The 144,179-nt window shown below is 37.3% G+C and overlaps 2 protein-coding genes and 2 long non-coding RNA genes across 5 annotated transcripts in view; 1 reads left to right on the forward strand and 3 right to left on the reverse strand.

Annotated features, from left to right (window-relative positions):
• Window positions 1–25,497: 25,497 nt before the first annotated feature.
• On the reverse strand, window positions 25,498–91,580 carry LOC150109643 (uncharacterized). The gene is made up of 2 exons (XR_016549973.1): window positions 91,454–91,580; window positions 25,498–27,377 (listed from the first exon to the last, which is right to left on the reverse strand). It is a non-coding gene; the product is annotated as an uncharacterized LOC150109643 (long non-coding RNA).
• Window positions 66,522–67,945, forward strand: LOC150109644 (general transcription factor II-I repeat domain-containing protein 2A-like). The gene is made up of 2 exons (XM_090402826.1): window positions 66,522–67,074; window positions 67,191–67,945. Exons 1-2 carry the CDS (start codon window positions 66,522–66,524, stop codon window positions 67,943–67,945), a joined length of 1,308 nt encoding a protein of 435 aa, XP_090258952.1.
• Window positions 91,581–91,771: 191 nt separating the features above from the next.
• Window positions 91,772–114,935, reverse strand: LOC150109645 (uncharacterized). Its single transcript, XR_016549975.1, has 2 exons — window positions 114,668–114,935; window positions 91,772–94,189 (listed from the first exon to the last, which is right to left on the reverse strand). It is a non-coding gene; the product is annotated as an uncharacterized LOC150109645 (long non-coding RNA).
• Window positions 114,936–131,037: 16,102 nt separating this feature from the next.
• LOC150109646 (uncharacterized) overlaps window positions 131,038–144,179 on the reverse strand; it is a 21,880-nt gene continuing 8,738 nt past the window's right edge. For both annotated transcript variants that reach the window (XM_090409493.1, XM_090409503.1), the window contains exon 2: window positions 131,038–133,747. In XM_090409493.1, coding sequence (XP_090265619.1) covers window positions 133,175–133,660 — 486 coding nt within the window. In that variant the 5' untranslated portion in view covers window positions 133,661–133,747 and the 3' untranslated portion in view covers window positions 131,038–133,174. The remainder of the gene's footprint in view (window positions 133,748–144,179) is intronic.

Here is a 144,179-nt window from a genome sequence, read left to right on the forward strand (position 1 = left end):
GTGTACAAATAAAATGAATTAAAATGTGCACACATATAGGTTTGCATAAATTCTGCAAGATATCTTCTGAAAAAGTAGGAAAAACGATACTTGACTGCAGTGTAAAATTTTGTGTTAAAGCAACAGCATATTACGGAATGAATTAAAGGGTAGATGCAGATATAATGCCAGCTTGTGCAGTTATTTTCATATGCTTTAAAAAGAGACTGATTAAGGTGGTATTGATCGAAAATAAGGTCACGAGATTAGTTTATCAGAATATATTATGTTCTCTCTCTCTCTCTCTCTCTCTCTCTCTCTCGTTTGTTTTGCAGACTAAAATAACTCAAGTTTCAGTGGAAAAACTATGCAGCCACCTCGTTCAGACGAGCCAAATCATCTTCATCTGAAAATCTCTTGTGCTAAGAAAGTTGAAAAAAACAAATCTTGAAGATTGTATTGGAACAGAACGATTCTAGTTGTATGCGAAAGTTTCTGTGGTTTATCAATTCATAAGAAAGATTCCGGTAATTGGACCACATGTTTATTACGATAAATAACAATAAAAAACAACCCGACAAGTTTCGTAAGTCGTATGACTTACATCTTCAGGGGTCAAAGGTAACTAAAAGTTAAAACACGAAATGAGAAATTACTCAAAATAGTTCATTCTATGCAGTTGTCTAACTGTTCATTAAATTGAATATCCGAATGCAGATTCAGTGCAATGCTAAGTTGGAACAATGCTGGATGCTGTCACGTTCTGTTGTTCACGTTCACATTGTCCGAGGTCTGACTTGGGTATATTTTTTATCAATGCTGACCAAACTTGGTGTGGAATTAGGCCCTGATTTTTGGAACACTGCATTTGCTTCTTTAAATTTCCTTATGAAACAATTTTTTTTTCAATGTAAGACCTGTTTGTTTTTTGCCAGAGTACATATATGGCCGGTGGAAGTTGTATGGTATGCTAAGCCTGATTTGTTTTCTCTTCTTTTTTGCACGTCTTTTTGGTGTTCGTTCATGCGAATTTCCCCTGATCTTCCCGTCTGGCCTACATAGCAGATGCCATAGGAACAATGAATATTATATACACCTAGTTTTTTAATGGATGATGTGGAGGTTTTGGGGGATGTAGAGATCTTGAAATTTTTTCCATCGGTAGTTTTGTTGTTATATTTGTTTAGTAATTTGGCCATTTTGTCTGTAACATTTTTGATGTATGGAAGCATGATTGCGTTCTTGAAATCTTGCTTGTGTGAGATGATTGTAGAAGTTGTGTTCAAGATTTTTTTGATAGTCTTCGGTTCATAACCATTTTTTTTTTTAGGATCTGTGTTAAATGTTGAAGTTCTTCATTTCTTTGTTTTTCTGTGCTTGAAATATTATAAGCTCTGTCCCTCAAGGTTTAAATTAAACCTATCTTTTGGGAGGGGTGGTGGTGTGAGGCCGCATTAAGAAATATTCCTGTGTTGGTGGGTTTTCTATAGATGGAGAAGGATAATTTATTATCTTTTTCATTGATTTGTATTAGGATATCAAGAAAGGGAAGTTTTTTATGCTCTTCTTGTTCCAAAGTAAATTTTATGTTATTGTGTTATTATTCAGGTAATCTTTGAAAGCACAGTTAGTTCCTCTGTTGTTCCTGGCCATATGATGAAAATTCGGATATTCAATTTAATGAACAGTTAGACAACTGCATAGAACGAACTATTTTGAGTAATTTCTCATTTCGTGTGGTTTAACTTTTAGTTACCTTTGCCCACTGAAGATGTAAGTCATACGACTTACGAAACTTGTCGGTTTGTTTTTTATTGTTATTTATCGTAATAAACATGTGGTCCAATTACCGGAATCTTTCTTAAGAACGACTTCTGCTTATTGAAGCGTCATAATAGGGAAGTCAGAATCACACGTGCCCTTTGGTCTGAAGGATGCCAGTTCAATCCTATCTGGAACGCGAAGAATCTTTATAGGGAACTTTTTAACAGCAGGTTGAGTCAGCTACAGTAGTTTCATACGGGAACAGAAGGGTTATCCCCACAGAAGCTCGAGTTTTCTCTCCACAAAACATATACATTAGCCAGAGAAATATGCCAGCAGGGGATAATCATTGGCCTCATAATCTTGATTGACTCTGGTTGCACGTGGGATATGGCTTGAGAGCCTCTGCCCATTGCTAAACTTCAACCAACCATAACCGATGCATTAAGACAGGAGGAGAATGCTAGAATCCTTCCCTTTAACATTAATTCTTTAATTAATCCTAACAAGGATGGGTCAATGCTTTAAACACAAACTGTTGATGTAGGATCAGAGTTTTAGAGATGGACGAAGCATTCTAGGTGGAGAAATGGAGATATAGATGGTTATATAAATAATATGGCTTTTAATTATAAATTTTAATTCTCAGGCATGCTTCGATTTAGTCATTTTGGTTGTTTTCAGATACATCAGGTCTTAAATGACATTCAAACACCAAGATAAATAAGCGCTTTTTTGTTTTGTCTTTTTTTTTTTTTATTATTAACCATGGATACTTGTTTCTGCATTGGGAAATGCATTTCCATCAGACTAACAAGTTTTGTTATAACTCCGCTGCAGTGTAAATGGCATTCTGGATTTTTGCCAGATAAAATAGCGAATTATAATAAAATAGTTTCATCAATTCTGTAATGTCTTTTCATTTCCTAGTACCTAGGCTCCAGACTCTATCGTCTGCTAAGTCAATTACATTCTCACTGCGTTCTACATGGAATTCTACAGCCGTTATGTTGAGTTGTGGTTTCAAATCCTGCAAGAAGAAGAAGAAAAAATCTTTGCTTGCATCAAAATCTTGAATAACTGCAATCAGCAAAAAACATAAAAGAAAATTTTTTAAAATCTTAGACAATGTTGTAGTGCAGTCAAATCTAAACGACCATTTAGTTCGTTGCTAAGACGGCCTATAATGGCTTCTGCACACCTAGTTGAAGTTCATGAATTACACAGGCCTTGATTATATTAATAAAATGAAATAAATCTTTAAGCCAAATTATTTATTTGTTATAAAATACAAAATAAAGTTAAATACCAAATATAGGTAAATTAAATATTATTCAAAGTAATTAAAATGAGAAGAAGGAAATAAGTTTTTTAAAATACATCTTTTATTTTTTAATAAATATAATTTCCATATTTGTAAATGTTTGTATCGGATTACAAATGGATGTTTCAGTAATCTTTGCTGTTTGAAAAGTCTATGGGCCGGTTTTTCTTCTCTACATCACAGTAATATAAAGATTCCATTTTCTTTTATCTTTTATTTCATTCTCTTTCTGAGTGAATTTCAGCTTATTCCACGTTGCAATTCAGTTGCGAATCCGACACTTTTGTAAAGCCCAAGACGAGTAAAGGTTAAATGAAGTCGCGTGAGTAAAAAAAAAAAACTCGAACGATTAACTTGAGTGCATTTCGTTTAAGTATTTTGTAATGGGATTAAAGAAATAAGATTTAGACGAAATCCGTTCGTTACTTTGTACTAAAAGAAAGTTTGAGAATTTCCAAACATAAAATCGGATAAAGTTTTCTAATCAGGAATGCAAGAGTGAAATGCAGATTAATAGGGAAATATTGCAAATTCTAAAACAACTCATCATTGATTAAAATGTAACATTGCTCTTATGGATATTTAGCCGAAACAGCAAAAAAAAAAAGTATAATTTCTTAGAAAACATAAAAGATCTTCAATCAGCTTTTTTTTTTCTTTTTTCTTTTTTTTTTTTTTGTCGTGTTAGTATGTTTTGGTGAGGCCTCGAGGTTCTTCCTTCTTCGGAAGAATCTTGAGGAGGTCTTCGACTGAAGGTGAGTTAGCCATAGTGGTGGTGGAGGGATTTTCATCCCTCACAACAGGCAGACCGGCCCGTAACCACTCTTATCTACAGACACAGAACACTTCGAGGACTGATAGTAGAATGCACTGGCCCACAATTAGGAAGTAGTAACTTCTGACCAATCGTAATCTCGGCTCCAAATGACAGTAGTGATATCCTGGCATACTTCCATGCGCTAACAACGATGTACTGGTTTTGGCTACGGATTAAGTATTTATAATCTGTTAGCTTTTAGCATAAGTCGGTCAAGATATTTTCTTTTTATTTGATTGATTGAAATTACAACCGAAACAACTAACGCTGAGAAGTGAGTGTATTATTATGTCTGTCAATTTAATTAATCCTCCAGTTGTCTGAGATGAAAAACTTCGGGCTGGGAAACTTGCCACTTCTCTCTGAGATCAGCTGAATCATTTTTAATTTAAAAAAAAAAAATTCAAAGTTCCTCGCATTCATCAAAATCCAACATCGGTAGAGAACGATAGGCTAGATCTTTTATATTTTGTGAATTAAATTTATTAAATATCAATTTACGATCAGAGTACTTTCTCGATGCAGTATTTTATTTATTTATTCTGTAAGTAAAGTTAAAGTACTCAAAACAGTTTCAAATATATTTTGACCTAGTAACAGTATTTGATAATGAGTCTGTTTATGCCTCCGCACACATCAGAGCACTACTTTATTTGTCGGAGGCTTTTTTGTTTTATTTTTTCATTTTATGACAAACATCTGCAAAAGCGCTTTGTATTGTTATTTTAAAATGCGCAGTCGATATTTGTTATCGCTCAAAACGAAGGAATCTTGGAAGTTAAATCAGCAGAACGCGACCGCTAGGAAATTAACTCCACCCCCCACCCCCATTCCAACGATTAAGCAATTGGGTTTTAAGTAATGTAATCTTATTGCGAATATGTGGTAGCGTACCGGTCTTTTGACAAATGACATCGAATTTATTTGCTGGCAGTTAGGGCATTTAGCCAAATCTCCAATCTGTTATAGACATTTTGAAAATTGTTTTTCAGAAAACAAAGGGGGGGGGGACACGTACAAATCATAGCACATTCCTAATGCGTCCCTTACAATTGTATCGTGAGGATTTTTGCTTTCTCTCCCTTTATATCTGTTTCCATTCTGGAAACATCACTAAACCAAATTCGAAACGTACGATTTCAACTGCACCAAGATGGCCCATCATATGAATCATAACAAACAATGCAGTATTTGGTTATTTGATGTAAGTAACAGTTTATCCGTGCGGAGACTAAGATGTTTTCTTAGAATTCTTTGTATTTTATTTTTACTCGGAATTCTTTTGACTGCAGTAGAAGCAGTTCATGGCTCGATGGCCATATTGATCTCTGAGGAGGGTGCGCAGAAAGAACCACCGAACACTATCGACTGTATCAGTGCTGTCATCCAGTCTGTCTGAACTTTTCTTTTTAGTAAATGTAGCCAATGTCTGGAAATCGTCCGTGGCATTCTTTCTCGTGCATGCCAGAAAGAAAGAAAAAAAATAAAATCCACAGTCAATAATAGTTGGCACATTCATGATGAAAAGTTCAACAGTGTTCTAAAGTGATTTCCAGTAACGCGTGATTTACAATCAGATTGAATATCGGGAATGAATATGCTCTAGTATGCTCTTACGACTTGCAATGATGCTATCTTGACTCAGATGAAGCTCGTTAGTAGTTTGATGAACACTCAAATATGTCTTTCCATGTCACGATCATTTTAGATAAATTATAGCATCTTGAGATGCTTTGTTTTTAAACCATTCACCATTGCTTTCCTTCTAATTAAAGTCCCAATTTCATTTTTAAAACTTTCAGCTTAATTTTCAGAGGAAAATTTGGACACTTTTTATGTTTTTATTAGACATTCCTTCATGAAGTATTTGGTGGAGTCGTCAAAATAAGAAATGTCGTATTATGTGAGAATTCAATGAGGAACAGAACGGCGAGAATACATACAAGATGCTCTTTTTTTCACAGTGCAACGTCTCTACGTGAACAGGATTTAAAACAAGATATTATCTAGGATGGACGACCTTTTATCTCATTATGAACTTTAAGATAAATGCAGTAAGAACTAAAATAATGGCGGGGGGGGGGAGGATAGATTCAAAGACCCAAAATAAGATAGATAAAATGGCGATTATAGGTAAGAATTTTGAATAAGTAAAATCGTTCATATATCTTGGAGGAACTCTTTAAGAAGACAGAAGATGTAAGTTGGAAAGTTTCAAATAAGTAAAGACATACGGAAAAGATTTATAAAAAAACATTTGTTTCGACCTAATTCTTATATAGTTGTGAGTCTTGGACTATAATAGCAGAAAATTGGGAAGAACTGAGAGGTTTCAAATGTACTCTTAGAGGAGAGTATTACTGGATTTCTTTTTTTCCTATTGAAGAAAAAGGAATAAACCAACGAAGAGGTCTTGCGTGAAATAAAAAAGAGGGCTAATATTGAAGAAGACAATCATAGAAAGAGTGAAATTCCTGGGACACATACGGAGACAACGAACGGATTATTAACGTATTAGAGGGGAAGATAGCAAGGAACAGAAGACGTCCGCCGAAATGTGCATTCTTAGAGGAGGTGTTTAGATCAATGGGAAGAGGTTATAATCTGCCAAGGAAAGCCGGAAACAGCATGACTTGGAAGAGGGAATTATCCTTAGCGACAGGGACTGTCCCTTAGAACGTCTTTACAATCAGAATGCATCTTATCGATGGCATTTTACAACTGCTGTCAAAATTAAGTTACAGCCGCCAACGCACGGGTTACAAAAAACAGGCGCATCACTGGGATGTTTTGTATAACTGCTGATGGCCGAAAGTTGACCCATAAGTAAATTTACGATTCCTAAGAATGAGACTTCCCCGATGATGTTATCCCAAAATATGGATGGATGAGTAAGCTAATGAAAGACTGGAATAGACTTCCAATATCTCTACTTAACCCACTTAATACGTTAGTTCTTGATGCGTTTGGTGGACATTTATTTACTCAGTTAAATTTAGAATACGTTAGAACTAATTCTAACTTATTGCAAATTTATAGAAATAATCAAAAAACACACACATAATAACAATAAAATACATAAAAAGCCAACAGTCCTAAGAGACCTGTATTGGTCTCAGAGTTTCAGGAAGTTGAAAGGTGGCGAATAAATTCAAAGAAGCGATGGCAAAATTAGGAGAACCTGAACTCCTTCTTACAGGGAAGCATGGATCTGGTGTTGTCAGTGCAAAATGAGGTGACCCTTTCGTTGATGACATCAGCAAAGTCAGCCCTGATCAAGTACAGGTAGCTATGGATTTAGATGAGGAGGCAGTTTCGGCGTTTTTTATAGCTCTCTGCAAACTGGACATGGTCAAGGGAAGTGACGTGGCCAAGAGAATATTAACAGCCCACAACAAAAGAAAGACACAGTAACCACCTTGTGGGTTTTCTGTACACAGCTTCACTGGTTTTTAGATCCCACAGGTGGGGGAGGACCTGAGAACCCGAGAGGCGAAGGCTTACAGCGAGGCGGTGCAGTTCCTTGTGAGCTGCATCACTCGGGCCAGATCCTTCCTCCACCTCTAAATTTAGTTTTCCATTCCTTTGGCTTTCTCGATACTTATGTTACACTTTCTGTTTGTTACATGTTTTCCTTTTCAGGATTTTTCCTTTTTCTAAAGTGAAAAATCAACGACCGTTTTAGAAACGCCCCTGGGGGGCAAACAGCTAAAACAGGTCAACTGAGGCCTCTTTTACCTACTCTACTACTATGCACTCTATCTTTACTTCCTCTCCTACTATCTGCTGACTCTCAGCCTACCTTACTCTACAGGCCAATGATGAATTTTGTTGAACTCACAAATTATTATTATTATGGTTGTGTTAGGCTTCCTGAGACTCTAAGATTCAGAGTCTCAGGAAGCTTAACACAACCATTTTTTAAATTTCATGATGAAAAAAAAAATGCGTTTCAAGTTTGTATTTGCTGCGGTGAAGCATAGTAGTAGTTTTTTGTGCAAGGTATTATCCAAAGTATAGTCTGCTAAACCTGACTGATTATTATGGCAGTGGATGAATTTCTTGTGTTCTTCAACGCGGATGTTAATTGAGCTACCACTTTGTCCATAATATGACAAGTAGCAATAACCAGAAGCCTTTCACATACCTGGAACAAAGAAAGAAGAAAGTTAATCCTTAGGAGAATGGATAAGAGCCGCTACATTTTCATATGTGGTTTGAAAGCAGTGCAGAGAATATATTTCTGGTGGCCTGTTTATTTATTTATTTAGAATCAGAAGAACCCAATCTTAATAGATACTGTTGTGTTTCCAGGCAAACTTTAATTCATAGCCCTCTGGCCCAACTGACAAGGCTTGCCAACAGTACTCATGGAGGGCACCAATCTTAGTAGGCTCCTAGTCCAACATTTTATGGTATTAATTTTAATTAATTTTTACGGTATTAATTTTAATTAATTTTTATGATATTAATTTTAATTAATTTTTATGGTATTAATTTTAATTAATTTTTATGGTATTAATTTTAATTAATTTTTATAATTTTAATTCATTAATTTTTAAATAATTTTAAGTTTTATTCATGTACAATAATCCTCCCTCCTTATCCGCGAAGAATACGTCCCGTGGCCCCCCCCCCGGATAGTACCGAACCCCATATATACTATGTTGTTCCTATACATATCTATGATAAAGTTTAATTTATAAATGAGGCACAGCAAGAGATTAACAACAATAACTGATAACAAAATAGAACAATTATAATAACATACTATAATCTAAATATAAATAGAATCTGAGCAACCTCAGCATACGTTTTTTTTTTTTTTTTTAATATGAAGTCGAGAACTTTGACGTTTTTCACTTAAAAGGAAGCACTTGACGACTTCTCTTTGACATATCCGAATTTTCCAGCATCGAAATGCCCGCTTTGGGGCCATTATTAAGTCAAATAACGGTTACTTGAACATAAGCACTGCGTTACCGCGACAGTTGATTTGATAACCAAGAACGGCGCGCAATTCCAGATATTCTAGATTTTCGAAAGGCTGCAAGTTGCTTGTAGCTTACTCCACCTTTGCCACGAGTTGCCCTGGTTTTGGACTACCTCTAGGATCAGCCGACATGGCTTCATTTCGGCGATGTGAAATTACATCAGCAAAGTGGATATTAGATCCAACATTATTTCAAAGCTGAATGTCTGTAGAAAGTATGGAAGCGTCATAAGTTGACCTGAGAGCTTACGAGAATACAATCCTCAGCATTCCCGAGTTGCAACTTAAGAAACTTTCATAGTTTCTACAAACATTCTGCTTTGAAATAATGTTGGATCTAATATCCACTTTGCCGATGTAATTATAAATTGTTTATTTTATTTCTGAAATTTTCCATTTAATATTTTGGAACCGGCGTTAACCGCGAATAAGGAAAGACTACTGTATTTTATTTTTGGAAAATTAGTATATAAAGTCATATTTCTTCCTGGTTAACACCGTGATCATTAAAATTTTCCTTTATAAAAAATAATACATTTACTTTCTTTGTTATCAGCTTGAACATTAATAAAAAAATTATAAATACTTTTTATGCCTGGAATTTTGAAAGAAAAATTTTCAACTCTTTCCCACCAAAAAATTAAAAAATTATAATTGATGCTGTATGAAAAACTGGATACATGCTGTTTGCATATAATTTGGTGACGTGAATTTTTGCTTAACGGGTAAAAGTTCTTTGAAAGGAAGATTATAATAAATTTTTAAAAAAATATGTACTTAAAAAATTAGTTTTAAAAAAATCAGTGATAGCTATGGGAAATTCTCTGAATTATTAAAATATGCAAACCGTACATGCCGAAATAATATGAAGTTTTTTTAGATAAATGAATAACACATTAAGTGCATTAATTATAAGTTTCTTATTCGACTATGAAACAATATGGGATGTAATATCCCTTAACTTAAAAAAACATTAAGTGCTATTTATAATTATAGTATTATTCGATATGTGTATAAAAACCGTTTGTTTATTTGAGGTTAAAAATTATATTATTAAAGCATGTTTTATGCTTCTAGGAAATCATATTGTAACTTATATTTTTCGAAAAATTCTATTCTAATAATTTAAATATTTAAATTATTTCTAAAATTCTAAAAATCAATAGTATGCACCTTTAAATTTTTAACATCATAATACTACAATTATGTCATAAGGCATTATGATTGAATAAGAATGAATTGGTCACCAATTCTTCTCTACGTGATTTTCTTGTTCTTTTTTGTGAACATTCGCATAAGTGATTAGCAAATTGTTTAGATAAGCGCAAATTGTAGTATAGCATAGTGTATGTTATTATCGGCGGAGTCAGATGGGGGGAAACATCATTCCCAAATAAATATAAGAATAAGAAAGGTTACAAAAACCAACGAAAATATTACCTGGGCTAAGTGGAAAAGGTATAACGGAAGTCTCCAAAGCAATAAACGTGCTGTCCAACTTGGATGAGAGGGAGCTGGTGAACAAGCTTCTGGCGGCACATGCCCAGTAGATAAAAGGAAGAAACACCCTGCTTAAGGAGTCTTGGCGATTGTTTTAGCAGGCCTATTCAGGCCGCGCCAAGGCATAACTTAAAATTTAAAAAATGTAATTTAAAAGTTAATTAAGTAATCATGCCGAGGAAGTGAAGCACTGAGGCTCTACAAACTATTAGTATTAGGTTAAACTAGCTGGTACACTGCTACCTAGAAGGGAGGTTCCTTTTCCTCCCATCTAAAAGCACAGTTAGATAAAATTTATCAGGTACAAACAGAATATAGATTCTGTCGCCCATATTAAAGTTTACCCTTAACAATCGAGCTTTTTAGCTCGTGACAGAAATGATGACGGGTAACACCGTGTTCACATTAAAGTGATCGGTACTCGACTGATATGTTATTATCGGCAAAGCGTCTCATAGAGGCACTTGATAATAAACTACAGCAGCAGATACAGAATAAACCCCAGACTGGGGCAAGAACAACACACTCGGTGGTGGGAATAGCTTAGCCCCCCCCCCCCCTCACCAGTCATGGCTTTGCCGCGTACGCGGACCCTTGGAATCGAAGTTGAAGCTGATCTACGACCTCGATGTTTGGCCAAAGCTCTCATCGAAAGCGTCGGCGCTGAGCAGATTTTTGGGTTTATTCCCTTTGGTGGTGGCCGCTTCCAAGTAGTAGTAAGGAGTGAGCAAACAAGAGACAAACTACTTGCAGGATTCGAATGTAATGGAAAAACAATAGTTCCATTTTTGGTAGGGAGCATTACCAAACTACTTAGAATCCCCAGATTCCCTTTAGAATATATTGAAACGAATGTAAAGATCATCCACGAAATATTCGGGAAATGGGGCGTTATACACAAGGTGGAAGTCCTAAATAACGCAGAAAACCCAAATGGAAGTCGGGTGAAGTCCACATCTCCCTCGAGATGAAAACGCCCGTTCCCAACTTCATTATTATTGGATCCGCCAGAGTAATGATAAATTACCCTGGTGTAAAAAAACAATGTTTTAGATGTGGTGCTTTCACTCACCTTGGGGCGGACTGTCCTAGAGTGAAATGTAAAAACTGCCTCAAAGCAGGCCACAACCAAGAAAACTGTGAGTCAGCTTGCCTGAAATGTGGGGTCATTGACCACAAAGTGGACACATGCCCATCGAGAACCCTTGCTGAGAGGATGGGTGGTGCAATCACGCCAGCAACTCCACCAAGCAATGGAAATGACACACCACAGGAAGCTTCTCCTCCTTTCGAGGCTGCTCCTGATATAACAGAAATCCATACCTCCACGTCTAAGAAAAACCGAAAGGGGGAAAAAACTTCCACAAGCAGTAAAATCCAACAAGAAGAAACAGTCGCTATTGAAACCATCAATACCAATATAGATACTAATACAGATGATATAGATAGGGAAGAAGGAAAGATGGAGGTGAACACCAACACCTCCAAACGGCCATTAAGCCCACAGGAAGAAGAGTTGGTAACGCCCAAAACAGCAAAAGTATCTGAGACCGCCCACCCAGAAGTCCCTCACGCGAAAGCAAGGGAGACTCTCAGCCATCTCATCAGAGGTATCCCAGGGATGGCGGAAAAATTCAAAGAAGCGATAAAAAAAATAGGAGAACCTGAACTCCTCCTCACAGGAGAATATGGATCTGACATCGTCAGTGCAAAATGGGGTGACATTTTCGTTGATGACATCAGCAAAATCACCTCTGAGCAAGTAGAGGTAGCCCTGGATATAGACGAGGAAGCAGCTTCGGCGTTCTTCATAGCTCTCTGCAAACTAGACATGGCCAAGGGAAGTGAGGTGGCCAAAAGAATAATAACTGCCCACAACAAAAGAAAGACACAGTAACCACCTTGTGGGGTTTCTGTACACAGCTTCACCGGTTTCAGCTATCACAGGTGGGGGAGGACCTGAGAACCCGAGCGGCGAAGTCTTACAGCGAGGCGGTGCAGTTCCTTGTGAGCTGCATCACTCGGGCCAGATCCTTCCTCCACCTCTAAGTTGAACTTTCAATTTTTGCTTTTCTGTGTACTTTTTTGTTTTTGTTTTGTTACATGTTTCCTTTTTAGGATTTTTCCTTTTTTGTAAAGTGAAAAATCAACGACCGTTTTAGAAACGCCCCTGGGGGCCAACAGCTAAAACAGGTCAACTGAGGCCTTTTTAACCTACCCTACCACTATGCACTCTATCTTTATTTCCTCTCCTACTATCTGCTGACTCTCAGCCTATCTTAATCTACAGGCCGATGATGAAGATTTGTTGAACTCACAAATTATTATTATTATTATTTCAGTCCAACTACCTATCAATCGAAGGTAGAGCAACAGTTATCAAAACAGTCCTAAAACCGATGTTACTGCGCACTATTAACCTCACAGGCACATACGACAACACCATTCACAAACACATCGCTAAATTTTTCTGGAACAACAGGAAACACGAGGTGCGCAGGGCCTTTCTCCATCTTCACCCCACACAAGGGGAATTCACCCTGCCAATCCTCAAATACTGCCACGTAACCAACACTGCTCAGACCATACGGAAAGCACTGGCATCAAATCACCCTTCCGGCAATCTGATTAAATACTTAGGATTTTTCCTACCCTACTTCGGGACCACTGGCCACGCCAGACCATGTGCGGAGACGGTGCCAGAGTGTCATATTGCATACACAATATGCAAACTTTTCAAAAAAATGGCAACGGATGGAGTTCGAGTGCTTCAGCTCAGCCCAAACAAGGTGTACTGGAAATTTTTCAACAACTTTGACTGGGAAAAACCCGATCTGGGCACAAAAGAAAGAGGTGCTGTTCACCAACATAAAAAACAGCTGGGGGCAACCATTTCACAGGGATTTAGCCTGGAGAATCGCCTACGGCAGACTCCCGGTGAAACTGGTAAAATCAGCCTACAGCTCGCGACCGTGCAATCCCTTCTGCGACGTCTGCGGCGCGGTAGAAACCGTAGGGCACTTCTTCTTTCACTGCTCGCCAGTTCAGCGTGTTTGGCACAGACTGGCTGAGGTGCTTGCGATCCCAACGCTCACATTCGTCGAAGTAGTTTTGCTACAGTTTCCTCCCCCAGTAACCAAAAACAAGAAACACCTGATTTTCCTAATAAATGTGATTAAACATCGCATTTGGAAAATCAGGAAAAAACACCTTCTTAACGAGGGGGATCGCATCTATCTCCGTGTTAGGAACTGTCTCGCTTCCTGGAGCAGGAAAGGTACTTGCAAGGTGAAGAGCGGTTCCTGAGGAGATGGTGCGACCCACCAACAATCTGTCAGATCATACAGGGGGGAATCCGGTTGTGTCTGCACCTATAACACCTTCAAGTTGTAGGTGTTGACGCTATCTCGATCTTCCTTCCTGATCAGCGCTTAACCCACAGGTATGTCTAGTCCTTTCGCAGTTCAAAGTTCTTCTGTCTCCAGGTTGGGGTTGACCTGAACAAACCCGGACTGCGAAGGCCAACATCGAGGTGGTCCCAAGCCCTTTTCAGGGCGGGGTCTTCCGGGCCAGGTCATCTCCCTTCTTTTCCTGGTTATACTGTTCTGGGTTTGCTCGGCAAACTCATTCCTCTATAGAATTGTCTTCCACATAATCTTTAGATATATTTACACTTGTTAAATTTGCATAGTCTCTCTTTTTTTTTTTCCTTTTCAGGATTTTTCCTTTTCAAAAGTGAAAAATCAACGACCGTTTTAGAAGCACCCCTGGGGGATCAACAGCTAAAACAGGTCAGCTGAGGCCTCATTCATCTACTCTATCATATTTTCCTCTCCTACTATCTGCTGAATCTCAGCCTATCTTACTCTACAGGCCAATGATGAGATACGTTGAACTCACAATTTATTCTAGGCCTACGTAGTCACTGATGTCTACCTACTGATTGCCAGAAGTTCCTATTTCCAGCAACCCTGAGAGAGCTCCATGTTCCAGAATCCAGTCCCTGATCCTAGTGGTAAGATCGTTTGCAAAATCTTTTTTTTTTTTTTTTTGTACTGTTGTCTAATTTTGTCTTGTGCCTGCTTGCAGTCTTCCGCCTCTAGCTAGTCTAGCAGGAGATTTCGGCAAACAGGGAACGCTTGGCCCTGGTTCTGAAGGTCCTTCCTTTCTGGGACTTAGTTTTTTTTTCTCTAAATCATGATTTCTTTTTCACCGCGAGTCAGGACCCTTGGCATCGAAGCGGACGCCGACACACCGAAGAGGATGTTGGCGAAAGCTCTTAGCGAAGCAGTAGGGGCAGAAATTATAGTTGGCTTTACCCCTTATGGAGCAGGCAGGTTCCAGGTAGTAGTAAAGAATGTGGAAAACAGGAACAAGTTAAGTAAAGGACTAGAATGTCAAGGGAAAAAAATGTTTTCCCTTTGTAGTAGGGAGTGTTTTCAAGACAATAAAAATAGAGAGGTTCCCTGTAGAATATCTGCAGGGGGGGGGGACTGAAATAATCAACAAAGTGTTTTCGAAATGGGCAGTCGTAGGCGACGTAAAAATCGCTAACGATACAGACTTCCCCGACTGGAAGACTGGCGAGGTAACTTTCCGTATGGAACTGAAGGCCGAGGTCCCCAATTTTGTCTTTCTAGGCTGTCAGGGTAGTAGTTAACTACCCTGCAGTTAAGAAACAGTGTTTCTTAAGTGAGGTTCTCTGGAACATCTAGGTAAAGACTGCCCCAAGAACAAATGCAGGAACTGCATGGGGGCAGGACATGCCCTACCACAGTGTGAGGCACCTTGCCTTAAATGTGGCACCATAGGTCACAACGTAGACACCTGCCCAGAAACCAGGCAGAAAGGATGGGAGGTGCTATCACGCCGGCCACAGTAACACCAGCAGTAAATATTAATGACACAGAACGGGAAGACTTCCCAACCCTGCTGGCTGCACATAACACAATAGCAACAGGGAATCTAAAACGCAATAAGAAGGAAGCGCCCGTAACTAAGAATGCAGAAACGACCAGCAAAGAAAAAAACAGAGGAAGAAGAAACAGCTAAGGATCAAGCCACCACCACAGAAACCGCAGTGGAAGAAATAAAGGAACGCAACCAACAAGAAACTACCACTTTAGATACAGAGAAGGAAAACGAAGCAGAGGAAGAAATGGAAACTACTAAAGAAGAAGGTACACAAAAGCGGTCACGAAGCCCTGAAGAAGGGAACATTAAAAAATCAAAACCAGGTAATACCACCTCATCGGAAGAATTAGAAGCTGATGAAATGGAGACGAAAACAACAAGACAGGAAGAGGCTGAAGAATTTTCTGTAGAAGAAATCAAACTAGTTATGGGTGAAAATATGCTTAAAAATGGGAATGCAATAATAAAGAAATGGAGAGGACCCATCGAATCCGCAGACAGTGTATTCGTAACAATGTGCAGAGAAGATGGGCCAGCGTACCACTTCGGAAAGGAATTATAAGTATGAAATGGAAGGATATCTATATCCAGGACATAGCCACGGCCGTGCCCAACCAGGTAATCTGGGCCTGGCGGAGGTCGAGAGTAAGTACTTCTGCAGAACTTTGAGAAAGTTAACAGAGTCAGAGATCAAAGAAGACACTGAGTGGTTTGGATGTAAATACTTCCAAAGGTTACGACAGCTAGGAAAAATTAGTCAGTTCACGCAGGAGGAGGTTAAAAAAAAAATCGCTTGCCCCAACAGGTTTATGATTATTAGTTCACAAAGGAGGGGGTAGACCTGAGAACACGAGCTGCGAAGGCCTACAGCGAGGCGGTGCAGCTCCTTGTGGGCTGCGTCACTCGGGCCGGGTTCTTCCCCCAACTCTCGGTTCTCTGGTTGATAAAGTCCACCTCAATACGTATCCCGCTATCGCAGTTATTTTTTAGTTTAAGAATAATCTAAGTTCCGAATTTTAACAAACATTTTTCTTTTTTAGGGGTCACGAGATGACGTCTCCAGACACCCGGATTAATGTAATCTAAAGTTATGTTTTTCGGGTAAAGTGAAATGTAAATTTTAAGATTTTTTTTTAGTCTGCTTTCTATTTTCTTTTCGATTCTTGACAATAATATTTTTAACAGGATTTTGCTTGGATGGCTAATAAGGCTTATAAGGACAGAGGTCCTCCAATCAGAAGGCCAAGTCTCTGTGTTCCATACATCCTGAAATAAATTTAGCAAGGTGTCTATGATGATGTCACCTCCTTCGCGTATCAGTTCCATTGTAACACCATCAATTCCAGGTGATGATTTTTCTATTTTTGAGGAGCTAAAAATAAATAATTAATTAATCAATTAATTTATTATTGATAATTTGACAAGCACTTTTAGGATTATTTTTATTTAAGTCCTCTTCTATGTTTTTGCATTCATCTAGTATCCAAAGGTGTTTCTAGCATGTTTGACTTATATTTTAATAATCTTGGTAATATTTTTATACTGCTCTCTATTGTCACCACTATTAATATGAGATTTCAAATTTCTTCTTTCGTCGCATAGGTCCAAAATATTTTTGGTTATCCATGGTTTATTAACTTTCCTTTTGTATCCAAGAATTTCTTCAGCTGTCTCAGTTACCTTTTGTGAGAAGGATTTGGTTTTAGATTCGATATTATTATATTTCTTGAAACTTGTGTCAAAAATTTGTTTTAATTTGTATTTATATAGTGCATTTATTTGGGAATCTTTTAATTTTTCTATATTATATCTTTTACGAGTTGATTTTGTAGGTAATATTTCCCTCATTTTCATATTCACAGTTGTGATGACCATATTGTGGTCGCCGTCAGTGTCGGCTCCAGGAAATGATCTGGTTCTTGTGAGGTTGATAAGAGTTTTTAAATTTTGTGCTTACAAGGACAAAGTCGATTTGGTTGTATGTTTTACCATCAGGGGAAGTCCATGTCCATCTTCTGGAAGGTTTATTGGGAAATAGTGTTAGTAATGGTGAGTTCGTTTTGTGAGGCAAAGTTGATCAATTCAAAACCTCTTTCGTTTGTCTCCCCATAGTCATACGGTCCGACAAATGGGAGGAAATCTTTACCGAAGTCTGTTCCAATTCTGGCATTCCAATCGCCTTGTACAATCAAAAGGTCTTTTCTATTCGCTCCGGTGATTGTTGCATTAAGTTGACCATAAAACTGATCTACTTCGGAGTCATCTGAGCCTGTGGTTGGGGCATAGACCTGTTTGATGATGATATTGGGCGGTTTTCCTCTTAGGACTAGAGACTTAGACTAGAGCAATTCTGCTATTGATAGGATTGAATTCCATGACAGAATTTAGTGATGTTTTGTGTATCAAAAACCCGTCGCCTTCTTTTCCGCTGCAGTCACATCCAGAGTAAAGAAGCAAATGTCCTTCATCTGTTCTTAGCTCTCCTGTTTTGGGCCATCGAATTTCACAAAGTTCCATAACAGTCCATTCATATTATCTTTTTAGTTCGTGCTGTAGTCGTTTGAGTTGGCCTGATTGTAGTAGAATCCTAATATTCCAAGTTCCAGTCATTAAATGCTTGCGAAGTCTGAATCTGTATCCAGTTTTTTCATTATTTTTGTCAGTGGTAGTGGTAGCGCTAGTTGCTAACTTCTCATTGCCACCCCTGGAGCTACTACCAAATGGCAACGCGGACCTTGTTGAACCGGGCGATGTTCAAGCCGGCATGGTATGTTGTGTTAAATCCTTCGCCATGAAAGTCTAATGGGCAGTAAATTAAGACAGATGGCGCCCATCTCCTCGTCTTCACCTGCTAGCATTTTTTCATTTCGTATGGAGGTTCTCCCCTTGCCTCCCCCGTCCCTAAAGAGGGCTCATTTGGAGGACTCCATCCCTAAGGACGGGATGAAGCCCTCCAAATGAGGGATTAAGAGTGTATTTTATATTCATTAATTAATAACTGCTTATTTCGAGGTGTCATGCCGTTTTTTATATAGAAATAATCCTATTCGATATTTACTTTTATGTTTGTGAACATCAGTGCTGATTAACAGGTGAGAATATAATTTTCCATGGAAAACTTAAACTCGGACTACTTAATCAAAAATTTAGACCCTCATCAAGCGCTTGATCTTTTTATAAAGATGTTGAAGAAGTCTGAGGTCGAGTAGCCCGGATGTTTAAATCTATACTCATTAGCAAGTGATCCCGAATGTGATGAACTTCATGGTCTCCCCACCTAAAGAGCTCATCAGTTGGATTGACAGGAGGAACATGTCAGTAAAGACGAAGCACTGAAGATCATGGAGGATGACTCACCTATAAAGTATGCGCCATGCAGGAATGAGAACGTTTTTCCAATCGTTCTCCTCTACAAAGTGGACCTTGGTCACATAAATCATTAAGGATCAAATATTGCCTACTCATGGGCAAAAAATATTCAGCCTGCCACACTTAGCGATTACGCTAAGTTGACTAAACGTTATGGCCAATTAAAACTTACAATACCACTTAAAATCTACTCACCGAGTAGATTTTAAGATTTCCCACATTGTTAAATTCGCTATCAAAATAAATATATTGTTGGCGGATTTAGACACCATCTTAGATAGATTCCACCATCATTGAGAGGATTTAAATGCCAAGCATTCAACATGGTGCAGCAAAACGACCAATAGAAACAGTCTTATACTGAACAATGACATCAGGTTCAATTATGTTACAGTAGCAGGTGTCACAGAACCTACTCATCGCGGCCCTTTTGGCAGTGCCGATGTTCTAGAATCTAGATATTGCTATCCCACGAAATATCGGATATCAGTATCAGCTGCAAACTATTAATGAGCTGTCGTCAGAGCACAACCCTATCTTACTTAAATTAGGCACGCAGGAACAATTCTTCCCCCTCCCCCCCCCTCTCATTCCTTCATAGCTTTGGAAAAATTATCCAAAATATTCCCCGAACACATTGGTCCAGTACCCACAATACAAAGAAAACAGGAGATATACGAAGCAATAGCCAACCCCACAAATCAAATTAACAAAGCATTAGCAGCAGTTCCCAAGACTTCAACTACTTATAAGCCCAGCCGTTTTTACCGAATGATATTATGAATCTAATCAGGCAAAAGAACAAAGCCAGGAAAAGATATCACAACACATGCTCTGGAAGATCGAAAACTCCTTAACAAATTGAACATCCCAGTTAGAGAAGCTCTCAGAAACCACAGAAATCAAGAATAGGAAAATAAACTGACATCTCTTAGTTCGGAAGATCTAAGATTTTTGAAAACTCTCCATAACAAACGTAAACCTCTCTTTCCTCCCCTCCCTCCCCATGCAGGCCGAGCACGGTATTGTATATACAGGTACAGAGAAAGCCGAAGTTTTCACCAGCAATCTGGAAAAAAGCAGTGCAATCCAGCATGTGAAAACATAAATATCAACCTCGTTTACAAGGTTCACCAACGTGTCAGACGCACATTAAGACAGCCCCAAAAGAACTCAGAGCTGATTAACCCTACTTTTCCCGCAGAATTAATTAACATCATCAAATATCTCAACAGCAAAAAAGCACAGATCCAGACGACGTCATAAAAAAAAAAAAAAAAAAAAAAAAAAAACGAAAAGGAAAAAAGAACTCATCAACAGATAAATTAAACCTCGTTCCAAATGCACAATTCGGTTTCCCAAGAGGCCACACAGCAAATCTATCGACTTGTCGAATATATTACTACAGGATATAACTGGAAACAGCACCTTGGTGCTGTACTCCTGGACATTGCAAAGCCTTTTGACAAAATCTTACACCCAGGTCTTCTTTACAAACTTATCAGAGCAAATATACCAATAAATTTAATATCTAATTAAATCATACCTAAGTGGCAGAACAATAGGGTGAAGATCAGTGGAATAATCTCTACCAAGGGTAATATTTTAGCTGGACTTCCACAAGGCTCATTGCTAACTCCGCTTCTATTCCCAATCTACATGGGATATCCCACAAAATTATTTTAAGACGACCATCACACCTCTATACGCAGACGATACTGCAATATTAACACGATCTCTCCGTTCTTAGCTGGTAACCAGAACACAATATTGCCACTGGAAAAATGATTTTCTGATTCAATTAAATCCTCAGAAAAGCAAGCCATACTTTTCACCAGAAGACTGGTATCCCGCAGAGGAGATATCCAACTCTCTAAGGCTAAAATTCCTCCCATGGCAAACACAAACTAAATATCGTGGGATACTACTAGATAAAGGACTACGTTTCAACAGTCGAACCAACCTCACCTCTGTGAAAGTATTCAAAGCTATCTCACAACTTTACCCCTTGATTAACCTCGTGGCAAATGCAAGAAACAAACTATTACTTGATCAGATGGTCCCGTGGAGCCATACTTCCAAATCTAACCCACTGAGACTGCAACGAATACAAAACAAATGCTTACACAGATAAAGGGGAATATAAAAAGTGGTTCGCTTCACCCATCATATCAGTAGCGTTGTTGTTAAGGCAATCGTATATGATCGTCTACGTTTAGCGTTTTCAGTTTAAGAGGGTGAAAGTCCTTTTTCGTAGAATTTGCGGCGAAATGGAGTATTTCACTAATAGCTTGTTGTGATATATGCTGACAAGTAAACGTGGTTCTACGAGATAAATTTTAAGCACTACAAAGCGATCGTATGCAGTTGACTAGACTTAGTTATGCTATTGATGCACCAACAATGCTTGTAGCTCTTCCAACAGTTTGTTAATTCCCCCTCAGAAAAGTTACAACACACTTAATGGAATAGCCTATATTTTCATGCTGAATGTAGCTTTTATTCGGTATTATTTCATTTATTTTTGGAAAACATTTAAATCGCGAGCTTAATTAGACTCCTTGCATGCCGTGTGTTTTGAAATGGCCGCAGTTTACTTGGTCTTGTATCAGAGGCGGCTCGTGCATAGGCACTGCGGAACTGCAGCACCCCCAATTTTTTTTTGTATTAATGTATTTATATTTGCTTGTAATATTTAATTTTATCATCAACAATCCTAAATTCCATTCTTTTATTTTGTATAAAAAAATAATAAAAATCCATCTTGTAGCACTTAGGAGGGCGAAGGACGCTAACAGCACTGTGGTAAATCAACCGCAGTGCTGTTAGCGTCCTCCGCGCTAACAGCACTATGGTAAACAGCACTGTGGTAACCTATTGCTACGCGCGCAAGTATATGCACGTCATAGTGAGGTGCGAGCTATTAGCGTAATGCGGCACTGTCCGTGGCGCAGTTCCACTGTTGTTTATATGCAGTTTGTGCCAATAGTAGTGTTCGTAGTGCTTATCGTGTTTACTCCGTCTCTTTAAATATTTGGACATTACAATTAAAGACATTTTTAATTTTTACCATAATCTTGATATTTTATCCAAACACGTGCACAAACTATAAAACGCAATTTATAGTTTGTGCGTTTTAATTCTTCAAGTATGCAATGATTTGTTATTTTATTGTTGGATCACCCCTCAACATATGTGGTTCACAGTCTGTGCAATGAAATATTTAGAATATATGCAATGAATTTTTAATGTCTGTTTAATTATTTGTCATAGCTAATACAACCGGTTATTTTGAAAGCAAAGCTGTTAATGCTTAAATAAATTTTTAGTTACGTTTGTTTAGGAAGAAAATTTCAAAGATGATTAAATAGCTTACAGGACATGTGGCTGTATATGAACAGTGGGGGGCGTAAGTGTAATTTACATACCCCCCACACTCATCTGCACTTTGAATTAAATATTGTTATTCTTGTGCCTCAGTAATCTAATCGATGGGAACATTTACAGCAATCCCTCGATTAGTGCGCCTAATGCGTTCTTTTAAACAGGCGCATTAATCGAAAACGCACTAATCGAATACAATAACCTATGGAAAAAAGTATAATTCGTTCCTCAGATTTCTTTTTTTACCCTTGGTTTTTTAAATAAAAGAATTAGGGTATGTCTCAGGGCCTAGTTAAAGGAAAACTATGAAGCTGAAAGACAATAAAACATATTCAAAATATAAATCTATTATTCTGACGGGCATTCTGGTTCTTTCTTTCATACAACTGTCTCTTCTGCAAATTTTCCTGCTTCTCTTTCACAAAGGCCAGTCTCTAAGCATTGCTACTTAAAAGTTTCGGTTGCACGAAAAATATTTTGAATTTGTTTCTGTGAAATCTCTCTTTGTGCTTGTCAGTGATTAAATTTTCTTCATATTCTTTGGGATCTTCCCGCTGTGCATCTAAATTTAGCAGGTCGGAATCACTCGAGCTTCCAAATGGATCACATATTGCTAGCAGTAATTTCATTCGACTTTGCGACTTTATAACCAGGCTGAGATTTCTCTGATTTGGTTAGAAAAGTCTTGGAAGGCATTCGCTTCCAAAAAAAAAAAAAAAAAAAAAAAAGGTCAGTTTCATCGACATTAAATATTTGTTGGTCACAGTAGCCCCCCCCCCCCCCTTCTTATACAATTTTCTTCAAATCTCTGGATAATTTGCGCCACCTCCTTATCGGCACTTGCAGCTTCGCCTGTGATTAGAACATTATGTAGGCTATTTCTCAAACCACCCAGCACCAATTCTTCTTTTCCATCATTGATAGCCCTTTCTTTCAAGGTCAAAGAGACTTAATGCTTTTGATTTAATGAGGTCAGTTCTTAGCAGGATCCGTTTTTGGTTACAATCTTCGATCGTGTACAAAGAAGTCTCTCTAATTCAATCATTATAATACTTTGTATTCAGCAGCTTTGCTTAAAATTGCTCTTATAGTTGAATCACCCATTTTTGTGTTCTTGTCTTATCTTTGCTCTGGACTCGCCTTGTTCACTTTCTTTCAAGGTCAAAGAGACTTAATGCTTTTGATTTAATGAGGTCAGTTCTTAGCAGGATCCGTTTTTGGTTACAATCTTCGATCGTGTACAAAGAAGTCTCTCTAATTCAATCATTATAATACTTTGTATTCAGCAGCTTTGCTTAAAATTGCTCTTATAGTTGAATCACCCATTTTTGTGTTCTTGTCTTATCTTTGCTCTGGACTCGCCTTGTTCACTTTCTTTAGTGAACTATCTTTTCGAATCATTTTCACACTTTCACTTTTTTGCTCACTAATTCTTTTATTCATGATGAAAGGTTGGGAAAATACTTTAAAATAAAAAATAAAAAAAAATTAAGGAAAATAATTGCAAAGGAGGCCCGAGATATGATCAGGTAAATGCTATGTAATTAGCAGACGACATAAATTTTGGCGGTAAAAATTTGGAACATAGTCTACATAGCGAACATGGAAGTAGCGTAGTATGCCATTAAAAATAACTTTGTAAAATGTTTTAAATCAGTAACTAAATTATTTCATCCTAGTGAGTGATTTTTTAAAATAGTTAGCCATAAAAATGTGTAGATCGAAAATTTTTAAAATCTTTAACATTTATTTTTAAGATATATATAGGCGCACTAAACGAATTTTAGAGGCGCACTAATCGAATTTGGGTATCGAAAAAAAAATGACGCACTAATCGGGGGCGCATTAATCGAGGGATTACTGTATTCTACTAATATTACAAGGTGGCGCCCTCTTCTGCCATAAAAGGAAATTAAAAAAATGAATTGGACAGCTGATTCGTTTGAGTCAGGAATGTCTAAATGGTTCATTATTTCAAGTGTTCAAAATGTCCTCCATTCTCATCAAGGATTTGCTGATCTCGGTGAGAAAATGATCTGAAAATATCTCTTGTAATTGTGCAACAATTCTCCTCGATTTCTTGCCGTAAACTTTAGGTGTTTTGGCTCTCGTGACACAGTTGGAAGTTCTGCTTGAAATTCATTCTCTGCCGTCCCTACAACTTCATTTACGCTTTCACATTTTCACTACTGCTTTAGTTCATGTTTGCGTTGTTCAAACGTAAGCCAGTCATTGCACTGATCAGTCCAAATGTGGTTTATTCAGTGCCTCTACAGCGGCACTGTCACTCTCGGCTGTTTGTTCACTCTCTCAGCTGGATTGGGTTGGGGAGAAGGACAACCTGAAGCAACTAAAGCTTCAGACTCTTTAAGGAAGTCAATGTATTAGATCTGCTTTTAATTGCGTGTGTTCTTCTGGCCAGTTGTTCAAACTGGCCAACTCTCGCGTTCTCTTGAAAATTCCTTGTGAAGCTTCTTTTCCTGCACAAGACTCGAACCCAGGTTTTTACCATCCAAAGAGCATCGTCGGTAGGGACTGAAGCTACAGACTCACTTTCTCAATAAGGCATCAATCCTCTGAGTGGATTTCACAACTTGTGCAATGTACCTATCGTCTGAACTATAACCCTTTGACACCATCTTCCCCAGATCCTTTGCCTCTGCCATCTCCAAGCATGCAATCTCATCAATGCAGTACAGGCCGTAACATATCTGCTAATCAAGTGCATAACTGTAACTTATAACTCCAAATTTCGAAATGTATTGTCAATATATAAAGCAATTAACATGAGCTTCCACGACCTTGCTCTCACCGATATTTGTTTGACAAACATTCCTCTATTCAAAGCTAGCAATCATTCCAATTTCTTACAATTTGAATATGTATTTGCCATATGGAATTTTATCGAGTGCTGTCGCAAAATCCAGAGATCTCTATATACACTTCCCCTGTGTAATACGTTTATCTTTTTAATACTTCTATGTAACCAGATTGTTAAATAAATAAATATATAAAAAAACTATAATAAACCCACAATATTGTGGGCTTCCCCCCCCCTCACCCCACAATGATGTTTTATTCCCTTCTTTAATGCTATGACATCATTGTGACATTATGGAGCATTCCTTGGCATGACATTATAGCTGAAACACACGAAGTTATTCAATCTATCATCAGAATATTTTTTTAACAACTCTGCATAGGCTTCCTATAACTTGAAGTTAGTAAATGCTGTGAAAGACAGCGTTTTAAGCAAATTATCTTTCATATGAAATTTGCCTATGCTTATCAACCATTCTACGCATGCGTTGAATTTGAGCATGCGTAATGCAAACTCTTATTACTTTATCATAAATCAACGAAGTATTTGATTGGCTTTCGTATCCAAGCGTCACCTCCATGTTTACATAACAGGAGAATAAAAACAATTACAAAAATAAATCTCTCTACAGATAAATTCAAAACCTTTTTTAATAAATATTACATTTAAACAAAAACATACAGAGAATTACAAATCACAAAAATTCTATCTGTTTCTGCTGTACAGGTTTATTTAACAGAATTTGTGCACAGTACTGTCATCGTATGTTATTTAATACATCGTTGCCATGGTTTCACGCGCGCTTTCACAGAGGATCTACGTTTGTCAGTAATTAATAATTACTGTAAACATGCTATTCTCGTCTGCAAAATTAGATGCAACCTCCTTGCTCTTTTTAAAATTTATCTGATCTGCTTTTGCTCAAGTAATCGGAAACTGATTTAATATTTTCTCATTCAGCAAATGAAATTTAGGTGAAAATAGATGATCGGTAAATTAGTCGTATTATTTTTAGAGGCACTTTCTGTTTTTGAACGAAAACAAAGTTCGAGTGGATAGAATAAAACCCACCCTCAGTAATGCATTCTGGGAATTTCTTTGCTTTTACACATTTTGAAATTTAATAATTATATATTTATATTTCATAAACAAAACAAAACAAAATTAAATGATGTCTTATGGGTAGTCCACTTCTTAAAATTAACCGTAAAAAATAAATCAACTGAAAGGATGTTTTTTGGATATTTTAGAACACGGAAAACGTTCAGTATGTCAAGAAGACAAGAATATTTATTCCAAAGCTGGCGCCGCTGGAATTGAGTTGGAGTCCTTGTAGATGCCTACGTGTAAGAAAAGAAAAATTTATGTACAGTCATGACCTTACTAGAATTGACTGCATTCCAATGATTTATTCTTAAATCCTTGAAAACTACTGCAGTTAATGGAACGCGCATCTAGGTGGCGCCATCTGCTAATACATAAAACAACTATTGTCGTTGAACAAAAAATTGCGTTTGTTGTGTATGTACGTATGAATTTACAATTGTTCGTCTTATTAATAGAAATTAATAAAAACTACTACCATTTAATTTCAAATATTTATATTTTTTTGTGTTTATTTACATTGTTCTTGGATTAACATAATTATTTTTATTGAGCGATTTGTTCATTAATATTAAATCTTTAATTCCTACCCACCCCTTTGAATATTGGATACTTTTGTATTCAAAAGGAAGTCAAATTAAACACATGTTAGTAAAGGAAGGTATACTCTTGGAGGGTAATGGATGGCAATGCTTTAGCCAATGAAGTTATAACTGAGGCTATTGCTAACTATTGCTGTTACCCTCCTTCCATGATCAGAGCTTTAATAGCTCAATGACACCTTATCCCTACACTGTCCTCTACAGATAACGGGGAAGATGAAAAGCATTCTTGCTTCGCCCCTTTAAGCCAGTCCTTATAAGGACTATAAGGACATGTTAGTAATCTCATTATTAAAATTAATGTTTTCTACGTTAGTAACATCATCAATCTGTACTAGATGAGGGCGAACAGAACGCTTATCTATTGTGACACTGGTACGAACTGCTTTGACCGGAAACCGAGTAGACTGCGAGTCATGTGACCGGATGTAGAGACTTTTGTGCTATTCTGATTAAGGAATGTTTTTGTTTGTTTTTTAATTTAGCATTATATGTCGGCCGAAACCATATTTGAGTCCTTATACTCTCGTCACCGAATAGCTGAAATCACTTCCATCATCAATGTACCGAAACCTGCCTTCGTCTTGATCATCTTCGATGGTGGACTCCATGTCGTATTTTTCCTTCACCTTTCTGTCGTGTTCCACTTTGACCCACACAATAACTGCTATTAAAAACACGGCGATGAGGAAAAAAATCACAGATACTATACTGAGAACAATCACTTTAGTTAATTCGTTGCGATCAAGCAAGGTTTCGGTCTTGGACATGTCTGTAGTATAATATGTCACATTTCCAACTTCCACCTGAAATAAAATAAACAATAAATTAATGGTTAGTTAAAATGTTATTATTCAGTATACATGGTAATGTTCTGAAAATTAATGTGCACTTTTTTTTCGGTATTTGGAATGGATATTTCATTGGAATAAAAATAGGTTTTCTTGTAATTGATTCTACGGTTTAACAAAATTATTTAAAATAAATAATCTCTGCTAACATTTACGTAGCTTGGAGTCTTAGTATCGATGTCTCAACGTTCGTTATCATATAACTTTTTATGGATATCGTCTCCTCACACTGTGCCATTTTCGCTGCTAAATTCCAAGGTCTAATGATAGAAGTGCAAAATCTGATACCGAAAATGAGGGAAATTATTGCCCTTTTGTTGTGGGAAAAAAAAACTTTCTTTCAATACATCTTCGTATTATATATATAATTTTATATAAAAATATATTAGTTTCTTGGTTCAGCTTAAAAGTTGGATTTACATTGGTCATCGGGATCGCTTGCCAGTTGACTAGTTGAACTCGAGGGGTATCGAAAGCCAAACAGTTTATCTTCGCCTGCGAATTCGATTACAGTGTCTAGAAAAACCTCTTGGAGTCGAAGAGTAGATAAATTCAGAAATCGGTTGAGAGATATTACATAGAATGAATGGAAGAAATGTGACAGGGTAGCTAATTCGGTCGGATTTAACTGAATGTGTGTTTTGTTGAAAAAAAAAAAAAAAAAGGATAGGGCTCTGCTATATCAAAATGCTTGCCAAGAGAACTGGAAATGGAAGATCCAGAGTCGTTTTCAGAAACTGACGGTCATTTCGATCCTCACTGAGATAATTTTGAGGGGGGGGGGGGGGGAGAATGGATTGCAACTGCTTCCAACCCAAAATGGGAAATTGAAAGAAATTCCAAAAATGAAATTGAAATAGTTTTGCGACTGATCTACAAGAAATAACGTAATCATTTCGATAAGGATTTGTGCAGATTACCAAAATGCTCAATGTCACTGTATTGTCAGAAGCAATGGACAGCATCTCAAAAGTCAGAAATGGCAGGGAGTCTTAAGCCAAATAATATGGCGAGTTACCAGCCTGCCCGCTACCGTATGGGCAGTGTCAGTATCAGTCCATTAATTGGCACCCGAAAAAAAAAAAAAAAAAAAAAAAAAAAAATCAGGAAAATAATTAAATTTAGTAATACTTTTTTTTTTCTTCTTTGCACGGACGTTTAATCCATTTAAATAGTAAAAATATCTGATAAATATACAGAAATAATTAACCCGAAAATTTAAATTTTATAGCTCGTTCTTATCTTTGTAAAAATAACCCCATCCAACTTCGAAGTTCAAACAAAATGAATATTTCATAAAAATCGAATTTATAATTTTTATAATGAATAAATGAATAATTTTATAATGAATAAATTAATCATTAAGAAATAATTAAAATTCATTAATAAATTTCATAAATGTCATAATTATTTACACAGCTCCTTCCATGAGACTTCAACAAAACCTTCCTATAAATGCTGCAGTGGATTAGGGAAAACGTGGATGCTAATCTACCAGATGGCGCTCGAGTCATTGGTGCTAATTTCTAAACATTCAGAACTTTGCACAAAATTATTGACAACAATAAATACGGGGCGGGAGATATTATGAGCTAATATTTGTATGAACATCGGTGATTTAATTCCCTGCTGGCTTCACTTGCATACAAACTGGAAATATTTTAGAAACAAACCGGATAATAAATTTATAGTTCTGTTAACAACACTTACAAAGAAAAACACTGTTGTATTATCATATGGCGAAACCGTTAAAAATAGCTCGCAGACACACCTAATTTGAAAAATACAAATATAGATTTTTCTTGCTTCAGATCATTCAAGGAATAAATCCCTGTTGTTTTGCAGATTCCTCCTGGAAAACCACCCTGCAAAACTTAAATAATAGCTATCCATAACCTACGTGTCTCCATTTCAAAGAATGCAGTAAAATTATTTTGAAATGGCATAACTAAAATACTTATCCTTATAAGGACTGGCTTAAAGGGGCGAAGCAAGAATGCTTTACATCTTCCCCGTTATCTGTAGAGGACAGTGTAGGGATACGGTATTATTGAGCTATTAAAGCTCTGATCATGGCAGGAGGGTAACAGCAATAGCCGAGCCTCAGTTAGAACTTCATTGGCTACAGCATTGCCATCCATTACCTTCCCTATTCATTTGTTACCCTTATCCTTATAAGGACTGGCTTAAAGGGACGAAGCAAGAATGCTTTTCATCTTCCCTCTATCTGTAGAGGACAGTGTATAGGGATAAGGTGTTATTGAGCTATTAAAGCTCTGATCATGACAGGAGGGTAACAGCAATAGCCGAGCCTCAGTTAGAACTTCATTGGTGATACATAAGTAAAGCCAATCTCTAAAAATTAAGACGATCCCTAGACCACTCAATAGTGGCCGAAAGACCGTCCATCTCAGCGTTGGCTCCACTCCGTGATGGCCTTCCACCCACACACCACCACCCAGCAGAACCGCTCAAATTCCGAAGAAAATAATTCACCGACAAAGCCCCTCAGCGGGCCGTGCAGGAGAACACTTTCACCGGAGACTCAAATTGCTCCCTTAAGGCAAAAACCTTAAGAGAGCGTACTCATAACTCTAGAATCTCAGCGCCCCAGAGGGTAACAGCAACAGCCGAGCCTCAGTTAGAACTTCATTGGCTACAGCATTGCTATCCATTACCCTCCAAGGGTATTGGATTGAATTCTTCACTCAATCCTAACTAAAATACACTTTTATTTTTATTCTATGTTGCGTGACCTGAATAATATTATTAGGTGTATGATACAAATACATCAATATAATAATAAAAAAGATACAATTTGAATATTATAATTAATTCTATTAGAAATTTATATATGCTATGCATTTTTATAATTAGATATTAAAAAGGCTAATTTGTCGTTTACATTATTCAGTTTTAGTTGTATGACAATATTAGTATAAACAGTCTCCACCCTTACTAAACTGACTCTCCTGAAAATTTTGGACATGATAATGGCACCTGGTCAATTAGGCGATCTTACCTTACAAGCTTAGTTGACATTAAGTAACACATAAACACATCAGGCATTTTAACCTTTATTTTAATACTGACGATATTTGTTAGGTTATGATGAATTCTGTCAGTATTTTCGTAACGCATTCGAACATTACAGTTGAAAAACTATAAGCTACTGACTTCATATCGGTTATACGTTACGGGAACTAATTATTAAAGAAGAAATTAATTCTTCCTGAATTTTCATTAGAAAATCATTTTCATATATAATTTAGTAATCTAATTAATAAGATTATTTCAACTGTATCAAACGTTTTAGTTTTGTTGGTGTATTTGAAGCATACACCTTATAATAATTTCAATTAACTATGATTTTATATTTATGTTACTGATTATGCTTTTACTCGGTGGAAAATGGAATCAATCCAATACCCTTGGAGGGTAATGGATCGCAATGCTGTAGCAATGAAGTTCTAACTGAGGCTCGGCTATTGCTGTTACCCTCCTGCCATGATCAGAGCTTTAATTGCTCAATAACACCTTATCCCTACACTGTCCTCTACAGATAACGGGGAATATGAAAAGCATTCTTGCTTCGCCCCTTTAAGCCAGTCCTTATAAGGACTATAAGGATGCTTTTACTCGAATAGGAAAAAGTCCTTTTTAGGACTTCCAGGGTAACAATTAGCAATGCTGAACCGAGGAAGTAAACTGAGGTTCGGCTGTTGCTGTTATCCTGGGTGTGAGTTTTTGAGTTCGCTCCCTTAGGGTTTTTGCCTTAAGGGAGCACTTTGAGTCTCCGGGGAAGGTGTTCTCCTGCACGGCCCGCTGAGGGGTTCTTGCCGGTGAATTATTTTCCTCGGAATTTGAGCGGTTCTGCTCAGTGGTCGGGGAGCCCGTCACTGAGTGGAACCAACGCTGAGATATGGACGGTCTTTCGCCCACTAAGAAGTGACCTAGAGATCGTCCGATTTTTTGAGATTTTACCCTTTACTTACTAATCAGGGTAACAAATGGCAATGCTGAACCAAGGAAGTTAACTGAGGTTCGGCTGTTGCTGTTATCCTGGGTGCTGAGTTTTTGAGTTCGCTCCCTTAGAGTTTTTGCCTTAAGGGAGCACCTTGAGTCTCCGGGGAAGGTGTTCTCCGGCACGGCCCGCTGAGGGGTTCTTGTCGGTGAATTATTTTCCTCGGAATTTGAGCGGTTCTGCTCAGTGGTCGGGGAGCCCGTCACTGAGTGGAACCAACGCTGAGATATGGACGGTCTTTCGCCCACTATGGAGTGGCCTAGAGATCGTCCGATTTTTTGAGATTTTACCCTTTACTTACTAATCAGGGTAACAAATGGCAATGCTAGCCAATGAAGCTTTAACTGAGGCTCGGCTATTGCCGTTACCCAGCCATGATTAGAGCTTTTTAGCTCAACAACACTCCATCCACACAGATTTACTTCATTCAGATGACGGGATAAAGAGTCAAGGACTCAGTCCATCGCCCAGTTCTTATAAGAACTATTAAGAATGCTTTTACTCAGAATAGGAGAATCAATCGACCGTGAGATGCGGTCGACTGATTTTATATGAGATGCCCACATATAGGGTAACGAAGGGCAATGCTGAACCAATGTGAACCAATGAAGTTCAACTGAGGTTAGGCTGTTGCTGTTATCCGGGGTTAATGAGTTCGCTCTCTTAGGTTTTTGCCTTAAGGGAGCACTTTGAGTCTCCGGGGAAGGTGTTCATCGGCACGGCCCACTGAGGGGCTTTGCCGGTGAATTATTTTCTTCGGAATTTGAGCGGTTCTGCTCGGTGGTCGGGGAGCCCGTCACTGAGTGGAACCAACGCTGAGATTAGGACGGTCTTTCGCCCACTATAGAGTGGCCTAGAGATCGTCCGTATTTTTGAGATTTCACCTTTACTTACATAGTCGGTGATTGATTCATTCAATCCAATACCCTTGGAGGGTAATGGATGGCAATGCTGTAGCTAATGAAGTTCTAACTGAGGCTCGGCTATTGCTGTGACCCTCCTGCCATGATCAGAGCTTTAATAGCTCAATAACACCTTGTCCCTACGCTGTCCTCTACAGATAACGGGGAAGATGAAAAGCATTCTTGCTTCGCCCCTTTAAGCCAGTCCTTATAAGGACTATAAGGATGCTTTTACTCGGAGAGAGAGAAGAAAATTCCTTTTTAGGGCTTCCAGGGTAACGACTGGCAATGCTGTAGCCAATGAAGTTTTAACTGAGGCTCGGTTATTGCCGTTATCCAGCCATGACTACAGCTTTTAGCTCAATAACATCCCATTCACACAGATTTTCTTCATTCAGATGACGGGATAAACAGTCAAGGACAGTCCATCTCCCAGTTCTTTTAAGAACTAATGCTTTTACTCGAAGAGAGGGAAGAGAAAAAAAATCCCCTTGGAGGGTAATGGATGGTAATGCTGTAGCCAATGAAGTTTTAACTGAGGCTCGGCTATTGCTGTTACCCTCCTGCCATTATCAGAGCATTAATAGCTCAATAACACCTTATCCCTACACTGTCCTCTACAGATAACGGGGAAGATGAAAAGCATTCTTGCTTCGCCCCTTTAAGCCAGTCCTTATAAGGATGTTTTTACTCGCTTGTGTAACAAGCGAGCTAGTGTTGGTTGTTTGTAGTCGATGAGTTAGTATCATTTAAGTCGTTATCAAAAGGGATGTACAGGATCATAGTACTACATCAAAAAGTTACACCATTACTAACTTCCTATCTACAATTTTCCTCCAAATCAATCTGTTACCTATCAAGACTCCGACATTATCAGATCTTATATTTCTATTTTTTACCGCATCAATCAACCTATATCTTGATCTCCCTCTGGGTCTTTTTCCTGGGAAGAGAACACTTGTTTTGCTAATATTTCCTCTCCAATTCTGTTTAAGTGACCATACCACCTAAGATTAGCTCTGATAAAGCATTCCAGGATGCTGACAATGTCAAGTTCTTTCCCAATATCCTCGTTTTTAATATGATATTGCCATTGATGCCATCTGTTCACGCCTCTAATCTTTCTCAGGCATCTCATATCTGCGGTCTCTAGTCTTTGGTCAAGTGTTTTACTTCTGACCCAGCTCTCAGATCCATAAGTTAAAACTGGTTTGAACACTGTCTTGTATAAATTTGGTGTTCCGACTAATTTCTCTTATTCCATATGAATTTATTCAATTGACTTCCTACCATACCAGCTTTGTTGATTCTGTTGTCTATTTCCATATAAAATTTACCATCTTCACTAAAAATCCTAAGTAACTGAAATGTTTTACTTGTTACACAGGTTCTCTGTTCACAACACAGTTGACATTTTCAGCGATTCTGCCTATTTTCATTATCTTTGTCTTTTTATTGCTGACCTTCATACCGTATCTATTACAACAGTTATTCAATTTAATCAGAGAATCTTACAGACTTGTTGCAGATTTATTTAGAAGTATAACATCGTCCGCATAAAGCAAAGAGCTGACATTAACACCTCTAATTTTGATATCATGTTTAATACCACTTTCCTACATAATGTGATCCATATAGATAATGAATAACAGAGGGGATAATGTACACCCTTGTCTCACACCAGATTTAACATTAAACCATCTTCCTGTACTTCAATTCTAACTACTGACTCACAACTTAAATAAAGACTAAGTATTGCTTGATATAATGCCTCATTGACACCGTACAACTGCAGCGTATTGAATAGCTTCTCTCTTGGCGCCTTGTCATATGCCTTTTCCAGATCTACAAAACTTAAATACAATACTAGTTATATTCTCAAGATTTCTTAATTATTTCTCAAGATTTCACTTTAATGTCTTAAAGTGAAAATCTGATCCTCGCAACCTCTATTTAGCCCGAATCCAGCTTCACCAAGCGTCCATTCCACAATTGTTCTTAGCCATTTCTCAAGTATACTTGCATAAATCTTACCAGGAACACCCAGTCTGGAAATACCTCTGTAATTTTCACATTCAGTTTTATTTCCTTTTGGCCCCCTGTGAATTATGCAGAACAGCCACTTCAAAACTTGTATCCATTCATATTTGAGCATTTCTGGTGAATATCACCCATTCGGCTATTTTTCCACATTTCAAGTCTTTGATGGCTTTTCTACCTCAAGTATGAATGTGCATTCCTGTTAAGTGTTTTATACTAACCTGCTGTCACTGTTTCGTTTAGCAACCTTTCAAAGTAATTACTCCAAACATCTAGAATATCTTTATCTTCAGTTTTCATGTCACCTTTGCCATCTCTGATTACTTTAACAGTACTCCTTCCTCCATTTCTAAGCTTTTTCAAGACTCTTCACAATATTTTGCCACCTTCCTGATATTTATTTTCTATGTTCTTACCAAAGTCCTCCTATGACTTGTTTAGCTAGGTTTAAATTTTTTCTGTATTCTTTAAAATCACATGCTGACTTCTTGCCAGGAACTCTAGATATGCTTTCTTCTTTTCCCTCACCTGCCTCCTTAACTTCCTGTGTCCACCAGGGAGTTCTGATTTTTCTGTCCTTGCAGACAACCACGCCATATTCCTCTAAGACTGATTCAATCAATGTTTTCTTCAGGGTTTGCCACTGAATCTCCAAGGTTTGGTTCCTGTTCTCAACCTCTTTCAATTTTTCTTCAATAATCTTTGTGTATTTCAGTCTACAGTTCACCTCTGAAAGCTGTTCAACTTTGATTCGTCTTAAATTTTTCTTACACATCTTCTTTTCAATATGAAATTCAATTTTATCCTGCTCAAGACTAAATAGTGATCACTTCCTATTTCAAACTCTCTGTATACTCTTGTGCATTGGCGCACCCAGGGAGGGTGACAGGGGCCCTGACCCCCCAAAAGAAAAAGGAAATAAAAGACTAGAAAAATTTCCAAAAATCTTTTCCTAATTAAAATTCTTTTTTTTATTATTTATGTTGTGTCGTGACTTCTATTTCTATACCACCTATGAATTAGCAGTCACATAAGGTGGGAATACCCTCTGGCTCTAGGGAATCACGGCCGTTGTGAACGCAAGGCGAATGAAGTAGTGCTCGGCGATACTTTGCCTGAGCCGGGTCAGAGTACCCCCCCCAACCCCCAAGATTAAAAGATTAAATCTTGAGTACCCGCCCCCCCCCCTCCAAGATTAATTCCTGGGTGCGCCACTGCTCTTGTGTCCTGAACCACTGGGAAAATATCGCTATCAATGCATTCAATGAGCCTTTTCTTATTTCCTGCATCATCTCTCCTTGTGAATTTGTGCTTTGCTACTAACGATTTTCTACTCTGCTGTTTATTTCTTCGACAAGCACCAACTTTATCTTTTTCGTTGTGTTAACTGCTTTCTCTAATGCAGCGAATTGCCTTCATCACTTCACTTGATATTGCCTACCTTTCCAGAGATTGCCCTCATACTTAGAGTTGAATACTATAGCTACTCCTTTTTCTATTGTTGTTGCATGAATAACCATCATATTTTTGTGGCTTAAATATCTCACCTGTTTTTGTCTTCTTTATTTCGATACTACCTATTATGCTGATCTGGTACTTATCCAATTTTTCTGCTAGTTCCATTTCTTTACCATCGATGTCTCTTATGTTTATGGTGTCAATTTTGAACTCTGCTAATGATAAGTTGGGATGTGTTCTGAGATTTGTTTGATGTTTGACACTTTATGTATACGCAACACACTCTCTCAAACCCACAAACATATCGGAGATAGGGAGGGGGGGGGGTGCATACTGGACATTTTGGTTCCACGTTAAGTGCTTTTTCGAACTAATTTGTATAATTCTTAATTATTTTAAAATAATTAAAAATTAAATGAATAAATTGAGAATTATTTGTAGAATGTTTGACACTAGTTACCAGTTCGATAATGAGCTCATAATCTTTGCGATCAGTTGTGATAAAACTCTGAAGTATATTAAATTTAGTTTTGAGATAAGATACATTTGATATAGAATAAATCTGCAAGGTGAAGCTTAGCTAAGCATCACCATTTCATATGCAAATAACATCATAATCAGAGAACTATCCCTCTGTTTTTTCACATGCTATTAGCCTTCAGCTCTTCACACCTTCAACCATTTGAAATAAAATATTCAGCCAAAGAATTCGCGACACCTGAATACTTGCAAAAGAGAGAAACAAAAATGCAAACATAATTGCGTTGTGAAAACATACTTTCATTTCAAGAACAGATACTACACTTGAACTTTAGCCACTATTCTGTTTTGATTTTAAGAACAATACTATACTCATTACGCTTCTGCCATCGTCTACTAAACAATGTGAGTTAGTCGGGTACTAGTGGCTTTATAGCATTTATATTATTTACAGTTTAGCAATATGATATATTGTATGTTATCCGTGTGACTTGGGGATATACTAATAATAATGCTTAGAATTTCAACATTATAGCTATTAGGCTTCTGTGATGGACGGTTTCTTAACAAATCTCTTTCCACAATTTAAAGCTTTTAAATATTTAAAAAAAATTTTTAAAATTATAAATTGTATTTAAACTATTAAATAAACTCTAAATTAAATTCAAATTTTGAAAAAAAAATTTCGAAATATTTAAAATTTTTAAGAGTTATAAAGAGATTTGATAATACACCTTTTATTTTTTAATACAGTATTAACATGAAAAAACAGAAGGAAATCAGTAAACAAGGTGGTGTCTCATTAAGTGACACACTGGGTATTTCTTTAAACTCGTTTAGTAAGTATATTTAGTAAGTATATATATTTAGTAAGTATATTTAGTAAGTATATATATATATATATATATATATATATATATATACTTTTCAGGCAGTGATGAGATGATATATATATATATATATATATATATATATATATATATATACTTTTCAGGCAGTGATGAGATGATATATATATATATATATATATATATATACTTTTCAGGCAGTGATGAGATGATAGTTGTCCTGTTCGTAGAAACAGTCAATACTATCAATCGACCGTGAGATGCGGTGATTGATTCATTCAATCCAATACCCTTGGAGGGTAATGGATGGCAATGCTGTAGCCAGTGAAGTTCTAACTGAGGCTCGGCAATTGCTTTTACCCTCCTGCCATGATCAGAGCTTTAATTTAATAGCTGAATAACACCTTATCCCTACACTGTCCTCTACAGATAACGGGGAATATGAAAAGCATTCTTGCTTCGCCCCTTTAAGCTAGTCATTATAAGGACTATAAGATGACGGGAGACATATATATATATATATATACGGTTGTTCGAAGATTGGATAGAATCAATCGACCGTGAGATGCGGTGATTGATTCATTAATGCCCTTGGAGGTAACGGATGGCAACAATGCAATGCTGTACCAATGAAGTTTAACTGAGGTTCGGCTGTTGCTGTTACCACCTTGGGCGATGAGTTTTTGAGTTCGCTCTCTTAAGGTTTTTGCCTTAAGAGAGCAATTTGAGTCTCCGGGGAAGGTGTTCTCCGGCACGGCCCGCTGAGGGGCTTTGTCGGTGAATTATTTTCCTCGGAATTTGAGCGGTTCTGCTCAGTGGTCGGGGAGCCCGTCACTGAGTGGAACCAACGCTGAGATTAGGACGGTCTTTCGCCCACTATGGAGTGGCCTAGAGATCGTCCGTATTTTTGAGATATCACCTTTACTTACACATACGGTGATTGATTCACTCAATCCAATACCCTTGGAGGGTAATGGATGGCAATGCTGTAGTCAATGAAGTTCTAACTGAGGCTCGGCTATTGCTGTTATCCTCCTGCCATGATCAGAGCTTTAATTGCTCAATAACACCTTATCTCTACACTGTCCTCTACGGATAACGGGGAAGATGAAAAGCATTCTTGCTTCGCCCCTTCAAGCCAGTCCTTATAAGGATAAGGACAGATGACGGGATAAAGAGTCAAGGACTCAGTCCATCGCCCAGTTCTACTATAAGAACGGCAATTCTGGCTACGAAGACCTTGATGGTGGGAAGCTAAAAGTCCTTTTTGAGGACTTCCAGGGTAATAAATGGCTAATGCTGTAGTCAATGAAGTTTTAACTGAGGATCGGCTATATTATTACCGTTACCCAGCCATGACTAGAGCTTTTTAGCTCAATAACACTCCATCCACACAGATTTTCTTCATTCAGATGACGGGATAAAGAGTCAAGGACTCAGTCCATCGCCCAGTTCTTTTAAGAACGGCAATTCTGATTTCAACTTCGTCTGTTGTTTTAGTGAACTGTGTTGTCAATTGATGGTTTTTGCATATTGACTGGATTTGTGTTCAAGATAAGACTTTGATTTAGAAGCAATTTAATTGCTATTGTTTCTTTTAGCCTACGTTTGGTATTGCTGGCAGTCCTTTGCGGCTGCGGGATATTCTACAAAATTTCTGCTGGAAGGTCTTTTTAGACCTGCGGGATTTCTACTAGCGCTCACACGCAATTAAATCAATATGAGCGTGCCTGACCTAGATGTATTCACTGATTTGTTCGATAAAGAGCCGGCTCTTATACTCATTAATAAACTCCAAAAGAAGTTCAAACTGACATGGCCTACTAGCATGATCTACCCCATCATTATCGAGTCACTCGATAAAGGGCTACCACTCACTTTTCTCAAAAAGCTTCTCAAAAAATTTGAACGAGATTGGCCCGGCTACTTAAACTTATAATCTTCACCTGAAGTCGACGTTGAGGAAAATGAAGACTCTCCTCAAATGGAGGAAAAACTCAATCTAGTTGTCTCTACCTCTAATCCTTCTGACCAAGGAGAGATCCACGCTCGTAAGAAGGAAAAATTCTCGCTGAGCCAACAATTGATGTTGGTATGGATAAAGACGCTCCCAATTCATACCCCTCTGCTTCCCCCAATGAAGAGGTGCCACCGATTATCCTAAGGGAAAAGCAGAGATGGACAACACTAAGAACCGTCATGGCTAACTTACAAATAAGTTATAGATCGACTAAAAATGTAGATCAGGGCATAAAAATTGAGCCCGCCACGGTGGCTGATTATAGAAATCTTACGAAGTAGCTGGACGCAAGAGGAACACAATATCACACATTTTCACTTGCCTCTGAAAAAAATCTGAAAGTGGTCCTACGAGGAGTCTCCGAGGATATTGACACGGATGAAATAGTTACTAACTTCAACTTACAGGATCTACCTCCCATAAAGGTCACTAGAATGTTCAGATCAAATAGGACACCTATGCCTCTGGTCTTAGTAGAAATTCATAATATTTACAAAGACATAGAATCTAAAATCAATCTGTGGACTTAAAATCACCCCAGAACCCTTGAGAAAGAGAGCATCTTCTGGGCAGTGCCACAGATGCCAAAAATTTGGCCATGCCCAGAAGCTATGTAAAGCCAGGTACAGATGCGTAAAATATGGTGAGAATCGCCCCACAAACACCTGCGCCAAGCCAAACTCCACCGCGGCTAAGTGCGCTAATTCTGGGGGTCCTCACCTTGCTAATTATAGAGGGCGTATACATCATCCCAAAAACAGATGGAATGATCAAATCATCAATCTACCTCGTCATCTAGTGCGAGAGTTCCTGAAGTTCAGGCTCCTCAGTCCTCCAAGAGTGAGAACATGACATCAGGTGCTCGCCCACCATTAGCTGAGCCCCTTAAGAAAATGAATGTTAGAAACAATAAACTTCATAGAGATACAAATATTCCTTATATTCTCTCTTTTCTACAATCCTTAGCATCCAAGTTTTTCCTAAAGACGTCCACACATCCCAACGATTTGGTTCAACAAGCTGCAGCATAAGATCCAACGGACATATTCAAACATAGAAGACCAAAAGCTATATTAACCTCCTATAGCGATGCATAATCTCCATGCCCATTCAGGGCGAGCAACTGCTCATAAATTTTACCCTCACTGTAACCACAACAGATAGCGGGGAATATGAAAAGCATCTTGCTTCACCCCTAAAGACATAAATGTCAATTGTCAACGGCAATGCTGTAGCCAATGAAGTTCTAACTGAGGCTCGGCTATTGCTGTTACCTTCCTGCCATGACATGATCAGAGCTTTGATAGCTCAATAACACCTTATCCCTACACTGTCCTCTACAGATAACGGGGAAGATGAAAAGCATTCTTGCTTTGCCCCTTTAAGTCCTTATAAGGATCACAATATATAAATATATATATATGTTCATGTTATATATATATATATATATATATATATATATATATATATATATATATATATATATATATATATATATATGTTCATGAGTGTTAAAGTATTTACGAGAATTAATCACATGAACTGGTATTTATTAATAATTCCCAACTATTGATGGTAAATCAATAAAAATAAGTAATTTGTGTTTTTAACCGGACAACAATATAATCATAATAAGGTATTTATCTCCTATTTTTCTGCTATTAAATAAAATATTTTTTTATAAAACATGTTTCTATTACATTTACCAGACTCCTTTAGGAATTATTAATAATTACCGGTTCATGTGATTAATTCTCGTAAATTATTCACTTTAACCTCGTTATTTGGTTTGTATCAATAATAGCCGGTAACTATTAATCAGAGGCGAATGCTGGTCTTGAAATTCACGCTTGCTCTTGTTATCATTCAGGGAGTGAGAGGTGTGATTGAAGTCTGATTAGCGGAATAATGAATTACTGACCATTTAAAACTACCTATTTAGAAATTTATGTACATTTAATCATACAAATACAACATTTATTTTACAAATGATATTCTATCTTTTTTAATTTATCTACTTGAATACAAATTCTACCCTACGGTCTTCTTTATGAACTGGTCAATAACATCGTCATAAAAAGTTGGTTGTAACTTAATTTTCTCAAGCAACAGGCACACTTGTAAAAGCTGGCTGAAGCTCACTGGCTAGAGCTACGTTGACTGCGTATGGCCTGTGTTTAAGCAACAGAGTGAGACGACGTGAAATGGCTATGCACGAGCATGAAATCACAGTGCTGCTGCAGCGAAGACCTGGAAGCTCCAACAACCGAGCAAGCCAAGGTAGCTTTGACTGGACGAGCAAACATCGGCCTTCGATACACAACGCAAAGCTCAATTATTGACCCGCAAGCTTCAGACGTCTTCTGTCTACAAAAATAAAAGCCTAAATGGAATGCTTATAAATGCATGCATTTAGAAACAAATAAATATTACTTCTTTCTCAATTAATGAGCTTGCGCAGCAAGCATGGAGAATTCGCCCCTGCTATTAATAATAACTGGATTTATTACATTATCCGTAACACACACACACACACACACACACACACACACACACACACACACACACACACACACACACACACACACACACACACATTGCTAGTATTCAAGAATGTGTGGGCAGAGCCAATTTCAGGTGGTGTAGTTAGTTGAATAGAATGGGCGATGAAAGGTTAGCAAAACAAGCATTCTTTCTTGTTTTGAAAAAAAGAAAAGAGCTAGGGGATGACCACGATTTAGGTGAATTGATGTAGAGAAGCTCTTGAGAAGATCGTATGTAATAACTGATTACAGATAATAGATCAACTTGGAAAAGTGGTTGATCTGAAAGTGGTCATGAAATATTGCATTAGACGTCATTAGCATATGACACTTCCGCTGAGTATATACACCTGTGTTATTTCAAAATGGGTCCGTCGACTAATTTCTTAATTTAATATTTAAATTATAAAGGGATGGGGCCTATTAAGAGTTGAAAAAAATTCATTTTTAGAAAAACTTGAAAAAAATAGGTCTGATACACAGAGCACAAGGAACGTATTATTATTGTATTTGGAACTTTGTTTTTTTTTTTTTTTTTTTTTTTTTTCGTGGCATGGGAAGATGTAAAAGAATATCTGCTAATCCGGTATACAGTATATCCACCCAAGTGTGGATTCGAATCCACTGTTAGAGATGATTTTCATCGCCCGGTGTGAGACGCACTTTATTAATTTGAAAAAAAATGAAGTGACTTGGAAACAATTCTGTGTTTAGAATAGTTTCTGGATCAACGAATTCCCACATGCTGCTAAAACGGATTAAAGTCTACAACCTTCAAGAATAGCATATGCATATGTATTTATAATACAGGATTTTTTTGTCGTCTCCAAAGAATTTTGGAAAGCCCGGGATATGAATTCTTCGTCTACGCTTGTGATAAATAATGAACACAATAGTCCGAATCAAAAGCCGCACCATTTAAGAAAAACTCCAGATGCCTTCCAAAATGTTGCTTTCTTTTTTCTTTTTCGTCCAAAGACAAAATTGTTTTTCAACCTTTTTTAGTGCTGTTTTTGTTTACTGAAATATTTAAGTAAAAAATCATGGATTCGACTAATCCATGCACTGCTGTTTGATATCTTTCTGACTAAAAGCGTAGGGGGAAAAAGAAAATGATAAATCTGAATTTCTTTGTTGAAATTTGTTAAAGAAAAATTCCTTAAGAAAGCCACAAAAAAAAAAAAAAACGTAAATCCCCCCTTCTTAAAAATCTATTAAAATTATGCTCTTGGACTGTTCGTTGAGGTATTTTTTGTGGGTTCTAGCTGTTAGCTTTGGTTCTTTCCGTTCAATTATGAGTGTAATCAGTCGTTGACAGATTAGATCGCGCCTTGAGGCAAACAATTAAGTATCACCCCTGATGGATTATAAGACAAAAATATAAGAAAATCTCCAATTGCTATTTTATTTTTATTACAAGAGAAGCATTTATGCAAAACGGTTACATAATAATATTAATTAAATGTTTGCTCTACGGGGATATCGCACAATAAAACTGTTTTTAAGTTCTCCTAAATTTAAATTACAAGCTATCTATCGATATAGTTGCTAGACCAACCAATCTTTCTTGGGTCATTGCTATACGCAGATAATCTTTAATCAGTTTAAGCTTGGAAAAAATTCTTTCAGCAATTGCTACGCTAACAGGAGCATAGCGATGGTGCCTACCGCAATATGGCTGAACGAGCGCCCTTATTAAGCGGCGCCGTGAGCCAGGCTGCCTCTATGCTACACCCTGTCGACGGTACTGAGTGTAATATTAGTAATATTGCTCTGTCGTGCTTGCTTTTTTTTATTTGTCTGTGCTGTTACTTTTATATAATACTATTATGTTTTCATATCGTTTGTTATGAATTTTTTCCTAACATTTCCGTATCCCATCTTACAAAAAACGAAACCAACACAGAAGATAAACACACACGTGATGTGAGATAAAAAAAAAAGGGGGTGGAAGCAAAATGGCACCAATACAAATCACAGTATCATTCCCACCCCACCACATCCCCCTTCATTTTTAGTTGGAAGCTTCGAAAAATTAATCCTCTCCTCCACAGAAGACCTAAATGATAGGTTAGAGCAGTGTTTCTCAAAGTGTGGTACGCGTACCCCCGGGGGTACGCGAAAGGTCGTTAGGGGGTACGTGGCAATTTTCGGCTATGCATAATTAAAGGAGTCATTATATTTTTCAACAAACAGTGCAATTAGAGACAACCGGGATAAAACGGCACTAACTAATGAATCGCATCCCCTCTCCAACAGAAACTACTGTATAGACCAAGCAAAACCATATGTTGCCGGTGGAATATATGATTTTGCTTGACACCACCCCGTCGTTAACGTGTTAAAACTAAGAAATATATAGTGAATGTATTTCAGATATTATGGAATTCGGTTGAAGGGAATTAGCATTTCAACTCAACTGTTGAAATGCTAATTTGTCTTTGGTTCGCGCGATCTTTTGTTAATACCGCACCAATCATATGCAGTTCTTCGCTGCTCTACGTATCTCAAGTCTTGTAAATTACTGATAATTTTTGCTTGAAATAATGGGAAAGAAGATGATGCTATTTGGGTAGATGACTTGGATTTAGCTTTAATTTTAGGAAAAGAGTTATATTCGAGTAAATACAGTATTTTTTTAGCTTTCAAATTCTTACGCACGGATCATTGGTTAAAGATTGGATTTATAAAACCCCCAAAAGAGAGCCATATAGCAAATACAAGTAGCTGTAAGCAGCAAAAAAACTTTGATATTGCATCTGGATCAAATCAAATTGATAAGAGTGTGTCGTCTGACATCTCTAGAGAACCAAAATTTAAAAATAAACCATATATTTTGTTTGCATTAACATATAAAGTCAAATAAAATAGATATTTAATTTTAATTAATATTTTAAATTATTTTTAATTAATTCATTTATTTATTTTTAATTAATTAATGAATTTATTTTTTAAATGAATTATTTAGGGGATATTTGGTAATAATGAAAATTTAAAAAGGGGATACGCGGATATCTGAAGTTTGAGAAACACTGGGTTAGGGCATCAGGAAGATCTAGAAGAGGAAGAATTTTCCTCGTCACTGTACAACTTTTTTTTCGTCACATACACGGGAGATCGGGAAACCTATAAGCACATAATAGCACATAATTTCTGTGTGTGTGTGTGGGGGGGGGGGAGTGCAGATGTGGACTGAAAAAAAAGCTGAAGTTTATTGACACTTTTCTTGAAGAGTTGTAGATTGTAATTATTACAGAGGACAACGGAGCACGTGGCTATGTCACTGAATCTCATGTTTGTCCTTCAGTAATGATAATAATAAAAGAAGTCCCACCCACCATTATTTCATTTATCACTTCTTTTAGCGTATATGTATGGTGACCGTACGTCCTTTAAGAGGACAGTCCTTTATTTCACTGCTCTGTCCTTCAGATTTTTTTTTTCTTTTCAAAAATGGCCATTTTGTCCTTTATTTTCTGAATTGAAATAGTAAATTGAATATTGATGCCAAAGATGCAATTCATAAATTTTACTAAACTTACATTGATTATTTAAATAACTGGGACAGCTGTTTCATGGAAATGAAAGTATTTGAATGAGTCCTACTAAGACAAATCCCTCTGTGGGCGAAGATCGAGGAAAGCGTTTTGTTCATTTCCAGTCACTGGAACTTAAATATAAATGACGGAGAACTATTCGACGAAGTTCGTGGATTAAAAGTTGTCACCAGTGAAACGATCGAAGAATGGGGACAAAATGACGAGTCCTGCCAACGTAGATGGGTTGAAAATTTTAAATATTTCGCAGATAAACATGTATATTTTGAAAACATTTTAAAAATAGTTGAATTTTGCTTATGTCTCGCTGGATCTAATGCCCCAAGTGGCGCACCCAGAAGGGGGGGGGGGGCCAAGGTCACCCCAAAGAAAAAGAAGAAAAAAAAAATCGCTAGAAAAATTTCCAAAAATCTTTTCCTAATTAAAATTATTTTTTAATTATTTATGTTGTGTCGTGTCTTCTATGTCTATACTACTTATAAATTAGCGGCCATTGCAGATACTCTGGCATAGGTCGTACGCAATGCGTAGTGTGTATTCTCAAATCGTCTACTCAAGTCGTCCCCCACCCCAAGATTAAACCATGAGGGCGCTACTGGCCCCCACTGAACGAGTATTTTCATTAGTGAACATTATGTGGACCAATAAAAAAAAAAAAAATTAATAATCGAAACATTGAAAGTATGCATTTATACTAAATACAACTTTGATATGAATTTTATGAATTTTTAAAACACAAACCTGATTTATTAAAAAAACAAGTTCATTCTTGTGAAAAGTATCCAAATTATTTTTTTAAGTAATAATATGATTATTTAAAATGCTATGTATATGCTTATATTTTACAATAAACGTTATAAAGCTGTTTAATTTTAGTGAAACAAATAAACGCAACTGCTTCTTTTTTTTATTATGAAGCAATTTCTGATTTGTCCTTTATTTTCTCCAAAAAATATGGTCACTCTACGTATATGCGTAACTAAATAAAATGCGCGTTATACATAGACTTTGCATCTTTAGTGATAAATAATTCCTTTTCAATTACAATTACAGCCCTAATACATTCTAATGAAAAACGGTTTAAATATAATTAAGACCGTAGTAATGACTCACTTGATGAGTCTGTAAAATGAAGGATCTAACATGAGTTAAGCATACTTTCGTAAGAACCGTCTACCCATTGCAGAAACGCAAGAACAGAAATTTATACTTTATTCTGAAGTTTATTACAGGTCCAGACTTACAAAAAGTATTTTGCATTAATTATTTTATTTTTAATTTCAATGCCTTTTTCACGAAATCCGAGACACGTTCTGGGAAGCTGGACGAACATAGATTCCAGGAGTGCATGGACGGGAAAACAGGGCACTTGACCCTCCCTGGGATTTACTTGTGAAAAAAAAAAAAAAATTTATTTATTGATGAATTAATTATTTGTCTCCAAACGTTGTCCCCCTAGAAAATTTTCTGCGGACGCCCATGCAGGAGTGGTGGCTAATTTATGCAATAAAATACATTATCGTACACTCTGAAAAAGTACAAAGCCAGGCAATATTATCGGGCTTTGCAATCTTCCATTACTTAGTAATATTTTATTATTTGTTACTTCTTTATTTATTATAATAAATGTTGACGCCCCATGGTTACTACATCATATCATAATCATAACGAAGAAATCATGAACAAAAAGGTTAGCCTTTTGTAAGGTTATTAACGAACTTATTTAATTCTGCGAATCAATTTAGAGGAAATATATCAATAAGAAAAAAAGATGTACTTATAAAAGTTATTATATCATTCAAAATTTATGGAAAAATATAAATTTAATCAAATATTATTATTTAGAAATTAAGTTTATTTTATATTTTATATAATTTTATTGCATTAATTAAGCATTATTACACTTGTTATACAATTTTAAAATGTGAATCTAAAAAACTTCTAACCAAAAAGATGCCAATCATCTTATATTGTTTTTCTGATTTTTCTAGTTCTTCCAACGAAGCTCTTGAAAAATCGAGACTGATTACTATAATTACGCAGCTACTTACTTGATAAAAAATGAAAGATTTTTCAATAATCGGATGAATTCTGCTATTTTGTATCGCAGATGTCTCACTATGACCGAGTCTTCTAATATTCATCCTCTTGAGTTTCTCTTTCTACATCGAAGTACAACCGATGGTATGAACCACCACGTGATCCAGAACTCACGTGAACTATAGTTCCCGCCTTTTATTTAACCCCGGTGCAAAACCAAGAGGTTGTCTTTTGACCTGTTGACCGATGGATTAATCTATCGACTCACGTTTTATATCCCCACTTCAAAGGGGAATGTATCAAAACTATTTCTCCTTTATCTGTTTGAGGAAGTTCTTTTCCTCGGTGATTCAGTCTTCATTACACATTTGTGTTCCTCTCATGCATTTAATATGACTTATTTTTGCTTCCACTATTGATTTAAACGCTTAACGTTATCCCAGAGTTAAGTACATTCTCGTTTCTTAGAACTAAAGTCTATCCCGAAGTTGCCCTTTGTTCCTGTAAAATTAATCAAACTTTAAGCTAATCCAAGAATGACTTTATAAAATATAAGTAAATTAGTTATACTTTGGTATGGTTTATGTGAAATATAAATATAGTAGCTGTATATAATTAAAAAATCTTTCACTAGATCACTTATCTTCTTGCAGTATTTGCTTTTATTACAAATATGCCGTCGTTTTCTAGTTGGCATGATGCCAAATACTAAACACGTGACTGCCTTTCAGTTATCATGTACAGTATTGTTTCCTTCATGAAATATATGCATAAAAAGCAATATACTGCAAAAACAATCTTTACAAATCTTTCAGATGAGAATTAATTCAGACGTAGCTGTGCTATCTTTGGCCTACTTTTAGAGAAAAAAAAATCTTTATTTTATTTTATTTTTGCTTTTGCGTGTCATAGAGATATGACTAAATAACAGCGATTGGCTATAAACAGTTAATTTATATGTCCAGTAGAGTAACGATGTGTGGTGCGTGCAAGTATTTAAAGGTCTGTTAAATGCATTTTCTTCAGTAGGTTTCCTATGCTGCCTGTTTTGCAGGACGAAAAACCCTTCTGGATACAAGAAATTAATTAATGTCATTGTTAATTGTCATGCACCGATCTTTTTACTGTACTCCTTAACATCTTAGCGGGGTTAATCTTAAATCTTTTAAAATAATATACTACTAATCTACTGCTGAGTTAAACAAAAACACTTCGTTGGACTTCGACTTTGACAGTGGCCGGGAAACAGTCTCATTCACGGGCTTGCGACCATCGCATGACTGTAGCTTAGGGGAAGCTGAATACAATTAATTAATTCTGTTTATTTAATGATTTAAATAAGATAATCCTTAATGAGAATGATTCCAGGAGATGTTTGGCAAATAAAATATTTTATCTCAGAATTAATGTTCTCTGTTAATGAGCAATGGCTAATTTCTCTCACGTGTATCTCAGTGGTCATATCGATACCACTTATTTTTGATTTAAAAGTTAATTTTAATTAAAACTTATTAAAGTACCTATTATAAAAATAAACTTCTATTTATTTATTTTTACTTCTATTTGTGTCTAATATCTAATTTTATACCAAATTAGAGACAGTAAATATTTTATTGTATAGTAATAATATACATTATTTATTCCGTGTGTCTGCTGGTTGTTAGGTTTGGGGACCACGAGAATTGAATCAATCGACCGTGAGATGCGGTGATTGATTCATTCAATCCAATACCCTTGGAGGGTGATGGATGGCAATGCTGTAGCCAATGAAGTTCTAACTGAGGCTCGGCAATTGCTGTTACCCTCCTGCCATGATCAGAGCTTTAATAGCTCAATAACACCTTATATCCCTACACTGTCCTCTACAGATAACGGGGAAGATGAAAAGCATTCTTGCTTCGCCCCTTTAAGCCAGTCCTTATAAAGACTATAAGGACTGCTGGTTGTTAATGTCTGCTGGTTTTTTGAAAAATAGGGTGATTAATGTCCTTGGAGGGTAATGGATGGCAATGCTGTAGCCAATGAAGTTCTAAATGAGGCTCGGCTATTGCTATTACCCTCTTGCCATGATCAGAGCTTTATCGCTACACTGTCCACTACAGATAACGGGGAAGATGAAAAGCATTCTTGCTTCGCCCCCCTTTAAGCCAGTCCTTATAAGGATTATAATCTGCTGGTTTTCAAAAATCTTTTGGTAGCATTCCTTCTATGATGCATGATGTGTTACTATACAAAAAAATATTTACTGTTTCTAATTTGGTATAAAATTAGATATCAGACAATTTAAAATTGTGTCTAATAGGAGTATTTAAATACTTTTTTTCAGTTATTATTTATTTATGTAATAATTATGTATTGTAATAATAATACAGATTATCATGTGCGTGCGTGTGTGCACACTTAACTTTTTTGTAGTAATAATCTATATTGTTACTGAACATAAAAATGTGATATCTGATTTATTCTGTAGCACCTTCGAATGATGCCATTTGTTCAATCCCCTAATTTTTCTTACAATCATATCCGTAATGTCTAGTATTTGATCAACTATTTTATTTCTAACTCAAACTGGGAAATCCATAAATTAAAACTGGTTTGAACACTGTCATATACACTGCTAGAGTGGTCTTTTGTTTGATTTCTCTTTTGTTCTATATATTTTTATTTCACTTGCTTTCCTCCATACCAGCTTTCATTATTCTATCGTATATTTCTATATTTATTTTGTCGCCTAAAATGTTAACCCGTTCTACAGGTTTTCAGACTACGGAGAATCCAGTCGATGTTTTGAGATTTCCAACCTGTTTTCATAATTCTAGCTCCCCCCCCCCTACCAAATAGTAGGTTTATTTAGGGGGGTGTAACATCGTCCACATACATTAAATAACTAAGGTTAATATCTCCGACTTTGATATCAGATCTAATATCAGTTTTGTTCATAAAGATGGTCCATGTAGTTATATTAACCACTGTAAGTACAGGTAGTATTACATCTTCTTTGTCTTCCTACACTGCCTTCAATCCAACACTGTCTTGACGTGTTGCAGAATTGAATACTTTTGAACACCCCCCCCCCTTCCAGGTGCCTTATCACAAGCATTTTTGAAATCATTTATCAATTATACGTCTAAGGTAAATCCAATTTGGCTTAAAGCCAGGCTGTTCACTACTTTTGCCTTCAATTTTTTTAGACTTTTCTCCAGAATTCTTACATAAATTTTTCCTGGAAAACTAAACAAGAAAATCCCTTTATAATTCTCAGATTTAGTTGTTCTCTCTCTCTCTCTCTCTCTCTTCAACTATAATATAATTAACAACTCTGTTATTTCTTGTCTCTTCTTCATGCGTGTGTTTGTGCACATCTTTATGTTGGAACATTCTATTAGTAACGAAAAGTTCTTATCCTAATCTTATCCAAAACACTTCTGTATGGTATTCATTTCCTACTTTGCTGTTTGCATCTCCAACAAGAACCAACATTTTCTTTATATCAGCTGCCATTTCTGATGATGCAAAACTCCTCTACAAAGGCACAAATAAGTTTCGATGAACATTGTTAAGTTATCGTATTTAGTGTTAAATGCTATTTCTTTATTGTCATCATTATTGTCTAAACATAACAATTTATATGCATTACTTAGCAGAATCTGTTTTAGTCTTCTTTGTCCGTTAGCGTCACTTATGTCGACTTAGTACTTCCCTAGTTCTGTCATAATATGATATTCTGTCAGTTTCTTTTTCTTTTCTTTTTACAATTCTTACGTCCATGATGTTTACTTTAATTCTGCCTACTTAGTATGCTTTTATCTTTCATTTTTACGTCCTTGACGTCCCCGAATACATGTCTGCTAATGTTGTGTCATCATAAAGTATTGATGTAGTTTCAGCCAATACAGCAGGTAGCAATTTGCTAGCTCATCCTCGATCGTTCACTATTGGGTTGAGAGCCCCCGTTGGTTATCTGCATTACGTAAAGGTCATGGGAAGGCCTCGTCCCGATAATCGCTGGTGACCTGATTATTGTTTTATTCAGTAAAATGTACTATATAAAGTAAATATTGTGTAATTCAATAGCTGTATAGATTACTTAGAAGGATGTTCGGTTTTTCGTCTATGTGTGTGTGTGTGTGTGTGTGTGTGTGTGTGTGTGTGTGTGTGTGTGTGTGTGTGTGTGTGTGTGTGTGTGTGTGTGTGAGAGAGAGAGAGAGAGAGAGAGAGAGAGAGAGGGAGAGAGAGAGAGAAAGAGGGAGAGAGGGAGGAGAGAGAGAGATTAAAAATAAAAATAAAAATTACGTGCTCTATTCTCAATGTAAATATCGTTAAATGGAAGAAAATACTTCAAATGCTCTTACATGTTTGTATTTATAAAGATAATATTTAAATTTAAATTCCGAAAAAAAAATAGTAAAAATAGCTACAACATGAATACACGTAGACGGGCTAGGTAGGAGGTGCAGCATTAGGACAAGTGCCCACATCACCTGTATCAGAAGATCGCCAATGGTACGATATTGTACCAGCATACCCTAAGCTACGAATCTGCAAGGATGCTAACAACGAAACTTCGTGCAACATAAAAAACAGAATCTGAAAGCAATGAGCTCATTTGAAAATTACACTTCCTTTGTTTCAGCCGGAAATGGAAATGCATTTAATGTAATTGCAGTTCTAACATGTATTATGATACGAAACATTTAAGTGTACTTTATAATTTTTAAAATTTTGAATACACTTCCAATTAATTGGTAAATTTATAATTTTTAAGGACACACACACGTACGCACAGTGGTTAATTATAATATGAAAGACTGGAAACCCATTAGTACCTTATAGTGGCTAAGAGTTGATCTATCGTTTTGAATGCACCGAAGGAGGCACTACTTGCCCCAGCCAGCTTTGGTTTGGTGTGGTGAAAGGCGTAATCAGAAATGTCATTCAATTATTAGCAAGAATAGTATTGGTAATAATTCTTGCTAAAAATTAACCCGCATTGCTCTGATCCTAAATAATTCTTATTATAAACCTTAGAAGAAATATGAGTTTCTAAGAACGCGGTCCTATTTTTGGAGTCCAGAAGTGTTTGAAATAGTTCTATGCTATTTTCAGGAGCAGGATTTTCCTAACTTTATCCCACCCGCGGTGCTAAATATTTACATTTCTTGGGTTGAATTAATATTAAAACGTGAGCAAAATAAAGATAGTTTCCCAATTAATTTCTCAAATTCCAGCAACTAATTCTATGAAATAACATCTGCGCCTCCGTAGCTCAGTTGGTGCAGACAAACAAGCCTTTTAACTGAAAAGATCTGACTTTGAACCTCGTCTAAGTCGTGTGGAACATTTATTAGGTCATTTCAATCAAACAGTGGGTTAGCTAGTCTGGTAAAGAAGTGGAAGGTCTTTTCTTCCAGAAACTCGGATTTATCGTCCTTAGAAACTCTTATTCCCAAGTGTACTTACTGCTTTGATTTGAAAAACAGTATCCGATTTTTCGGAGTTATATAACACTTTTCATAAATCCCTTGCATAATACGTAACTTCCGTTTTGCACAACGAAACTAGGCCACCTTATCGTTTTTACTTAATACATTTATTTAGAATGTTCTATCGCGAAACTAAAACTTTTCCATAACACAGAATACAGCAACAAGATTAACACAGATCAACGCATGCCTGGATGCTGACAATGCCAAGTTCTATTAGGAAAGAACTTGGCATTGTCAGCATCCAAGAATGCGTTAGCAGAGCCAATCTCAGGTGGTATGGTCACTTAAACAGAATGGGCGAGGAAAGATTAGCAAAACAAGTGTTCTCTGCCAGGTTGGCAGCAAAACGACCCAGAGGAAGACCAAGATATAGGTGGATTGATACAGTACAAAGTGCTTTAGACGATAGAAATATAAGATCTGATAATGTTGGAGTCTTGACAAGTAACAGGCTGATTTGGAGGAAAATTGTAGATAGGAAATTAATAATGATGTAATTTTTTTCATGTAGTACTATCATATCCTGTACACTCCTTGAGGGTACATGGCAGGAATTTGATGATGATGATGATGATGATGATGATAATGATGATGATTAATAATAATTTGTGAGTTCAACAAATCTTCATCATCGGCCTGTAGAGTAAGATAGGCTGAGAGTCAGCAGATAGTAGGAGAGGAAAATAAAGATAGAGTGCATAGTGGTAGAGTAGGTTAAAGAGGCCTCAGTTGACCTGTTTTAGCTGTTTGCCCCCCCCCCCCAGGGACGTTTCTAAAATGGTCGTTGACTTTTCACTTTACAAAAAAGGAAAAATCCTAAAAAGGAAACATGTAACAAAACAAAAAAGTACACAGAAAAGCAAAAATTGAAAGTTAAACTTAGAGGTGGAGAAAGGATCTGGCCCGAGTGATGCAGCTCACAAGGAACTGCACCGCCTCGCTGTAAGCCTTCGCCGCTCGGGTTCTCAGGTCCTCCCCCACCTGTGATAGCTGAAACCGGTGAAGCTGTGTACAGAAACCCCACAAGGTGGTTACTGTGTCTTTCTTTTGTTGTGGGCAGTTATTATTCTTTTGGCCACCTCACTTCCCTTGGCCATGTCTACTTTGCAGAGAGCTATGAAGAACGCCGAGGCTGCTTCCTCGTCTAAATCCTGGGATACCTCTACTTGCTCAGGGGTGATTTTGCTGATGTCATCAACGAAAATGTCACCCCATTTTGCACTGACGATGTCAGATCCATGTTCTCCTGTGAGAAGGAGTTCAGGTTCTCCTATTTTTTTCATCGCTTCTTTGAATTTTTCCGCCATCCCTGGGATACCTCTGATGAGATGGCTGAGTCTCTCCTGCTTTCGCGTGAGGGACTTCTGGGTGGTCGGTCTCAGATACTTTTGCTGTTTGGGCATTACCAACTCTTCTTCATGTGGGTTTAATGGCCGTTTGGAGGTGTTAGTGTTCACCTCCATCTTTCCCTCTTCTATGTCTGTATTAGTATCTATATTGGTATTGATGGTTTCAATAGCGACTGTTTCTTCTTGTGGAAGTTTTTTTTCCCTTACGGTTTTTCTTAGACGTGGAGGTATGGATTTCTGTTATATCAGGAGCAGCCTCGAAAGGAGGAGAGGCTACCTGTGGTGCGTCATTTCCATTGCTTGGTGGAGTTGCTGGCGTGATTGCACCACCCATCCTCTCAGCAAGGGTTCTGGATGGGCATGTGTCCACTTTGTGGTCAATGACCCCACATTTCAGGCAAGCTGACTCACAGTTTTCTTGGTTGTGGCCTGCTTTGAGGCAGTTTTTACATTTCACTCTAGGACAGTCCACCCCAAGGTGAGTGAAAGCACCACATCTAAAACATTGTTTTTTTACACCAGGGTAATTTATCATTACTCTGGCGGATCCAATAATAATGAAGTTGGGAACGGGCGTTTTCATCTCGAGGGAGATGTGGACTTCACCCGACTTCCATTTGGGGTTTTCTGCGTCATTTAGGACTTCCACCTTGTGTATAACGCCCCATTTCCCGAATATTTCGTGGATGATCTTTACATCCGTTTCAGTATATTCTAAAGGGAATCTGGGGATTCGAAGTAGTTTGGTAATGCTCCCTACCAAAAATGGAACTATTGTTTTTCCATTACATTCGAATCCTGCAAGTAGTTTGTCTCTTGTTTGCTCACTGCTTACTACTACTTGGAAGCGACCACCACCAAAGGGAGTAAACCCAAAAATCTGCTCAGCGCCGACGCTTTCGATGAGGGCTTTGGCCAAACATCGAGGTCGTAGGTCAGCTTCAACTTCGATTCCAAGGGTCCGCGTACGCGGCAAAGCCATGCTGGTGACGGGGGGGGCTAAGCTATTCCCACCGCCGAGTGTGTTGTTCTTGCCCTAGTCTGGGGTTTATTCTGTATCTGCTGCTGTAGTTTATTATCAAGTGCCTCTATGAGAAGCTTTGCCGATAATAACTGAGCTAACATATACTATACATTGGGATTCTGCAATATCCTAAGAACCTCCAATTCATTCAAAATTGTTTAGCTAAGCGCAAATTGTAGTATATATACTACAATATATTATATATATATATATATATATATATATATATATACACTATATATATACTATATACTACAATATATATATATATATATATACTATACTACAATTTGCTAATCACTTATGGGGAAAGTTCACACAAATGAACTACACACTTGATCTAAGCCAAAAGGCCAATAATCTATCAGAATAGGAACTGAGAACAAGAGAAGTATTCTATTCTAGTCGTTTCTTTAATCTGGAAATCGTTAATTTAATTTTATTATGATGCTAAAAGTTTAAAGGTGTACTTAATATTTTTTAATATTTCAGAAAAATTTTTTTAAAACAATTATATTTTCTATAATTTCCGAATAAAAATATAATTTACAACATTATTTCATATTTTATAATAAAAGAAATTATATTAGCAAAAGGTTTAAATATGGTTTGCATGATGTCATTTCTGTATCAAACAATAAAAACTTTGTACTTGAAAAAATCATAATTGGATGCAGTTCTCCTCCGAATCAACTGAAATCTGAATTAATCACATTCTTAGAAATACTGTGTACTGGTCTAGTGAAAAGTCGATACAGTTGGTAAGTCATATATGGTTAGTTCGATTGCTTTCTGCGGGAAGTTTCCTTAGATGAGTTTCATCGCTCCGGTTTGAGATTATCTTGTTTATCAGAGGACAGAAATGGTTTGAAATAGTACCGTGTTAGATCTCTAGTGCAGGACTTCCAGATTATGTAAAAAATAAATAACGAAAAATACAAGATAAATTCAGTTAATATTAAAATTTAAAAAAAAAAAATCCTTTAGAACTGGGTTAATGGAGTCGCTGACCCTAAACTCGCCACAATACTAAACTGACGTGAGTTTCCACATCAGTTTCCCCCTGTAGTAGGTGGGATTGCCACGATAAATGTACAAATAAAAAGAAAATACAAAAGCCTAAAAGAAAGCTCCACGTGTGTATTTTTTATTTATGGTTTTCTGAATCGAATGTCTGAGCAATGGAAAGCAGTAGGTAGGATCAATTTTGTACTACAAAAGGTCAAATGAGATACGCACTTTCCATGTACTTTATTAAGTTCTTTCATTTAATTAGATAATTTATTTCATTTAGTTTCCTTAAATGTATTACATGTGTTACAAGTCATTTTTATACTGGAAGTTTTTTTTGAGCCTTTCCATGGCTGCATCAGGATAAACTATCTTGTTATACTCGTCTCGCTAAACGTCTGCGACTATAATTAATTCCATTGATCGAATTTAAGGCGTAAAGTATTCGGGAATTTTATGTCAACATGAAAGTGCAGCTCATGTAAAACCTGAATATTTATCGTTAAAACACGGAAGCATAAACCTGTTTATCATTCAGTGTTACTCAGCTTATTAAAACTGCACAATCCCCCCCCCCCCACACACACACAAAATATCAAAGACAAAGCCGGATTTCATAATTGTAATGAGGGTTATTTGTATCCTAGCAAGCTCATCCTCGTTCGTCCAGTATTCACGAGAATACCTACAACTGAAAACTAACACGGTCACTTCCTGTTTCAAATCTCGTATTTATACTTTGGTCTTGAAATAATATTGAAAATATCGACAATAACATGGTCGTTGAGACTTTTCTTATTTCTTTTTGTCTTTTGTAATCCCGTGTGCACATTTTTATGTTGTAATATGTTAGTAATAATTAGTTCATGCCCTGAACAAACACCCACCAGGTACTTACAGCTATTATTAGCTTTGCTCTTTCTCCAAATTTTCTAATAATTTGGAGAAAGAGTTTTATTTACTAAAAATAAAGAACCAAAAGACTTCACTTCGGCGATGTAAAATTATATAAATTAAGTGGATATTAAATCCGACATTTTATTTCAAAGCCGAATACAGAAACTCATAAAGTTTCGTGCAAAAATTGACCAGAGAGCTTGTAGGAATGCACCTCCGCCATGCTACGAGTTGCCCTGGCCTAACCTAATAGGAAGCACGGACGCTAAAAGCGTCTTTGTAGTGAACCCTTTTAAAAATGGACCAACATGAAGCAAATATACGGGAGCTTTTAGAGTTCGTGCTTCCTATTAAGTTCGGCTAGGCCGCTAGGGCAACTCGTAGTATGACGGCGGTGTATTCCCGCAAACTCTCTGGTCAATTTTCGCTCGAAACTTTTATAGTTTCTGTATTCGGCTATGAAATGATGTTGGATTCAATTTCCACTTAATTTATATAATTTCATTTTTATGTCATTTGTCCTCTCTAAAGACTTGAAAAAGAGCATCACTTCTTCATCGGATCGTTCTGTGAACTTAAACATAAATCAGTGTCATTTTCCAGTTCCCCATGTTGATGTTTGTTTGCCTACAACTGCAAGACGTACTTGCTGAGTACTACGAGTATAGCATCTCTTTCCTTTACCTGATACTATATCTATTAGTTACCATTATTTAGCTATTAGTTAGCCGAATGGTTAGCGTATCCGCTCTCCAACAATAAAGGTCTGGGTTCGAATCTCGCCGTGGGCATGGATGTTTGTGATTGTCTCGGGAAATACCAGTAGTATCGGTGGTCGGCGGTAGAGGGCGTTGGTGTAGTTGCTGTCAATGGTGGAGACAGATGCCCTTCCTCGATGAGTCTTTGGACTACCTGGAGGTGTCTAATAATAATAATTATCTCACCGTTTTTTTTTTTTTTTTGTACCAGATACGTCAACATGGTTCTCTCTCTGTGTCTCTCACAAGACACTGCACATATTCACTCCTCAAAATCAGACGGCAAACCTGAAATACCAGCTAGTCACTGACGTAAACCTTTATTATGTGGGGACCAGCTATTTGTATGTAGATATCGAAGTCTCGTATTTGCGTATATATTCGTTGATGAAGAAGCTGTTCAAGGACAAACAAACAATGCAGTTTCTAGAGTACTTTTAGCCACCCGTGATCAAGTCATTCAAACATCCTAATTACTTAGACACATTAGTGATGATGTCTGGCGCAATCTTGATGGCGAAATCCCAGTGAAGAGCGGACGCTGATTGAATGCAATTGATTTTGCGCTCCACAACATTCGGTTAAGCAGATTAGTCTTAGAAGTAGTAGGTCCGGGATGATAAAGAATAAAATATGCTAGAGCTCTTATGTGCTTTATTCCTAATGGAAATGATGTTAAAAGAAGGACACACTTTAATGGGAATGAGAACTTGAAAGGATAAGTGGAGATGATCTCCTGTCAAGTGCTTTTAGTCGTTTCGACATTGAAGAAACAAAAAATCGAGGATAAAATAAATATTACTAACACTTCCGTATGCATTTTCACATATTATGCGTTCATAATGATAATATTAATCCTATGAGAAATAGCTTAAAATCCGAAATAATTTAGTAAATATTATCTACGACATGAATACACTTATGATAAAATATACATAAGCCGAGCCAGTGGAGTAGGAAAGCTTCGGCGTTGGGCAGGTTGCCAAGGGTGCCGGATAATCGTCGAAATTGTACACTATAAAATCAACCGCTCTTACCTATGATTTTGTCGAGCACGCTAAAACCCTAATGGACTTATTCGGTAAGAAGTTTATAAAATTTCTTGGTATCTTTAACGTATAGTACACCTAAGATAAAAAAACCTTCTACATAGATTTTTATTTAATAAGGTCGAAGCACCTTGTGGCAACTCGTATAGATATAAGTTCCTCATTACTTCACCCTTGGTATCACCACCTCTGGGTCTGGCTCCCACTGGTGTGCTTTTGCGCATAAGTGGTTGGGGCAATGCTCGAGCCCAGTGCCTCTCAAACTTATGGATGTAAAGGCCCCCCCCGCAACTAGGAAAAATTAAAATATTTCACTGCCCCCATCGAAAAAAAAATCGTAATACAGACATATATTCTTATAATATTTATTGAATTTATATTCGATACAAAACATACGCAGCGAATATTGCAAAAATCAAATGCAAACATTACACTTCTAGCATCTTACATACACATTTGACATGGCACTCTTAGTCTTAAAACATTTTAAATTTGTTTTTATTATTTAAATTAAGGGGATATTTAATCCCACATTATTTCAAAGCCGAATAAGAAAACTCTAAGATAGAAATCAAAGAGTTTCATGCCGAATATATCAAACTATAAAAGTTCGACTCGTCGAACCTGGTATTGTACCTGGGTGGTACAATACCGGGCAACTCGTTGTAAAGGTGGATAAAACTAGGATCGCTATTCTTAGTATTTGCCCTAATGTAAAACTCATCCCTTAGGAGATGTATGTTGTTTTACATTAAGGGAGATAGGTCACTCCCCAGACTCTTTGCTTTCTATCTTAGAGTTTTCTTATTATGCTTTGAACTAATGTGGGATTAAATATCCCCTTAATTTAAATAATTTTAACATCGCCGAAGTCAAGCCTTTTGGCTCTTTATTTCATTAATTTGTTTTCATTATTTCACGGCCCCCTCAACAAAACTGAGGCCCACAGTTTGGGAAGCGCTGCTCTAGCCAATGAAGGTTTAACTGAGTTAAAACTTCATTGATTTAATTGGTTTACAAAGGTTTAATTGAGTTAAACCTTCGTTACCCCCCCCCATCCCAGGTGCAGTAGCAACGCCATGTTGCTGCTGCACCTGGGGTGTGTGTGTGTATGGGGGGGGGGGGGTAACGAATGGCAAGGCTGTAGCCATGAAGTTAACTGAGGGCCAGCTATTGCTGTTATTACCCCTCAGGTGGCAAATGAGCGGCTCTGCTCAGTGGTGGGGTGAGCCTGTAACTGGGTAAAGCCAACGTTGAGAGTTCTTCTCTGTGACGGGGTGAGTCTGTGAACGAGTGGAACAACGCTGAGTTAAACGGTCCTTCGGGTCACTCATTGTTAGGTGGCCTGGGGGATCTGATGAGTTTTTGGAGATAACTCGGCACTTAAACAGCGAAGTGGTTGCTTTCCTTGAGGTTGTACGCCTCAAGGAAAGGTTGCGGATAGCAATGCTGTAGCCAATGAAATTTACTGAGGCACGGCTGTTGCTGCTACCCAGGTAGAGGGGTAATGAATGGCAATGCTGTAGCCCATGAAGCTAACTGAGGCTCGGCTGTTGCTGTCCCCCCCCCCCAGATGAAATATGAGCGGCTTTGCTCGGGGTGGGGGTGAGCCTGCCACTGGGTAGAAGCAAAGCTGAAAGTTCTTCTCAGTGACAGGATAAGCCTGTTACTGAGGGAAAAAACGCTGAGTTTTTGATCGTGCGGGTCGCTCATTGTTCATTGACCTAATGACTGTTTGGAGAGGTAACCCGCACGTAAAACATGCGTAGAAGTGATCCCTTTCCTTGAGGTATAAGAGGCTCTGCTTGGGGACAGGATTTTGCCTGTCTCTGAGTGGGGCCATCGCTGAGATTATGGCTCTGTCTGGTGATGGGATGAGTCTGTCACTGGGTAGCCAAAGCTGAGAAGTTCTTCTCGGTGACGAGGTGAGCCTGTCGCTGAGTTGGACAGTCCTTCGGTCACTCGTAGGGAGTAGTCTGGGGGACTGCTTATTTTTAGAGGTCTTTACTTAAGCACCTCAATAAAGGTCGAAACCGGTTTTGGTAGTGACCCTTCCCATAATACATAGCAGTATACATATTCGTATTATGGGATACTTAGGCAAATGATCAGAGCTTATGCCACCTTTACCACGAAGTGCTTCAGACCTGAAAATACTTCAGGCACAAAACTTAGCTTACTTGCTTGTTTGCCTACTTGGGGAAAAAAAGTATTATTATGTTTTCGAATTAAAAATATCCTGATTTGACACAGCGCGATAGTAGTGCAAAGATCATTTTAGAAACCTTGTTCTTTAAAAGGGTAAAAACGTCTTCAGTGGGAGCATTTGTAAAGAGGGACAGTCAAAGGTGGCTATGATATCCGAGTTGGATAATTTGAAGTCTTTAATCTTGGAAATAAAGTCAGGTGAGTTTTTAATGAAAGAAGATTTTCCTGTGAAGCATTGCAGAGAGGAGGCGAGATATTTTGACAAGTTGTAGGTAGGAGAATCGATACCTTCGACTATAGGTTTTAAAGGAATTGTATCTTAGGAAGGCCATAAAGACGAGGGATAAGTGGGTGAAGGGAGCGGACTGAAAGGCGTATGTTCCCAGGCAATTCTGAAGTAGTTCTTAGTAAGTTATTTGTGCGGTTGTGGGTCGCTCTCTTGTTGGATCCCTGTCCAGCAGAGAGTAAATGTCTGAGTTTAATAATTCCAAGAGTTTTCAGTGCTAATCTGATTTGTTTAGGATTACAGTTGCACTTCCTTTGTCGGCTGGAAGGATATCTTTATTATTTTTTAATTGCTTCGTCAGGTGCAACAGACTTCGTCTAGCGAAATGTATAAAACAAAGTCTGTTCTCAAACGAAATTAGTTGTGTGTATTAATAAAGTTTAACTCAAAACTTCGGTTTTCAGTCATTAAATAATTTTAATATGCTATCAAACCGAGTGAACCTTCAATTTAATAATAAGTGTATTCTTAATGACAGGAAATCTACCATCATATCAAAGAATACCAAAGGATCCTCAAGAAGATCGGATTGTCTCTCAACACACTGATTTTCTTAAAACGCTGTAAGTTTCATTCCATTATTCTTCATTTTATTTTATTTCCTTCCAGGAGAATATTCCTAGGATATTTATGGCCTTCCGAAGATACATAAGGAATTCTCTTCTAATAATAATAATTTGTGAGTTCAACAAATCTTCATCATCGGCCTGTAGAGTAAGATAGGCTGAGAGTCAGCAGATAGTAGGAGAGGAAATAAAGATAGAGTGCATAGTGGTAGGGTAGGTTAAAGAGGCCTCAGTTGACCTGTTTTAGCTGTTTGCCCCCCAGGGGCGTTTCTAAAACGGTCGTTGATTTTTCACTTTACAAAAAAGGAAAAATCCTAAAAAGGAAACATGTAACAAACCAAACAAAACAAAAAACAAACAAAAAAAAGTACACAGAAAAGCAAAAATTGAAAGTTAAACTTAGAGCTGGAGGAAGGATCTGGCCCCAGTGATGCAGCTCACAAGGAACTGCACCGCCTCGCTGTAAACCTTCGCCGCTCGGGTTCTCAGGTCCTCCCCCACCTGTGATAGCTGAAACCGGTGAAGCTGTGTACAGAAACCCCACAAGGTGGTTACTGTGTCTTTCTTTTGTTGTGGGCAGTTATTATTCTTTTGGCCACCTCACTTCCCTTGGCCATGTCTAGTTTGCAGAGAGCTATGAAGAACGCCGAAGCTGCCTCTTCGTCTAAATCTTGGGCTACCTCTACCTGCTCAGGGGTGACTTTGCTGATGTCATCAACGAAAATGTCACCCCATTTTGCGCTAACAATGTTCCCCTGTGAGGAGGAGTTCAGGTTCTCCTATTTTTTTCATCGTTTCTTTGAATTTTTCTGCCATTCCTGGGATACCTCTCATGAGATGGCTGAGAGTCTCCCCTGCTTTCGCGTGAGGGACTTCTGGGTGGGCGGTCTCAGATACTTCTGCTGTTTTGGGCGTTACCAACTCTTCTTCCTGTGGGCTTAATGGCCTTTTGGAAGTGTTGGTGTTCACCTCCATCTTTCCTTCTTCCCTATCTATATCTGTATTAGTATCTATATTGGTATTGATGGTTTCGATAACGACTGTTTCTTCTTGTTGGATTTTACTGCTTGTGGAAGTTTTTTTCCCCTTACGGTGTTTCTTAGACGTGGAGGTATGGGTTTCTGTTATATCAGGAGCAGCCTCGAAAGGAGAAGCTTCCTGTGCTGCGTCATTTCCATTGCTTGGTGGAGTTGCTGGCGTGATTGCACCACCCATCCTCTCAGCAAGGGTTCTGGATGGGCATGTGTCCACTTGGTGGCCAATGACCCCACATTTCAGGCAAGCTGACTCACAGTTTTCTTGGTTGTGGCCTGCTTTGAGGCAGTAATTACATTTCACTCTAGGACAGTCCGCCCCAAGGTGAGTGAAAGCACCACATCTAAAACATTGTTTTTTTTACACCAGGGTAATTTATCATTACTCTGGCGGATCCAATAATAATGAAGTTGGGAACGGGCGTTTTCATCTCGAGGGAGATGTGGACTTCACCAGACTTCCATTTGGGGTTTTCTGCGTCATTTAGGACTTCCACCTTGTGTACAACGCCCCATTTCCAGAATATTTCGTGGATGATCTTTACATCGGCTTCAATATATTCTAAAGGGAATCTGGGGATTCTAAGTAGTTTGGTAATGCTCCCTACCAAAAATGGAACTATTGTTTTTCCATTACACTCGAATCCTGCAAGTAGTTTGTCTCTTGTTTGTTCACTCCTAACTACTACTTGGAAGCGGCCACCACCAAAGGGAGTAAAACCAAAAATTTGCTCAGCGCCGACGCTTTCAATGAGGGCTTTGGCCAAACATCGAGGTCGTAGGTCAGCTTCAACTTCTATTCCAAGTGTCCGCGTACGCGGCAAAGCCATGCTGGTGAGGGGGGGGGGGGGGGGGCCTAAGCTATTCCCACCACCGAGTGTGTTGTTTTTGCCCAAGTCAGGGGTTTATTCTGTATCTGCTGTTGTAGTTGATTATCAAGTGCCTCTATGAGACGCTTTGTCGATAATAACCGAGCTCACATATACTACAATTTGCGCTTAGCTAAACAATTTGCTAATCACCTATGACAGGGGTCGGCAACCTGCGGCTCGCGAGCCACATGCGGCTCTTTGGATGTGAAGCTGCGGCTCTTTAGTTCCATACGCAAATATTATTTATTTTATCAAAAAAAAAAACATTTAAAAATCGTTCTGAATCGATAAACGAGGACTAGGCACCGATTCTATCTCTCAGCCACTTGTACTCGCTTTTCACCGCACCCCTTCCCCGTGACACGCCCTCGTCACTGTCGTCAGTCCGTCGGAAACTCTCGAATGACGCCGTCGTAGGATCTGTCTATGTAGGTTTTAATTCGCTTTCGACGCAAGACAATTTGGCGTCTTCACCAGTGCTTTTGTTGTGACGTATAGTTTGTTGTTTCAAGTAAAAGAGTTAGAAGCGAATTATCTTCTCAAAGTTATGTATGTACATATATATAATAATAATAATAAAAAAAACCGAAGTAAAGGTAGGTAACATAATAAGTATTATATTTTTAAAATACATATTATACATATTTTTTTCCAAATAAGATACCTAACTACTTTTTTGACGTCAATAAGAATTGTCAAAAAAGAAACAAAGTACTACTGTTGGATATTACCGCGAAAGTGTTTTTATTAAAATATATATTTAATAAATTACCAAATTATGCAAGGGAGGAGTGTGTGAAGAAAATAGCTCTTGCTCACAATATGGTGTAAAACCACTTTTGAGAGTTTGGGTCTTTAGTGGAAGTTTAAAACCACACATTTAAGATGTATTCTTGATAGTTTTGTTCTGAAACTTTCCCTAATTGACTGGGGTTTTACGTAAGAACATTCCTATACGATGAGTTAAGAATGGTGCGTGTGTAAAAGCACACAAACCTAGCTGTCGATGGAGCTAGAAGAGCAAACCTCCGAAATAATTACTTTTAACTTTGATATAAAACGGGATGGTCATTGCTATGGAAGTCAAATATTACTTGCAACTAAGTAATAGGTGGATCTCATGTAAGTCGTTAAGAAGTAACCATGGCTTTATGAAAAAGATTCTAAAAAGAGAAGTTAAGACAGCTGCAATTTTTTGAGGAGCACCTCAGTCTCTAAACTTTTGGAGAGAGCTCAGTATCATCTTAAACCACTATGACTGAATAGTGTCGGCAGTACTGCGCCTGTTGAATTAATTTTAATGGGTCCATCTCGCCTTCGTAATAGAAAAATGGGGAGATAGATAGCTTTAGTGGCTATTGATTACGCATTGGATTAAGCTCCATATTTTTTGCGCACTTAGAGCTTTAGTTGCAGTAATATAAAAACAACCATAAACTACACCTAAGCCACGACGATAAATAAATGTGTTTTTTTTTTTTAATAAATTACCCATTTTATTATTTATCTATTTTATAGCTTTTATTATTTAAAAATTAGCGTTAAAATAATAATTATAAGTGTAAGTACTTATAAATTGTTATTTAATAAACCTATTTTCGAACTCTGAGGATCAAAGTAGGTAGGTATTTGCAGTTTTAGATTGTTTATATGTTTGACAATTTTCATTGATTTCGGCATAGCTGGGCATAACACCTTTACTCGTAAACTAAGTATCTAATATTTGCCAAAATTAAAAAAAAAAAAACTAAAATGTGCAGACTGCGCCGTGATAAACACGTTCTGACAAGTCCGTTCGTGCCAGTCGGCGATCACCGCCCACGGGAGGCGACCACAGATGCGACGAAAGTATGTACTTATAGTCAATCAGTACGTGAGAGAGTGAGACAAACAGTGTTTCGTGTCTAAATTATTTATTTTAATAATTAAATTATTAGAGAATTATTTATTTTATTTAGGTAAGTATTTTTAATTGAGAAATATCGTTGTAAAATGTTTTTTGATAAATTATATTTCATTATGCCCAGCTTCTCGTATGTATTTAATTAGGTATACGTTGACATAGTAAATAATTGCAAAACTTGTCATCTGCTGTTTTGGATACCTAAATAATAATTTTAAAAATTCTTTATTACAGCTTCACCGCAAGCATGGCATCTACAAAACAAAAGAGAAGAACTGAAGAAGAGCATCGAGAATTCAATCGGGATTGGACGGAGTCGTTCGCTTTCATATGCAACTTAGATGGCCTTCCGACTTGTCTCATTTGCCACGAAAAACTCGCACACAATAAGAAATCAAATTTAGAGAGACACTTCACTAAAAAACATACTCAGTTTGCTAGTAAATATCCAGCCGGCGAAGAACGAAAAAAAGCTGTCGACGAGCTCCAAAAACAAAAACAGCAATCAAGTTCCATGTTAAGTAACTGGACGCAATCTACAAGTAATGTTAATCTGGCAAGCTCGCGGTATCACTAGAAATTGCAAAAAAAGGCAAACCATTCACAGATGGTGAGTATGTCAAAGATTGCTTCATACGTGCATCTGAAGAACTGTTTCGTGGTTTCAAAAACAAACCAGAAATCTTGAAAAAAATCAAAGATTTGCCACTATCCGCTAAAACAGTACAAGATAGAATAGCTAAAATGTCTTCAAATGTAACATATTTGCAGATGGAAGATATTCAACTTTCTTCTGCCTTATCACTTGCTATAGATGAGTCTTGCGACATAAAAGACACGGCACAAGTTGCCCTTTTTGTCAGGTATATGTCTTCCCAAGGTCCAAAAGAAGAACTTCTAGGATTGCTACCGCTCTCGGGACAAAGTAGAGGGGAAGGTATAGCGAATGCCGTGCAAAAATGCCTTGAAGACAATAAGATCGATTTAAATAAAATCGTTTCAATAGCAACTGATGGAGCCAGAAGTATGACAGGAAAAAATAAAGGGGCAACAACGATTCTTCAGAGCAAAATAAACCACGAAATTCTTACGTTTCACTGCATAATACACCAAGAAGCGCTTTGTGCCCAAACATTTCCGGCCGAAATAGTTGAGGTCATGAATTTGGTAATCAAGATTGTTAACAGCATCTTGTCAAAAGCACTCTACCATCGTCAGTTTAAAGAATTCTTAAACGAAATGGAGACTCAGTATTCCGACCTCCTTCTTCACAATAAAGTGCGATGGCTTTCCAAAGGTAAGGTGTTGAAACGTTTTGCTTTGTGCTTGAATGAAATAAATACATTCCTAAATGAAAAAGGCATTAAAACGACAAATGGTTGCAAAAATTTTACTTTATGGTGGATATCACAGCAAAATTAAATGAGCTGAATCTAAAACTGCAAGGAAAGGGAAACCCAGCCTATGTTTTGGTAGAAGAATTGGTTTGTTTTGAAGAAAAATTAATTCTTTTTGCAGAAGATATTCAGAGCGGTAAATTACTTCATTTTCAATTTCTAAAGCAATATCGCGATAAAACCAGTGCAACTGTTGACACGAATTACTTCAGCACAGTTATAAAAAAAATTAAAGATGAATTTGCTGACAGATTTGAGCAATTCAAAACCAACAAAACCACTCTAGCATTCATAGTAAATCCTCTCAACACAAATAGTAACGAAATCCACATTGAGCCATTTGGAATTGATACTGGATCTCTAGAAATGCAATTGATCGATTTAAAAAGTAAAGCTTTGTGGAGTGGAAAATTTACAGAGTTGAAAAGCAAGTTGGAAGAGTTGGAGGTCCATAAATGTATGTACGTAACGCAACAAAAGTGGACAGCTTTAAAAGAAATGCCGCGAGTTGAGGCACTTATATTCGACGCATGGAATAGTCTTCCAGATTGCTACAGTGAGATGAAGAAGTTGGCATTTGGAGTGCTGACTATCTTCGGATCGACATATTCGTGCGAGCAAGCGTTCTCTTGCATGAATATAATTAAAAGTAAAGTAAGAAGCCAACTAACAAATGAAAATTTAGAGTCGTGTTTGAAACTTAAAACAACAAGTTATGAACCAAATTTATCCAAACTTTCTAAAACCATGCAAAGCCAACGCTCCCATTGAATTTGTGTTTGCTCAAATGTATGTTATTGTTTTTTTTATTTTAAGTACAAGTTACATTGTTTAGTAAAGTTTAAATTTTCTACTTGAATAACCATGCAAAGCCATCGCTCCCATTGAATTTGTTTGCTCAATTGTTTGTTATTGAAGTACAAGTTAGTGTTGTAAGTAAATGTTTAATTGTTTTAATTTTTTACTTAAATAATAAGTAATTATCTAATAATGCCATATATATATTATCTAATTTGTTGTGAAAAACACTACTTATATATGAATAAATGGATATTTTTTCTTATGAATAAATAGATTAGTTTTTTTTTTTTATCAAAAAACTTTATTTATGCGAGTACTATTTATTGTTGGCAAGAAAAAATTTTGTGGCTCTTTAAAAACTTTGTAATTTTGTAAATTGTAATTTTTGACTCTTCCGACTCAAAAGGTTGCCGACCCTTGACCTATGAGAAAAGTTCACAAAAATGAACACTAACCACACTACAGAAATGATCCTGTGAAGTTAATTAAAAAATGAGGAATTCTCTTCTAAAAAACAGTTTCGAAATTATATCCTTATAAGGACTGGCTTAAAGGGGCGAAGCAAGAATGCTTTTCATCTTCCCCGTTATCTGTAGAGGACAGTGTAGGGATAAGGTGTTATTGAGCTATTAAAGCTCTGATCATGGCAGGAGGGTAATAGCAATAGCCGAGCCTCAGTTAGAACTTCATTAGCTACAGCATTGCCATCCATTACCCTCCAAGGGTATGGGAATGAATGAATCAAACCCCCACCACCTTCGAAATTATGATAACCTGATATGGCTTGATGGATTACAGTCCCTTGGACTTCTATCCCTTAATCGGTATGGAATAGTCTTGTATTAAGTGTTAGCGAGCACCTGGCTCACCCTATTTAGGGTTGTACGGAGGTACCAGAATCGATAAGCAAAGCAGCTTTCGGGCGCTTATGTTTCCACCTATCGTGTTCGTCATAATTAGATGACTCTTGAATGAGTTGATTTGGATGAACAGCTGCTTTGGCAAAATAAGCAGCAGCACTGTTATGGAGGAAAGTGGAAATATCTGGAATATCGGCATCTCGATGTAAGAGAGTATTTCTTACAAACCACGGAGCGTTGAAGATCATACGGAGGCACTTGTTTTGTATAACTTGTAGCTTTTTGATGTTAGTGGCGGAAGTGTGACTCCAGGCCGGCGATCCGTAAGTTAACGATGGTCTGATAATTGTTTTGTAGATCCGTAGTTTGTTATCAGTACTGACTTGGCTTCTTCTATTGAGCAGAGAATAGAGTTGTACTATTGCAGAGTTTGCTTTTTTGCATGCATAAACTATGTGGGAGTTAAAGTTTAAACGGTTATCAAGTTGAATGCCTAGATATTTGGTGCTAGATCTCCATGGGATGGCTGTGTTAAAAAGTTTAACTTCTCCAACATGAGATGCTTGTCTTCTTGTGAAAAGAATGGCAGTGCTTTTATCGGCATTTACAGATATTCTCCATTTTTTGAACCAGTCTTCTAAATTTGTTGCTGCAGTTTGTAATCGCTGAGTAGCTATATTAGGCCTGAGAGATCTGCTGAGAATAGCCATGTCATCCGCATAACTAGCTATAGTGGTTAGTGATGTGCTAGGAACATCAGAAACAAAGATGTTAAAAAGAAGCGGTGAGAGCAGCGAACCTTGAGGGACACCAGCAGTGATTTTTTTCAGTGATGATCTAATTCCACGCAACTTAACCTGAATTTTACGGTCCTGTAGAAAGGAGTTAATAATTTTGGTAAGATAAAGAGGGATGTTGGCTGCAATTAATTTGTAGATGAGACCTTTGTGCCATACAGTATCGAAAGCTTTTGCAACATCAAGAAAGATAGCTCCTGTGTGCTGTTTCCAGTTAAAGCCTGTAGTGATGAACTCAGTCAGTCTGTGAATTTGCTGTGTAGTGCTATGTCCAGTACGGAAGCCAAATTGTTCTTTCGGAATTATGTGATTTTTATTCACCTCCTCATTAAGTCGGTTGAGAATGACTCTTTCTGCTATTTTTCCTAGGCATGATAGAAGACTGATGGGTCTATAGCTCTGTGGCATCTGAGGCGCTTTACCAGGCTTGAGAATAAGGAAAATATCGGCTTGTTTCCATCTTGAGGGGAAATAATGAATTCTCAGAATTGCATTGATAATCGCTACTAAATGCATGACAGCTTTGTGTGGGAGGGCTTTAATTGTTTTGTTGGTAATTTCGTCCGGGCCAGGGGCTTTTTTGTTTTTAAGCTTCCTAATAATTGAATAGACCTCTTTAGGTGAGGTGGGGCAGATATTTTCACAGCTACAAGATCGCCGAAGTACTGAACGTACCCTACGATGTATCTTTTCTATGAAGACTAGATCCGCTTGCGCATAATTAGGACGGCACTGAAGTTGCAGGGCTTGAACGAGCGCTTCCGCTTTTTCGTTATCTCTGTAAACAAGGCCTCTTTCTCCGTGAATGGGCTGGATGTTAGAGCGATCTGTACGGAGAGCTTTAGTCAACTTCCACAGAGAATTATCTTCAGTTTTGAGAGAACAGAGTTTTCTTTCCCATTGCTGGTTTCTGTGATCTTTTAAAGCGTAACGGACTAGGTTGGACGCTCTGTTTAGTTCTCGACGGTCTTGCGGAGATAGCGTGTTGTGATAGCGGCGTCTGAGCCTGTTTTTGTTCCTTATCAGAGCAAGAATTTCTGCAGGAAGTAGGTTGACTTGAGCTGGGGTAGAAGTAGAGCAAGCTGCGGATAAGCCAGCCTGTATTTTAGATTCAAGATTGTTGACTGCCGCGTCAATTTCTTCACGGGTGGAAATAGTCGGTACTGAGTCTATGATAGTGTTCATTTTAGTCTTGAATTTTGCAAAGTTTGTGTGGGAATGGCTGGGAATGAGCTCAGGCTCCTCCCCTAAACTTAAGAGTACTGGATTGTGATCTGAGCTTAGCTCGTCAATCACTTGAAGTCGGAAATGATGAGAAATATTGTTAAAAATAGCAATATCTAAAACATCAGGTCTGCCGATCGCTCCGTAGTGTGTTGGCTCAATCGGGCCTGCAATAACGATATTTCTCTTCAAGGAAAAGTTATAGAGGATCATTCCGTTGTTATTAAAGTTTTTGCTGTTCCATAAAGGATGCTTGGAATTGAGGTCTCCAGCTACAATTACTGCTTCATTTGTATCTAGTAGCTGAGAGAGATCAGAGGGGAGTAGAGGTTTGCCAGGGGGGTTGTATACAGAAAAAATCTTTAAGCTGCCTGCATTGTTGGTAAGAATTTCTATGCCCGTCTCCTCGAGGTTAGATGTAGTAATCTTCTTAGTCTCATTATAGCGAATGTTTCTTCTGACAAAGATGGCAGTGCCTCCACCTCTGGCATTAAGTCTGTCATTTCTAAGTAACGAGTAGTTTCTGAGTTTGGGATTATCGCAGGGACGTAGGTGTGTTTCGTTAATGAGGAGAATATCAATTTGTAAATGATCTGTAAGCTCCTGTAATTCCAAAATTTTGCTGTTGAGACCGTTTGCGTTCCAGAATATTATCTGCATAGAATTTGATGTTAAAGCCGGATTAGTCATTAATCATGGAGAAGATGACTTGAGTATTCCGAAGGAATTTGTTGGTGTCGGCCTGGCTTGGATTTGTTTTGCTGAAGGCCATTAGCATCTCCCCAAGTGAGGCAGCGAGTATTGCTGAAGAATTTGGACTGCTAGTTGTAGGGAGTACCTTAGTGTTACTCGAGGAAACCACAGAAGCATAGGATTTGTCTGGTGTAACTTTCCGCCCTTGGAATTCAGGCACGGATCTCATAATATTTGTCTGAGTGGGCTGAGTTAATTCCTGTCTAGGCTTTTGAAGGTTGGATGGGTGGAGAGTGCAACCCCTGTAGTTTGCAGGGTGTGGGCCACTGCAGTTCGCACATTTAGCAGGTGTGGTCTTTGGCTTGACGCAAGTGTGCGAGGGATGGTTGCCACCACACTTCACACATTTGTAGTCTGCTCTGCATAGCATTTGCGCATGCCCAAATTTTTGGCAGCGATGGCATTGACCAGCCGATGCCTTTCTTCGTAGTGGTTCGGTCTTGATGACCAAGTTGCAGACTATTTTAAGATCGTAAATTTCCCTCTGGTCTTTACTGATCTCTACTAAGACCAGAGGCATGGGACGCTTGTCTGCGCGATACATTCGCGAAATCTTGACTGGCTCCAAGCCTTGTAATCTGAGGTCAGTAGCTATTTCGTCTGTTGTTATGTCTTCTACCAAACCTCTGATCACTACCTTGAGGTTCTTTTCACTCTTAAGTTGGTAAGTATGGTATGGAAATTTATGATCGTCCATAAGTCTGGTTAACTGGCGGTAGTCCGTTGTTCCTTCAGGCTGTATACGTACTCCGTCATCTGTGTTTTTGGCTGACGAGAACTTGATGTTGCTTTTCTTCATCGTCTCTGCAAGCAACGACCACTTTTCTTTAGATCGCAGTACTACTGGTGGGATCCTCTCTTTGGGCTGTATTGGTATAGTTGTCTCAGTGCTTGCACTAGATTGTGCTGATGTGTCCATTTGAGCGACAATTTCTTGTTCTGCAGCAAGAGACTCTTTCTTCCTCTTCTTTCTGCTGACTTCTTGGTAATCGTTATCGTCTGTGTCAGCTGTAGCGGTGGAATTGACGCTGTCATGTGTAGGGCGAGCAGAAAGTTCGGAGGTTCGAGGGTCTTCATTCTCGACCTCCATAATCTGGTGAATTTCTACCTTTCCTGGCCATTTTGTGTGCAAGATGTTGCCTATTTGCCGAAAGATAGCGAGAAGTTCCTTGAAGGAGAGATCTTCATATGGTGAATCCATAATGTAGACTTGAAGTGGGGGAAAGGACCTGCCTTGTCCCTTCAAACACCGAGTGTTGTACTGGGCGGGAAACAGGAGAGAACCTGGAAAATATTTTTGAAGTTGAAAGGAAAAAGTCTTACCTGCTCTGATGTTCGAGCACGCTGGTGGCGCATCAAATAATCACTATTTAATTTCAGTGGTGAAATAACTCTGAATTAAACATTTTAATCAATTAAAAACAAAACTTAACTTCACGCTGTACTACTACAAGGAACGCTGATAAACACGTCTGAACTCACTGAAAAACAACAACAACCACCTCTCAAAATCACCTTCGAAATTATATTTGCAATATTATAGTTAATAAATATTACGATATAGAAAATTTAAAAGTGTACTTTATAATTTTTAATGTTTTGGATAATTTCTACTTAATGAATTATTAAATTTTTAAAATTTCAAGTAAAATATAAGTTACATTATGATTTCTAAGAAAAGAATTTTATATAATAAGGATATTCTATTTTAACAAACTGTGGAACTTTATATCTCGTCGCTGACAAGAACAATTCTTCCGAATGAAAGAGTGTTTTCAAACGAAGGTGATTGGTCTGAGGAATATACAGCGAAATCGGATCTGGGAGCATAATAATAGTTCTTTACTTTATAAACTGAATGCAGGTTGACGGTTATGGCCAGCCTGGGAGAAACGACCGGACTTCGATCTGTAGTTACGTAAGGTATGTGATGGGGCCAGTAGCGCATGCGTATTAATATTAGCACGTCATCTGTCCTAGCCAATCACTAGCCAGTCTACTGACATGCGTGGATTCCTTTTGTTGAAATTTCGAATTGCTGCATGGGATTATTATTATTATTATTATTATTTATTAACTTTTATTTCTGATGACAAAAGTCATCGCCTATTGGGTCCTTTTACAAACCATAAAAATTATTGAATCAAAAAAAAGATGCGAAGGCTGAAACGAAAATGTTAGAAAATCGAAGGAATGCCTCAGTAATTTAATTCTCTTAGATCGATGAACGGAGGAACAGTTTAGTTCGTTCGCATTGTGGGTAGCTTTATAATCCAGGCCACGTGGTTGGCAGGCAGCATTGTAATGCAACACTCATTAAAACGCAGCGTTATAATCTCGAGTTCTTTCCATACCGATGTGTTATCAGATTGGAGATAGAGACAAGAGACATGAAAATACCTCCTTACATTGGGTTAGTGGCATACTTAAAGATGAATATACCGTCAGTATTGAAATACACTACAAAATTAACAATTTACTCCCCCCCCCCTCCATCACACACACACACACATAAATGGTTTATTATAATATGAAAGATTGGAAACATGATAGCACTCTATAGCGGCTGAGAAACCATGCTAAATTTGGTTGCAGATTGTACGAAGACACAAATTTTCTTACAGATAGACAAACAAATTATTTTTATTAAACCAACAAACTGAAATTTATTAGATGGACGTTTGTATTTGAATCGTTTTTTTTTTGTTTTTTTGTTGTTGTTGTTGTTGTTCCTGAGTGTACTATTTTGATTTCAAAAAGGTCATCGATTTTTTGCAGGATTACAAAATTTTTCACAAATCCCATGCATTATTAATAAATTCTGCAATATTTTGCACAAAGAAGCTTCCACAGATAGACCATAATAAATACTGGCGACATTCTTACTACTCATGTATTCACGCTACGTATCGATATTGATTTTACTTGCTATACTTGGAATACTCCATCACGAACGACGAAACAAACAAACAAACAAACAAAAAACATTATTTTTAATGATTTCTTGACATGATCTTACACAAAAAAATATCACAAAGCTGTCCTTAAAAGGACTGGCTTAAAGGGGCGAAGCAAGAATGCTTTTCATATTCCCCGTTATCTGTAGAGGACAGTGTAGGGATAAGGTGTTATTGAGCTATTAAAGCTCTGATCATGGGAACAGCAATAGCCGAGCCTCAGTTAGACCTTCATTGGCTACAGCATTGCCATCCATTACCCTCCAAGGGTATTGGATCGAATGAATCAATCACCGCATCTCACGGTCGATTCCGATTCATGTCCAAAGTTGATCACAAAGCAGCATTAACATTAACATTTCTGGCTAGATGGGTGAAGCAAAATTGCTTTTCATATTCCCCTTTGTCTTGTAATGAAAGAACTTTGAATGGAGTGTTTGTGAGCTATATGCTCGCCCACTCTGGAGGAGGAAGTTAGTTGTGTTCAGCTGCAATTAAGATAGACTTTGGTCTTTTATATTTGTTGATTTCTGCTTCATTATATTCCGAGGCTTCCTTGATTAACGGGGTTGGATGATTGCTTGTCTTGGTAAAGAACTTCTCAGCTAGATTTAGGTGAAGGGAAGAGATATAAGGGATATTATCTTCTCTATGGATCTGGGTGTTTCTTATGAACCAGGGGGCATCCAGAATCATCCTCAGACACTTATTCTGTAATCTCTGAAGTTTTAGAATGTTTGAATTTGCGGTGTGGCTCCACACTGGGGATGCGTAAGTGATGATCGGTCGAATTACCATCTCTTTACTCTGTCTGTTGATCGTAGGGTAGTGCTGTGCTAAGACTTTGGATGTCTTTGAGGTAATGTAACTAATATGTTTGACGAATAGGAGTTGACTATCCAGAATCACTCCAAGATATTTAATTTCAGTCTGCCATGGAATCTTAACTCCCAATAAATAAATATCCTCCATGGTATGGATTTTCTTTCTAGTAAACAATATAGCTGAGCTTTTCTGGGGGTTAACTTGGATCCTCCAGTCTGCCATCCACTTTTCTAAACTGTGTATGCTGGTTTTTAGTCTTTTAGTCGCCAGTTTTGGGTTCGGTGATCTTGCCATCAGTGCAGTATCATCTGCATATAATGCGGTGAATGTTGTTCTAGGGTTCAGAGGGATGTCCGCTACATAGATTGAGAACAGGAGGGGTGCCAGAAGAGATCCCTGAGGTACGCCTGCCGAGATCCTGCGTCTGGTCGAAACCGTTTCGCCTGACCTGCATATATCTGTCTTTCAGGTAGGAATGTATTATTTTTATTAACTTGACTGGAAAATTAAATTTTATCAGTTTGTAGAGGAGGCCTTGATGCCATAATTTATCAAACGTCTTCTCTGCGTCGATGAAGATGGCAGCTGTGTTGAGTCTCCAGTTAAAGGAGATCAACACAGCTGCCATCTTCATCGACGCAGAGATGGCGTTTGATAAAGTATGGCGTCAAGGCCTCCTCTACAAACTGATAAGTTAGTTATTTTGCCTAATTAAATTTTATCTGTTTCTGCTTGGAATCTTGAAAGGATCACTTTCTCTGTCACCTTTCCAAGGTTGGACAGTAAGCTTATGGGTCTGTAGCTTTTAAAAAGATGAGGATTTTTTCCTGGCTTCTTCAATGGCATGATGGTAGCTGTTTTCTATGTAGTAGGGAAATACTGGAATCTAAAGATGGCATTTGTAATGTTGATGAGATGGACTATGGCCTTTCTTGGAAGTAGTTTTACTATTCTGTTGGTTATGCCAATCGGTCCTGGAGCTTTTTTATTGTTTAGATGGGAGATGATATTTATCATTTCTGTTGGATTTGTAGGAGTGATATCTTCGGAATTAACAGTGTTCTGATTTAAGGTTGTCCTAACATGACGACGAATCTTGTACATAAGGTTGATATTTAGATTTGTATGAGATGGATTGCACTGAGATTCTAGGTTATCTACTAGTGCTTCGGCTTTCTCTTCATCTTTGTGAACTGCCCCTTTCTTGGTTTGAATAGGGGGTATGAGTTGCTTTTTGGTGCGGATTGCTCTTAAGAATTTTCATACAGAATGATCTTCAGTGTTGATGTTAGCCAATTTGGTTTCCCATTTATGGTTTCTGTGTTTGGAAGAGCTTCCTGGACCTGCCTGTTTAGATTGTTCAATACTGTTTTATCATGTGGGGCTCTGGTATTGTGGTATCTGTTTATGGCTCTATTTTTCGCTTTGATAAGCTCCATGATTTCTTCAGGGATACGGTTGGTTGGGTGGAAAACAGTGGATTGCTTGACTGATTCTATTCCTTTCTGAATTTGTACGGTTAAGTTATTTACTGCTGAGTGTATCTCTTCCTTTTTACTGATATTGGGCACCGGACCAATATGATCGGGAAGAACCTTGGCTAACTTGTCCCATGGTATGAATGTGTGCAGAGGAGAGAATTGATCTGATGAATCTAGATTAAGCACTATGGGACTGTGGTCAGAAGACAATTCGTTAACTGATTTCAATTTCAATTAGTATCTTAAATTTTTAAAGATGACAATGTCTAGTACATCTGAGTTACCTGAAGGGCTGAAGTAGGTGGGCTCGGTAGGGCTGACCACAACAATAGAGTTGAGCATTGCAAAGTTGAAAAGTGTGTGGCCTTTGGTGTTAGTTGATGAGCTGTACCAAGCTATGTGTTTTGAGTTCAGATCGCCTGCTATTATTATGGAATCTTTCGGACCAAGCATGGAGTCAAGATCTGTTGTCAGCAGAGGAATGCTTGGAGGGTTATAAGCAGCATAAATCTTGAGACTCCCAGCATCGAAGGCAAGTACCTCCACACCGGTCACCTCCAGATTTACTGTTTTGGGCTTGTCTAATGTATTATGATTCAAATAACTCTTAATATATATGGCTGTGCTTCCACCTCTTATGCCAATTCTGTCGTTTCTGTACATAGTGTATCCACGGATTTTTGGGTTATTAGCTGGTCTTACGTGTGTTTCACCAATCAAGATGATATCAGCACTGGGACGGGTTGCAAATTCTTGAAGTTCCAAAACCTTGTTCATCAATCCATTTGCATTCCATGCGATTATCTTAAGAGCTTTTGGTTTGAATTTATTACTCATGACAGATGGCTGTTATTTATACTGTTTTGAGTGCCTTGCAGGAATCTCTTTCTGGAAGATGTTGAGGGGCATGTCTTGCTGAATTCCTGCAGCATAATGGCAAGAGAGGCTGTTAAAAGGGATGTTATGTTGGAGCTTTCTATCTCGAGAGATGTAGGAGGCTTAGTTCTTGCAGCCTCAGCATATGTTTTGCTCATGGTTTTTCCTTCCTATGAGGTTGAAGGCGAGGTGTTTTGGGCTGGAGGACGATTTGTTTGGTTGCTTAAAACGTTGTTACGTGGAGTAGCAAGATTGATTTTTGCTGATCCTCGATTTTTTGGATTGGAAAAGCATCCCTTGTAGTTGGCGGGGTGAGGTCCTCTGCAGTTTGCACAGCATGCTGGAGTTGTGCGAGGTTTGGTGCAAGTGATGGTCTGGTGTCCCTCGCCGCACTTCAAGCACCTGAAGGCTACCTTACATAATTTTTGGGCATGACCAAACCTTTGGCATATATGACACTGACTTGCAGATGTCCTTTTCCTAAGTGGCTCAGTTGATATCTTGAGACCGCATACTACACTCAGTTCATAGATCTGCTTTTGTGTGTTGCTTGTTTTCACCATCACCAAAGGCATTGGTCTTTTATCACTACTGGGGACAGGTCCTGTCTAGAGAGATCAGTGCTCACATCTTCAGGAGTGATACCTTCAGCTATCCCACGTAAAACTACCTTCAGGTTCTTTTCGCTGGGTAAAGTGAAGGTGTGATATGAGACGTTAGCATTGTCCATAAATCTGGTCATCTGTCTGTAATCCGAGACAGTAGTAGGTTGTATTTTAACTCCCTCATCTGAGTTTTGGCCCATGAGAAGGATGTGTTTTGTTCTCTGAGGGCTGATGAGACAGGGATCCATTTTTCCTTATCCCTTAATATGACTGGTGGTATTTTTTCTTTAGGACCATTGAGTGTTTCTATCCCTGTTGTTTTGTGTTCTTCCACTTTGGAAGAACCCATATTTTCCTCTTCTTTTTGACCATTTGGTACTCTGTATCTGTTTCCAAGGTATGATAACTGCTGTCTTGAGATGTAGCATCTTCCATACTTGGTGAGTGTGCAAAATCTGATTGCGTCAGAGTTATGGGCTCTTCGCTTATGTCATCCATATTGTCCTGTGTGACTGCTGGGGTGGGAATGTGTCAAAGAGCTTGACTTTTCCTGGCCAATTATCACTCAGCAGCTTTCCTAGTCTGAGGAATTCCATGTATACTTCCTCGAATTTGGCCTCATTCTGAAGTTTTGCCATTACAATAATTTAAAATGTGTTAAGACACAGATGGAGAAAGAGAGAGATTTCTCAGGTATCCCGAGCAGGTAAAGATAATCCTGTGGACTTTTGAGGGTCCAGTAGCAAATCCCGTAGACACTCTTAGGTGTCTACCAGCAATAAAATATCACTATAAGAAACAATGGCGATACAAGCGGCAGAAGGCCTAGCGTATCGCCCTTGTAATTACAAATGACTTACTTGGATAAACCACTATGGAAAATAAAGTGTCTGTTTATGGTAGCAAGCAATTAACTACTATTACTAATGAATAAGCATATATTACTAATGTTACTAATGAATATAAGCATAAATATGTTTATAATGGAAAGAAGTCATTAAGAAAGAAAAACAGAACGTCATCTTACAAGATTTATTCTCTGTGAACTCAATTGTAATCGTTTGACAATAAGATTTTAAAGGTGTACTGATATTTGTTTAGTATTTTAGAAAATAAATAAGAAACGTTTCACAATTATCTTATATTTTAAGTATAAATATAAGTTGCATAATTATTTCATAGAAAAATTAAAAAAATACGTTGGGAAACTGAGTAATCCTGATATGTAGCAGTCATTTCGGTATCAAACAGATGAAACTTTTTTTTTTTTTTTTAGTAATCTGGAAAAATTTTCAGGAATCGTTGAATCTCTTAAGATGACGTTCTGGTTTTCGTTTTCGTAGTGGTTTGTAATTGAAGGCTTGTTTTGGTAATCTTTCTGTTTTCATTCTTTCAACGCATTCCATCAATTTGTGTTTATATTTTTTTAATTTTTTCTATTACTGGTTCTTGGTTTATTTCTTTCATAATTTCTTCGTTTCTTTTGTGATCAAATAGGGTATACTTTGCAGTTTTTCTCATAAACTTCATTTCTGCTGTTATTAATCTTTGTTTGTCTTTTTGTTTTAGTCCAGATTTCGCTTCCATACATTAAGACTGGTAGGGTAATGTATTGTATACTTTTAGCCTGGTTTGTTTTTGAACTAGGTTTGGTTTAAATATAGAGTTAATTACGTCTGTTATTTTTAAATATTTTGCAATTGTTAGGTTTATATAAAATATATACTACCTAAATATAAAATACCAGTTACATATTTTTAGATTAAATTACGTTAGATTTAATGTTTTTTTAAATATTTAAATAATATATAACCCAAGAGAATAAGCTCATCCGGGTTAAAATGTAAGTTGTGGACTTTTCTGAACCTATTTCTAAACATATCACATTAATTCGCTTGAAAAATAACTTTTACTGTGAGAGAACGCTCCCTCTTTCGAATCAATTGGACATAAGAATGCATGCTTTTGTTGATTGATAACAACGGCGCAGTTATTTTATCTTTGTCAGCTGATATCAATGAATTGTTGAAACAATCCGTTGCACAAACATGTCGCGTTTATACTTTCTGGACTAAAAAAGAATCACATTTGTCCTACTTTACCATACTGTTCGTAACTTCTAAGGTAGGATGAAATACTCTACAGTTCAGGTAGTGACGCAATAAAAGGCCTTCGATGCTCTGTTCAGCTAAATGGACATCTTGTTTCACTTTTCTCTCAATCTCAACGTTAATCCGAAACTTGATTCCAGGCTCTCCAAGCTAGTTTTCTTCTATTCCTTCTCCATCTTCTCTCTGAAACAAACTACTCTTTTTGATATTTCTCAAGGATTATAACCTGCATTTATTGGTTACAAAAGCAACCCCTTTGATTAAAGGGGTTGCTTTTGTGCATTATAACCATTATTAGCATTCTTGGTTGTTTCCAGTCATCATTATCTAGCACAGTATGTCTGGGAAGTTTCCAGTAGACTGGCCTTCGCACCATCTTTCTTCTGTGGATGGCAATAATTAAATAAATCAAATAAAACAATGTATCGAGGAAACTAAATGACATCGCTAGAAGCATTTTATATTTTTCAGCTTCATTTTATATTTCTGTCTGACTCAGTTTAGATATTAGCGCGATTCCATCTCAATGCCTATTGGTGTGATCAAAAGAATGACATGTGGTGATTGATGTGAACCATCTCCGTTCAAGTCTTCAGGTAGGTCTAAAATCTTTACGTTTTCAGCAGAATCTGCGTGGCTGACTCGGTCTCCTACTAAGGTATTACTAGATTTTCTCCAAAACCTCGAGTTTTCTCCAAACAAACACAGATTAGTCAGAGATATGCAACTGGCTGACAGTGATTTTGTTCTTATCAACTATTAATCTCCCACCAAAAAGGGGGAGGAAAGCTAAACGAAAAGTTGGAGAAGTTAGGGTTTTTTTTTTCTTCTTCCTTTTCTCCTTTGTAGTTAGCGACAGTAAGTCAATTATTTAAACAATTTCAAGATCTGAGAAAACTTAATTGTTTCAAAGAGCAACATGTATTTCTGCTGGCTGTGACAATATATGCAATTAGCATATTAATTAGAATTTCGAATTAATTCATTTGCCTCAAAAGGACGAATTTGTTACCGGAAAATAAGTAAATTCCCAAACTTATACACAGCTCCTCGATCCCCACCTGTCACGCGGGAGACGGGGTTCGATTCCCCGCCGGGAAGGAAATGTCTCTTTTTTCCCACTTCATCTCGAGTGGGCGGGAGATGAATTCTATCGCTCCGGTTGAAGGTTACCTTGCTTACCGAGGTCAAAAGTGATTTCAAAAAGTATCGTGTTAGGTCTCTACAATAGGATTTCCAAATTATGTAAAATCAATGACAATATACTGAATTAATATTTAAAAAAAATCCTTTTCCATTGTACACCAATGTAGATTTACAACATTTCATAGATAGGATTCACATAAATAAATAAATAACACTTCTGGAATATGAGGTTTCGAGTTTTTTTGTTTTTTTTATAACAATTCGGACCACCAAAATTGTTGTAGAACTACGGCATATTAGTATCGTGGTTAGGATAAGGATTACAGGATCCGTCAGCGTTGCTTTAAAGACCAAACATGGTGCTACAAGGGCTGGATACGTATAAATTATACAAGTTAGAGTTTAGGGCCTCGCATTACAAGGGACCTCTGTCTCCGTATAGATCTAAGCTTTAGTCAATAGAAGGGTCGCTTAAAAGTTAATCGTTTAGTATCACAACAATCTTAAATCCTGCCCTGGGCACTACTTTCAAATCACTTGAGGCTTCCAATAAGTGAAAAGGGTTGCATAATATCACGCCGAATAATGAAAATCATTTGTCACGTAAATTATGAAGGGAACAAGACTAAACAAACACACGTAATGACCATAATAATAAGTTTTAATAGTAAATATTTCATCCTAAGTATCTTAGGACATCGTCAGTACAGTTTTATATTGTTAATTCAAACAATACTAGGAATAACTATTTTATTCCTAGTATTGTTTGAATTAAAATACCACGAATTAACAATTTAAGTCAGTACAGTTAATTCAAACAATACTAGGAATAGTTATGTTATTGCTAGTATTGTTTGAATTAACTGTACTGACGATGTCCTAAGATACTTAGGGTGAAATATTTACTTAATAAGACTTATTACTGGGGTCATTACATGTGTTTGTTTAGTCATGAATTCTCCACAGGTTTCATTGTACAATGAAGGGAACAAGCTCTTGATAGGCTGTATGGATGTTCGTGAGGGTCATTAGGTGATGGATGATTTTCATTTTATGGAATACTCTCACTCCACCCCGCCTATCCTTTGGAGATCTGAATTACTTTGGGGGAGAGAATACTACTTTTGATTCCCTAGAGCTGGATTCCTGAAGCAGTTAACCTTTAGCTCAGCACACTATTAAATTGACATAGGTTTTCAACCTGTCGTGAGTAGGATCACCAGAAAAAATAAATAAATAAAAATAAAATGCAAAAGTCTAAATGCGTGTAAGAAAACTCCTGTGGGTGTTTTATTTGTGAATCGAATATGTAATGAAAGGAGAGCAGCAGTACAAATTTTGCACTACAAAACTGAAGTCATATACCCTCTTCACACGTACGTTTTTTTTAAAGTTCGTGGATTTAATTAAATAACTTATTTAGTGCTCGTTACGCGGGGCCTACATGGCTTCAAATAGCCGAAGTTTTCTTAAAATATATATTTCACGAGTCATTCATACTTTAAGCATTTTTGGACAACTCCCAAATCCTATCGAAGTACCTGCACAGTAAAATACTTTATGAAACGAAAAAAGCTTAAATAATTTGTATAGTAGTTGTAAGGACAATCGACCACTTAGAGGTCACAATTCTTAAGTTAAAATGTTTTTAATTATAATTTTAAACTGTTATTCCATCTGTAGCTAATTCCAGGACATAATGGGTGCATATCTGCAGTTTACAAGCTGATTGTTTCACTTCACGTTATCTGCGTGGATAACACGCCATAGCTGCCATTTTTAAAATGTTTTACGTTGACAAAAAATGCTTCGACTTACTTGACTTTTCTGCTAAATATCCTTCGAAGATCAATTCTTGGCTACACCTCCTTTACTTAGGACTTCTTTGATTGATTGAGCAGGTGTTCTCACCTTGATGTCCTTGTAACCTAAACCTAATACATCATCTATTATTACACCACTTGCACGGCTTGTATCAACACAAATAACTCTACTTCCCAATGCGACTTTGTACCTATTTTATCACGTGATTCTAACGGTATTGCTCTGCTTTGAGGTACTGTGTTGCTAGCCCTTCTTTACTAGAAATAAGACATGCGCATTGTCTATCAATTCCTACTTCAGTAACTATAGAAACGTTAATAGTTCACTGAGATAAAGTCTGGTGCCTATACTTCCTATCTGCAGGGTTAAAAGACACGCATGACTTCAAAACATCATTAATATCAGCTTACAAGATCTCCACCCATTGCTCTTAGTATAAAACTAACTCCGGAGTTTATTGAGTACTGCATAGAACGAAGAAGTACCCAAGAAAATTTTCTCTATAGCTGCATCTATGCTCCAAAAAAAAAAAAAAAAAAGTTGATTGGCTCTAAACAGTGTTGTTTTTATATTTGTCGTGTACATTTGAAAATTATGTAATGGTGACAATATACTTTCTATGTAGTGTCGCCATCTAGCGTGATTTTTTAAATATGCTATAATTGCTCTAGTAAAATTAATTTTAAAAATATTTTTAAATAAAATGCGAAATACTCTGATATTGTCTAACATCGTAGTCCACCAATCATCATTATTTTGGAAACAATTATTAATTCCCAGTTACAATGGGAAATCTTACTTTATTATTGCGTTAATGTTTTCCTATGGACATCAACATAACAACAATCAGTGCTAATTGGTGCCACCAACTGTCATATTTTTTGCTCCTTCGAGGGGATTTTCACTTTTCGGAGTAGCATTTGTCTGGTACAGCATGGAAATTCCCACTGCCTTAGGTCTCCAGGCGTCTTTCTCGGAAAGTATGAGGTGATCACGACATAACCTTAGGTATCAGGCTGTAAGCTTCCAAGAACAGTCATTGAACCGTAAAGGGGGTTTAGGAATCTTATTGGAGTTATAAATGTTGTATGCACGTGTCTTGGAAGCAAAACATAACTAAATACTCCACTAGAAAAATATTAATTTCGACTTATGCAAAGAGGCATATTACGAGAAAGTGAGTTTTTAACTTTTTCTCATAGGTGGCGCCAGTTTCTTATATACAATAAACATCAACTTGCATTATCTTATAAACATAATGAATAAAATCACACTTCTGGTCCCCGACTTCCGTTTCCACTTGATATATTCTGGACCACTATGGCGGCATGGATCATGCTAGTATTTTCCACAAACGTTACTCTGGTGGGTAATTGACACCATAATAGCGTACTTTCCTTAATTGGGGAAATGCCGACTATATACTGTAGGTGGCAGAATGTTCGTTTCCCAGTGAAACACCATCACTTTATTTAATGGAGAACTGAAGTAGCTTGCCATACTCAGTGTCTCCTGTCTTCCCCCCCACCTTTGTGTGTGTGTGTGTGTGTGTGTGTGTGTGTGTGTGTGTGTGTGTGTGTGTGTGTGTGTGTGTGTGTGTGTGTGTGTGTGTGTGTGTGTGTGTGTGTGTGTGTGTGTGTGTGTGTGTGTGTGCGTGCGTTGCAGGATATACAAAACATACTATACGGAGGCAGAACTCCACCCTCTCCCTTACCTGAGCACCTAGTAAATAATCCTCCTGCCAAACTAGACCTGAGGGAATCTGAGTACAGCACTGTATAGGGGAACTACAGTACCGCTATCAAAAACAACAGCAAAATATATATTTTAAAAAATCATTAAAAAAAAATAACAAAATCGTATCAAAATGAAAAATTCAGACAAAGAACCCTTGCACGACGCCTACGTACCATCATTCGGCACCTTTGCACAAACATAAAGTATGCACATGACTACTACCGAATACCTAAACCCAGACCTGCCGTTTCTAACAGAATCTCAACTGATAACCCACGCTAACTACTGTCCACCTCAACTATTCGAAGTACACTTTGCTTGATTCCTTTAGTCATCTAGGGTGACGAATCTATGAGAGATCATCTACCATTACACGTCAGAGAATGCCAAACCTGAAATTTCATTTCTGTGATCGTCCTTCATTCAAACTATCCTTTTTCTCTTCTTGTTCCTGGCTTCTGTTACTCTCTGCATTCTGATAACTGCTCTCATCCCACTGATTGTTTCTCTTGGACGCTAGGTTTTCTTCCCTTCAAATTCTGAAACATTGAGATCATCTGCGTTGGCGACTTCAATGTTCACTTCTCCCATTGGCTTCCCTTCTGCAGATGAAGCCGAAAGAGATGCCGAAATATTTGCAGTTAGAAATCATCGAACACAAATTGTTCTTCTATCCTCCAGAATACCTCATCACGTTCATCATTTACTCAAACACCCTAAGAAATTCCCCTGGTAACTGGGATCAGAGCGTTGTCTGCATTTCCTTCCTTTTCTGCTAAATGTTCTTCACCAAACCAGAATGGAGCGAATGGAAAGATTTCTGTGATGTTGACTCCTTTCATTCTTTCTTTGTCGGGCCGATTATTGTTGAATGATTAAAATAAGCCTTCATCTCAAATGCACGTGAACCTGTAACCACTCTGCAAGGCTGTCGTAGAAAGAACAAAAAATTCAGTTGTTTCTCACTCAACTCACAATAACAAAATCTTTCCTCCTATTGAAATGATTCCTGTCCTTTGGGCTCTTATCAAGGCCATTTAAAAGAACTGCTGCTTCTCCATACCATCATCTCTCTTGCATCCAAGTGCGCACCGTCGTAACCTAACCCCTTGGTATTAGTTTTCTCCTTAAACTTTTGCATAGATGACCAATACAAATCACTTTCCACAATCCCAAGAACACCTCGATGAAACCCTCGGCTAGTCTTTCGTCAGAGATAAATCAGAAGAATTCTGAACAGCATGGACAACAGCAACAAGTCTTCAGGTCTCGATGGTATCCCTCCAATTGTACTGAAAACGTGTTTCAGAATGGAACCCATGCTACATTGGCTCGATAATCTTGAACACTCATTTTCCCATCTACTTTCTGAATGGAAGCAACTCTCTGTTCATCCAAATAAAATAAAATAAAAGTAAAAGTGAGAAAAAAAAAGTTAGTCGTCAAATTATCAATCATGGAAATTATGGAGAAGGTCATTAGGATTTATTTTCTTCACTACATTAATAAATCAATGCATACCAATATAGATTCCAACGCTTTCAATTCACAGTGGAACTCACAGCCAACCTTATGAAGGTTTGGAGACAATCCATGAAAAGGTGAGGTGAAAGGTCATCAATATCACACCTGTGAGAGTTATTGATATTTCTTGGAACCTTTAGGCAGACCCAGCAGAGAGGCCTACGATGACCTCTCTTCCACACGTTGCTGTTCAGCCATCACCTGTATCCTTTCTGGTCGTTCGAGGTCAACGGCCTCATCTTTTCCGATTTGTCCATCAATGCTAAGCACCCTTGGGGTATGAGCTTTATCACGCACTTTTCCTGAACTCGAATCCTATTCATAGTTTTTCTGAAGACGCTACTTCTCATCTGTACAAATCCTAACACGACTCAAATCTCACATTCGCTTAATCTTAGAATACGTTTCCCACATTCAAAAAAAAAAAAAAAAAAAAGCTTGATGTTATTCACAAGAGGACAGTGTGCTTAAAATAGATGATCCCTCAATCACAATCTGATTGAAAATGATGTAATGGTGACAACATACTTTCTATGTAGTGTTGTTTAGCCAAGTGGACATACCTGCCCTCACATCTAAAGGCTGCGGGTTCGAGTCTTGTGGAGGCATGGGCGTTTGTGATTATCTTTACGCGGAAGACCACCTCACCGTTTACTGGTGCCTCACGTGCCTCGAAAAAGTTCTACGTTTCCTCCTTAGACCCAATAAAATTAAAAAAGAACATAATAAAGAACCCTTAGCCTATCTCTCGTTCTCCTCCTTCGTTCTATCTACTTTGCTTCTCTGAAATTGATTTCCTCCTATTCTTTAGATACAGACCACTCAACTCTAGTTCCTCCATTCTCTTTAACCCCTCACTTGTGTATGCCGCTGTTCTTATCTTTCTGCATGAGATTTTATAAAGTGGACTTCTGCTTCCACTATATATTCAAATTAGTGAACTTTAATATCATCATCATCAAATTCTCGATATCCTTAAGGGATGTACAGGATATTATGACAGTACCACGTGAAGAACTTAGATCATTACTACCTTCCTCTCAACAATTTTCCTCCAAATCAGTCTCTTACTTGTCAAGACTCCAACATTATCAGATCTTAAATTTCTATCGTCTAAGGCACTTTTTACCATATCAATCCACCTATATCTTGGTCTTCCTCTGGGTCGTTTTACTGCCAACCTGGCAGAGAACACTTGTTTTGCTAATCCTTCTTCACCCATTCTGTTTAAGTGACCATTCCACCTGAGATTAGCTCTGCTAACGCATTCCAGGATGCTGACAATGTCAAGTTCTTTCCTAATATCCCCGTTTTTAATATGATATTGCCATTGATGCCATCTGTTCACGCCTATAATCTTTCTCAGGACTCTCATATCTGTGGTCTTAAAATCATTGATCAAGTGTTTTACTTCTGACCCAGCTCTCAGATCCATAAGTTAAAACTGGCTTGAACACTGTCTTGCATATAGCTAATTTAGTGTTCCGACTAATTTCTTTCTTATTCCATATGAATTTATTCAATTGACTTCCCACCATACCAGCTTTGCTGATTCTGTTGTCTATTTCCATATTTAATTTACCATCTTCACTAAAAATCGTGCCTGTAGCTTTCCAATTATTTATACACTAAATAACAGCGTGTGGTGTATTTCTATATTTAAAATACCGCATTTCTAAGTGTATCACACAAGATTTTCCAAGTTTTGTCAATTTTTTCCAACTTTTAACAATTCAATTATTACAATTCCAGTTCAACGCTCCCCCCCCCCCCCAGAAAACTGACATTAGTGATATTTAAATAGGTCCACCTATGGGTAGTTCAAGGAAACTCTAAAATTACTTACCTTTTAGTCAAATTTAGATCTGTACTAAACTGTTTGGATCCTGCTGGGTTTCTACGTCGCTTCCTTCCTTTACAGACCCCAGGGAAATGGTGGAAAAAGTTTCTTGGCAGGATCCACCCTTTCTCTAGGGCGCGGTATTTATAGTGTTCTCGTGTCGGTATTTCCGTGTGGATAACCATGACGACTGCCTGTCGTACTAAATGTACAGAAACTATCCAAGAAGTTCATTGACTGCAAGGTGAGAAGCCGGTTGGCATTGGAGAAAACAATGTCTTGGTTTGCGTGAGTGACAGGTTGAAGGATGACGTCAGTAGAACAATAAGAAAAATAAGAGAAAGCTGCGACTATTTCCACCATCAGACACTCCTCCCCTGTTTGATAAATTATTATGGTTATGCTCAGTTTAACCACAAGGAATTGTAAGTATTGATTGGAGTGAAGCCATTGAATCCAGAGTAATGAGAACGCTACGATTGGAATTCACCGGCAGACAGAATGTGATAGTTTCAGTAAGATGAAACGTCATCTGTACTGATGCCAAATAGCACGACAAACTCACCTTTATGTCGACTACGCCCAATGGATAACCCCCCCCCCCCGTGAGTGGAACACTAAAAATAGTTCGCCTTGGCAAGTGAAAGCAAATATTTTACAGAAGAATGAAGAAAACTCATGTTTGTTAACAATGCAAAGCAAGCAAATATTTTTGTTGAAAAAAAATTAACAAATAGAATACCTCCCCTTTAAAAAAAATAAATAAAAAAAAAAAAAAAAAACAGGTAATGTTTAGCAAAAATAATTCATTAAAATTTGCCAATCATAAGCTTACTTAAGAATAGAAAAAAAAAGAAAAAAAAGACAACCATCATAAACTCAAAAGAGGTTATACTTATACAAGGTGATTAGAACAGACTTTTATAAACATCCGAATCTTACGCGATTTGAACCAGTAGAATCTCTGTCACATCTGATAGCAGAGTAACATAAAATACGGGTGGATAAAAAAAAAAAAAAAAGAATTAGGTTTTTCATAGAGTTCTCTCTGTTTATGTTGGATGCTCACACGAGAGGTTGATTGGTCAACGTAGCACGTTAATGCCGTGTATGGAATGGGAATTGGGAAACGAGGAACTTGTTCACGTTGGGAAACACACGGGAAGGAAGGCTGTTCCGAAACACAGCAGCATGAAGGAGGAGGAGGAAGAGAAACTGTCTATGAGTACGGAGTTTGACTGTGAAAGGACGTTAGGTGGTAGCTGCACGTCTTTCAATGGATTTGATAGATAGATAGATAGAGAGAGAGAGAGAGAGAGAGAGAGGGACGGAGAGTTATTGAGGATAGTTCTGATGAACATTTACCATGGGAATATTAATAGAAGATGCATGCAGTAGATGCTGGATGCTTGTGTGAGAGAGAGTGGTTGGAGTGAATTGGTAACAGATGAGTTGCTAATCGGTTTCACTGCTTCGTCTGTATTTTTAGAGGGCTCTTAGGGGCATCTCCCCAGATGTGTGAGCAGTTACTCGATGATGATTAGTGGAAATAATAATTCGGTAGTAAAGCTGAAATAATAATGATAATAATAATAATATAGCCAAGATGAAGCTGTTTTCTGGATTTCTTCAAATGAAGTGGATTCGCATGGCAGTACTTCCCAGTCCATTATAAAATGGTCTCTGAAGAATTATATGAAATACCTCCTTAAATTCCTCACCCACATCCCGAAGACATATTGTAAGAAAGTCGAAATCAAACCAAGTGCAGACGTGGTTAAAAGACACGCTCTCCATCCAGCAGGCTGAAGATTCGAATGCCGCCGTGGAGATGGATGTTTGGGATTGTCTTTAGATGGCAGATGAAATTCATTGCCGCTCGCTTATTGGAGGCCTGAAGTGGTTTGAAAACGTTCCATGTTTGGTCTCTAGAGCAGGGTTTCTGGATCCTAAAACAAATTTTAAAAATACAAAAATAAATAAATTAAAAATATTAACCCGATAAAAGTAAGTTTAAAATATCCTTAGCCTACCGACGACGTAATTGTACTATAGGCCTGTATATAATCTTTTGTGGATGGACACATAAGAAAAAAGGAAAACACGCACGCGCACACGTACATCTCTTAGCTTCCCTATCGCGAAACAACATTCACCCATGATCTCTTCCCCTCCTCATCCTCCTCTGAGAAAACTGAAGTATTTTCTATTATGAAAGGCATAATGCTTCTTTCAAAATTTATCGATTCGATGATGTTTCAAACGAAAATGTAAATTCTTTTAACTGCAGCATTACAATAGTAGTAAGAAAGAGAAAGTGGGACACAATGTGTGTGTGTGTGTGTGTGTGTGTGTGTGTGTGTGTGTGTGTGTGTGTGTGTGTGTGTGTGTGTGTGTGTGTGTGTGTGTGTGTGTGTGTGTGTGTGTGTGTGAAATTTTAACAGATAAATAGACTTAAACTAACAGACAGATTGGACAGCTTGTTGAGAGGATGAGAGAAAGATAGTAAAAGAGTGATCAGAAGAGACAGAAAAGGAAAGGAAAGATATTGCACAGAGAAAGAAATCGATGGATTATTTTCTGTAAAGACAAGACAAAGCTCGGGCAGTTTCCTGAAAATAAACATTATCGTTAAATCTGATTATAAACATAGAACGAAGATTTTACGAGACAGAAAAATAAATAACACATAAAACACTCCAAATGGGTCGAAAGCCATGCACACGACCTACTCACAAACACAGACAGACGCAACAGCCACAAGCATCACATCTCAGCAAGCAGGTTTTAAGTACCCGTACATCCATGCAGAGGGAGGCTGCGGGATCTTGGGATGCGTTTATTCATCCGATGGGTATTCTAATAGACAGCAAGTCTGTTTACTCGCGAATAATAACAAAGAACTTTACAACACTGACCTTGAAGACTTCTCCAATGTCCTTCGGAATCCTTGGTCTAGTGGTCCATAAAATTTCACTTTGTGTAGTCTCAGGATGCGGCTGACGACGATCGAATACGTCAGCGCCGCACTTCTCCGAAAGCTGAGTCGCCACCGAATCTATTTCTGTGGAAGTTTGCAGCTGAAATGTTTTCTTTTTCGAAGACTTGGCGCAGCACTGACCTTTGGATCGGTTCCATACTTCCTTTTGGGTTTTGGTGCCGCGACGTTTTTTTCTTTTTTCTTTGTTTTATTCTTTGCTGCGAGATGTTGTGTGGATTAAAATGCACGGACTCACTGAATGTATTTACATCAATATTTATTTGTATCTTAAATGTAACAAAGAAATACGAGAATGTCTTCTCACAAATATAAAACATAAAATAAAGACTAGATACATTGAAAACAAAGCAGGTTAGTTTTAAACTTTATATGATAATAACAAAAAACAGGAAACAACGTGTGTGTAATGTGTACAGTATTTAACATGTTCATTGCCAATCACGCGATATCGCGTGGACGTCGCTAACTAAATAAAAATAAATAAAAAAAAATTGGCCACCACACGAAATTCCAATTTTCAGCTTGGCAATGAAAGTGTTAAATACTGTACAAAACTGTGAGCACTGATCTTGCTTGTACCGTAGTCTCCTCTTATCCGCGGTCAATCCCGGTCCGAAGATATTAAATGGAAAATTCCAGAAAAAAACCATTTTTAATTAAATCCGCAAAATGTATATTAAAGATCCAACATTATTTCAAAGGCGAATGTTTGTAGAAAGTATGAAAGTTTCGTAAGTTGACCTGAGAGTTTACGAGAATACAATCATCGGCATTCCCGAGTTGCCTTAGCTACTTGTAGGTAGCGCAAGCTAAGGCAACTGGGGAATGCCGATGATTATATTCTCGTAAACTCTCAGGTCAACTTACGAAACTTTCATACTTTCTACAAACATTCGCCTTTGAAATAATGTTGGATCTTTAATATCCACTTTGCCAATGTGATTTTACATCGCCGAAATGAAACCGTGTGGCCCTTTCTTTTAGTAATAGATAATTCGACTGATCCCAGGGGTAGTCCAACACCAGGGCAACTCGTTGCAACGGTGGAGACAGCATCACTCATATTGCAGCCTTTCTGGAATTGCGTACTGTTCTGAGTAGTTCTCTGGTATCAGGTCGACTGTCGTGGTATCGCAGTCCTTGTGTTCAAGTAACCCTTATTTTACTTATAATGGCCCCAAAGTGCAAGAGTAGTGATGCTGGCAATTCAGATATATCAAAAAGAAGCATTAAAAAATAAATAAATAAAAAAAAAAAAAAAAAAAAAAAAAAACGTGTGCTGAGGTTGCTAAGATTCCATTCACATTCAGGACCACTAGCCGAATTTATTACAGTATGCTGTTGCAATTTTTCTATTTTATTATTAGTTATTTCTGTTAATCTGTTACTACATCTAATTTATAAATTAAATTTTATCATAGGTATGTATGTATAGGAAAATACATCGTATATATAAGGTTCTATTCGCAGTTTCAGGTACCCGCGGGGTGTCTTGGAACGTATCCCCCGCGTATGAGGGGAGAACTACTATATTATGTATATTTCCCAAGAGAAAGAGAGAATCATCATTGTTACTGGTGTGTATTTCATTAGCTAGAGCATCATTCTCGTTCCCATGTACATATTTCAGGAATAGGAAGCTTTATTATTGCTGGGGTTTTTATTATTATTATTTTTTTTTTTTTTCATTTTCTTTAACCAATCAGAAAAGTCACTCTTGCACGCGATCTTTACCTTTCTTTAACCAGGACCCTGATTGTTATTCGAAATGTTTATACATTTCATTAACCGATTCATTGTTGCTTTGGCTGTGTACATTTCACCAACCAGTGTGTCATTGTTGCTTTAGCTGTGTATATTTCATTAACCAGAATGTCATTGTTGTTTTGGCTGTTACTTTTCTGGAAAGAGAGCGTCTATAACATTATTGGCACTATGTAAACATCATTGTTTCATCATTCTTAGATTAAAACGTACATTACAAAACTGACAAATGCACTAAAATACAAAATATGTTTGAATGCTATAACAACAATTGAAATATGAGAAAATACTTTATTTGTCGTGTATCGCGCTTCTTCCCTTCTTTTTGTTGTCATTAATCAGTTCCCAGTTCTTTACCTTCTTTTTATTACGATTGAGGCTTTTCTTTTTTGGCTTTTTATTTTTCTTAAGATCTTTCTTTCTTTTCTTTGGTATCACTGGACTCTTTTTAGGGAGGTCTTCGATCTCTCTTTCTGTAACTCTCTCCTTTTCTTCTCCAATTATTTCGTGCTCAATCTCCTTTGAGCGTTTGCGTTTTCCTTGTCTGGAGCGCCTTTTGGGCTTGATTTCAACATTCATTTTATTTTAAAACTTAAATGTTTGTAAGTAATCGGCTGTTCTATTAAAGAAAAGTTAAAAAGCGAAAAATCCTTGAACTTCCTGTGAGTTTTTCAAGCTTCATTGCATCCCTGTTCGGGATATTCTGTTGCCATAAGCATGTACTTGTTTCAGAGATGCTTGCTTATGATCCATCACAGCTAGACGAATCCCACAGAACATGCAGCATCCAATGACTGTGAAGATTACGCAGAGAGCAACAATCACTATAAAAATGAACTCCATCTTCAAATCTGCGCAATATAAATTTCCATCTTCACACTTGGTGGATCTGAAATTAAAAATGCAAACTCAGTAAACGAAAGGAAAGATTACCTTAAAACTATATGATAGCGGGATTGTATAATCAATACTCTAATCGCCGATTCCAGTGTTTTCCAAACTAGGGGGTTCTTTTAGGATGCAGTAAACAATAACGTCTAGTCAGTTAAAATTTTCGTTTTGGTAGACAATATCCAAGAGGGATCGACACTATATTTTCTAAAATATAAATGTATGAGTTGAATGTCAAATTTTCGAGTTGAAAAATACTACTTTTGACGCAGTTTTTATACAGCAAATTAGGAGGAATCAATGTTTTATAGATACTTAACACGACCCGAATGAACAGATATATACTAATAAAGCAAAGATCTGTATTTGTTTACTCCAAAGGCAGTTTTAGTTCCAAAATACGCGTTAGCGGTTTAGAAAATGATGCTCTAAATAAATAACACGTTCAAATTCAAATATTAAAATATTTGATATTTTGAATGTTTATTTATCATTTATTACTATGTCTTATAAAGTTAATTAATGAAAAGAAAAGAAAGGTGTGCAAGAAATGTGTTCCTAATAAGGAGAATAAAACGATGTCAAAGTTTGGAAACCACTGCTTTGTTCTTTATATTATTATTATTATTATTATTGTTATTATTATTATTATTAGCGCACGGTGATATCGCTGCCCCCGTTTTTTATAGTTTTAAAGTGGTTCCAACTCCTGTTTTTAATTTGAAAGTGTTCCAAATTAACTCTACTTGTCACGCCGAAGATAGTGATATAAAATTCACTGAAATCGGCTAAGAAGAAACCAAATTTCGAAGTGTTGAAAAGTGAACAGAGAGGACCGCGGTCAACAACGAGCGAAGAACAAAGGAAAAGGACGTCGCCATCTTTACAATCACGCCACAACTGCTCAAGGGAGGAAAGGAAGTAATGAGGTGTATCAAATGCCTGGAGGATTTATCGTCCGACGGAAATAATATAACTTGTACGAAATGCAGTAGGATTCTACACTTAAAATGTGCCAGCTTTTCAGAAACAACCTGGCAATGTAAAACTAATGCAACACGCGAGGAATGGAAGTGTGTGATCTGCAGGCAGGAGGAACAAAGAAACGCACCTAAGGCAGCCACCTACAATGCAAAATCAGATGACGAACTGAACAGACAAAAAAAAAAAAAAAATGCAGGTGAGTCCTATAATTTCAACTCTTTAAATATACTAATAGAAAACGGTCTGGAGACTATAAAAGCCAGCTTAGTAGATCTTGTGCAAGAACTATTCGACAAACAGAACGAACAAATAACAAAAAAACTAGCGAATATGAAGATTTGGTCAAACATAATAACATCGCAGTGATAGAAGTGCAAAAACACATCAAAATCAGCATTAACGCACAATTTGATGAACGAAACATCCGAACTCCGTCAAGAACTTCATTCTCTAAAACTACAATACGAACGTTTAAACCAGCAACAACATAAAGAAGTTCTTATCATAAACGGTCTTCCCGAAACTGCACCTACAGAAAACCTCGGAGATGTAGTATTAAAATTAGGCTATGCAATTGACATCCCCCTACAGCTTAACGACATTCAGACCGTAAATCGGATTCCTAGGAAGAGCAAAAAACAAGGCTTGCCACGAACTACACCAGTCATAGTTCGTCTTACAAGCAAGTCCACAAGAGACAATCTCATAAAAGCCAGAAGACAGAAAAAACCAGTTGCCAAGGACTTGAACGCATTGCAAGACAACACACCAATCTACCTATCCTAATATTTAACACCATTCAACCAGAATCTGTTGTACTAAGCAAAAAAAAGCAAAAACAGAAAAAAAAATACCAATTCTTGTGGATCAGAGATGCCACGATATTCATGAGGAAGTCACAAACTTCAAAACCGATACAAATTAAAAGCTCAGAAGACACAGAAAGGCTGCCACAGTGAAAAAAAAAAGCCTCCTAATTACTTCAAAAAGAAGACCACAATAAAAATGAAAGTGAACCATCAAGACAGATGCAATAACACCAGAATATACCAGCAATTTCACTTTGATCAGATCATTCATTTGACCTCCCAAACATCAGCCTACTTCCAACACAGCAACCAAATCAATCAATCAATCAATAGATATATATATATATATATATATATAACCGGTGTGTCATCCTCAGATAAGCTCATTAAAAAGCTTCGCGGATGCAAGCAGGATATTACATCTCAACCGAGATCAACAACAACAACAACAACAAAAAAAAATTATTTATTACATTGAAGTGCTGGAGTTACAGCGGTTAAAAACATTAAAAGCAAAAATTGTAAAATATATAATAACCTACTGTTATACTAAAAATGCTGTTAAAAAATTTAATCTTATCCAATTGCAAACTATACATTACCATCCATAGTAACTATTATTAACACATTATACAAAAAACGGAAAAATGTGTATGAAATTCACTGTAAAAAAAAATGTACATTTACATTAAACAAAAAAAAAATCACTGTACTCTACAGTTTGTACTGAACAAAAAATGTAATAGCATGCTTTATTGTATATATGTAAATGCTCTGTATGACGATAAATAAAATGTTATTACAGTTTTAAAAAATTATTCATCATCATCATCATCATACGTATCAAGGATTTAGGCCTAGTATGGCCTGTTCCGGCCTTAGAAGTCATCGTTGAATCGTTTAAGAGGACGTCCTGATTTTCTTTTTCCTAATGGCTTGTACTTTAAGGCTTTTTTGGTAATCTTTCTGTTTTCATTCTTTGAACGTGTTCCATCCATTTATGTTTATATTTTTTAATTTTTTCTATTACTGGTTCTTGGTTTAATTCTTTCATAATATCTTCGTTTCTTTTGTGATCAAATAGGGTATACTTTGCAGCTTTTCTCATAAACTTCATTTCTGCTGTTGTTGTTTATAAAATGCTGTTGTTTATTGTTGTTTATAAAATTATTATTATTATTATTATTAAATTTGAATCACTATATAAAGCTCTTAATGAAGGTTATAAGACCAACATGTGATAAAGTGATATTTTTTTAATTTAAAAATTATTAAAAAAGTTAACTTTTGAATTAATGAATATTTAAATGAAAACTATCACATTTAAAATATATAAATAAGAATTATTTAAATAAAATTTTGAATTAAAAATGAAAATTTGCATTAAATTTATCAAGTCAGTTGTTAAAACTAAATTTTAAAGAAATCATTTTAAATAAATCTGCGTAGTTTTCTGGGTAACTTCCATGACCCTGATCAGTGGAAGAAACGATTATAATAGCGATTCTAGTCTCCCATTGGGTGAACTTTTTTTTAAAGCCCATTTTAGAGTTAATTAATGTAAATAGGAAGAAACTCAGTTTTTATTTCGCCGAAAACGTATCAAAATCGATAGAAACGTACCAGTAAGCTTGCAAATAAATACTGGTTAGGATTAGAAACATTGTTTTTTTTTTTTTTTGTCTGGCATCATCAGTAATGCCCTGAACTGCAGGAATAAAAGCGGCTGTTTAAACGTATAGTGCAATAGTCCCGTGATAGGGTTAAGGATTTTGCTTTATTTATTTATTTTTACATAAATTGAAAATCCCGATCTAGAGACCAAACATGGAACTTCTTCGAGCATGGAACTTCATACGTTGATAAAAGTACTAATTACTCATAAAACGTTTTAAACTATCATAATTTAAAACTACATCTCGTGGAGACATTTTCGATTTACTTGAATCTAGTTTGGGTTAAATCCACAGATCAACTCTCGTTTGTTAAAATACTTGAATTGTTCCTGAAATTTGAAAAATAAATAGTAAAAATATTTCAATCATTTTGGTTTTTTGCGAGTATTTTCGCATTTAAATTTCATTACCTTTTTACCACGCTTGAATGACTTGAATATATAAAAACACACAACCCAATAAAAATACTTCTTTCACTTTTAGATTTGCTCAATGCGTGGTTTTCAAACTTTTTATTTCTGCCTTCTTTGGAATTGAACATTTTTGTTATGTCTATCCTAAATCCTATTTCTTTCGTAACCACTGTTATGTAGGGTTGGCATAATAAATAATTAAAAATTCATGTTTAAAAACTTTTTATTTTAATCTATTGTTTTCGATCTCTTCCACAACCGGATAGACTAAAGGAACTCGTGCTAGGCCTTTTCGATTTAGTAGAATTTAGTCACAGCCGAATAAGTTTTTGTCTCTAGTTTTACCCCCCCCCCCTAACTAAAAAAAAAATCGAACCGTAGATTCACATTGTTTCAAAATCCTGTTAGCATTTAGGTCCACTAGATGGCAGTAGTCGCCTGCCGGCATTCTCTCCTTGGAAAGCTTTAGTTCACTGAAATTCTTGAGTTCACAATCGAATGGCTGAAGTATAGAGATTGAGACCAGCTGCCAACAGTCTTGAGAAAGTTAGGATGAATGAACACTACCTATTCCCTTTTCCCTTTGGAATAAAAAGCTTTAGATGATATATTTTATTATATTTTTAAGACTGAATAGCATTGTATAAGTTTATTTGAGCTGTAAAATAACAAGAATTCATCTATTTCTCTCTCAAAATCTTTATTTTCCATTGACTGTAAAATAGCTTTCACGCTAAAGCGATTGATACTTTTTATAGTGCATGATCAATTGAGTGTATGCTTCAGGCATTCCCAAACAGTATATCACATGTATGTGTTATATAACGCTGTCATTATTAAACGTTTAAAAAATCTCTTGGACGATCTCTTCCTAGTATTCAAAAATATTTTGAACCATCGCAAGTAGGAAGTGAAAAAATCAGCTAATGCCTTTTGTCCACTACAGGGAGTAAGCGAGGCCGTTTTAGCTCTACCTGGTATTTATAGATTGAGTGAGCAGTTAAATCTCCACCAGTAGCCAATCACAAATAACTCGCAGAAGACTCTCACTAATTATAAATTGCATCCGATGGAGAGAGGCAGACAAGTGCTGCCATTTTGTAGTCGTTAACCCTAACGCAGTATATTATTTTTTGGAAACAGTGTGAGTGCCATTGTAGATTTTCTTGAGTTTACAAGACGAAAAAAACAGTGTTTCCAGAAAAAAACCTTCCCATATCAGAGATAAACTAACTAAGGAACGGATGGAAAAAAACCTTAGATAAAGATCCTCTGCTCGGCGACTAGAATCGAACTTAGAATGATATTTTTTCAGGTGGGCTAGCGCTATGATGCAAACGTCATTTCCATCGTCGGAATGGACGCTATGACCTCACGGAAATATTTCGCAGTAAGTTGGTACGTACGCAGTTATACTTAGAATCAGATGAATCTTGTAGTTGGATCACAAGTTGAATCCAAAGACGATCAGTTTGGTTGCAATCACGGAGACTGCCAAAAAAGTCCGCCAAGTGCTCTTAAACCCTTTCCTCGATATCTTCGTGATAGTAATTAGCAGACTGCAGAAGCACGAGCATCAAGGGTGTACTTGGCTGCAAAAATGTACACGTTGCTATGCATTTATCATTCCATTTGTACCAGAGAACCAATAAACATTCCTTACGTCATCCGCAAAAGTTTTGATGTTCCATACGTTGACCTTTGCCGTCAGTGTGGAGCAGTTCGAACCAAATATGATCCCAGCAAGTGTCCTTTACCACCTTCAAGTTTCCAGCAGTGCCGGTGTTCTTTATTATTATTTTTTTTTTAAATGTTGGGCCCATACACAAGAGGTTGATTGGTCAACCTATAGTACATTAGTAGTGTGTATGGGTAATACTGTTGTTAGCCAATGGCATAGAACTCGGTGGTCCTATGTTTCTTTTCCCAATCGGTGACGTCTTCGTTGCTCTGGGATTCCCAATATGCTCCTTTGTAGGCCACGTTTGGAAGTGCCTATTGTGGTTCCGTCTGCATGACCTCTTATCTACTAGCTTTCTGTAGCCACACGACTGCCACTGAATGGATATTCGCACATTCTAGCCAATGTTTCACGAAAACATTCAAAGTAGCTGCGTCTGTTTTAAATTGCAGTCGAAGTGGCTAAGACTATGAGGCCAGTTTATTATGTGTGTAAATCGAGCGTGTATTTGATCCCTTGTTTGCCGGTTTTGTGGGATAAAAAAGCGAGTTTCCTGGTGGAAAAACCTACCTCCATCTCAGCGAAGTACGCAGTTACAACGACCTTTGTACCAGCGTCTGGCAGTATCGTTTATAATCTCTCTCTCTCTCTCTCTCTCTCTCTCTCTCTCTCTCTCTCTCTCTCTCTCTCTCTCTCTCTCTCTCTCTCTCTCTGTCGCAATGGCTATCTAATGTACACCTTCTGTCCAAAAAGAAACCGAACTTTTCGAAAATAGAAGAAACTTGTGGCGCCACCTGTCGTATCTTTTTGTTGTGAAAAGAGGCAACCTTCATTAGTGTTGTGTGAACTGTTTATGACATTTATTTCATTAGAAGCCGAGTTATAGTGCCAAGAGCGACAATGTGTTTTGACGAACGGTCGGAAAATGAGTTTCAAACAGAGAGCTGCGATTGACGTTTGTGTTAAACTTGATAAACGTTTTACCGAAGCGCATCAAATGCTTCAAAGAATGCTTATCCCGTACTCAAGTTTACGAGTGGTTTAAGCGATTTCAAAGTGGTCGTGAGACGCTTGAGGACGATAAAAAGCCAAGCCGTCCAAAAACTGGACTGAGGGAAGTTAGCATCCAAAACGTGCGTGATTTCATAAAGAAAACCCGAAATCGTCCGTGAGATTGATTGAAGATGAATTGGGGATTCCAAAATCAACTGTGCGCAACAGTTTGACCGAGAGTTTGGGCTTCGTAAATTGAATTCGCGATTTGTTCCGCACAAGTTGACCGACGACCAAAAATGTATCGAATTGAACACTGCAAGGACCTCGTTAAAACCGCTCTTAAGGGCTGAAACCTCCTAAAAACGATCGTTACTGGTGAAGAAACGTGGTGTTTTGAGTATGAGCCCGAAACAAAGGGCCAGAGTGCTGAGTGGAGACCACCAGAAGAGGGGCATCCGAAAAAATGTCGCTTCGAGAAGTCAAAAGTAAAGACAATGCTGATTTGTTTTCTCGATTCCAAGGGCATTATCCGCAAAGAATTCGTTCCGTCTGGCCAAACGGTCAATGGTGAGTTTTATCTCGAAGTTTTGAAGCGATTGATAGTGAGAATTCGTCGCGTACGGCATGAATATCGAGACGACCGACCGTTCGTCAAAACACACTGTCCCTCTTGGCACTATAACTCGGCTTCTAATGAAACAAATGTCATAAACAGTCGACACAATAGTAATGAAGGTTGCTGCTTTCGACAACAAAAAGATACGACAGGTGGCGCCACTAGTTTCTTCTATTTTCGAAAAGTTTGATTTCTTTTTTGGACAGAGGGTATGTATTTATAAACAACTTCATATCATTCTGCAAATGGAACTTCAGCAAAAAAAAAAAAAACTTTCACTCAACCTCATATTTGATAACTATCAGGGTCATCCTCACTCAACACGAAAGAGGCCTTAATGGAATATCAATTATATCGAGTTATTGTCGGTAGGCGAACTGAACGTCCGTAAATGTAGACTATCTTTCGCTCCTCAGACACACTTCCTTTTCATTGAATAACTCTCAGAAAATTTGGAAACATACTGCATTATCCTCTTCTTAAAAATCATAAACTCTGCCCAGTGGACGGAAATTCGTTTCATTTGGCATTTGTGAATCTTGTTATTCTGGAAATGCCAAAAAATTGCAGCTAGATCAGTGATCATCTCTGTTTTCACTCAACTGCGAACTTACCACACTAATTACTTCTCCTTGTTCGTTCTGTGGACCACTTTCGTCTGTTGACATATCCAGGCACTACAGTCGGCGCTTGTTTAAGTTCAAGTGTTAAGAAATTCTTTCTTTCTCTCTGTCTTAATACTCCCATTCTTTTGCTCAACTGTTGGATAAGTGGTTTTTAGCTTTTCGCTTTATATGGGTGAAAATGCAACAACAATTTCGTGTAGTTATGACGAAATCCAAGAAGGAGAGAGAGAGAGAGAGAGAGAGAGAGAGAGAGAGAGAGAGAGAGAGAGAGAGAGAGAGAGAAATAAACAAGGAAGAAGCAAAAATGAATCTAAAGTGGAAAATGATGGCGAAGAAATAAAGACGGCAATCAAGTTTATAAGAAAAAGAAGAGAGTAATAAAAAAGAGGAAGCAGATATGCAGTCACAAGAAAGAGCGAAGGAACAAGGAAGAAAAAAATTCAATCACAGGAAACGGATCTAAAAAGAATAAAAAAAATCTTCGTTTTATTTACAGAGTTTAGTAAACATTATGATTTCAGTGCGATGGTGTCAGATTGCAAAGTGCATGTTGCGCCATCTCGGAGTGGATGACCAAAATGGGGGAATCTTGATTTAACAGCATGCAACTACTTCCTGCGGGAATATCTACGCCGTGAGGAGTGTCGTTGAAATTCCTGTGTGTTGCACAGATAGAATGAAAGAAAGGGGGGGTTAATGCATCACTCTGTTCTGCAAGGCTCTCCGAGAAATGAGGAAATATTAAACACAGAGTGTCGTTATTTTTAGGCGTTTCATTTAGTTGTTACTTGTGACAGTTCGAAGTTCGAATGTTGAACTACCACGTGATCTGCAACAATTTTCTGATGGCATGCACTCAAGATAGGGTTTCGTGGGGAATTCCCGAACATTTTCGAATCTTTCTTGTCTGAAGTGTCGGGAAAACCATCTCGAGACCTCTCAGAAATAGAAATTTATAGATTCGCAATGAAAATATTGTAGAACTTGAACTTATGTTTTTTAATATTTTTTTAATTTTAATATACTTTTTATATTTTATTACATTCAATTTTTACTTTGTACATATTAATTCAAAATAAAATTTGTTCTAATAAAACATTTTTATTTTTATTTTACTATTTTATTCATTGTATAAATGTATCAATGAGAATCCAATGTATTGGAATATAAAAGTATATTTAAAAAATTATTCATGAGTATAGTCTCGAGAATTCCTGAGACTTAAAAAGATGTCTGTCGTCTCAGGAAAAGAAAAATAGCCGACACTCAGAAATTCAAGGTAAGAGATCACCTAAAATTAAATTCACACAATCAGCATCACAGATTTCCAGAATACCGTAGGAGGCGACATCAGGAACAGCGGTAGAAGACACAAATATTGTGAGCCATATTAATTGGGATGATAAAATTATTCATAAGACGTCACGTGACCAGACCTAACTTAATCTAAACTGTGTTGCTTTCAAATACGGCTCACATTCATGGCACGATTTAGCTGGATTTTTTTAAAAGCTGTTTAGGACTAGAAACGGCAACTTCCTGTTCAAAGGTTGAAACTACCAGCAAGAGTACTGTTAGACCCACATTCTGCATTGAAATTAAAATGCACACAGTGGACCCTCTTAATCGAATTTTCAACCACTGAAAATGGAATGTATCAGGTATCTCTGGTACAAGTCCGTATGATGCTGTACCATTTATAGAACCTCTTCTGGTATATCTTAAGCGCCACAGACACTAGGACCATGTGGATATTATTAACAACATTCTATCATCGACAGTATTTAGAAATTAGTATACAACCATATGACAAAAATGAGAAATACATATTTTTAAAATTAATACATAATAGTATAGGAAATAGATGTTCAATTTCTTACTATCGAACATTAGGAGATAATGCATGTAGACATCAGCCGAAGATGAATTCAAGGATCAGAAAAACGTGCTGGAGATTATAAAGCCACAAAGTACAACTAAGTGCAGTGCAGGTTCAAGTAAATAAAATATTCCGTGTGAGACATAAACAGAGTCCAGTAATACAAGATAAAATAGAATAGGGCAATATAATACACCAGCGGCTCTCAACCCTATGCCCGCGGGCTCAAATGCACCCGCGGAGCTATTTGCATGTACCCGCTGTCAGTTATAACGAGAAAACTGGAAAATATCTCGTGTTTAAAAATTTTGCCACGAATAAAAAAAACAACGAACGTATAAATCCAGAGTAAAGAGAAATGTTTTTGTTTATGGAGAGATGGTTCTTTCATAGTTAATTAATTTGTTAACTGTTATCGCTTGATATGATAAGCAAATATAAATTTTCATAGAAAAAAATATTGGTGCCCCCGCCACTCTCTTCCCAATCTGAAATACACACACCCACACCCACCCACTCTTCTTTTAACTGTTTATGATTTAGTTATAGCATCCCAGTTTTCGATCGAATCAGGACATGCTTAAGTTCAAACAACGGCGAAGCTTCGAATACAATACCAGACCCCCCCCCCCCCTCGAACGATTTTGTTATTCTCTCTCTCTCTCTCTCTCCTAGTGGAGAGAAACAGAGAAATTATTTTCCTTTACAAACTTTCTACGGCTTCAACTAAGTCTATTACGTAGACCAAGGCGGACTGAAACCATAATAGATATATCTTTCCTTCTTCTTGTTTACAATCCTATAAATACCAAACCGGTCACTTGCTGTCTTTACTGATTAGCATTAAGATTGGCCGTAGCAGTTTAAGGAGTCTAATCCGTAAGCATCTAATGTGAAAACAATATTTGTTGACTCTTCTATTCTATGATTGGCATCTCGTGAAAGAAAAAAAAAAATCGTGAGAGAGAGAGAGAAAAAGGGAGTACGCTACATGCAAACAGTGATGATACAAAGAATATTTGACTTTCTTTTTTCTCACTTATTTTAGAGCAGATACCCCGTTTGAAGCCATTAGTTTATAAAGTTGTGAATAACCTGTACATGAAAGTGAAGACGTTTTGCCTCGACCTCTGCTTCCATAACGTGTAATGAGATCTGCTAAAAGTGGATCAAATTATGCAATTAGCTCAAACACTATCACGAGCTTCTCATTGTTAAGCAATCCAAATTGTTCATACGCCGAACTTGTTAGCCGCCTTTTTTTTTTTTTTTTGCTAGCTGAGTGGCGTATCCGCTCTATAACCAACAGGTTGCGGGTTCAAATCCCGCTATAGGCACGGACGTCTGTGATTGTCTTTAGGTAGCAGATGAATTTCATGCGAGGTGAGACAGCCACTCCACTTATAAGGAGGTTTACCATGTTTGAAGCCATTAGTTTATAAAGTTGTGAATAACCTGTACATGAAAGTGAAGACGTTTTGCCTCGACCTCTGCTTCCATAACGTGTAATGAGATCTGCTAAAAGTGGATCAAATTATGCAATTAGCTCAAACACTATCACGAGCTTCTCATTGTTAAGCAATGCAAATTGTTCATACGCCGAACTTGTTAGCCGCCTTTTTTTTTTTTTTTTGCTAGCTGAGTGGCGTATCCGCTCTATAACCAACAGGTTGCGGGTTCAAATCCCGCTATAGGCACGGACGTCTGTGATTGTCTTTAGGTAGCAGATGAATTTCATGCGAGGTGAGACAGCCACTCCACTTATAAGGAGGTCTGAAGTGGCTTGGAAAAGGATTACAACAGCATTATAATTTATTGTGAAGAATAATATAACATATATAAATCTTGGTTGTACTATGAGACAATAATTATTCTTATTTTCAGAATCTGCTATCGATGTGTGTTCTCTGGCTGGTTTGTCTTTTTTTTTTTTTTGGTGTGTGTGTGTGAGGGGGGAGGACAGGTCAGAGAACGCATTTAGGCATTAGTTTTCAGATTTATTGGCATGTAGTTGCAAATATTTTTTCTTGTCGTAAACTGAGGATGAGGAATGACTCTACGTTGATTTCTGGTGTCTCTCCCAAATACCGGATATGACGTCACCACCGATGGATTATTAAATTGGTTTATGGGAAATTTTCCCTTTTTCAAGTCTCCGTTTAAGTTCTCTCTCTTAACACGAAGGTCAGGCGTCAGAATCAAATGATTACCACTTGTAAGACCCATCAATCTGGGTGGAGCACCTTCTGTCAGGGGGATCTCCACCTGCACGATCGATTAAGTGACGACTGTGATTTCGAGATCCTGTTCGAGCGTCAGCTTTTTAAGCCTGTTTGCACTAAAGTTAACGATATGGACGAGTGGTGAGTGTTGTGACGTTCTGTTACCATGACAACAGCACCTAAAATTGCTGTTATTGTTGGGTTCACTTGCTGGAAAGGCGAAACTCCTGCAGAGGATTTTGGTATGTTTTAACTGACTACGTCATACCTATTTCGTCATAGAGCACGACATCTAGTTATAATGTAGAACACTTTTCAATTATCGGCAAATCACTTGTATTTCCGACGTGTGTAGGACGATACGCCACGTGATCTATTGTCACAGCAGTGTTTAGCATAGAGTGATTTGAAGCTCTACTGCTTTCCTGAGCGACAATTTCGTGAGGGGAAATGCTTTGCCAATTGCACGGCATCATTCCGATGTACATGGGGCTGTTTTTCTCCCTTGAAATTATAGAGAAAATCCTCTGATGACTGCCGTACAAAAGTAGGCATTGCCCCTAATGATATTTGAACCCAAAGTCCATTTTCTTTTATTATTAATAGGGAAACAAGTTAGTATGTTATTAAGGCTCATCAAAACCTTTTTCCTTTTGGAGATGTGGCTAAACGTAATTACGATGACGAATTTTGAACGTGTGCAATTGTGAGCAGCAACGAGATGATTTGTTGCCACCAGGTGGTGTTCAACGTCTTCCTAGTTGCTCATTATATAATATATTCTGATATACGACAGGGAGAAGAAATAAAAAACAGAAAAAGAAGTCTTAGAAATATTTATGAACTATTAAACAAGAGGAAAGATTTTCTGGGTTCCCCTCCTGATTCTATCCGGTTTCAATGTTTCAACCGTTTAGGACATTTTACATATACGCAGGTATTTAAACAATGCTACAACGTTAGATGGCGTTGTAGCATTGCCTACAACGCCATCTAACTCTTTAAAACAGCCTATAATTAATAATAGTAATAATAATAATAATGTAATGTAAATAAAAATGTAATAAAATAAAAAATAGTAAAAATAGAAATAAAAAAATAACATTCTATTAAAAATTAAAAAAAAATTATAATCACATAAAGTGTGAAATAGCTAAAATCAACAGCTTCACCTGGCTTCTAATATTCAATGATGAATGTAGGAGACTGGCAACTACTAAAAACTAGTATTTGAGTTAATTAAATCAACTTATATAATTTTTCTTTTAAATAATAATGTAAATTATATTTTACTTTTAATTATTTTTTATTATTTGAAATAGTTAAGAATCTTTTGTAAAATTTAAAAAAACTTCATACACCTTTTATAATTTATATTATTCTTACATTAAAAAAGATTATATGTTGATTGTTCTCTTAAATAAAGGGAGAATGAGTTCTTTCTCTGTTGTTCGCTTTTCGATTCTCGGCCTTTGGCTTAGATCAGTGTGTAGTATGGTTCGCGTTTTTTCGTGAAACAAACTGAGCATCTGTTCATAACCGTTGATATCGGTACTAGTCCCATCGGACTTCACGATCACGAGATCACGTATATATATATATATATATATATATATATTTAACGGAGATTTACAGATCTTCCTAAACCTCGGATCGGGGCATTAATAAACACTTGGTGGTGGGAATAGCTAGGCCCCCCCTCTCCAGCTATGCCGCGCATGCGGACTCTCGGCATCGAGACTGACGCTGATCTGAGACCCCGACTTTTGGCTAAAGCCCTGATTGACTGCGTCGGTGCGGACCAGATAGATATTTTGATTCACTCCTTTCGGTGGTAGATACCAAGTTGTAGTTAGGAGCGCCGAGACTAGGGACAAGTTGCTCAAAGGCTTTCAATGTAACGGAAAGGAAATTTTTCCGTTCATGGTGGGGAGCATTATCAAACTGCTCAAAATCCCCAGATTCCCCTTGGAATATATACAATGTGATGAAAAAATAATCCACGAGGTGTTTGGGAAATGGGGTGTTGTTCGAAACATACAAATCTTAAACGATGCAGACAACCCCCAATGGAAGTCGGGGGAAGTAAACATCTCGCTCGAGATGAGAACAGCGGTTCCAAACTTCGTCAACATCGGATCCGCTAGGGTAATGGTAAACTACCCTGGCGTTAAGAAACAATGCTTTCGATGTGGATCCTTCGACCATCTAGGAGCGAACTGCCCAAAACTGACATGCAAAAACTGCCTAACGACAAGTCATTCACTGGACAAATGTCTCATGGCTTGCCTCAAATGCGGGTCCAAAGACCACAAAGTTAACACCTGCCCATCAAGAACGCATGCAGAAAGGATGGGAGGTGCTATTATACCAGTCACAGTCTTCTCAGTAGAGAAGCCTACAGCTACTACAGAACAAGAGTCGGAAAACACGGATTTTCTAACTATAAACGAGGCATACGGCAAAATAACGGCTATAGAAGAAAAGGCAGCCGCCACAGAAACCATAGCTTGCACACCCAAGAAAGAGAAGAAGCGAGAAACAGCCAATAAACAAGCTGCGTCACATGATGAAATCACTGCAGAAGGAAAAGTAAATAAAACAGAAAACATGGAGGCAAGCAGCGCCCCCTTCAAAAGACCTCTGAGTCCAGAGGAAAAAGAGATGAAAAAAATAAAACCAGCAGAAACAGAAGAATTAGAGACTCCTCATGCAAAAGCAGAGGAGACTCTAAAGCATCTAGTTAAAGGTATCCCTGGGGTGGCAAGAAAATTTTAAGACGCAATAGTGAGAATAGGGGAACGTGAGCTCCTCCTCACTGGGAAATATGGTCCAAACGTAGTTAGTGCAAAATGGGGTGACTTATTTGTTGAAGACATCAGCCAAATCACCCCTGAGCAAGTACAGGTAGCCATGGACATAGACGAGGAGGCGGCATCGGCGTTCTTCATAGCTCTCTCCAAATTAGACATGGCCAAGGGAAGTGAGGTGGCTAAAAGAATAATGACTGCTCATAAAAAGCGACAGTCACAATAACCATCCCATGGTTTCCTGTCCACAGCAATAGCTCTCTAGTTCCAACAGGTGGGGGAGGGCCTGAGAACCTGAGCGGCGAAGGCCTACAGCGAGGTGGTGCAGCTTCTTGAGAGCTGCATCACTTTGGCCAGACCCTTTTCCCCCCATCTTTTTTGGTTTCCAGTTCTTTCTATATAGTTTTATTTTCTCTGTACTTCATGTTTTTGTTTTTGTTCCATGTTTCCTTTTTAGGATTTTTCCTTTTTCTTCTAAAGTGAAAAATCAACGACCGTTTTAGAATCGCCCCTGGGGGGAAAACAGGTCAACTGAGGCCTCTTTTACCTACCCTACCACTATGCACTCTATCTTTATTTTCCTCTCCTACTATCTGCTGACTCTCAGTCTATCTTACTCTACAGGCCGATGATGAAGATTTGTTGAACTCACAAATTATTTATTAATTATTATTTCGCTTTCGATGTCTATTGTATGATGGAAAAAATAAACTTTGTTTTCGCTATTTAATTCACAGCGTAGTTTTCGGCCACTCCAAACTTCTAGTACCGAGCGATGAAACTCATCTAGCATCCGGTGGTCATTTAAAACCAATGAGATTTATATTTATCACTCTGAGCGGAGTGGATGCCACTCCACACTAATAGGATGGTGTGATATCGTTTGACTTAGGAATACAGTCAGTGAAAAACATGATCACGTGATCTTCAACTGTTGGATCCGTTCTCTGTCTTTCTTCCATAGGCTCCTAGCATTAATGGTTTCGTGTGCAGCATAATGCAAAATAAAGTCTCCAATTAGGATTATTTGAAAATTATTATTACACAAAACAACCCTTATTGATGTGAGGTTTACGTGTGAATCTATGATTATATTTTGTTTTCTGATTTACTAGGTAGATGGCGCTCTGACAAAACAACACGGTGATAGTTCTGCTCAATACATACGTGTCAATAATAAACAAACAACACAATCAAATTGGTAATAAGTAAAATAATTATTTTTGACTGACTACAGTATCTACACAAGCTGAATATATATAAAGAAACAATTATTTATTTATATTTTCAAGGAAGAAATGCTTATTTGACAGAGAGTGTGTCAGTTTTATTTTTTTAACTCATAATGATTGTTTTGTATTTGAAATTCCATTTAAATTGGATGCAATTCTCTTCCATTTTTATTTAATTATTATTGTTCAGCTATTATCGATTGCTTTTCCACACAAAGCAGCTTTTAAAATGACATTCCCCTCCCCCCAACTGTTGCACATTTCACTTCCGAGACACGTGAACAACAAAGACAATGTCATTTCCAGGACACGCACACAAATAGTCGTTTGTTTCAGTCTTTTTATTATTTTTTTCAACAGTAACAGAAACATTGTTGCACGTGTCTATATATTAATGCACCTTTCAAAAACAAAATAGTAACAAAAAAGTATTGTCTGTTTCTTTAATTAGTTGCTGATGAAATCACTCATTTATAACAAAACCAGCTTAAATGAAGTCTAGCAATTAAAGATAGATAAACGTAATACTTTCTTGCGTGTATTTTCACCCCTCACTGCATTATTGTTTTCTCTTCTATAATCCCGTTTTCCTTCTCAGTAACACCACAAAAGACTGAAATGCTAAGGGGACATCCGTTTCCTTCTTAAACCACAATTAGTTAACGCTTGCCGATAACGGAATGACAGTCTGTTTAGCCGTTCTACAGGAAAGGGGTTTTTCCGTCAGAAATAGCATCTTGGTGGCCTTGCTGCCTTTCTATTCTGACCTCCTGCTCGACCTTTGATGGCGTAATTAGGGGGTTGGTAAGTTTAGGGTTATGTGGTCGCTGCAGTGCCATCTGTTCAATTTATTTTCGGAGGCAATCGTGCTTAGACAAGCCCCTCCCACGGAGTTTATCTACCACTTGTTGCATCATTAGGACGTTTCAGAAAACTGTGTGTGTGTCAAGTAGGATCGCATTAATACCGGATTAACGAGTTTCCTAATATTTAACAGTCAGTCTTGGGTTGACTTCTCCGATTCATTGCCATAACCTCGGCGAATGACACTCGAAGAAATCCAGTTCGCCAAACTAGTTTAAAGAGTCAAACAAGATTTTTAAAAAGCAGACAGTGTGTCATAGCCACGGAATAAATTAAATGTAAAATACAATAATAATATGGCTGTCGACTTCTTATCAAATATCTTTTATTTATTTATTTTATTTTTTTGAAACATTTACAGAGTAAGGCGATTTGTCGGACGTATGGATCGCTTGTTCCCATTCACATCTTCGTAGCCTTGAGAGACTGTACGTTTCAAGAAACAACGTCTAGACGTAGATTATGTGCGACTCCTCATCATCACCCGGTGTTGACCGATTGTTGTAAGAATAAACTGCTACAAATGATTATTACCAGATGAATTTTTTTTAAAAAAAGTAGCACTGACGAATGGACCTGTCGACAAGCAGTGTTCAGACCCCCCCCCCCCAACACGTGATTTTGCCATCTGACATAAAGGATCTATCGATTCCTGCTGTTTTTACCGTACTCTGTCCCTTCAAAGGCCATCACCTTTTTTTTTTTTTTTTTTTTCACTCCTGAAGTGTTCAGTGTCAGCGTTCATCTACTGTATCTGTTTAAGCCGACAGACATTTGATTGTTGTTCGTTTGTTATCATTGTGTTAACCAATAGTCGTGTCGGTCACGAACAAACTGTCTCTAGCCACAGGACCACGTCAGTTGAACAACCAGCCTTGATACACACTCACATGTGTTCCTGTAGTGAATATTCCTAGTGAGGATTTCCGAGATAATACACGTATCAGCGCAATTGGCACCGACTATCATACCACATTTAAAATCACTCAGATATCAGCCTGTTATTGTTTTGAATCACGCACACGCGGTCTCCTTGGTATCGCTTTTGTTTCTGATGGAGAAGGATTTCATGTGTGATGACATGCACCAACAAACTTCCCTTTCGGTGTATGTTTTTGTTATCTCTATGACGAACGAGAGTCAGACGCTTCCTCAGTATAACTTCCTGATAGTTTAGGAAGACTTCTGAAGTCTTCCTAAACTGACTTCTCAAGTTTAAGTGTGTCAGGAAGTTAATGTGCATATACGTTTCCAGATTTAGTTATTGAAAACGGGGAATATTAAGTTTTAATTTTCGTAATTTATTTTTTATTTTTTTCTTTGATGTTGCTCAAATAGCGTAAGATGGGTAATTAGCAAATGGCTCTAGAAAAGTATTAACAAATGATCGAAAAAAAAAAAATCTGCTATCTTTTATTTCCCCGAAGGGAACAGTAAAGGCCGTTCAACTGTAACTCATTTGAAGACACGTTACATGGCACGATGTACCTTATCCATTGGGATGTCCGTTGACTTCTTTACAAGCAGTGTAGTTACCGATTTCCGAAACGTTACTTAAGGCTAAAAAGAGCTACACCCATTCCCTTCAAATAAGAAGAGATTCGATTGTTTATTTATTATGTCCCGAAATTTACCCAACTGAAGAATTGTCTTGATTTGGGACAGTCTTGAGTTTCATCCAACAGGTTGTAACGAAGTAGGTGATTTTTATGACTGACTGTGAAATCATGCCCTGCTTATTGAAGGCATGAAGTGGCTTGAAGGAAAGTATTTGCAGTTTTACAATCTCCCATGTTTCTTATTTTTTTATTATCAAAATAAAAAATGAGGAAGAAATTCCACGTGAAGGTAGAGACATTTAATATGGATGACAATGTCGCGTCAAGACTGTTGGTTCAATTGCTCCCTCTTCCCCTTGTTTGTGTTGAGAACGGGTAGAGGGAACCACCCAAAAACATTCTATTTAAAAAAAAAAAAAAAACATTTCTTAGTTTAATATAATTTCAACTGTCGAAGAAAAAATTCCCCCATTGAAAGGGCACAACTCAAACACTAACTAGCCTTACTAAATCAACACGCATAAACACATACGATAATAATAGTAATAATTACCGACTCCCAACAGTAAACAATGAAATGAATAAATAAAATAAAACACCACTTATTGAAGAAACATTACACATAACATCCGGAATATGTCAATTTCCGCGTGCAAGTAGAACAGTCGTTGCCATGGAAATATGAACATCACATCCGTCTCAGCATTTACTTTAATCCATCTACATTTAAGAGATATCCTTCAATTTTATAATTATTTATGCACATTTTAATAATCTTATGTTGGAATGTTTCTTGTCTAAAAATGGAAGAACTTTAAATATGCCAAATTTTATTTGCGCATTTTCAATACATTGGGAAACATGACGCACGTAAAACTGTCAAATGCAATAACATAATAAGGTCCTTTGTGACTAGAGTAAGTATACTGTTTTAATGACAGTTGTAATATCGTGTTATTGCTCAATAAACTTTTTAGAAAAGCAATTTGCTTTTCTTAGAAGATTATAGTCAAGAAGCTTACGCGGAAAGGTACATCGAAGTTTAAATGTTTAGAACAGCGGGGAAAAAAACCTATTTAAATGAGAAACAAACTTTGGTAACTTTGACTATCACTCAAGAAAAAGATTTATCAGATTTCCTCGTGAAATTTTTTCTTGTAGAATTTTCGATCTAGTCGTATGGATATCTTCGCTTCAAAAAAGGTTGCGAAGATGTCAGAACAGACAAAGTAGAACAAGATATTCCAAGTTAAAATTAAGTATTCTATTCTACAAAAAAGAAAAACACTTTTTCATGCTACAGTCATAATGTTAATGGTAAAAGAAGTTGAGTCCGAAAATGTCATCGGTCTGCCGATCAACATTGCATTAGATTGAGCAAAGATTATTATTTATATGAATAATGATATATAAAATCAGCAAAAATGGTTGTTGTTTGTCAAAGGACGCCTCTGTCCTCAGCTGCTTTCGATTCAACGAAGCCATTTGTTTGGAAAAGCCTAGGTTCGAATCCCGTTTTCTAGGACGCTAAAGTACGTGACGTAGCAGGGACGTCACCACTTTGATTAGGTCGTTTGATGAGAATGGGATGTAATGTTTCTAAGGCAACATGTAGCTCTAGTAGCATGACCGCATACTTATGACGTGTCATCGTCGCTAAGTATCATAATACAGTGGCAAGATGCTCGTTATTACTTATAAACATTGCGTTCTTATTTATAAGAACCTAAAATATTTTTGAGATAAGCGATATTTTAGAGCTACGCGTGTATTTCTGAAGACAGCTCGTCTTCAAAAATAAATAAATATATAATAATAAATTAAATAAATAAATAAAAAGGGTCTATTTTATGAATGAATTTTATTTATTTCTCAGTGACTTGCAAAATTAAGGTATCGTTGATTTGCGAACTCTAATCATTAATCATAAAATACATGTACAGGTACGGTACTTAAAATCGACTGCTTATGTTGACCTCCACCATTACGAACACTAGATTACGAAAACGAGGGTCATTTTTTACATCGCATGGGAACAATGGGGCAATTTTGTTGACCGAGACATTGCTGTTGTCATTAAAGAGAAAACATATCTGAAATTGCACCTACCTCACCGACAGGGCAAAGCTGAACTAGTTGCCCAGCCAACCGCTACAATAAAACATCTGTCGTTAAGTCAATTACAGGAGTATCGAGCGGGTGGTTTGTCGAGTGGAGTTCCTGCATGGCGTTTCCTTTTACGTCACCACCCTCAGATAGCAGACGGAAACAAAAACATTCTGCCATTGTTATCGTTTGTAAACACGCATCTTACAAGCATATGTCGAATTGTAAGGAGATTTCGGGTGTGTTTTAAAGGAGATAATTTTAAACTTAAAGCACACGTGCCAAACACAGAAGACAGACTAATTTTTTCGATGATTTTTAATCGTTCAATCCTTTCAGCTCGAGAGGATGACGTCATTGCGCGTGGTGAAATCAAACTACTCACCGTTTTAGTGCCACGTGCTTATTCAACAATGACTTCCCTATCTAGCAAGCAGCTTGCATATTTCAAGGGAAACCACATGCGCTCATCATTTTTTTTTTTATCTGTACCCGAGCGCCACCTGTTTTTCCTCATTACTTTATGACTTGAATTCTAAATATTATCCATGATTTTAATTATTACGTAATTCTATTTACCTAAGAAAAATATTTAAATTTCAATCTTCCTTTTTTCTTTCTGTGTCATCTGAATGGTTATTTTCGATAGAAAAAAAAACAAAAAACATTTAATATTCATTAAAAATTTAGTTTTGATGGCGAAAACGGGATTTCGAAAACCAACAACACTTCTACTCGTAATTTCTGTGAATTCTGCAATAATGTTGTTGGCAACTTTCCAAATAGCATTTCAATGTCCGCTTATCAGTATTTCAACCGTAAAATATATAAAAAAAAAAAAGAAAAAAAAAGACGCTAATCTGGCAAAGATAGTCATACCTAAAAAAGAAATCAACGCTGTCAAGTTATCACGGTAACAGCGAAATCAACTTTAAAGGTAGCCATGGTAACAATAAGCTTTGTAGATTTCCATATTAACCATGAAATCAACGTCATAGTTCAGCATGGTAACAATGAAATTAGCAAGATATAATTCACATAATAAAATGTAACTTGCTCGATAAAGAAATTAGCTTAATTTTAAAATAGTAAAACAAAAACACCTGAAATTAAAAAGCAGATTAATTTGAATGACATAAAATATCTTGAAAAAAGACAACAAATTCGCTATATTAAGTGGGTTATTTCAAGGGCTAGACACGCTACATATTTTCTTGTGATTTTTCTTCCATTAGATGCTCTTCCACTAATGTTATCAATTAAAAATTAGCCTTCATAGAAGTATGTCAACAGTGAAAGATTCCACAGCGATCCACCCGAAGGTAAAAAAAAAAAAAAAAAAACGCATTTCGAGGTTCATTAGTCTAAACCGGTTTGTTGCATTCCCCATCTCGACTCCACCCAGTTAGAATGTCCCTCTGTCGGAACGAACGCAATGATAATCGGCTTCTGGTAATCCTACTCTCATAAGCGGGGTTTCCAGAGGTCACGTGGTAATCCCCCCTTTGAAGTGATTTGAAGGGATTTGCATGGAGAAAATTTCAGAAAAACGGGTTTAACATTCTTTCCCGCCCATCTGGGGGCCTTCGATGGTTATGACAGCAGATAAGATGGTGTCGGCACGCATCTCGTGAGGATTGCCTCCCCTCCGCACCATTACACGGTACTGATGAAGCGAAAACCTGACCATACACCTGCAGGATATGTCTCTATCTGTTCTTTGCCGCATTCATTAAACTTTGGCTACGCCAAGAAAGACGCGACGAAGGCCAATGCAAAGAGTTCATAACTTGCATTCGATAAAACTCAAGTGTTTGGCCAAAGACTGGCCAGACTTAAAAATCCCCTTTTAAGTCATAAAAGAGGATTTGCGAATTAAAGATTAAAGATTTTAGCACCGAACTTGGGTCCTAAATATCATTTTTTTTTTTTTTTGGATTAATAATAACACAAATTTAAAGTGAATTTCATTATTACTATAGCAACCTATAAAGTTCATTTTGTTGTTGCTATGGCAACCTTGAAAGCTAATTTCATTGTTGCCATGGTTACATTGAAAGTTAGTTTCAGCCGCTGTTATTTCAATTACGTTACTATAGTAACATTCAAAGTTAGTTTCAGCATGGTAATTTCTAAGTAACTATGGTAACTTTTAAAGCTAATTTTATCCATTGTTGTTTCGATTGATTGCCATGGCTACGTTAAAAAGTTAATTTCATTCCTATGGCTATTTAGTCAATTTCACAGTTCTTTTATTGTTGATTTAGCCAATAAAACAATTTCTTTATTGATGCGATATGAAATTGCATTTACAGCGATCACTGCTTGAAATGCATTGGAAATAATAAAAGAAGTACCATAGATTATGAGAAAAAAATTATTTCTGATAGATTACTAATATTAAATACAAGTGTCCGAACTAAAATGATATCAACAATTGAACTGCTATTTGACGAACTCATTTAGTCAGTCTGTACCTGATAAAAACACACGTAGGTGAAATATGAAATGCCGCGTGTCTGTGGTTGGTCCACCATGATTTAAAAGTAACCACGAACAGACGCTAATTATCTGATGGACTCATCATCAGTGTTTTACTGCCAATTCCCAGAAGGAATAAGAAACAAATTAGATTACACAATTATAATAGGCAGTGGTTTCGAGACCTCGACCTCTGCTGCAGTGTATACTATTAACCTCTGCCGGCAATTAGATCTCTTAACCACCCTCCTTCTTGTAGTGAAAAGCAAGGCCTTCATCGTGACGTAAATAATCAATCACACCTATTAAGTATTTACCATATTATAAATATTGCGACCAACCGACCCGCCCTCTATCATTCATAAAATGAAATAATCAATGATCATTTTTTAAATATTTTGAAATAAATATATCAGTAAAGACAATTAAATTAAAAGAGTGTTTTTTAAACACAATTACTTCCTTTTTAAGATTTATGAATGCTCATAAGGAAAGTCTCGTGTGAATGCGCAGAAAAGTTTACTTTATCACTTGGATTTTCCAGTTTCTGTCTCCTTGTAACTTATAGAAGGGAAACTGCCCCGCTGTTTCTGTTCTAAAGAGTTGATTAGAGGAATCGTGTCGTTAAATGGAATAATTAAGCCTAAACGGAAGCTTTCTGTACGTCAGAGACATTTTTTTACCGTCGAAGAAACGCTCATCGGGGTTTCGATAAGTTCCTCAAATGTTTACGGGGGGAAATCTGCTGTTCTCAGTAATGCGCGACACCACTACATTATCCGCGTGCCAATGTTTACGCTGATGACGTCATAGCCGGAGGGAAAAACGAGAAGTGGAGGGGGGGACGAAGAACGAAATAGGGACAACCGCGAGGAGGACGCGAACAGGTCATAGCAGCTGGGCTTAACCTTCCATCAGGTTTCCGCTCACGGCTAAGGGAATACCCCGGTAAGATGAGGGATGTTTTTTTTTTTTTTTTTTTTTTTCATTTTTCTTGGTGACTCTTATCGCGTGGATTCTGGCACAAGGCTGTGTGGAACGAAGAGAGCAACACGGACTTACTGAGGCTTCGGTATAGAGGTGGACGAGCGGCAACACTTGGGTTGTGAGGTAGGTGAGAGATAAACTACTTAAATGCGTTTGTGAAATAGTTTCGATTAATTGTTTAAGTTAAGGGATATTACATCCCATATAGTTTCTCAGCCGAATAAGAAACTCAAAGAGTTTCATGCAAAGAGTTCGATTAATGTTTTCTATTCACAAATTACACAAGCTATTTGTGTTGAAGTTTTTTTTTTTTTTTCCCCATTTTTGGGTTGACCGAGCTATGCACTAAGTTGCATCAAGGGTGCTTTAATTAATAATTTAGATAGAATTATTTGTATTGCCTCTGGCATTTTGATAGAGGCCAGGCGTCATAACTTTGTATTGTGGTGGAAGACCCGTACTACATAAGAGAAATAAGAAGAAAAAAAAATGGCGTGTGTGTGGTAGGTGCTATGCTCTTGTAGCTCGGGTTTGAGATAATCCATTTAATATCGCTCAAAGTGAAGAGCAATTGCAGAGCATATTACATTATATAAATGAGAAAGATTCATTTGGGTGAACTGAGCTGGTTTTACAATAAATCAAGTGTCCTTTAAGCTACCAAAGTCTTCTTCTTCTTATCATGGATTTTAGGACAGGTGGCCTGTTCCGGTCTCATGCCATCTCTTTCTTGATCTTCCGATTCTTCTTTTTCCACTTATATCTGTATAATATTTTTGGTAGTCTGCTGTTGTCCATTCGATTTAAATGTTCTAGCCTTTTTTTTTTTTTTTTGGCTAAAGTAACTGTTCCATTTTTATAAAGTACCAATAAACTTTCATCTATGTATGTGTGATCGCAAGACAGCGGAGCACAGCTGACAATGGACCTGTCACTAAGACCATGAACTTGGGGGAAACCCAATGTCGAAAGACCTGATTGTAAGCCAGAAAATGTAAGGTGTGTCTCAAGGACTATGCGCTTGTGAGAATTGGCATGTTCTCACCTGTGTTAGCTTAAGCAATTGTCACACACAGTCATAGACAAAGAAGTTGTAATGACGTATTTATATTTTTGATGATTATAATAGTTATTGCAGACGGACATACTACAAGGAACACGTCAAAATAAAGTCGTTTTCAAATTTTTCTTGAGGGAATCAAAAAAAAGGCAAAAATTGTACGTTGCGTTGTTTTTTTATTATTATTTTTTTAAACGAAGATGCTTCGCCATGAGTGTATAATCACAATTATTACTGTTATATTTTTAGTTGAGGGAATGGACAACCAATCACGTTTGAAATGAGAAAGATTCAAAATTATCTTCCAACCAAAATACTTTATCCAATTGCCATTATCTCTATTAATAATATAAAACAATATATTAAAAAAAAATGAAATCTCATAAAATCTTCACGTGTAATGAGATAATCGACGTATTGATATTTTTTTTGATTCAATAAGAAGGGTTATCTAAAAAATAGTATTTAAAATTTTCAGCCAATTATTTCGAAGGGACAAGTTTTTAAAATAGCGTGTGTTGGATAACTTCCCAAATTTTCAGACACTTGAGCAATTAAAAATATATGTTTTAGGATAAAAGCTATTATTGTTCTATATGCAGAACTGTTAAATGCGTGATGCATAAACCTAAGATGAAACAATGCTAAAGATTCACACACACACACGCGCACGCACACACACACACACACACACACACACACACACACACACACACACACACACACACACACACACACACACACACACACACACACACACACAAAGAAGAATGAAATTATTGATTTTTTCTTGAAAAGCTGGAATTATATTTATAGTTAGCGATATTTGTATAAATCTTATTATTATTTTGCCATGCAAGCATCTTTATAAAGTAATATTACCCATTTAGCAGCAGATGAAAAATTATAGGTCTAAAAATATAGGCTAAAAGGAAAAAGTACAATCATGTTTTTATATTTCTCACATGTAGTGGGAATGATAATTAGATGTGAAGTTAAATTTTTCTATTCTCTGAAAGTTTAATTTCTTTATCAATACTTTGTGGATTATTCGTCGTAAAGAAAACTTTTTTGATTTGATGTTGCGATGCAATATCACGATGTAACAAAAAATTTTCAAATTTGTGGAAAATACTCTGCAATTTTATACTTTTAAGACGATTTATTTTTCGCAAAGTTATATTTATTCATAACAAAGTTAAATAGTAATTTGATATCTTTTTTTCATTGTAAAAGTTTTGAAATAAATGCAGTTTTCAAGCAAGATGCGAACAGTTAGTCGATTCAGTTCCAACATATTTATAGTCTTATTTGAAATGTCATGATGGTAACAAATGTTGAGATTTAATTCATTTAGGCGCTTCTAGATTCTTGTGAGAGTCAAATTTATATCCAGATTTAACTTAATACCTTTCAGGATTTTATATTCTCTTTCTTGTTGTTTTCTGTTTAAATAACTTCGAGGATTTTGTTATCAAACTTTGCACATTCGTATTATTTTATAAAGATATTTCCTGAAATGTGTTCAGAACCAACTACCTTCAGGTTCAAAATTTTTAACTTAGGTGTCAAGTTGTTGAACCAAAATTAAATATCCTTTCTGAGCTATTCTTCATATCTGTTAGAGGCACTCATCTCTCGCAAAGACAATCCGATACTTTAGGACAACTGATACGATCTGAAAAATTCTAATCCCTTGATGCTAGACCTCCCCTTAATCCTCTCAGAACTAAGTCTTACGGTATTTTAATTTCAGGGTCGAAAAAAAAAAAAAGCTTATTGCTTTATCATCTCAATCTACTTAATGGACTTTTTTTTTTATCTTCGATCTTCGAAGCGCATCTGTAAGCTCACTTTACCTTCTGATTTCACAAACTTAAGAATATAACTTGATTCATCACTATTTATATAAAAGTTAGAAGTTATTTAATAGCTTTAATAACTACAAATAATAATTAACAACAAAAGTGCCAATATCCTTGGACTTATTGATCAACATATTCATTCCTGAAATGATATAAGAACTAAATTTTAAAACTTAAAAGGTGTACCTATAGAGATACTTTTAATTTCTAGCTTTTACGATAATTTTTATAATTACTAAAATATTTACTTGTATTTTTTAAAATACAATTATATTGTTTAAAAAATGTTTAGTTTTTTGATAAAATATTGCAATAATCTTCTAACATATGCACATAAGTTCTTCATATTCATTAATTTTATTTGAGCAGTTACATTAACCCAATATGTAAAATGCTACGATGTATATGGGTGCGTAGAAGATCAGTTATTTCCATTGATAGAAAATCCTTAAGCAATTTTAGAATCGAAAACTGCTTAGAAATAGAGAAAAAATAAATAAATAAAAGGAATGATGTAACCAACCCCGTTTCTCCCCGACTGTTAATTTCCTCAGTTAATATTTGTTTTCATTTAGCTAACAAAGACTTAATTAGATCTTTGTTCTCACACATTCTTCCCCGTTTTTCTCTATTCACTCACTCACTCTAGGGGAATTTCCTCATTGCCAGTTTCCTGCATGGGATATACAGAGTGACGCCATGGTCAGCATCCTTCTCTGTCTTTCTCTCTATCTTTTGTCCCGGACATTTCTATCGAAGGTCACCAAAGTTACTTTCAATTTAAGTTTTTTTTTTTTTCCCTCCTTCGTTGCGTGTTTCATAGTAATTAAGAGAAGCCATTGATACAAGGAAGTTATTTGTTCTTAGAATTCCTATCCGCACGTGAGTGAAGTATTGAAGAGCCATCTAAAGAAATATTCAGTTGTAATTTTCAACGTGCATTCTAAAATGTAATTTAGCAAACCGTGCAGTTGAAAGTGTTACAGGTTTCGAAATATCGTTACTCTAGAGTGTAACATTTAACTTAATGTTAATTTAATTTAACAGTAGCGAACAAATTAATCCGAACAAGCAGAATTTTCGTCAAGTTTTTGGTTTGGTTTACAATTATCGCTTTTAGTTCTATTTTGGTTGAGTGCTGCCTTTTTTAAGTCTCTACGATATTTATTAAGAGTGTTGTGCGTTTTTGATAGTGTAAAAGTTGATATTCGTAGTGTTTTATTTATTTTGTGTAGGCGGTTTCATCTCCAACCTCTTTCTCAGCACACATCCATGACTCAAAGACAAATTGCCAATGAATATGATGTTGGTTTGGGTATTGTTAATGTGATTTTAAAGAGGTCTTAAGGAGACATGTAGCTTTTCTCCTGACAGAAAACAAAAACGTGAACGAAAAAGGAAAACTACACTTATTCAAGATCGTTTACTGGTAGGAAAAGCAAAATTGATCCAAGATTGTCTACTGTAGACATAAATAGAGACTTGGCAGCTAGCGGGATTAATATTTTTGACGTGACAGTCCCTCGAAGATTGCTGGAAGCAGGGAGGACTGCCCACAGACCAAAAAAGAAACAACGGTTGACGAAGGCTATGCAGAAAAGAGACCCCAGTGGGCAAAAGTGTACAAAGATCGGACTGTTAATAAGTGGGAGAAAATCATGTTCTCAGATGAGAGCCATTTCTTTGTACATGAAGAGCGAGTACCCTACGTTCGCAAATCGGCGGCTGAGAAGACTTCTCCTGCCCACCTTCAACAAGCTCCTAAACACTCAGCTAAAAAGATGTTCTGGGGGTTGTTTTACACACAACAGTCCAGGATCACTTGTGCCTGTTGACAGCATGATGAAAAGTGATCAGTACACAAAAAATTTGGAGAAAAAAGTGGTTCCACAGATCCAAAAAGACAATGAACTCATCTTCCAACAGGATCCCGCTTCATGTCACACATCAGAAAAAAAAAAAAAAAAAGTGAAAGAGATTCTCGAAAATCCCAATACCCAATTGCTTCAGTGGGCAGGTAACTCTCTTGAGATTAACCCAATACAAAAGTGTGTGGGCCATAGTGACAAAGAGACTTAGAAAATTCAATTGTGATACAAAAGATAACTTAATAAAATCCATTATAAAAGTATGTTTCAAGATGCAGAAATAAGAAAAATGTGTTCTGCGTTGGTCGAGTCCATGCCTAAACTAATTAATGAACTTATTAGGAACAGAGGTATACATGTATATATATATATATACATACAGTAGCGTTATAGTAATACGGAGTCTTATCACCTTTACCTATAGAAGTTGCAACAAGGTGTTTTAATATTTAATAAAATTCTCTGGAGGAGATAGAGATATAAAAATTTTTTTAACTTGTGAATATTATATATTAGGATAATCAAGTAATTTTATAAACTTGATTATTTCAACTGCTAATTCCAAGTATGCAAATAATTAAGTTTGTTTATTTTAAATTTTAATTTAAATTTTAACTCCTAATCCCAAGTATGCAAACTTAATTCTTTGCATACTTGGGATTTTTTTTACATGCAGATAGACAGATAGATAGATAGAGAGATTTAGCATATTGCAAAATCTATACTTTCAGAGCGTGAAATGAGTGTATACCATTAAGCTCATCCATTCTTTTCCTTATTTTCAGGTGCCAACAGTTGAAGGGCCGACTCCTGTGACTCAGCAATGGAGTTGATAATTCTATGGGCCATCATTGGCTGCTGCGTGGCGGTGTCTTTGTCCCTGTTGTGTTGCGCTTGTCTGACAAGTATTGTGATCCGAAGAAAGAGCCATCGTACCTTTACACACGTCGGTCCTCGCAGTGTGATATTTTGTGCCATTCAAGCCAAAGAAGGAGCGACTAAGGCGCCGCCTACTGTAACAAAAACATTACAAGATGTGTGAACAAAAAGAAAACAAAAAAAAGGGAGGGGGATGAACCTATGGAGGTGGTTCTTCGTGTATTTACTTCGTCATCGGTCCTCCCTACACCACAATATTCCTGTATATGAAGTGTATATAGTGCAATAAGTTATGTGCATTATTTCCTGTTGTATATATATATCCCTGTGGATTGTAATATTTGGACGTGTTTGGCCCACGGGTACTCCCTCATCTCTCGTCAATGCGGGGCCCCTTGGAGTTCATATACATGCAGCTAATATAGATGTAAGCATTTATTTCGATTTGTTCCGCCGTTTTCTCCTAAAGTAACTTTTGTTACTGTTATAGTCAAATGGCGGTGATGTAAATATATCCGATATTTCGTTTGTTTCATGAATAAATCCACGTATTGTTATTTATGGTAGATGCGTGCATGCAGTTTTTCATTATACACTTGAACACCATTCAACGCAGAATTTCATACCAGAATGAAGATGAAAAAATATCGAGGTTCCAGAATAAGAGGGCCTGTTAATCTGTTAATCGAAACAGATAAGTAATAGATAGATATAAGAGAGAGAGAGAGAGAGAGAGAGAGAGAGAGAGAGAGAGAGAGAGAGAGAGAGAAATATATATATATATATATATATGCATACACATTCAAGAGCCAAAACAAGACCATCTATCTAGTAACATGTTGGACCTCCTCTGGTCAAGATAACTGCTTGCATCCCTCCTGGCAACGACCCCGGAAGCTGTTCTGGAGTATACTGGGTCAAATAGATGGAATAATGTCCCGGAGGTCAGTAATCAAGGGAGGCATTGCCGTCGACTGGCGTATGCCACGTTACATGATTGCACAATGCTAGTCTTGTGACGTTGTCTTGCTGAAAAAGTCCAGATCCATTGGACCACGTTGGGAAATGCTTCGTCCGAAACTATCTCCAGGTAACAATTAGCGATCAAGGGGCGTTCGCTGGAGATGAGAGGACCCAGTGATGTCCAGGAGAACCATCTCTTATACCAGGATATTAACCACCACCGGAAAAAGAATGGATGTCCTAATGTTTATTATTATCATTATTATTATTATTTGACACTTCCAGTGAGTCCAAAGACTCATCGAGGGAGAGTGTGCCAACATCAAACGATTTAATCCCTTCCAACTACTAACCGAGCTCAAACTTGCTTAACTTTTTGCGTGAGCCATTAGTAGCAGAAGCTCTACCAATCGAGCAACCTTTGCTGGCTTTTTTTTTTTGGCTGATGAAATATATGAAGAAAATAAATAAATAAATAAATATATATATATATATATATATATAGAAAAAAAGCAGCGGAAAACAAGGAAATAAAATTCAAAACAAAAAGAGACAGAAAAAACAAGGGTGGGGGAAGAAGAGAGAGGTAGTTTGGTATAAATATATTTAATCTTAGAGTGCTGAAGGTAGATAAAATGCCTAATTTCAGGGAAACAAGCGAGAGATGAGCAGGTGATTGAAATGTGGCCGATAGGTGGCGTTTGGTTTCTTACCAACTGGAAAATAGAGAGAAGGCCAAATCTCGTGTCAGCTAAGCAAATACGTGTAGGACGGAAATCGGAACCTTATTATTTAACCAGGGCGGAGCGCTCGCAACCTCTTGACGCATAATGTGGGTCATGTGTTAGTTGGACGGCTGCCAGAGGTCGCGTCACTGCGTGAAGCAACGAAGATACAAATTTGCATGTCCTTCTATCGGAACGATATGCTGACGGAGTTACGCAAAAGCCGATTTCCACCGCGAAGTGGGAATTACCAATGCGAGTGACGTCATTAAAGGATCTCCAAATATGGATCGGATCCGTACACGCAGATGTCAAAACTGTGGGTGGCAAATCTCTAACGCAGCGGTGGAAAAAAATCCGCAGTGGAGGTTTTTATTTTATATTAGTTGAATTAAGAAAAACGGAGATTATAGGTGGCGCTGCTTTATCTGTTTGTTTACAAAATGGTGTCCATTTGATGTCAGTTTTTTTGAAAGCTATTTTTCATATTCACACGTGCGAAATAACATCCTCCCGGAATAAATGATACTTCTGAGGAGGGGTGGTGGTGTTTATGATATATTTTCGTTATTTGAAAATTCAGGAAGTTGTTCATTTCGCTGTGAATTTTGACTAAGAATTGATAACGAAAAACATTAGCAATGAGAATGAGACAGATTAATATTTGAGGACATTTCATCAGCTTAACAAAAGATTTGAACTTTTGTTTATACAATTACCAGCAGAATCTTTATTTTCAATTTTATCGATCTTTGCTGACGCAACATATCTCGACATACATTAGTAAGACACCAATGTAGTTACAGGAATATTTAAGGTAGAAATTGGAAGTGAATAAGTCATCAAACCTCCATTCGGACTCTTGTGACTGATGCGGTTCCAGATGAATCGGTGTCAGACAGAAATGCAAAACTATTCATGAAATTGTAGGAACTTGCTCTTCAGCACAAAGTTGCAGCCATTCTCTTATAGGACAATATGGTTAGGACTCCTTTACAGTTCTGCATGCATATTAGAATTCTTTGTCTAAGAAATTGAATAGGAACATCAAATGAATGTTTTTTTTTTCGCTTACTACGAGATATGATTGTAAAGTTAAGTGAAAGGGTACTCAATCTCGAGAATAAACTTCTTGAGAGTATTGACAATTCCAAATATTTAAGAACTGTATATTCTGAAATCTTCCCCCCCCCCCTCTCCCATACAAACCCAAACGAGTATTCGAAGAACATTAATGATAATTGATATCCTTTGTTTTATTATTTCATTGTAAATGATTGGTGTACAAAACCAGGGATCTTTTGTATTTAAGAATTCTGTCTTTATTTATCCTGACATCGATACTGCATCAACTTTGTCTCCCTGCATTGCCAACCAAGACCAACGCTGTAAATACTGGTATTTGAACTCGTTGTATTATTTTTAGGCCAGTTTCCTTTCAAAAGGAAAACCTAAATTATCTTAAACCTGGTGTACAAGTTAGCACTTTATTTAAAAATAATAATAATAACATTTATATAAGTCGACATCATAGAGCCTTCGTGGCTTGGTTTGGGACGAGGCCCATGGGTAAAAAGACTTGGGTTCAAGTTCCATATAGAACCCGAAGAGCCTTATGAGGACTTTTCATCTGAAGGTGAGCTAGTTGGTCTCATACGGAGATGAGATCAACTAACTCACCCACTCTCATCCCGCAAAACCAGTTAGAATAACAAGCAATATACAGACATAGGAGATTACGGGAATAAGGATCAACCATTCGATTCCGCTGGATTTGTATTTATTGATTTCAAAGCCTGCATGGCACGGTGTGAATCTACGTGTAAGCAGGGAGATCAGACACCAATTTGGTTTCTGTTAATTTTTTTTTTTTTTTTTTTAAATGGGTCTAACACAGGTCATCATATTCAATGCTAAATCGATCGGCCTCTCTGTGGCCAAGGTCCATTTGAACCATTATTGCCATTCGAGGATCTAGAAATCAGTGTCGACTGCCTGCATATGTAAACAGGTCCGTCCTATTACAGTTTAACTTGGTTTTAATCTTCTTCCGGCTAGCTAATCTAAGAGATAATCTAATGTATGACATTGCGAACGCAAAGTACGAAGAAAGAAAGAAAAATACAAGACCTACCTCTATTTCCATTTCGCTATCACCAAGCAGGGGGAAATGAGACCTCGAGATATGATATCCGATGTCAGCTATTGAATATCCCAGTTCGTAATCCCACGCCTGTTGAAACATCATTCGAACTCACGTCTGTTCAAATGCACTTTACCAAGACATCTGTGGTTGTAACGAAACAGAGCTATTCCTGCATGCTGACAATTGTTTATAGTGGCTCAGCCCACCGTTGCCATAGTAACTACAGCGCTAAGCTGTAGCGCGGTCAAGAGGCGTTAGTAACAGCTGGAATTTTTTTTTTTTTTTTTTTACTCTTTTTTTAAAGAAAAAAAAAATGAGTCGAAGTGGGACAAGTGGATGTGCTTAAAGACGTCAAAGATTCTGAGTAGTATACTTAATTGAAAAGGTCAAAGTTATTATTATTCTTATTTTAAATAAGGAATATATTCTCTTGGAATAATCCGAGGGTAATCAGAACATTAGGAAATAATATCTCGCTTACTTGAGAGCGAGGAAGTAAAATCATACATACAATGATTTTATTACAATATTGTTATTCTTTGAAATAATTATTTTAAACAACAAAAATATAGCGCCATCTATTGGACTTGACTATTACTATGCAATCATTAATTGTGATTTATTTTTATCACGTTTAAATGTTTATTTTATTTTATTTTTAATAAAAAATAGTATTTTTTTAATAAAAAAAGTATATTTACTTTTGTAAGTAAATAATAAAGATATACAAAACTGACGCAATAAAGTAACGAGACTGATTTTGTTACAGAGCGAATGACAACACTGATATGATAACATCTCGCTTAGTGGTACAATTTATCTCGATAACATTGGCGTGTTTCGAGAAGGTATCTGTCTTTACTGAGGCGAGATCAATGTAAAAACAAGTGAGAAATATTGAGATCCGCAAATCAGTATCGTACTTTCAGTGAAATTAAAATATAAATAAATAATTACTAATTATTAAAATGCTGTTTTAACCATGTATTTGGGATTAACTTTAGAGTCAGTTAATCCCAAATAGCCGAAACATTTAACCCTATTTATAGAGACGACGCCATGTCTAGACTCAACATTCTTCAAATGGGTGTGAAAATCTTTTCCGAAGGCCGTAATACGTTAATGATGATAAATGATGTGGGAGTTCAATAATGTCACATCAACCACAAAATATTGAACGAGTGAGACGTAATGAAAGGTCCTGAACTATTAAAATGATAGTAGAGGAAGTAAACATTAATAGAACAATCTTCAAGATCCGAGCATCGTGAAAGTTTGTCCAAAGTTGACGGGGGCAGGTGGAAATTCGAAAAGGAAAAAATAGTAGCGGTGATCACAGAGACCCATCCACCCACCTCGGAAACGAAGATTCTTTAATTATTCCCAAGAATGCGTTTTTAAATAATTATTAGAGTAAACTGTGCGCCACCTGAGCATGCAATTGGAATCGGTATTTTAAATAATTTTTGTAATTGTTATAATAATTGAAGTAATGTGGATAATGAATCCGCGAGATGATTGATAACAGTCACAATTTATTGTTTGCCAATTTGGATAAAAAAAAAACATGATTCATTTTTTTATAAACTACAGACTGGTTTATGTACACTTTGTGAAAAACTTGCAGAGTTGTTAAAGATGAGAATCCATGTAGGCTTTTAAGGCTTTGGACTTCAAGTTTTGTAGAAGGGCGGCGGGGCGATAGGGATACAACTTATTGCATTTGTTTCGAGGGGAGGGGGGGGGATGTACAAGGGGCTCATTCGGAGCATAGACGTCAATATTACGGTTATTCAATTGAAATCAGTCAGGATGATTCTAGGAATCATTGAGGTGAATCCCAGTGTCCTAATTCAATAGGATGGTTTAATGAATTACATATTGCCTGCTATACTTCAAAGGCCTACTTTTTCTCTGCAAAAAAACTGTAGCACTTCGCCATGAGAAAGTGCCCAAGAGCTTAAGTAGCTATAATGGCTCTGAGATTGGAGAATGATGTTTTGGAATTACGACAGAAATAACTAAACACTATAAGGACAGTGAATATGTCTGTAAATACACCCTCTGTCCAAAAAGAAACCGAACTTTTCGAAAATGGAAGAAACTAATGGCGCCACCTGTTGTATCTTTTTGTTGTCGAAAGCGGCAACCTTCATTAGTGTTGTGTCAACTGTTTATGACATTTATTTCGTTAGAAGCCGAGTTATAGTGCCAAGAGTGACAGTGTGTTGTGACGAACGTTCGAAAAATGACTTTCAAACAGAGAGCTGCGATTGACTTTTGTGTTAAACTTCATAAACGCATCAAATGCTTCAAAAAGCATGCGGTGATGAATGCTTATCCCGTACTCAAGTTTACGAGTGGTTTAAGCGATTTCAAAGTGGTCGTGAGACGCTTGAGGACGACGAAAAGAGGGGCCGTCCGAAACTGGACTGAGCGAAGTTAGTATCCAAAAAGTGATTGATTTCATCAAAGAAAACCCGAAGTTGTCCGTGGGATTGATTGAAGATGAATTAGGGATTCCAAAATCAACTATGCATAACATTTTGGCGAGAGTTTGGGCTTCGTAAATTGAATTCGCGATTTTTTCCGCACAAGTTGACCGACGACCAAAAAATGTATCGAATTGAATACTGCAAGGACCTGATTAAAAACCGTTCGTAAGGACTCAAACTACCTTGAAAGGATCGTTACTGGTGACGAAACGTGGTGTTTTGAGTATGAGCCCGAAACAAAGCGCCAGAGTGCTGAGTGGAGACCACCAGAAGAGGCATCCGAAAAAAAGTCGCTTGGAGAAGTCAAAAGTAAAGACAATGCTGATTTGTTTCCTCGATTCCAAGGGAATCATCAACAAAGAATTCGTTCCGCCTGCCAAACAGTCAAAGGTGAGTTTTATCTCGAAGTTTTGAAGCGATTGATAGCGAGAATTCGTCGCGTATGGCATGAATATCGTGACGACCGACCGTTTGTCAAAACACACTTACTCTTGCGCTATAACTCGGCTTCTAATGAAATAAATGTCATAAACAGTTGACACAACACTAATGAAGGTTGCCGCTTTCGACAACAAAAAGATACAACAGGTGGAACCACTAGTTTCTTCTATTTTCGAAAAGTTCGGTTTCTTTTTTGGACACAAGGTGTGGAGTGCTCTTCTGTCCGGTTTCCGGTTTGTATAGTTTGATGGATGAAAAACCAGAGTTTCCTGGGTGTGTGTGTGGGGGGGGGGGATCTTCTATCTTTGTATTAAGCATGGGAAAAAAATTCTGAAGGTCTTTTCAAAGGACATATTAAAAAGCTTGTTGGAGGATGGGGATGAATACAAGAAATCACTTTAAAATGTTCGATCACACACACACACACTGATTATGATAAAAAAAAATCAGATTTTCTTTGACACACGTTGTCAATAGAAGCTCTTTATTTCACAATGAAACTAATACAAAAGTGCCCGTATTCAGTGGGAAATCAAGGCAATTATTACTTTTTAGTTAAAAAACAAAAAAAATCCACATTGTTAATTGCTAATTAATAATTTGATTTTTTTAAAAAAAATCTAAATAAATGCTGAGAAACCTAACAAGCGTACCGTCCTAAAAGACAAAGGACTCTTCGATGGCATCCATTTTTCGATGCACAAAAAATGGATGTGTGACTACACAACATATACGTTTTTGGCATAAATAACAAAAATCATAATTTTTTTCTAGGAAGTCATTATGATCTCAATAACAAACAATAAGTATATTATTCGGTAGGAAAGAAACTTCCCCAAATAACATCCGGGTATCATTTACCTTCCCCACTGAGTTGAAAGTACATCAGAGGAGAGAGTAAATGATACCCGGATGTAATTTGGGGAAAATGTCTGTCCATGCTATTGTGCAACATTTAAGCATTTCAAAGTCGATACTTGGCAACCTGCTGAGGAGATGGAAGTTCGTTTCATCCCCAAATCTTAGACAATTTGTTTTGGAGATGCAAAGAGCCACAAGTAGTTTCATAAGCCCTTTCATAACACCTCGACAGCTGCATGCTATCAATTTTCATGGAAAAAATTCAACTGAAATTAGCCTGAGTACGATTCTAGGAATCACTAAGATGCATCCCAGTGATCTATCAGATGGAGATTGCAGTATACAAACTTTTTTTTTTTTTATATAATGAATGCACAACATTGATTGGCTTAGCCAACGGTATACAACCCTTCGATCCAAGAGCGCTGGAAGCTTGTGGATAATTAGAAACTTGAAGAACATTGTGCTGGTACTGTTCAAGCCCTATGAGATTAATGCCCAAGAGCACTGGATGGATTCTATCGAGGATCAACTTATGTCGTCATCTGGATAGTTGGTAGACCATCCGAAATTTGAAAATATACAAAATCATTATGAACAGCAGGATATGATCTTTTTTTTAGCTTCTTAAAATAACTTTTTAATCCAGCAATTTCAAAGGGGCTACAAATATCCGATTAATCAGAATAACAACATGAAATGGTAATTTGCTTTGCTTCCTGGAACAGCCAGAAAAAAATTAGCCAACATTTCCATATACTTTTCCACCTTCAACAATTACTGATATCCTGGAGTTGCATGTGTATGCGGAAAGACACACTCGGGATTGGTAGGGGAAAAGCATTTCAGACTTGAGTGCTTTTTCTGATGTTTTCAGCAGTTTCAATCTCGAATCCTGGTTTTACAAGATTTCGAGAACCCCAAAATGAAAAATTTTAATGGTTAGGAAACCATGGGGTTTTACCTGAAGATCACTCACCGTAAGTATAGTGTGTGTATGTGAGCAAATTCCGTTTTTACATATTTCTTTCTTTGCTTAGTTCCGGTTAAGGAGGGGTTGTGTTACATTATGACATAGAATGTTATTAACTCAGGTTTCTTTTTTTTATATCACATTTTTCTACTGCTGCCATCTAGTGACGAATTCCTCAACTACTGGAAAGGAATTCTTAAATTGGTCTTGTTGATTAGCTGACTCACCGAGTGTCTCCTTGAAACGACTTCGATTTGAACTGTGTTTCTCGTATAATTTCCCATAAATTTCTAGTACTTTCCACGCAGGGCTGAGTTCACTGATCTCGAGTGCTCAATTGGTTAAAGGCACTTAACAAATCTTTTATTGGCTTGCAAGTGGAACGTAATAAAATTCAGTGAAGTCTGATTTGATTGGCACACACACGCTAAAACGCATTAAAAGATTAATAACACTGAAGAAATTCCTCTAAACGGACATTTGTTATTGTCTGATATCTTTGTAGAATGCCTTACAAAAAAAAAAAAAAAAGTATTTCTTCATCTAACATTGTGGCGCCATCTATGGAACAATGCAAGCATCTTTCAATGACAGCTACAAAAAATTCTGCTCCTACATTCGCAGCTTGCTTTAATGACAAAAGCATAACAGGAAGTCCGCCAAAACGAGTTCCCCACATACTTCCGGGACAGGTCCTTAGAAATGAATTCAATATTTCGTAATGTTCCGCTCGACAGAACAGTTTAACGGGCTAATAAATTCGGCTTCATTCTCCGCAACCTCCATCACCGCCGCCGTCATGACCTCCGTCGTGACCTTCATGACCTCCGGCGTCCTCCTCACGAGAGTCTCCGAACATGCCGTAACGCCTTCCATTGTGGGTCGACCACGGGTTGTCGTGGCGAGCAAAGCTGTGATTCGTCGCGTCGTCGCCTCGCCCCGCTCCTCCATGGGCCGCTCCGAGCAAAAGCGCCGCTCCCATCAGCGTCGCAGAGCCCGCGTCGTAATCGCCGTCTTCGTCTTTGCCGCCGATTTCGGTGATCTCGTCGAACAGTTTCCCCGGGATGACACCGTCGACGTTGTCGCACACGACGGCGTCTTCAGTGACGTCGCCGCTCTTGATCTCCGACAAACGGTGAGCGGCTTCCGGAGGTTTGTTGCACTTGTAGTTGATGAGACACATGCACAACCAGAGGGCGCCCATGCCGCCCAAAACGCCCAGGATGATGAACACAACCACGGCGACACTCATGTTTCAGCCGACGCACGAATACCTTCCGAAAGTTGGGATTGGACGACCACACCTCGAGCCCGTCATACTTCCGGGATAGAAGATCATCTGTAGAAAAAAGAAAGAAAAAAAAAACAGTAAGAGCCTCTAAAAGCAAAATGTATAGTTCTAATGCAAAAAAGGATATTTTTGTTAGAAAGGGAGAAGAACTGAAAATGTATCCCATCCCACCCCCTCCAAGATGAGAGGCGTCTGATAGCTTTTTAAAAATGCTATTCTGCTTTCCTCGCCAAACTAACTTCAATTTCAGCGAATACTCTGTTTCCATCGATTTCTTGATTTTTTATCATCTTTGTTTATTATTATTATATTTATTAAACAATGTATTAAATTATTATTTATTCTTCTTATTATTAATATTATTACGTTACACCTCCAGGGAGTCCAAGGACTCATCACAGGAGGGCACTCTACTCTGCATCGCTAAATACATCTCATCCTCTCCACCACTGTTTAATTCTCCTACTATGACACTACTGCCATCAACGCCATCTATCGCCCATCATCACCAACAACAGTATTTTTTGTCTGTAAATTGCGTGCGTTCTGAAGGCCGATTTGTCCGCACGCGAGAGAAAAAAAAAACGCCCTGCTACATCCGTATGAGATCAGCTAACTCACCTTCAACTGAAAAGTCCATATAAAGCCCCCCTCACACACACACCCTACCCCACCGTCACGACGAGAATCGAACGCAGCTCTTTTGCAATCGAAGGGTGCCATGTTCCGTGGTAGTGGTCCAATTGTGCTACGGAGGCACTTATGGTCCCGATAATAATAATAATAATAATAATAATAATAATAATAATAATAATAATTTGCTTTCAAGTTTTCAGTTTTCACATATAATTTCAAATTTATAATTTCTGTTGTAATTCACGAATATACTGTATAGCAGGTTTACTTTTCATGAATAAAAGGCAACATTAATGGGAAAACATAGAATAAAAAAGGTTCAACTATGCAATGAAAATTTCTACATGAAAGGATAATAAATTACCAGTTTTTAAGGTTTGCATGGTCATAAGCTTTCAAGCACTTATTAAAATTTTATTGGCAAAACGTTTTATCTATTTCGTATAAAATAACGATGGATCTTTATTTTTCTTTCGCTTAAAAATAATTTACTAATTTTTATTCTTTTATTTGTTTTGATTTCTTGGTGAAGGTAGTTCGCCTGTCACCATCCTCTAGATCGGTCTACACATATTTAGAGGATGGTGAGACGTGGACGACTCTTCACCAAGAAATCAAAACCAGGGTAAAATATCCTAAGAAATGGGGAAATGGCTCGAGGAACGAACCATTTCCCGTAGGATCAAATAGGCGCATTTACGTCAACGGGGAAGGTGAAATTCATCACATTTTCAAGGAATGGACAATGCCATCGATCTGGTTGTTCAATTGGAAATCTTGTAAATAGAAGAAGGGTCAAATAGTGCTATTCCACAAGAATGGTGGTATAAGAGACATTATCGTATTGATTCCTGGCTATCGAGATTTCGAAGAATTTAGTAAGGATTATGCACGGAATTGAGTACGAAGATGAACACGGATTTGGTATGGGACAGGTAATATTGTTATTTTTTATTTTAAAAGTGTAATAAAATAATTAATAAAGGGAATGCTGTATTATATTATTTTTTTTTTTTCAAAAGCATTTGACAGGTTGCTACATAAAAAGCTCATATATAAGTTACAACGCATGGGTTAAGCTATCAGGTTATTGGGCTGCATTAGCGCTTGACTGTCTGACACACATCGGAGAGTAGAGTATGGGAATGCAATATCAAAAGGAGGGAAGTTACAAGAACTTTCCTCATAGGCCTCAGTACTGGGACCAATACTGTTCAACGTTTATGCCAATGATAACCTTCCAGAACTGCAGGAAAATCAATTGTTTGGCTACGATGTGAAGCTTGAAGGTAGGAAGGGTTCTTAGTAGGAGTGCTCCTGGGGAGGATGCGAGTGCGCTGAAAAGAAGAAAAATGAACGACGATCCTACTGTAGCTTAATATAGCTGAGAGTAAGGTTGGAACTCTTAAGATCAGCAGATGGAATTGCATATTCTCTTAATGGAATATTATTATTACTATTATTATTATTACGAGAGACCTCCAGAGAGTCAGGGACTCATCGAGGGAGGCCACATACTACACGCACTAGCTGTCATACTTGTTCTTGAATTCATTCACATCGCTTGAACACACAACATACAACGGCAATCCAATCGATTCATGCACCACCCTCTGAGAGAAAAATCTAGTCCTCACCCCTTCTTAGTGGCAAGCAGCATTCATTCTCAGCTTCCAAGGATGCCTTTCCTATTGAAATTCTATATAACCCTTTCACGAGTTTGTCTCAATCTCCTCTTTCTCCTGCTTGCTAGTGCTGCAGTGTACAAATTCTCAATCTGTCTCCATAATCAGTATTCCATATCTGATATCATTTTTAACACTCTCCTTTGTACTCTCTCCAATATATCAGAATCATAACGGAAACCAGACCTGCGCACAATAGTCCAAGTGAGGTCTTATCAAGGCCTTGTAAAGAGGCAAAATAACATCCTTATCTTTACATGTGAATGTTCGTTTGAGCATTGCAATTATCTTTTGAGATAATTGCAATGCTTAAACTAAAAAATGCATTTAGTTTAGTTTAGGGCCATGAGGCCATCTTTGCCACATGGCCCTAAACTTCAACTTCCTATCTATTAACACTCCAAGATCCCTAGCATCATCAGTTTCTTCAAGCATAACCCTACCAATATAATACGACATTGGATATCTAATCACGCCAAAGTGAATGACTTTACATTTACCGATATGTTAAAAATGATATCCATTTTCCCATGCCCACAGTTCTGCAAGTACTGCATATCGGAAGTTCCTGATTACCCTATCTATCTTTGCATCTTCAGCAAATAACGGTATGTCACTTGTCAAATCCTTCCCAAAATCATTAATATACATGAATGCGGATCAAGCACTGATCCTTGTGGTACACTACAGGTTAGCTTAAATCTTGCAGTCTCACATTCCCCATATGTCACTTTTTGATATGTCAGTCAGCCATCCTCTGATCCACGTTAACATCGTATAACCCAAACCCATTTTCTCCAATTTATGCAAAAGTCTACCATTCTGTATTCTGTCGAAACCCTTAGCAAAATCCAAAAGTATCATGGTGTATCCATTCCCCTTGTCAAGTTCAATGGTAACATTGTCATAGAATGTGAGCCAGTTGATAAGACATGACCTTCCCTTAGTAAACCATGTTGCTCATTGCAAAGTAGAGATTCACTGTCAACCCATTTCTGAATGTGGGCCGTAACCAATTTTTCCAAAATCTTCACCACCACTCCTGAGATACTAATTGATCGATAGTTGGAAACATCGATCTTTGCACCACTCTTATGCAATGGAATTACCATACATTCCTTCCATTCCTGCGGAATCTTCCCTGTTCTGAGACTCATATTAAACAGCCTGGTAAAAGGAATGGCCAGTTCAGCTGAACACTCTTTTAGCATCAGTTATGATATTCCTTCATCCTTATTCATCATCATCACGAACCATGAGCACACTGCCCGTTGGTGTCCGATGCCTTCTTCGCTATCTTCTTACACCTTTCTTTGTCCAGTGCACAGTGTCGCAGTTTCTGTACATCCATTCCACACCAGTCCTTTATGTCGTCTATTCATTCTCTGTAGGGTCTACCTCTTCTGTTTACACCATCCATAATACCAAACAAAAATGTCTTTATCTTCCGGTCCTCTCTCATTCTACAGATGTGTTCAAATAACTGCAGCTTCCGTTTTATAATCTTCTATCTTCTGCATTAGATTCTCTTTTGTTGTTGTATCTTCCGATAGAACTCTTCATTTGTGATTTTCTGTACCCATCCTATTCTTAGAATCTTCCTGTAATAAGTTCTCTCAAATGCCAAAATTATTTTTCTTGATTCCTTATTTATTACTCACGTTTCAGATCCATACAGTACACCGCTAAAGATGCATGTTTCCAGTACTTTTAGTTTTGTTTGCAGGCTGATCACTTTTCTTTTCCAGATGTTATCCATGGCCTTCAGATTTGTTCTTCCCTTTGCAATCCTGATCTTTATTTCTTTTTTACAGTCCAAGTCATACGTCATTTTACTTCCCAAATATGTGGTTTGTTCTACATTTTCTATATCAATTCCATCCACTTCAGGGGCGAATAGTCTATTCCGGGTGTGCTAGGTGTGCGGTGCTCATCCACGAAATATCAGTATCACCGATATTATATATTTGCATTTATTCCCGTTAAAAACTCACCCAATTGTTTGCAGACTTCGCGTGCGATTGCTAAGATTGAACACGATATACCGTATTAATGCTTCATTGTTGACTTCACGAGGATAATAAAGCATTAGTGCTTCATGAAGAAGGCGCTTTTCTCCGCGTAAACACTGCGTCACATCCGTGTTAATAGCCCGGATGTGCTTTCAAAATGCATACACCTTTGAGCCATTCGAAAAGATGTAAAGAGGGCGCAGCGTGTCAAATTCTTATCTTTGTATTATTTTTAAACCGCTGAAAAGGAACTTTGGAACTTCATTGGCTACATGAGATGCGGTGATTGATTCATTCAATGAATCAATCACCGCATCTCACGGTCGATTGATCCCTCACCTCCAGCGCTGAAAAGGCGTGGCTAGGTGAGCTTAAATTTTGAGCTCACTCAGCACCTAGCAGCTGTGATTGGTTATTGTGTCAACCAATCCACTTGAATGTTGTTACTGTCATGAGTTGAGAGATTACTTTATCCGACGGCTTTATTACAAAAGCTGTTACACATTTTTTCTGTAACTGAAAATCTGAAAGTGGATGTTAGGAGAAAAATGCGAATTGTTTTTTCTTTTGCTTGTGCAGTATAGCATCTGTTGAGGGTGCAAAGATTTTTTAACGGTACAGAGACATTTTTATTCTAGTCTTCGGAAACAACAGACAGTAAAATATATCTATTCCGAATAAAAATGAATATTCTGTGTATTATAAGGGTCAGCATTAAGTCCGTTTCTGTTTAATATTGTGATGGAGGAGGTGAGAGAAGATGCGCCTTGGACAATGTTGTATGCAGATGACATCTTGCTGTGTGCAGATTCAAGAGAAGAAGCGGGAACTAAACTGGAAAGATGGAGCAAAGTACTGGAAGAGAGAGGTATGAGACTGAGCAGAAGTAAGACAGAGTATATGTGTTGCACAGTGGGCGGCGGACAGGAGACAGATCTGGAGCTGGAAGGAAATGTCATCAGGAAGGTGAGGGACTTTAGATACTTAGGTTCAACAGTGGAAGAAGATGGGGGAGCTGAAAAAGAAGTGGGATGCAGGATACAAGCGGGTTGGAGGAACTGGAGGGAGATGGCTGGAGTGCTATGTGATAAGAGGGTGCCGATCAATCTGAAAGGCAAAATCTATAGGACAGTAGTGAGGCCAGCTATGACGTATGCTATAGAAACTGTGGCCCTGAGGAAAAATAACATCAGCAGGATGGAAGTAGCAGAGATGAGAATGCTTAGGTGGATGTGCGGTGTGACCAGAAAGGATCGTCTGAGAAATGACTATGTAAGGGAAACGGTGAAAGTTACGAACTTAGGAGCGAAGATACAGGAGGCAAGGTTGAGATGGTTTGGTCATGTGATGAGGAGGGAGGACGAATATGTGGGAAGAAGGGTCATGCAGATGGATGTGCAAGGAAGGCGGAAGCGTGGGCGGCCAACGAAGAGATGGAGGGAGCTGGTAGAAGAGGACTTGAGGATGAAGAACTTGGATGTGGTGACAGTCCAAGACAGGAGGATGTGGAGGAGACTCATAACAGACAGTGACCCCACTTAAGTGGGAGAAGCTGCAGAAGAAGAAGAAGATTATAAGACGTTGTTGATCTACAACAAAATACCAGCATATGTGAGATTGATAAGACAGAACCGCTGATACTATAATAAATGAATAATAATAATAAAAAAAACTAATGAATTCCGGATTCCTGAAAGTGTGGATAATTTCGATTATGATCGGATGTTATGTATACTGAGTCTCAGTATATTTTATTTGATTTGCTGCTTCATCAAACCATATTTATTCCTGCAATACTCTCTCTCATAATTTTTTTTCCAATTATGCCATCATAAATTCACTTATTCATGTTTAGAATTTATAGGATCGTGCTATTCTCACTACCCATCAACTTATAGTACACACATATCACAAATGATAATTACTAATTATTCTTTATCATTATTGAAAGTGTTTCTACTCACACTTATTCTTTCCCATTCTTACATGTTTTATAAATGATGGTTCACATATTTTCATCGTTGAGTATTTCAAATATACCAACCAAATATAGCATTCTCCTTCATTGCTGTTTTCTAATAAATCCTAAAACAAACCGATTGTTCCCCCACTCTACGCAGAAGTATTGAAAGTTATCCTGCAATTAATTGCATTGGACCAATTAAGATGAGCGCTGATGCGCTATGCCCTCTCAAAACTTTCATACATCGATAAAATGCAATCCCACGGTCATGGGTGTCCGCAGGGGGGGGGGGGGGCACTTCTCCCCGGATCGATTAAAAAATCCCACAAATTATGATCGTCAAATTGATTGAGATATGTAATCTTACACCCTCGACCCTGGGAACGCTTTGTCATGTTCCCGTTTTTGATTCATCTTTTTCATTTGTGAACGGTGACCGGTTAGTTTGCTCTCTCTGTCTTTACAGAGTGAAGTGTGTAAATTTATAGGGAAACAAGTTTAAACAAAAAAAATGCATTTTTAAAAGGTAAGTGTATGTAATTTAATATTGTTTTACTTGTTAGTTTTATGAATTTTTGCTTTTAAACTGAAATAATTTAATTTAGGATTAATTAATAAGTTGATTTTTATTGAAATATGCCGGTCAATTGTTTAATACATGAAATTGTGCTAAAAATTATTAATTTTGAATAACTCCCCCCCCCCCAAGAATTAAAGATCATTAAAATCGATGCAAAATGAAAATAATGTATTTATTGTTTACATCGACAAATAATTACCTTTAAAAAAAGCTAAAAGACGTTTATTGACGTAATTATTTAATTAAATCCATAATTCTAAAAATTTATTGATGTAATTATTTGTCTCCAAGCTTCCCCCCCCCCCCCCCTTCCTGGAAAACATGACAGCACACCCAACCGAAATGATCACGCCATGCCACTGATCCACTTGTATCTTTTGTTTCATGTTCCTCTCACCAAATACCATTGTCTTTGTTTTTTCCAAGTTCATAACAAGTCCAAATCTCTTCCCTTCCTCATTTAACAGTTTCAGTGTTTTTTGTAGTTCTCTTTCGTCTTCTTCAATAATAACAGTGTCATCTGCAAATCTCAGATTGTTAATTCTCATTCCGTGTACAGATATTCCTTTGGCATCTTCCTATCTTCCTTCAATTTGTCCATTACTCTTTCTAAATGTGCGATGAAAATGCTTGGTGATATTGGATCTCCATGTCTAGTACCTCTGCTTGTTTTAAACCATTTCCCCAAATCATCACCTATTCTAACTGCTGCAACTGCATTCGGGTAAACATCTTTTAATATAGCTATTATTTTTTTTTAATCAATTCTATAGGATTCCAGAACTGCTAATGTCACTTTCTGGTCAATACTGAATTTCTGAAAATCAACAAAGCAAGTATATATGTTTTTGTTTTTTCTCCTAGCTTTCTCTGCTATTAACCTCATTATCAAAATCTGTTGAATTGTAGTTCTATCCTTCCTAAATCCTGCTTGCTCGTCTGCAAGATATGCTTCCAATTGTGTTCTCAATCTTTCTGTCAATATTATCATCATCACTTTACGAAGGTGACTTATTAAGGCAATTGTTCTATAATTTTTACATTCTAGCTTGTTTCCTTTCTTGTATAATGTCGCTAATATTGATTTCACCCACTCCTCTGGCATTTTCCCTTCTTTTCATACCATATTACATAGTTGGTGCATGTCTGTAAACATACTTTCACCACCATATTTAATCATTTCTCCAGTAATGTTATCGTTACCAGGACTCTTGTTGTATTTTAGCCGTCCTATTGCCTTTTCTACCTCTCCTCTTAAAATGTCCATATCATGCTCATTACCTGGTGATGATATTTGCTTCAATTCTTCAGTCAGTTTCCCAATGCTATCTAAATCTAGTTTTTCTTCATATAACTTTGTGGTCTGGTTGCCAACTTCTATTAATGGCTCTAATCATTTTGTACACCTCCCTAGTTTTATGCTCTCCATAGTACTGTTCTATATTGTTACATTGGACTTCTAACCATTTCATCTTATCCATTCTGACTGCTTTTTTCACCTCATTACATTTTCTTCTATATTACTCTTATATTTGTTCTGATGTATCCCTTCTTATCTTCAACATTATTTTCTCCTGTACTAACTTCAGTGTTTATTGTTTAATCCATTTCTTGTTGATCCTCTCTTCTTCTGGTACTGTTTCTTCAACTGCATCTTCTATCGCCTTCATTACTCTTTTCACTCTTAGATTATTTTTCAAAGAAAAAAAATTCGACTTTTTTTTCTTTGTTCACACTTTTAAGTTTCTCTTCTAACACTGTTCTGTACCTTCTTCCTATTTCTGCTTCACTTATTCTTGCTGTATCTCTTCGTTTCTGATGATGAGGTTTATATTTTCTTTTTAATTTCAACTTGATGTTTGCAATCATTAAACTATGGTCCGAGTCTATATTGAACTTTTCAATATAGACTCGGAAAAGTTCAACACTGCTGTACTGATGTTATCCATCTTCTTTTAATCGTAATCATATCAATCATGTTCTTGGTTTTCCCATCATTTGATCGCCAGGTCCATTTTCTACACTCCTTTTGTTGGAATCTTGTGTTACAGATCATCATCTCGTGGTCCACAGCAAATTCTAACATTTTTTCTCCTCGTTAATTTCTTTCTCCGAAACCATATTTTTCCATGACTCTTTCCCAACCATCATTATCTACTCCAGCTGTGGCATTCCAATCTCCTTCGATAATTAGCACATCTTGCTTTGGTACTGTTTTTATTGTGTCTGTCAGATCTTTCTAAACTAAGTCAATATCCTCATCTGTGATGTCAGATGCGGGTGAATATATCTGGACTATTCATATGTTAAATGGTTTTGCCTGAAATCTTGCTACTATGATTCGTTCATTGACTGGTTTGTAGCCTAACAGTGCCTCTCGAGCTCTTTTGCTAAGAAGGAAGCCAACTCCTGCTTCGTGTCATGTCCTGACCATATTACTTCGCATCCATTGATCTCTCCAGATGATGTGTATCGCATCTCCGCCATCTTTATTGCGGGATTCTTATTCAGTTTGTGCAACAGCTATAATACTTCGTCCTCATACACCTGCGTTTCTTTATCCAATGAAGAGGTAGCACTGAGCTCAATGTTGCGTACACCAGGTTGATAGCTTTTAACAAATTCGGCACTCATTTACTGAACAACCTCGTCTGCATCAGTAACCCTCACGCCATCTGGATTTAGAAGAGTTATTTTTTCGTAATCATTCTTTCTTTTACTTGCAGCATATCGACAGAATTCTTGTAAGTTGTCTTTAGCACACAGAGCCGGTTTCTTTTCATACTCAGACTTTGCTTTCCGTACAACAGTTGTGACTATTCTAGCCTGCTGCTTATAACGTTCATAACGGACGTCACCCTTATTCAAACGGTATTCCTTCCACATCGTCCATTTCTTACGAATCTCTTGCTTATTAAGATTACACATCCATTTGACTCCTACTCTATTTATTCTTCGAACTCTCCGGACACATTCTGATATCGCATTATTTAAATATTGTTTAAATGCTTCCCATACACTCGATATCCTTTCCATCCACCGATCCCATTCCACTGAACTCAGTATACTCCTCAGCTGGTCATAATTTCCCGCTTTGTAGTTCAGCATGTAACCTTTTCTGAATGGGATCAGTTGATGGACGGGAAGCTCAAACTCACTCCACATATCCAAAAGCTCACATCCATTCCTTCTACACAGTCTACGCATCGAATCGTTTGCCATCAAATCCGTTCTTTTTAATTCATTATTATCATAGCGATTCAAAATAATGACGATTTTCACTTTCTCACTCTTCACTCTCGTCTCTTCCAACAACCCTTTGATGTCCCCTCTCATACTGAACGTATCACTAGTTAAGTCGTTCGTACCTACTACAATTACGATCTCGTTTACTTTTCTTTTCTGTTTTTGAATTACTTGAGTTATATTTTTAATTTTCGCTCCGGGAAAACTCGAAGTTATAACTCGCTCATCAACCGCATGTTTTATTATAGAGTCACCATACCCAATAACTTCTTTCTTTTTACTAACCACGTCACTTACCTGATTTTCGTTACTTCTGACTGGAGGAAGCAAGAGATTTTGGGCTGGATAGAACTTTTAA

Source organism: Typopeltis vanoorti, chromosome 2 (assembly GCF_054136105.1).
Source record: "Typopeltis vanoorti isolate ZY-2024b chromosome 2, IOZ_Tvanoo_1.0, whole genome shotgun sequence".
NCBI classification, from domain to species: domain Eukaryota; kingdom Metazoa; phylum Arthropoda; class Arachnida; order Uropygi; family Thelyphonidae; genus Typopeltis; species Typopeltis vanoorti.

Coding starts and splice junctions, on each gene's coding strand:
- LOC150109644 (XM_090402826.1), top strand. CDS start 66,522: ATGTCTTCAAATGTAACATATTTGCAGATGGAAGATATTCAACTTTCT. Junction 67,075..67,190: donor AGTGCGATGGCTTTCCAAAG/GTAAGGTGTTGA, acceptor TGGATATCACAG/CAAAATTAAATGAGCTGAAT.